The 141,490-nt window shown below is 50.1% G+C and overlaps 3 protein-coding genes across 7 annotated transcripts; 2 read left to right on the forward strand and 1 right to left on the reverse strand.

Annotated features, from left to right (window-relative positions):
• Nucleotides 1–7,432: 7,432 nt before the first annotated feature.
• DDX42 (DEAD-box helicase 42) lies at nt 7,433–45,272 on the forward strand. 4 transcript variants are annotated; one of them, XM_075911580.1, is made up of 19 exons: nt 7,524–7,549; nt 10,774–10,856; nt 11,235–11,471; nt 12,960–13,110; nt 15,056–15,117; nt 16,415–16,451; nt 18,406–18,555; nt 19,511–19,615; nt 22,031–22,150; nt 26,222–26,398; nt 27,777–27,905; nt 30,345–30,444; nt 32,155–32,202; nt 32,789–32,886; nt 36,198–36,474; nt 38,304–38,530; nt 40,796–40,906; nt 41,985–42,086; nt 43,108–45,272. In XM_075911580.1, the coding sequence occupies exons 3-19, from the start codon at nt 11,251–11,253 to the stop codon at nt 43,981–43,983; spliced, it is 2,991 nt and encodes a 996-aa protein (XP_075767695.1). In that variant the 5' UTR covers nt 7,524–7,549; nt 10,774–10,856; nt 11,235–11,250; the 3' UTR covers nt 43,984–45,272. The 4 variants fall into 4 exon arrangements, with proteins under 4 accessions (XP_075767693.1, XP_075767694.1, XP_075767695.1 ...); XM_075911578.1 differs by lacking the exon at nt 10,774–10,856 and having other exon boundaries at nt 7,433–7,549; XM_075911579.1 differs by lacking the exon at nt 10,774–10,856 and having other exon boundaries at nt 7,460–7,561.
• Nucleotides 45,273–52,304: 7,032 nt separating this feature from the next.
• Nucleotides 52,305–88,853, reverse strand: LOC102463818 (parathyroid hormone/parathyroid hormone-related peptide receptor-like). The gene is made up of 13 exons (XM_006125789.3): nt 88,411–88,853; nt 72,471–72,576; nt 69,275–69,385; nt 68,094–68,218; nt 66,914–67,008; nt 66,346–66,532; nt 63,264–63,417; nt 62,574–62,634; nt 62,176–62,242; nt 60,843–60,937; nt 57,282–57,423; nt 55,187–55,228; nt 52,305–52,679 (listed from the first exon to the last, which is right to left on the reverse strand). The coding sequence occupies exons 1-13, from the start codon at nt 88,486–88,488 to the stop codon at nt 52,305–52,307; spliced, it is 1,638 nt and encodes a 545-aa protein (XP_006125851.2). The 5' UTR covers nt 88,489–88,853.
• A 22,386-nt stretch (nt 88,854–111,239) lies between these two features.
• LOC102453002 (myosin light chain 4) lies at nt 111,240–136,472 on the forward strand. Of its 2 annotated transcripts, XM_006125743.4 has the most exons (7): nt 111,240–111,450; nt 123,055–123,082; nt 126,617–126,766; nt 132,201–132,374; nt 133,065–133,142; nt 134,243–134,287; nt 136,192–136,472. In XM_006125743.4, the coding sequence occupies exons 1-6, from the start codon at nt 111,322–111,324 to the stop codon at nt 134,269–134,271; spliced, it is 588 nt and encodes a 195-aa protein (XP_006125805.2). In that variant the 5' UTR covers nt 111,240–111,321; the 3' UTR covers nt 134,272–134,287; nt 136,192–136,472. The 2 variants fall into 2 exon arrangements, with proteins under 2 accessions (XP_006125805.2, XP_025041760.1); XM_025185975.2 differs by lacking the exons at nt 111,240–111,450; nt 123,055–123,082 and adding an exon at nt 124,951–125,834.
• Nucleotides 136,473–141,490: the final 5,018 nt, after the last annotated feature.

A 141,490-nucleotide genomic window follows, 5' to 3' on the forward strand; every position in this document is an offset into this window, starting at 1 on the left:
ACTGTCACTTATTTGCCACCCTCTCGCCAGCACCTCACCGTTTGCTTGCAGACCCCTCGCAGCCCGCTCACTGGCTCCTCGCCACTTGTTCGCCAGTCTTTCACCAGCCAGTAACCACTCAGTTGCTGGCCCTTCACTAGCCAATAACCGCTCAGTTATGGCCCATCATAGCTCACTTACCGCCACTTGCTCGCCACTCGCTTGCCACCCATTCACCTTCCCCTTGCTGCTTGCTCGCCATTCCCTTGCCGCTCTCTCACTGCTTGTTCACCAGCCCCTCACCACCCACTCCCAGCCCCTCACCAGATACTCCTATGTCACTAGCCCCTGGCTACTCGCTTGCCAGACTTGCTCACCGGGCCCCTTGTAGCCAGGTTGCTGCCCTTTTGCTGCCAGCTTGCCAGGATTATGCTGCTTTCCTGTAACTGGCCTCTCACTGCTCGCTCATGGGTCCCTCACCGCTTGCTCACTGGTCCTTTGCCACTTGCTCATTGCCCTCTTGTTTGCTGTCCCTTCGCCGCCCCCTTTACTGCCCCCTTGCTACCCACTTGCTTGCTAGCCCCTTGCCACTTATTCTCCTCCCGCTTGCTTGCTGGCCTCTCACTGCGTGCTCACCAGCCCCTCTGCCCACTTGCCATCCCCTCGCCACTTGCTCGCCGGCCCCTTCCCACTTGCTCTCCACTTGATCTCCACCTGCTCGCTGGCCTCTCTGTGCCTGCTCGCTGGCCCCTCGCCGCTTGCTCATGGGTTCCTTGACACTCACTCGCCATCCTCTTGATGTTCGCATGCTAACCGCTCGCTGCCTGCTCATTGCTGCCTAGAGGGCCCCTTGTGGCCCACTCACAGCTTCCTTGCTGCCCACTCACTGCTCCCTTGCCACCCGCTTGCCGGCCACTTGATGCCCTCTCACCGCCTGCTTGACACTCCCTCACCTTGCTGCTCCCTAGTCACTGCTTGCTGTGCCCTCACCGCTTGTTCACCGCTCTCATCGCTGGCTACCCACTCGCCAGCCATTTGCTGCTCGCTCATAGTCCCCTTGCCGCTCCTTTGCTGGCCTGCCCCTCACTGCTCCTTCACCGCTCACTGGCCCCTTGCTGCTCCTTCACCGACCCCTTATTGCTTGCTTGCTTGCTGCGCTGTTGCACGCTTGTTGCCCTCTCACCAGTCCCTCACCGCTCCTTGGCTTGCTCACCCGCTCCCTTCCACTCACTTGCTGCCAATTCACTGCTCCCTTGCAAGCCGTTTGCCACTCCCTCGCCACTCCATCACTCACTGGCCCCTCGCAGCTCGCTCACCACCCGCCTTCTTGCCATCCCCCTGTTGTCCTGTCGCTGCCCAATTACCAGCCCATCGCCACTCAGTCACTGCTCTCTCGCCGTCCGCTCACTTGATGGCGTGTCACTAGCATCTTGCTGCCCACTTGCCACCTGCTTGCTGTCCAATCACAGGCCCCTTGCAGCCAGGTTGCCGCCCTCTCACCGACCCCTCGCTGACCCCTTGCTGTTCCCCCATCACCCACTTGCTGCTCCCTGACCATCCGCTTGCTGCTACTTCGCTGGCCCCACGCCTCCCGCTTGCCACCCCTGCTCTAGCCTCTTGCCAGCTGCTCGCTGGCCCCCATGCTGGCCTCCCTGCGCCCCCTACATCAGCCCCTCACCGCCCACTTGCTGGCCCCTCCCTACTCTCTCGCCACCCGCTCACCGGCCCCTTGCAGCCTCCTCGCAGCCAGGTTGCAAGCCCACTCACTGCCTTGGCTCGCCATTTGCTTGCTCTCTGGTCTCTGCCCTCTCTTGCCCCCGGTCTCCGTTCTCGCTCGCCCCACGGGTCTCTGCCCCTGCTTGCCACCTTCGCTCGCATCCCTCACTTGTCTCCTGTTGGCTCGCTGTGCCCGCTTACCACCTGCTCGATCGCCATGCCCGCTCGTCTCCTGCTCACTTGCTGCGCCCGTTCACTGCCCGGTTCCCATATTTTTTCACCGCACCTTCGTACTCACCATTTGATCACTGCTAGATCACTGCACCCACTCAACGTTCCTTTGCCTTTCACTTGCTGTACCCACTGGCCCTTTGCTCACCGCTGGCTCGCCACCCGGTCTCCACTCCTTCACCGCACCTTCGCCACGCCTACTCAACACGTTCACTCCATGCCCGCTCGCCTCCTGCTCACTTGCTATCCGGTCCCTAGCCACACCTCTGCCGCATCCAGTTGCCGCTCGCTCGCTGCCCAGTTGCCACCTGGTCACCACATCTGGTCGCTGCTCATTTGCCACTTGCTCACTTCCCACTCGCCGCACCCAGCCGCCAGTCGCTTGCCATTTGGTCACTGCTAACTCGTTGCACCCACTCAATGTCCCTTTGCCTTTCGCTTGCCGCCCGCAGTGCTTGCTCGCCGCCTGCTCGTTGCGCCTGCTGCATTCGCTCGCCGCCCACCTACTGCGCCCGCTGGCCACCTGCTCATCATATCCCTTGCCACGTGCTCTCTACCTGCTCACTGCACTCTCTTGCTGCCCGCTCGCCACACTTACTCGCTGCCGGCTCACTGCCCAGTCCTCACTTATTTGCTGCACCTTTGCCACTCCCGCACTCAGCCTGCTCACTGTCTGCTTGCCACCCTCACTCGACGCCCTCGCTCGATGCTCGCTCACCATCCACTTGCTTGCTGCCAACTCAACTTGCTTGCTCGCTGCCCACTCGACCTGCTTGCTTGCCACCCTCATTACCTGCTCACCGCCTTCACTCACCTCCTGCTTGCACACCACCTGCTTAATCACTCACCGCGCTTGCTCGCCGCCCACTCGCCGTGCTCACCCATGCACTGCTGTCCGCTTGCTCGCTTGTTTGACCTCCACCCACCCGCTCACCTCCCGGCTCCTGCCAACTGGCTGCTCCACCACCCCTCCGCCACCTGCTTGCCCCCTCCGCTTGCTTGTCGCCCGCTGCCCCGCTGCCCGCACACTTGCTGCCCGCTGCCCGCTTGCTCGCTGCCCGTTCGCCAGCCGCCCACTTGTCACCCGCCCACACACACCCCCAGCCACTCGCTGCCTCTGCACCCACCACCCGCTTCCTCTCACTCGCTGCCCAGTCGCCCGCTGCTCACTCGCTGCCCCTGCCTGCCACCCTCCCAATGCCTACTTGACACCTGGTCGAAGCGCTTGCTCTCCTGCCACCTGCTCACCGCCTGCTCTCCTGCTGCCTGCCACCCAGTCCCCGCCTGCCCACCACCCGCTTACCCCCCTGCTTGCTCACCACCTGCTGACCGGCTGCCCACTCGCTTGCTGCCCACTGACCCTCTGCCCGCTTGTTTGCCACCTGCTGACCCGCTGCCCACTTGCTCGCCACCTGTTCACCCGCCACCCGCTTGTCACCCACCTGCACACCCCCTTCCGCTCGCCGCCCGTGTGTCCAACGCTTGCTTCCTCTCACTTGCCGCCCACTCACCTGCTGCTCACTTGCTGCCCCTGCCTGCCACCCTCCCGATGCCTGCTCGACACCCGGTCGAAGTGCTCGCTCTCCTGCTACCCGCCGCCCGCTCCCCGCCCACCTGCCACACGCTCACCACCCACTCCCGCCCGCTCGCCCAACGTCCGCTCACTCACCGCCTGCTCACTGCTCACCGCCCACTCTCCTGCTGCTCGCTCACTGCCCTCACTCGCAGCGCCCACTTGCCGCCCCCGCTCACTCCCTCGCTCACTACTCTCACTCGCTGCCCGCTCACCGCGCTTCTTCACCGCCCACTCGCTGCGGTCACCCGCACGTTGCCAGCTGCTCGCCCACTCGTCATGCCCATTCACTGCCTGCTCGCCACACTTTCTCAACACCCGCTCACCTGCCACCTGCTCGCTGCCAACTTGCTGGCCAGTCCCCACTTGTTTGCAGTACCTTCACCGCATCCACTCTCCGCCCGCTCGCTTGTCACCTGCTTGCGGCCTTTGATCGTCTCTCTTGCTTGCCACTCTCGCTCGCAACCTGCTTACCGCACTCACCTGCCCGCTGCTGTCCGCTCGCTCGCCCACCGCCCACCCATCTCCCGCCTGCCCGCTTGCTGCTCACCTGCTCTCCTGCCACCAGCCTGCTGCCCACTCACCACCCACTCGCAGCGCTCACCTGCCCACCTGCCCGCTCGCCACCCACTTGCCCCTCACCCGCTCGCCACCCGTCTGCTCGCCCCCAGCGCACTGGCCGCCTGCTCACCCACTCGCCGCCCTCCCAATGCCTGCTTGACACCCGATCGAAGCACTTGCTCGCCACCTGCTCTCCTGGCTTGTTCACTGCACCTTCGCAGCGCCCACTCTTCACCCATTCGCTCACCATCTGCTTGAGGCTCTCGCTTGCTGCCCTCATTCACCGCGCTCGCTTGCTGCCCACCACACTCACCACCTGCTGCCATCTGCCTGCTTGCCAATCGCCCACTCGACGCCTGCAACTTGCTACCTGTCCTTACCCACTGGCCTCTCCACCGCCCGCCCACTCGCCCGCTTGCCGCCTGCTTGTCACCCGCCTGCTTGCCCACTGGCGGCTCCGCCACCCACCTGCTCGCCCGCCGCCCTCTTGCCTGCCCGCTCACCTGCCCACTCACTCACCGCCCACTGACCCGCTGCCGGCTCGCTTGCCACCTGCTTGTCACCCATCCGCATTCCCCCTGGCCGCTGGCCACTGTCTGCATGCCCGCTTGCTCGTTGCTCACTCACCACTGACTGCCAATTCGCCCACTGCTCACTCACTGCCCACCCACCACCCTCCTGATGCCTGCTCGACACCCGGTTGAAGTGCTTGCTCTCCTGCCGCCCACTTGCCGCCCGCTCGCCTGCTACCTGCTGCCCGTTCCCCACCTGCCCACCGTCTGCTCACCACCCACTGCCCACTAATTGCCTGCTCGCCCAATGCCCACTCACTCACCACCTGCTCACTGCTCATTGCCCACTCTCCTGCCACTCGCTTGCTGCCCTCACTCGCAGCACCAACTCGCCGACCCCGCTCCCCCTCACCCCCTCGCTCGCTGCCCGAACCCTGCACTTGCTCACTGCCCATTCACCATGCTCGCCCACCCATTGCCAACTGCCTGCTTACCACCTGCTTGCTGCCCACTTGCCTACCCCCCGCTCGCTGCCTACTCACTATGCCCACTCGCCACACTCGCTCACCACCCACTCACCTGCGACCCGCCTGCTCGGCACGTTTGCTCACTGTCAACTCACTGCCCGGTCCCCGCTGCCGTACGCCCACTTGCTGCTCACCCACTTGCCACCTGCCTGCTCACCGCCCACCACTTGCTGTCTGCCCCCATCCACTGGATGCTCTGCTGCTCACCCGCTTGCCCACCGTCCATTCTCCTGCCCGCTCGCCACCCACTGACCTGCTGCCTGCTCACTTGCTGCCTGCCTCCAGCCTGCCTGCTCACTATCCGCTTGTCATGCCCACTCGCCACACTTGCTGAACACCTGCTCACCTACCACCCGCTCGCCACATTCACTCGCCGCCAACTTGCCGCCCAGTCCCCACTTGTTTGCCGCACCTTCGCCGCGCCCGCTCTATGCCTTTTCGTTCTCCATCTGGTTGCGGGTCTTGCTTGCTACCCTTGATCGTGCCCTTCGCTTGCTGCTTGCTTGCCACACTCACCCGCCCGCTGCTGTCCACTCACTCACTTGCCCGCTGTCCACCCGCCTCCTGCCTGCCCACTTCACCGCTCGCCCACTCGCCGCTTGCCCACTGCCCCGTCACTCACCACCTACTCACTCTCCCGCCCACTTGCCGCCTTCCCGATATGGCTTGACACCCGACTGAAGAGGTCGTTCGCCGGCTCACTGCCCTTCTGCCCACTCCCCGCCCGCGCTTCCCACCCACTCACATGCCAGATGCCCACCCGCTCGCTCGCCACCTGTTCGCCTGCCACCCGCTTACCTGCTGCCTGCTCGTTCGCCACTTGCTCACTCGCCGCACGCACTCGCCGCCTGCCCGCCACACACTGCACTCCCAGCCACTGCCCGCCCATTTGCCCACCTGCCTACCATCCGCTCACTCACTTCCCACTCATTCGCTGCCCGCTCACCTGCCACATGCACTTGTTAGCTGCACGCATGCCCGCTGCCTGACTGCTCACTGACTGCCGCCCACTGCCCGCTCTTTCGTTGCTGACTGTCCAATTGCCCCCCACCCACTTGCTGCCCTCACTTGCTGCGCCAGCTCATCTCCCTCGCTGCCTGCTCGCCTTTCTTGCTCGCCACCTTTGCTCGATGCCTGCTCACCATGCTTGCTCACTGCCCTCTCACTGCGCATGGTTTTCTGAGATGCAGTCCCATTCTGGGCACATCCTGTTGTTCTGGCACAACCAAATGCTCACCTCTGTTTAAGTTATTAGAAAAGGAAGCTGCATACCAAATGTGGTGGTCCTTGTTTCATCTGAAGAAGTGGTTTGTACCCACGAAAGCTCATGATACCATCTACCACTACATGTTTTGCTAGTCTTTAAGGTGCTGCTAAACTATTAGTTGTTTTTTAAGTTTTTCCAGTTACAGACTACTCTGTAGTCAGCTACTCCTCTGAAGCTCTTGTTCTTATTGTTTAGGAGTTCTTGAGCAGACAGACAGATGCATGCACAGAGGTACTAGCACCTAAACTCAAGTATATGGTTGATTGTTTATGAATGTGGTTGGCTTGCCCTACAATAAACCTATGGAGCCATAGAATCATAGAATAATAGGACTGGAAGGGACCTCAAGAGGTCATCAAGTCCAGCCATATGCTCCAGTTAATTGGTACAGAGTTTCTCAACCAGTGATACCAGTACCCTTAGAGGTACTCGAGAGAAGTCTGGGGGGTACATCAACACCATTGAAATTTGGAAAAAACGGAATTTTTGTTTTAAGTTTTACAGCGTTTTATTATTTTTGCACTTTTTACACCCCAAAAATTCATCACCTGCCTGGCTACGATTAAGTTGTTTAAACAAATGTGTGGCAATGGTAGAAAAAAAATGCGTGTGTCTGAAAACGGTAGGTACTGGGGGCACTTCTAATTTTTTTTGAAGGGGCACTTTACAAAAAAGAAAAAAGCTGGGAAACACTGAACTCGTGCGACTATGATTTAAGCCAAGGCGGAGGGACACAGGGTCCTGGGGTTCTCCCGCTCCCCCAGCCAGCACTGGGCTTGGTCTCAAAGGGTGACAGCTGTGTCGCCTTCCAGAGCTGAGCCTTTGGGGTTCACGTGCCTTGGCAGCCCCCCGAGGCCGGAGGGCAGCTCTGGGGTGTCTGTGTCACCAGGGCTGCGCGGCCCGGCTGCTCCCCCATGCACCGGGGGGGGGCCAATGGGCAGTCTCCAGGCTGCCGCCTCGCCCAGCCCCAGCGGGACCTGAGCTTGTCTCCCCAGCCCCGCCCTCTAGGGGCTGGCGGCTGGGTCGCCCCTGCCCGTCCTCCGGCGGCCTCCGCGCCCTCTCGTGCGCATGCGCACGCCGCGGCGCGCCGTGACCTCACCGCGTCACCCACGCACGGACGTTCCCCTCCCCCTCCCGGTAACGGGGGAAGAGGCGGCTGGAGCCAGCGGAGCCCGAGGAGCCAGTGAGTGGAAAGGTGGGGGAGGGGCGGCCCCGCAGCTCGCTTCCCCGCGCGGCCCGGCCGGGCGGGGGCCCCCCTGTGGCGGCGGCCTAGCGCGGCTGGCGGAGCTCGGGCCTGCCCCGGACAAAGGGCCCGCCCCCTGCGCGAGGAGCCCCGCGGCCCTCCAGGCCTCGCCCCCCCCCGGCCACCCCCCCCCCGGGAGCGGGGCCCCAAAGCGAGGGGGGAGGGGCCGCCTGCTGCTGTTTCTTCAGCCCCTTCGCCTGGCAGCGCGGGTCTCTCCCCCTCCCCCCGCACCGAGCCACAGCGCCCCTCCCCCACCTGGCTACCGCGCGGGGCTCGCCCCTCCCTCCGGTGAAGCGCGGGTCCCACAGCCCCCCCCCCCCCGGCTGCCGTGCACCCCCGCTAGGGATGCAAACGGTTAACCGTAAGCACTGGGCTAGGGGGCCGCTTTCCCTGGGAACGGGTTGGACGGCAGCACGTGCCGGGTTGGAGCAGCTCTGGCTGAGTGTGTCCAGCTGCAAGGGGGCAGCAGGCATGACCCCCCCCTCCCCCTCCCGTCCGGCCATGCCAGGTGGGACCTTGTCCATGCTGGTAGACTCCTGGCCCCGGGCCGGCTGCCTGGGCAGGTAGGCCGACAGGAGTCCCATCTTGGCGGGCAGGTGGGTTCCTAGCTGTGCTGTTGTGGGCTGGTGGAATTCTGGTCCCAGCCATGCTGGACAGGCCGGTGGGACCCGGGTCCTGGCCGCAGTAGGCCATCCGGGTGGACTCCAGACCCTCTAACATGGCCCAGGAGGGCAGGCAGGAATCCAGCCCTGGCTGCTGCTTGCCAATTAAATGGTATAATTTTCCATTTAACTGGTTAGCATTTTAATGATTGTTTACATCCCTAACCTACACACTGAGCTATAGACAGTGACTCCCCATGATGGTGTGAATTTCACCCCCAGCTCAAGCTAGGATAGACCCCCCTCCTCCAAGAGTGGCATGAATAGGACCAAAAACCAAGCTACAATGTCCCCTCTCCGGGCAGTGTGGACCCCCCCCCCCCGGTCCCACAGAGCTGTAGTGGCTCCCCTTTCTCTAGAGCAGCATAGAGCTTATCCCAAAACCAAGCTACAGTCTCATGCTTATCCCCTAAGGAAGAATGGATCTTACCCTCAAACTGAAGTAGTGTGCTTCATCCCTACTAAGGCATGGTGGGGCTTACCCCCCACCCAAGCAATCATGCTGCCTGGTGGGCTTGGACACTGTAGCTTGATATGGGGGTATCAGGATATTTTCATCCTTGCTGCCCCACAATCTTGGCTCATGAGGGAGAGAGGGGGCAAGAGCTGCATGTAGCTTTTCCCCCTGGAGGGGAAAGATGCTGCAAGTGTGGTTCCCCAGTCTTCCCTCCCACACCCAGTCCCTGTGATTTTGGGTAGGGAGGAGATGTGAAGGGGGGCAGAGTGGTTCTCTTCTTTTTTTTTTTTTTTAACTCTTCCTGCATACACACACCATCCCTGATTGGGTGATTTCTGGGAGAATGAGACTGCAGTGTTTTCCTCACTTTGCCCATCGTTGACTGGTTTATGGGGAAAAGAGGAGGGTGCAGCTTGTCCCACTCCTTCAAATTTAAATGATCCAGAGAGAGGAGGCTGCACTGTTCCTTCTTTCCTGTCTGTTCCCAGCAGAGTGATCTGGTGAGGGATTCTTCTCCATCCACTCACCCAGAGTAGGATCTTCTACACGACAAAATGATCTTGTGGTGTTAGGAAGCCATAGTGTCTGTTTCCTTCTCAATCTGCAAGGCATATAATCCCCTCTCTTCTCTTAACCAGTACATTTCCTGAAGTGTGATGAACCTGGGGGTGGGGCAACTACTGTAGTATCCCCACTCTTAAAGACAAGGCAGCCTCTAGAGAAGATGGGGGCCTCAGTGTCTCTTTTCCCCCATATGATGTCGATTGGGAAATGTGCATTCAGATTTCTGTTTGTCTTTAGGGTTTTCTCCTGCATCTTGTCACTGTGGTGGCTGAGCACCATCCATATAAAAATCAATAGCAAAGACTTGAGTGGACTTTGTAATCAAGTATGATAGATTGGTGTCTGCAGAACAGACAGAGAATGTTTCTTCTTCTTATACTTGATATTTGCTTTTCCAGTTGTCTTTTTAAAAGATACACTTTATTTAATTCCCAGATTTCTTAGTTAAAACAGCTTTTGCTGAACTTGATGAATTGTAATATAAGTGTTCCATGATTCAGGTGTTTTTGAAATATCAGTAGGTTTGGAGCCTGGGAAGTGTGTCAGTGCAAGTGGGGAGAATAGATTATTCGAGTCAGCTTCTACCATGGAGCGCAGAGGAATTAATTTTTCCAAAAACGACCTTGTGAGCTCCATGTTCTAGACTTTCAGATTTGTTGAGCAGATTCTAAACTGGTAACTGCTTTGTGTAGAAAATAGTATACAGGATTTACTCAGACTTGCTGGTTATTTCTCTTACCTGTGACCTGCAATGTAATTGAAAGAGTCCCAGTGAATGCAGAGAACTGCTAATCTAGGACCCTCATGCCTGTTTTTGTGTGTGCGTGTGCGTGCCTTGAAGAAGGTCTGTCTTTAGTTGTCCAAGCTTTGGGAAATACTAAACTTAATGGAATCATGGTCAAATCTTAGTAGCATTAACAACTCAGGCCTTTATCTCTCCAGATGTAGAAAACAATTCTGAGCAAGCAGATTGGATAAGAATCTTTCAAATATGTCCTAAAAAATTGAAGTGCTATCTACTCTGTGTGTATCTTAAATATCCCAAAGCACGTCTCTTAAGAAATTAGGTTTGAGTTTTTGTTCTTGACCGACATTTCCCCTCACCCTGTGGTTTGCTGTGTGCTAATTGCTTATTGCCTTCCTCTCTCAAGGTAGCTGGGTTTCAGCTGTGCAGTATTTACAGAGCTGTAAAACATTCAGAGATGGGAGTGTATAGAAATGCAAAATATTTATTCAGTTGACTTTTCACTTCTTTTCCAACATAGGTTCTTGTGTTCAGGGTCCTTGCCTTAGGTTTATTGTGCATCTTGGATTGTAAAATCTACAGGGCAGGAATGTTTGTTAAGCACTGTGTTAATGAACAGTGATAGAGTATTTGAGGGTTTGTTGTCATTACTGGCCAGAGTGACAGGGCATTGATCGATCCAGTGGGAGTTAATTTATGAAGTAAATAAATCAACCTCTGATCACTCTCCTGTCAGCTATGATATTCCACCTCAAAGAAGTGTAAGGGAAGTTGATGGTAGAGCGTCTCTTGTCGATGCACTGCAGAGAAGACACCATGGTAAGTAAGTATAAGTTAGTTGACTTTAGTTACACTGTTCACGTAGCTGAAGTTGCATACCTTAGATCGATTTCCCCTCCCACACACACGCACAAAGTGTAGACCAGGCCTTGTTCATAAACTTAGTAACATGTATTTTTTTTTTATTGATGGAACTTTTTGAGGGATACAACATTTTGGAAAGCAACCTGCTCATTTCTCTTTAATGCAAAGTGAATATATTAATGTTTTCAGTAAAGGAACAAAGTCACAATTCTGCTTGGGAAACAGTTCAGGTTGTCTTCTCAAACATCCCTCTCCAGATGACTGTAGGAATCCCTGGTCAAAGGGATTTGTGCCTTTTGTATCTGGTTAACTGGTATATCCTGACCTTAACAGAGATACTGCTGACATCATGAACTGGAACAAAGGTGGACCTGGTACCAAAAGAGGCTTTGGTTTTGGAGGATTTGCCATAACCCCTGGAAAGAAAGAAGAACCAAAACTCCCTCAGCAGTCCCATAGTGCTTTTGGAGCAGCTGGCTCTTCAGCTGCATTTGGAAAGTCAGCACCACCTCAGCTCCCTTCTTTCTACAAAATTGGGTCAAAACGAGCCAACTTTGATGAGGAGAATGCGTAAGCTATGCTACTTTCTTTTGTGTATTCTGTTCTAGGTTTGGTTGTTTTAGAGATTTCAGGGAGCAAATTTCGTTGATGGAAACTAACAAGCAGAGAAGTTACAAATTCCCTTAGCCTGGGTTTTTTTGTATTTGAAAAAGAAATAATATCCATGGGAGAGGTTTGTGAAACTTATTTTAATTACCGTATATTCCGGCGTACAAGATGACTTTTTATGTTAAAAAACATCCCCCAAAAATCAGGGGTTGTCTTGTACGCCGGGTATACATCCCAGGCGCGCCTGGGATGCCCTGCCACCGGCTTCCCCTGAGGCTTTGCAAAGCTGCGGAGGGGCTCCGGTGCCGGGACATCCCAGGCGCGCCTGGGCTGCCCCCCCTGCCGGCTTCCCCCGAGGGAAATCATAGAGCTGGAAGAGACCTCAAGAGGTCATCAAGTCCAGCCCCCTGCCCAAGGCAGGACCAATCCAGCTTAAGCATCCCTGCTGACTACGGCTGTGGCAGGATGATATGGGGAGAGCAGTGAACTCTCAAGTAGGCCAGTCCCAGGCTACTTAGGGCTTTATAGATCAGAACCAACACCCGAAATTCCAGTCAGCCAGTGCAGTTCCGGGAGTACGGCTGTCGCATATTCCGAGCAAGATGGCCGATTCAGTAAGGGAGCCACTGCATTCTGCACCCACCGCAGTCTCTCAATAGTTTTAAGGTTAAGCCTTTGTGGTAGTCTTATCTGGAGGTGATGATAATGTAGATGACAGTGGCAAAGTCTCTATCTGGAATGAAAAGTGTCAACTCTTATCCATATGCATGTGGTAAAAAACTGACTGACATCTAGGGGTCTAAAATCACCCCCAAGTTACAAACCCTAACAGTTGATGGTTGGTATACTCCTCAATCAAATGGTCTGAAGTTGACTTTTCTATCAAAGAAAGGATTGTCCAGTACTTAGAGCTCTAGACTGGGGCTATGTCTAGACAACATTCCTATTTCGAAAGAGGAATGTAGTCTAGACATAGCCTGGGACTTTTTGGAGACCCAGGTTCAGTTCTCTGCTCTGGCACAGGCTTCCTGTTTGGCCTTTGGCAAATCATTTATTCTCTTTGTCACGGTTTGTCTGTAGAACATATTTAAACATTAAAAATATGTGAGGTTGTCAGACACTGTAGTGGTTGAGGAGGGTAACAGAATGGTGCCCTGTAGCAGGAGCTGGCTCTGGAGTGGGTTTGGGAAGAGTAACAGTTGATCACAGCTGCCTGTCTTACTTCAGCTATGAGCTCAATGCATTCATACCTGTAACACACTTCAAAGTCTTGTAATAGAAAGAACTAGATGAGTATAATGTTTTGTTATTCAATCCAGTCAGTTATACAGAGACTCAAATCAATGGCTTTACAAATAGAAGTCCTGCAAGACTACTGCATGACATGGTATAGCCATGTGCTGACTTGGTCCATTACTATGTTTTAAATTGCTCTCTTTTACTTATCAGATACTTCGAGGATGAAGAGGAAGATTCCAGCAATGTTGATTTGCCATACATTCCTGCAGAGAATTCACCCACTCGCCAGCAGTTTAATTCCAAATCTGCAGACTCTGACAGTGAAGATGATCCCTTGGAAGCATTCATGGCTGAAGTGGAGGCAAGCCCCAACTCATTAAGTGTTTATGAATTTAGATGTTAAAATCTTCTCCAGTCAGGAGTAGGGATGTGAATGTGTACGCATGCACACAGTTAACTGATGAGCTGATAGAGGCAGTAGTGCAGGTGGTGGGGGCGAGCAGGCGGGATCCAATGCACATGGGGAGCCGGCTCCCGCCAAGCCACCTACCTCCCACTCTCCACTCCTACCTCTGTATCTTGCCTGCATCCCTGTTCCCCCGCCCTCCTCTCCCTCCCGCATGTAAACATGTAATTGCTGAAAAATTCAGCAGTTACATGTTTACAAAAATAAACACATTTTAACATCCCTAATCAGGAGCCAGAAACCTAACCAAATATACAATAGTTTAAGGGTTGTATTAGTATTCTTCAATGTGCTATTCACAGTAATATTGCTAACTGTTGATACAGCTACAGCTGTACTTGGTATATTAGAGTCTTCATGAGAATTTTTGTTATAATCCCAAAATATGTAAAAACCATTTGAGTGACTAAAGCCAAAATAAAATTTTCTATAAGACTCATAGAAATGTTAGTTTGGAAGGGACCGCTGGAGGTGCAATATACTGCACTGAGGAAGTACAAAATTACACCTAGACCAGTATTTCTCAACCAGTGGTATGAGCATCCTTAGGGGTACTTAAGAGCAGTTGGGGGGGGGGGGTACGTCCACACAACTAAAATTTGGAGAAAACTGAATTTTTGTGTTAAGTTTTACAGTGCTTTATTATTTTTGTACTTTATATACCCACAAATTTCATCACCTGCCTGGCTATGATTAAGTTGTTTAAACCAATGTGTTGCAATGGTAGGGGGAAAAAAATGGTGTGTCTGAAAACTGTAGGTACTGGGGGGTACTTACATACTTTATTTATTTTTGAAAAAGGGGTACTTTAAAAAAAAAAAAAATAAGGTTGAGAAACACTGACCTAGACCATCCCTGATTTCTCTCACCTATTAATAAAAACCTCCAGTGACGTGGATTTCACAATTTCTCTTGGGAAGCCTATTGTGGTGCTTAACTATACTTTTAGGGCTTGTCAGCGCTGCTGTGGTCGATCTGGAGTTCGATTGAGCGGGTCTAGTCAAGACCTGCTAAATTGAACTAATTGCCCCTGTCAATGTTGGTACTCCTGCTTCTCGTGAGGAGTAAGGGAAGCTGACGGGAACGTTTGCTCCCATCAATGTCCCACAGTGGGAATGTCGCAGAAACTCTAAGGTGTGTCAACTTCAGTTATGTAATTAACAGCTGGAGTTATGTATCTTAATTCGACTTTTCCCTGTAGTGTAGACCTGGCCTTAGTTTTTCCTGTTATCCAATGTAAATCTAACTATCTTGCTGCAGATTAGGCCCATTATTTCTTGTCCTATTTTCAGTGGACTTGAAGAACAATTCATCCCAGTTCTCTTTGTAACATCCCTTAACATACTTGAAGATTATCAGGTCCCTCCTCAATCTTCTTTTCTCATGACTAAACATTCCCTGTTGTTTTTTAAACTTTCCTCATAGGTCAGGTTTTCTATAACTTTTATTAGGGATGTGAATGGTTAACCGGTAGGGGCTGGAGCAACTGGCCTAGCTCCCCTGCCCCCGGAGGCAGGGGCTGCTCCAACCAGCCAGAGCAGCCCTTGTCCACAACAGCTAGAAACTCCCAAGGAATTAGTCAGTGGTGTGATATGGTTAACATAATAGGTCATGGAATGAGAGACTGTTGAATCCCAAAAGTGTTGTCTCTGTGGCATGATGGAATGACCTACCTCTTATTTAATTCATTCCTATTACAATATGACAGAGTTTCCCCCTTCAGATTTATCATGTTTTGTAAGGTCATTCATTCCTTTGTATAAACTTTGCAATAAGGAATTTTCCTTTCCAAGCCTTATCCTTGCTGTTGATTATGTGATATGACTCTGTGTCCTTTTAGGATCAAGCAGCTCGAGACATGAAGAGACTTGAAGAAAAAGACAAGGAAAGAAAGAATTTAAAGTAAGCTCTCTTCAGTATCTCTCATATTCTGTTTTGTAAGGGTGGTTAGAGCATTTCAAGGCTTTTAAAAACCATCTTCTCCATATTACATTATACTTAATTGGTTCATTGGATCCATGTAATTTACATATAGTGAATAATCAGAGCATGGAATCTAAAGTTCTGTGCACTAAAATAGCATCAGGTGGTAGATAGGCAGAACCCTTTGAGGCACCGCAAAACAAAACATTAAAAGATTCACATATAAGAAAACAAAACATGCTTTTATTTTATTTGGGAAGGATCACTGACAACTTTTCTTCCCTCCCTGCACTAAAAAGTCCCTCCACAGAAGCTCAGTAAAACAAAGTAGAGAGCTCTACAGAACCAGTCACTGCCTTCCTGCGCATTATCCAAAGAAAATTGTTCCCAAGTGTGGTTCAGGTACACCTTGCTCAGCAATCCCTGGCCATGGAAATCTTGAGACTGAGAGATTAAACTGAGATCCCCTGCATGGCAATGCATTACATTGCTACTAAATTTCCAGAATGGCCCAGATCAAACTCTTTGTTCTCCGGTGATTAGGAATATTTGGTTTTGTCTAAACCATATTTATTGGAGTAGATGGCTGCTTCAGGATCATCTGGTGAAAGAACCTGTTGCAGTACAGACAAATTTAGAAATATACAAACAAAACCTTGTAATAAATATTGAGATTCTTCCAAACCTAGTTCAGAGGTTAAGAACAGTGCTCTTTACTGCTCCCTGCAATTGAGAAATTTTGAGCTCAGGATCAGAAGGAGATTTACATGTGGGTAGCTTGCCTGTCTATCTTGATTAGATGAAATAACTATGTACTATTGTTACTTACTGTGAAAGGGATCACGTGTTAATGTAGACTGTATTGCACAGAGTTTGCTCAGAACACTGAATCCAAACTGCCACTGACTTTGGGGAAGCTCTGAACTGGATTCTTCCTGCTCCTGTCTCTTTCCAGTTATGGGGCTTGTAATAACCTCTTTTGGTAACACCAGGGACTTAAACCAAAATGCTCACTTTTCAGAAACTTTCACAGTAGAATCCACATCAGTAAAATTCCTAATCTGCAGCCATGTTTGTGGAAGTAAAATTAAGCTTGTGCAAAATTATGCATTATGAAAACTCCTGTGGGTTGGGATTATACACTGATTTAATTGCTGCTTGATATTGTTAGTGTTGTGTCTTCCACTAAAGTAGCTCAGCACTAATCAAGTGAAAGTACAGAGCTGGGTATGTGGAACATTTGCAGGGAAGTTTGTTTCTCCGCTTGTTTTTCCAGGGGTATTCGAGATGACATTGAAGAGGAAGATGACCAAGTGAGTTCCTATGCAGTCTTTCTATCTATTTTATCCCCTGCAAATTTAGCTACTTAGGTATAAGGAAAACTTGAATAGCATTTTAATTAATCCTGGTAGTTCATCAAGAGAGTCTAGTAGTTTCCCTTTTGTCACTGTCTTTCCAGATGCTTCAGAAAAGAAATAAAGAATATTAGGAGAAAAACTGTCACAGTTCCTTACTTGTAGGTTAGAGGATCTTTCAGCTGATTAAATTTAAAATACACACATGGAGTTTTCAATACATCTGGGTCTCATCTAAAGTAATTATAGTAATATCTTTTGTTTATATTGGTTCCACGCTCTTCCCTCTCCCCATATAAAAGAACAGAAAGGAAAAGAAATGGGGGAGAGAAGAGAGGAAGGAAGGGGAGCAGGGAAGGGAAAGGAGAGTGACATCTCAGTCTCCATCTGTTAGGAATTAATGAAACGCTTCTAGAAGGTTAGACCAAATATTTTAAAATTTGTCTGGAGTCCCTTTTCTCTGAAACATTACCCACTTTTCAGCTGCTAGGTCAGCCAAGTTGCTGTGCCAAGCTTCTCTGTCTATCCTTGGAGACTGTTTGTTCTTCCATCTAGAGCATAGTAATCTAACACAGAGCTACAGTGGAACCTTGGGAAATCACTGATCACTTGTCAGCCAAGTTTTGTGTCTTGTTGGGACAGAGATCATCTTTTACTCTGTACTCACAATTAGGCCCCCCAATCCCAAATGAGGCATCTAGGCAATACAATAAGGGCATGTCTAAACGAATGCTTACTTTGCAGCAAGCTGGAGTTTAAATCAACACACGAAGCTGCTGTGCCATAGTATGCTTTGCTGTACTGTGACTGCAGTAGGGTCTACATGGACACTAAGTGTGCAGCGTGCTGTAGTTTTACACCCTAGCTTGCTGCGTGGTAAGTCTACTTGTAGACCTGCCTTAGTGCACATCGTAAATGAGGAAAAGAGCCTTCATTTCAAAATGTATTCATTCATGTGATATGTAGTCTTAATTATTTGATACTTTGTGATTTATTGGTAACTATTCTGTTAGTTTCAGTAATGTAGGACAACACCAAAGTTCTGTAACTGCATATGTTTGAGAGAAGCTAGTTTATGCATGCAAATACCTGAGATTATGCACAAATGGTTAGAGAACTAATTGGTCTGGTGAATGCACATACGAAGATTAGACAAGTGCAAACATTTGCACACAGGTACATGCACAGGACTTTGGAAATCTGACCCTAAATCTTTTCTGAGGAGTCAGGTGAGACATGAAATTGTTATGGTTTGCAGATTAACAGTGAGAGACTCTACAGTATATGTGCATCTTTGTTAGCTGTCTTGGGTGGGATCTTCCAATGCCTTCAGTGACTTCCAACTTGTGCCTCTCTTCAAGTGTTCTTTTGGAATTGTTTCTTTCCCGTTGAAGTGGGGTGTTGATTATCTGTTAGTATGTTGAAGCAAAGCACCTTTTCATCACTCAGGAGATGGTGGGGGGAAGTGGAAAATAAACATTTGAGGCATGCTAGGGGTTGTGTTAAAAATTGAATGTACAGTGACTTCTTGTTCAAACTTCCATGTTTAAAAGGCAGCAGCATTTGATCTGTAGTCTTTGTGGATGTAAGAATAGGCTGTGCCATTTAATAAAGAATAACACATTTCTTGGTACAAACATTTCTTAATCAGTCTTTTGAAGAAGAAAAAAGTTTTTAAAGCATTTTGGTATTAGTGGACATTAAAGCAGCTTTCTTCATTTCTTCTGAGTCTTTCCTTTGGACTTTACAACTATTGCTGTTTACTAGAAGAGCCAGTTCTAGTGAACATGTTGTCCCTCAATGGTAGGTGTTCAAGCAAGCAGCATCTAATATATGCACCAGTTCAGCAAAAATACAATAGTATTTCCCCCATTGGATTTGTGTGTGATTTTACTGATGTGTTTTGCTGCAGGAAGCTTACTTTCGCTACATGGCAGAAAACCCTACTGCTGGTGTGGTGCCAGAAGAGGAAGAGGATAACTTGGAATATGATAGTGATGGGAATCCAATTGCACCGTCCAAAAAAATAATTGATCCTCTACCACCTATTGATCATTCAGAGGTTGGGACGGAGTTTCTTCTAACTATCTTTTAACTTCAGAAATTTGTGTATTCCTCAGTCTAATGAGCAAGATCAGTGGAGAACCTCAAAATATGTATCTGATTGAAGGGTTTAAATTGGCTAATTAATCTGGATCTGTTTGAGGTAATTGAGCAGAACAGAACGAGGGTTACAGAGCTATGAGATAAAGAATGGTAAGAAATTAAGAGAGTATTTTAATGAACTATGCATATGTGGCAGTGATGTCTGGACGGTAGTGCAGTCAAGAAGCATGGATTAACTCAGTTAAAAATTGTTGACTGTGTTATCACCTCACCGACTAGAATGACTGATTAGAGCCTCTTAGGGTGTGTCTAGACTACTGAGTTTTGTCGACAAAAGTCCACTTTTGTCGACAAAACTATACCTAAAAGTCCACTTTTGTTGACAAAACTACACTACTGCTGAGTTCTGTCGACATAATGTCAACAGAACTCAGCAGTTTTGTTGACGCTGGTAAACCTCATTTTACGAGGCATAACGCCTTCTGTCGACAGAGTTCTGTCGACAGAAGGTGTTATTGCCTGTAGGGTTGCGTCTAGACTACAGGGTTTTGTCGACAAAGCAGCTTGCTTTGTTGACAGAACTGAATGTGTCTAGACGCTCTATGTCAACAGAAGTTTTGTCGACAGTATCTGTGGACAAAACTTCCGTCGACAAAACCCTGTAGTCTAGACGTACCCTTAGTGAGGTGTAGGTGGTATGAAGAAGGCTGCTGGAAACAAATTTCTCATGTACAACCGATTATGGTAGACAGCATTTCACTGCTATGCCATTTAAAGTGTTTTCTCTGTCTCTTTACATTGAAATTATTTCCAAAAAACCCATCATCCTCCCAGACCAGCTGTTGGCCAAAATCCAGTGTACAGAGTGGATTCTTGACTTGTAGACTAACTGTGAATAATTGAACCTGCAGATTGAATACCCTCCATTTGAGAAGAACTTCTATGATGAGCATGAGGAAATCAGCAGCCTCACTCCTCAGCAGATAGTAGAACTACGACATAAGTTGAATCTACGGGTAAGCTGGAAACATAACCATGCTCCCAGAACCCCTCAATTCCACCCATTGGGATTGCTTTAGTAATTATGCCCCAAATTTCCTCAAGCAATTTTGAGACCGCTAGAAACACTGTAAAGAAGTGTGTGTTTTTTTTTCTCCAGAGAGCAGGTGCTCAGTACTTCCTGAAAGTTGGGTCCATTTGAGGCATCTTGTGTTGGATACCCAAGATCAAGAGTTACATTTGAAAATCTTGGCCAATGTATTTAATGTGCAGCTTATATTTCCTAAAGGGTTTTTATGTGCTCAGTATGGGTATGGGATCTGTCTGCAAGTAAGAGAAAAACTGTCCTTCGTTTATTTGAGTATATTAAACGTGCTGGTCCATTGGTCTCGACACTTTATTCAAAACCCATCTCATTTAACTAACAGCATGAAAACTATCTAGCTCACTCAACCTATGCATAGAGGAATAAAATAAAATGTGTTAGTATATGATTTCACAAGTTCCGCATTATTTTTGTGAATTAGAAGAGTTATCTCACTGCAAAGGTATTCACACCTCCCTGTTAGCTTCTGGGAGTGAGCCACATTCACCCTGACTGAATTGGCCTCGAGAACACTGGTTCCACACTTGATAAGTAACTCTCTTCTTTTGATATGCTAGTGTGTGTTCATACACGCACACACTCTAGAATTACCTGGCTTTGGCTCGGTTCTTTAACTCAAATAAGTTTTGTTTTTCTTCATTTATACCATTTTTCTGGGTGGGGCTGAGGATGAGGGGGTTCCATATGCATGCTGCCCTGGGGTGAGTAGTCAGCCCAGCCCTCTGTCACCACAGCAACTTGGGCCAGATGAGAAGCACCTGTCCATGGCCACTGCTGCGGGCACAACTGGGGAGAGAGGTGCATGTCTCCTGGCTGGAAGACAGACACACAAAGAAACTTGCTGAAATATATAGTAGGTAGCTGGTCCTTTTCCACCCCTGCTGGCCCAATGAGGTATAGTTGTCCTGGTCCCCTTCTCTGGCCCTTTGCTGCCCCTTTGTGTTCATTCTGTAGTATAACTGTTCCTCCTACTAGACTGCTCCCTTTACATTTTATGAAAAACAGTTGAATTCCAGGCACATCTCATTATACTGGCACAACCAAACCCTGACTGCTTTAAGTTTTAATAAGAGGAAGCTGCATACCAAATTTGGTGGAAATTAGGAGTTCTTGAACAAATGGACTTAAAGACGGACAGATGCACAAACTCTCTCATATATAGTAGATTCCCTACCTCTGATTTCCACTCCATGCATCTGTCGAAGTGCTTTTTACCCACAAAAGCTTACGCCTAAATACATAAGGTGCCACAGGACTTCTCATTGTTTTTACACTATTTTAGTGGCATAGTTAGGTTTAGGGTTCTTGCTTTGTGTTTATAAATGAAGGAGTTTAATAACTCGTTCCCAAGGAAGTAGTTTGCTTGCCATAGGGAAGGGGGGGGAAAAAAGGTACCATAGTCACATTTTCCTGAATTAGACTGAGTTATTGTATCATGCAGAATTGAAACTATAGCCGTGGTGTCCAACCCACTAGCCACATGTGGCTGTTTGGCCAGTTGAGTGTGGCTAGTTCTCTGTAGCAGTAACCAATCTCCTAGCTACTGTTTCAGAACTTGTTGGACACCATGGAACTATAGATGTTTGATAAGGGAATCCATCCTGTGTTATTTCTGTTCTCTCCTGGGGCACCTTTGGAAATCAGATGCTCAGTGTCACTTCTGAGATTTTTGTAATTGTAAAATATTAAATACAAATGACCATTTAAAATCTAATTTAATTTATTGTTGAGACTTGTTCCTTAATTATGCAATTATGTTCCGAATTGAATCCAGAGCAGTAATATTTGGCATGCTGTATATGCCCAGCTCTGCATTTTTATCCTCTATAGTAAATAACAAATAACTGAGAAGATCTATCTCTGAGAGTTAGAACACCTGGATACGAGTCCCACCTAACTCACTTTGTGACGTAGGCAGACTATTTAATTTCTCTTTTCATTAGTTTCCCCACTTGTAAAATAGTTATATTATCCAGCTTCCACACAGGGGTGTTGAGTCTCAGGACTTGTCTATGCTGTCCTCAGTTCTGGACTACGGGGATGTGAATAGCAGCATACTGCCAAAGTGCTCTGCTGTAACTCCCCCAGAGGAGACTACCATGGACTACATAACTTGGAAGAGTTACAAGACAAAACTGTGGTGTACGCTGCTATTCATGTTCCTGTAGTCCAGAATGCTTTAGGTTAACCTTATGCCTGTCAAAATGAAGATGGGCCTTTCTCTGGTGTAAAAACATTATGTTAATTTTATATAAAGACTTCTCTGTTTTCTCTTTCCCGTTCCAAAGTTTTATTTCCTACTGTACATGTATCTCTTTACTTCTAGGTCTCTGGTGCTGCTCCACCAAGACCTGCCAGTAGTTTTGCTCATTTTGGATTTGATGAACAGCTTATGCATCAGATTCGGAAATCAGAGTATACCCAACCCACTCCTATACAGTGTCAGGTGAGTACTGTTACTTCCTTTTCCCCTAGTTCTATCAGCAGAAGAGCTGATGGCAAAAATGGCCCATAGGCCACATGAAGCTGAGAGCAATTATGATCACCTATATAAAGCCATCCTCAAGAATAATACACATACATCCATGCAAATTCCTTACTTAAATATCAATTGTAAATCAACTCCATTGGCCCACCCAATAGGTTTTGTAGCAGGTGTGAGCCAATTATTCTGTTGTTCAGGGGTCTATAGATGTCCCCTTTTATATTTTTAATTCTTGCTTTATAAATAAGTATTGCACAAAATGAACATAGAATAGCACATTGGACACCTTTTACTAGCAAACAGTTCATACCTAGCTGGCACCATGTGTCGGATGGGTAGGCTACATGGAAAGTGCTTATTTTGTTTTGGGTTTTTTAGTTATTGGCGTGTATCCCATAACCATTATTTTAGTGAAGTGGTCGTGCCTGTATTGGGGTGTATGTGCAAGTGATTTTTCTGCACATGTAGCTGATTAGAACAGAAGAGAGAAGCTGACCATCACTAGGGTAAGGTTAGCACCAACCATGCTATGGTTGCATTTTTTGATGAGGTTTTTTAAAGTTATGTCTAGAATTTAAATGTAATATTCCTCAGACTTTGCTGGGTCTCGAGGGTGGTGTATGTGAGGATAGTCTCTACTTAAAGAATCAAAAAATCCTACAACTGGAAGGGACCTCGAGAGGTCATTGAGTCTAGTCCCCTGCCCTCATGGCAGGACCAAGCGCTGTCTAAATCATCCCTGATAGATGTCTATCCAACTTGCTCTTAAATATCTCCAGTGATGTAGATTCCACAACCTCAGTAGGCAATTTATTCCAGTGTTTAACCATCCTGACAGTGAGGAAGTTTTTCCTAATGTGCAACCTAAACTTCCCTTTCTGCAATTTAAGCCCATTGCCTTTTGTCCTATCCTCAGAGGCCACGGAGAACAATTTTTTCCCTCCTCCTTGTAACACCCTTTTAGATATTTGAAAACTGCCATCCTATCCCCCTCAGTCTTCTTTTTTTCCTAAACAAAACAAGCCCAGTTTTTTCAGTCTTCCCTCATAGGTCATGTTTTCAAGACCTTTAATAATTTTTCTTGCTCTTCTCTGGACCTTCTCCAATTTCTCCACTTCTTTCTTGAAATGTGGTGCCCAGAACTGGACACAATACTCCAATTGGGGCCTAATCAGCGCAGAGTAGAGCAGAAGAATAATTTCTTGGCTCTTGCTCACAACACTCCTGTTAATACATCCAAGAATCATGTTTGCTTTTTTTTGCAACAGTGTCATACTGTTGACTCATGTTTAACTTGTGGTCCACTATGACCCCTACATCCCTTTCTGCAGTACTCCATCATGGACAATCACCTCTGTATGTGTGAAATTGATTGTTCCTTCCTAAGTGGAGTTCTTTGCATTTGTCCTTATTAAACGTCATCCTATTTATCTCAGCCCATTTCTCCAGTTTGTCCAGGTCATTTTGCATTATGACCCTATCCTCCAAAGCACTTGCAACCCCTCCCAGCTTGCTGTCATCTGCAGACTTAATAAGCGTACTCTCTCTGCCAATATCTAAATCATTGATGAAGATATTGAACAGAACTGGTCCCAAAACAGACCCCTGCGTAACCCTAGCTAGTTATACACCCACCTTATAGTATCCCCATCTAGGTTGTATTTCCCAAGTTTATTGATAAGAAGGTCATTCGAGACTGTGTCAAATGCCTTACTAAAGTCTAAGTATACCACATCCACCGCTTTTCCCTTATCCACAAGGCTTGATATTCTGTAAAAGAAAGCTGTCAGATCGGTTTGACCTGATTTGTTCTTTACAAATTCATGCTGGCTGTTCCCTATCGTCTTATTATCTTCCAGATGTTTGCAGATTAAGTCCTTAATTACTTTCTCCATTATCTTCCCTAGCACAGAAGTTAAACTGACTGGTCTGTAGTTTCCCGGGTTGTTCTTATTTCCCGTTTTATAGATGGAATCTCTCCCGACAACCATGATTTTTCAAAGATGATAGTTAAAGGCTCAGATACCTCCTCTATCAGCTCCTTGAATATTCTAGGATGCATTTCATAAGGCCCTGGTGGCTTGCACACATCTAACTTTTCAAAGTAATTTTTAACTTATTCTTTTTTTAACTTCTAAACCTACCTGATTTCCACTAGCATTCAGTAGGTTAGGCACCCTGTCACCATCCATCTTGGGAAAAAACCTAAATAAAGACGTCGTTAAGCACCTCTGCTATTTCCAAGTTTCCTGTTTTCTCCCTCTTCACTGAGCAATGGGCCTACCCTGTCTTTGGTCGTCATCTTGCTTCTAATATACTGATAGAACATCTTGTTTTTTCTCCTTTATGTCTCTAGGTAGATTTAGTTCGTTTTGTGTCTTTGCCTTGCTAATCTTGCTCCTGCATATCTGTGGTGTTTGCTTATATTCGTGCTTTGTAATTTGACCGAGTTTCCACTTTTTATGACTCCTTTTTTTATTTTTAGATCATGTAAGGTCTCCTGGTTGACCCAAGATGGTCTCCTGCCATACTGTCTATCTTTCCTACTCAGTGAAATAGTTTGCTTTTGAGCCCTTAATAATGTCCCTTTGAAAAACTGCCAACTATCTTCAATTGTTTTTCCTCTTAGTCTTGCTTCCCATGGGACCTTACCTACCAGCTCTGAGTTTACTAAAATCTGCGTTCCTGAAATCCATTGTCTCTGTTTTGCGGTTCCCCCTTCTACCATTCCTTAGAATTGTGAACTCTGTAATTTCATGGTCACTTTCACCTAAGCTGCCTTCCACTTTCAGATTTTCAACCTGTTCTTCCCTGTTTGTTAAAATTAAATCTAGAACAGCTTCCCCCTTAGTAGCTTTCTCAATCTTCTGAAATAAAAAATTGTCTCCAGTGCAATCCAAGAACTTATTGGATAATCTGTGACCTGCTGTGTGTGTTTCCCAACATATGTCTGGATAGTTGAAGTCCCCCATCTCCACCAAATTCTGTGCTTTGGATGCTTTTGTTTGTTGTTTACAAAAAACCTTGTCCACCTCTTCTGTCTGTAGGGGTGGACCCCTAACATGACACAACCCTTGGTTTTTACCCTTTTTAACCTAACCCAGAGACTCTCAACAAGTCTGTCTCCTACGTACATCTCTATCTCAGACCAAATGTATGCATTTTAATATATAAGGTAACACCTCTTCCTCTTTTTCCCCTGCCTATCCTTCCTGAGCAAGTTGTACCCTTCTATACCAATATTCCAATCGTGTATATTATCCTACCAAGTCTCTGTGATACCAACTGATACCAACTGTGTCACAGATGTGTTTATTAGCACTTCAGGTTCTTCTTGCTTATTCCTCATACTTCTTGAATTTGTATTTAGGCATCTAAGGTATTGACTTGATTTCTCCCGCCCCCCCCCCCCCCCCGTTCTACCTTGTCCCTCCTTTATCTCTGTTATAGCCCATGCCCATTTCTGACCCATCTCCCAGGTCTCTGTTTTTCACTTACCTGTGGGCTTTTGTCACCTGCCCCCATCAAACCTAGTTTAAACCCAGGATGTATAAAACATCTGCTGCTGAAAAATGCTGGATTAGCACTTGGAGACTAATTGAGTCATCATTGCTTAGTTCTGTTACAGCCTGGTTGGAGCAGTGAAAACTTCCCTTCATCACTCCCTCAGTGTGCCCACATCTGGACCAAGAGGGAGAGGGTATCCCTTAGAGCTGTTTAGTCACTTGACCCCTCTGCTAAGATTGAGCAGGAATTTCAATGTATGTTTATCTATCCACTGAATACTGTACTGAATTCCCACCATTAATTTCACACAGGCCACACAACAGCCCTGAAGTGCTAATAACTTCATTCTCTATCAAGTTCACCTAGATCTGAATTTGCAACCTAGATATGGAGGCACATATAGTCTTACCAATTCCCCTTGTACTATCTTGTCCCCCTGACTCTGTGGGCTTTCAATCTCTCTCCTTTCTCAGGCTCTTTATGTGTTGGCTAGCGCGTGGGTTTAGAAAGTGTTTTTATTTTCAGGGTGTGCCGGTTGCATTGAGTGGGAGAGACATGATTGGCATAGCCAAGACGGGCAGTGGGAAAACTGCAGCCTTCATCTGGCCAATGTTAATCCACATCATGGATCAAAAGGAGCTGGAGCCAGGGGATGGTCCTATTGCAGTGATCGTGTGCCCAACCAGAGAGCTTTGCCAACAGGTAGGCACATCATATACAAGTATTTGTTAGCACTGTTTCCTCTTCGAACATGACAGTTCAATCTTTACCAACAGATTATTGCAGTTTATCAGCTAATTTCTCTTGCATTGAGATCTATGTATGAATGCCCTAGTTATAATTTAAGATAATACTTTACACTTGCAACTCCTTTCCTTCTGGGATCTCAACCAACTTCATAGATACAGGTTGGACCTCTCTTGTCCAGCACCCTTGGGACTTGACCAGTCCCAGATGAGGGAATTTCCCAAACAATGGAAGGTCCTCTGACTCCACCCACTCGGCCTGCTGCCCCTCCCCACTGCTGGCTCCTTCAGCCCAGCTGAACTGTCTGCAGGCCAGCCTCAGCTCTGTTGCTAGCTGGCTGGGCAGCTCCAGCTCCACTGCAGAATGGCATGTTGCCTGATCGGGCTGCCGCAGCCCCAACCCCGTGGCCCTGGCTGTTCTGATTCTGCTGGGCTGCCGCAGCTGACTTCCTTTCCCAGGCTGCTGTGGCTGCAGCTCCGGCCTCGCTCCTGGGGGGGCAAGCACCCCAGTCACGCTGCCGCCGCCTCCTAGGCTGACGTGGCCTGGGCAGGCTTCCTCTCTTGGGCTCCTGTCATACTGGCCCCACTGTTGGGTAACAGATAGTCCTGATCGTGCTCTGCCCAGCCTGCTGCAGCACTGCTGCTAACAGAGTTACAGGGTTGCACCGTGCTCCCAATTGCTGGCCCTCCTGTCCCAGACCTCTCTCATCCAGGAACATCTGTGGTCATGCCGGACCACGGATGTTGCCAGACAAGAGAATCCCAGATTTGGGAGGTGCCACCTATATGAACTAATTATCTGATATACTTCTGAAAGCGGTTGGTGAAGAGCCTCATGACACAGGTGTCAAATCTATAAAAATTGTGTATGTTAATTACAGTGGTACCAGAACTGACCTGTATTGTACCCTATTGACACTTAACATATCCTAATACTACTAGTACTATTAAAAATGTCATAACTAATAAAAATGTCAGTTGTGTTGTTCCTATATGTTGAATATACAAAATAACAATATATGTCCAATATATACTTCAAAGGGACATTGCTGAGGTTAGTTAATGTTTGAAAAAGGTTTGAAGCTGAAAAGTTCTGTATGAATACTGTAGTCCAAATTCTGCAGTTGGATGCATGGATAAAATTCCAATCAAAGTTAATGTATATTTATATTTGAGAGCAGAATTCAAGCCTGAGGGCTTGTAAATATGTTGCCTTGACTTATATTAAGCCCAGGTTTGAGGAGGTGGGATTTAAGAATTAGATGGTATTTCCAAGAGTGAAGAGACCTGTTTGTGTCTCTAACCTGAGCTACGCTTTTTTTTGCAACTTTTAGATTCACGCTGAATGTAAACGCTTTGGTAAAGCTTATAACCTGCGCTCAGTAGCAGTGTATGGAGGAGGAAGTATGTGGGAACAAGCGAAAGCTCTGCAGGAAGGGGCAGAGATAGTCGTCTGCACACCGGTAAGTATATCTTAACGATGATGGAATCTTTCTCTTCTGCCTGCACTGGGGCTTAAGGACCTGGCTTTCTTTTAAATTGAAATTGAGACACATTCTTTGAAAGCTGGTGATGGGGAACTCTTTCTCTAACTATTGAAGCCCCAAAGCTTTCCATACTACCAAAGGCCCAGGAGGCTCTATAGGCAACATAGTGAAATCATTGTTGAACCGGAAACATTGAAAGGGGTCATCTCTACATAGGAAAGATGAGAGACAGCAAAGTCAGATTGCGTCAGTATGAGGCAGGTACCAGCAATTGATTTCTTATCCCTGAGATTGTGATGAAAAGCTTCTGAAAGTGACCAGCTCCCAGGCTGTGCTTCTGAATCACCAGGCAACAGCAATTCTGAAAGGCGTGAACAATCCATTACCTTGGTTGTGTGTTGACTCTGAAATGTAATGATAGTAATTTGAAGTTGCACCATTGTTAACTTTGATTTACTGCTGATCAGTTAGAAACAGCTACCTATTTAGTGGGTAGACTTTGAGCAGTGTACCCACCACGTAGTTTACACTGGTTTGTGAAAAGGAAGAAATAGGGACATAGAATGGACATCTGGGGAAAAAACCTGGTCTATTCAGAGAAATATGAAATATCCTTGCTTTAAAATATACTCCATTGTATGTCAAAAGTATTCACAGGTCTGATGATTTACATTTTGATAATGGAGATCAGTATTGGTGAAATCTGGGTAAATGAGAAAACACAAACCGAAAGAAGCACTAATGGCTCTCTGTTATGGACAACCAGAGTGAAAAGAAAACAAGAAGAATTGCGGGGTCAATTATTGAAGCAAAGCACAGAGTATTTGACCCTGTGGTACTTTTCAGTGTGTGTTTGCAGATACAACTATCTAATAAAGATACATGTCTACAGTTTGAAAAATAAGGAGAGTAGACATGTTCTCAACAGTTATCAATGCTGGCACAATTAAGTTGTCTGTCAAGGGATGTGCTAAGTGGAGGAAACTGAAGGTGGAGTTTCAGGGAACATTTCCTAACATGATCTGTTACATTGTGGAAGTGGTAGAAATCACTTCATTGGAGTAATTTAACACTGGTGTATGAGTACTCAAATATACAGGGAGCCCTTTTGTATTGCCCATCAAAAGATCTATTGTTTTCCTCCATTTTATTCCCATTACTTTGTATCCAGAGAAAGTCTTTTATGATCTTCTCAATGGTGCCTGAGAGTTCAAAATTGGGCCCCTTTTCTCAAAGTTTCCTGGAGTCTTTTTGGCATATGCTTCAAATATTCATCTAATATCCAAACTTGATAATGACCACTTGACCGCTCTGAGCCCTCTGTACTCTTCTGTGTACAGCAGAGATCATTCATGGAACAGTTCTGCAGGATCTGTTGCTATATTTAAATATGTTATCTAATATGTTCATAGTTGCAGTATATTTTAAAGCATGGATGTTGCATATTTCTCTGAATAGAGCAGGTTTTTCTCCCAGATGTCCATTCTGTTTCTATATTGTACCAAGCCATCATGACACATTAGCCTAGGCAGCTGCTATAGATGGCTTTTTCTCATTAAAAATGAATAATTTAGCATTGGATACATTTTAGGTAATCCAGATTGTTACAACAATCATTCAGTTTCAGAATGGAGATGGTTGCAGTCATAATGATCATAGTGCCACATTGTAATTTACTGACTTTCAACAAACAAGCTAGTTTATTGCAAAACAGTTTTTAATGTAATGATTGTCAGCAATATTACATTTACTTTAGTCATTACCAAACTAATGGTCTGAAAGGAGCTTTATTTAAGAAACTATAGACCACTGGGCTTTGTCTCATCATACAAGCAAGAATTCAGTCATCGGTGTCCCCAAGTAAAATTATATTTAAATAAGTCTCAAGTGGGTAAATATAGGGGAAAATTAATGATCCAGATAGCTAAGCCTTTAGGATCCAAGAAAATTAATGCTGGCATTTGTATAGTGATAAGAAAGTAGCTAGTTTAAGCACTGGGTTTTCTCTTGGATGTGGGCTCTTTAGTATATGTTTAAAATTGAATGAAATTAAGAATAGAGGTTCATTCTGTATTCTTGTCTTTAAGTGCTGAGATTTCAAAGAATTAGGTGTCCAACTCCTAAGGTTCTTTTGAAAATCCCAGCCTTAAAACTTAGTCTACCAGCTACACTAACCAGATACATTTGGAATCTTTCTTCCACTGACTTGAAAATATAATGGATACAGAACTGCTGTGTGCAGCAACAGTTTGTTATAGTCTGAAACATTAAGACATTTTCTATTACAAGTCTGGTTTTAGTATTATTATTTATACTGAGTGAGGATTAGATATCAGAACAGAACCCACTTTACATTCAAAGATGCCACTTGTTACATTTGAAGCCTTGTGGATTTTAATTTTTGCTTTCTGATAGGGTCGCTTGATTGATCATGTGAAGAAGAAAGCTACCAATCTTCAAAGAGTCTCTTATCTTGTGTTTGATGAAGCAGACAGAATGTTTGACATGGGTTTCGGTATGTACTGAATGAAAGCCTCCATAGAGTGTACACTATTTTCAATCTGAATTGGCTGCCTAGAAATCCTGATTTTTATGTCCAACTTCCATGACCAACTTTCTGGGTGGTGCTGTGAAAGTCCCTTTACCTCTGTGTTTTGGTTCTGAATGTATAAGTGAGGATGCTGTTGTAACATCTGACTGACAGATGTTATGTGCTTGATCAATTAATATTTGCATGGTGCATTGAATATGTGGACAACTCTGCAGTGTTATTAAAGAAAGCCTATGCCTGGATATAGCACAGCTTGATTGTCAGGTGGTGGAAGCAAACCAAAGAGTGGAAAGAGGCTTCTGAGTATACTGTAGGAAGTGTAGGGACACTTACGCAGATTAATTTTTTTGAGCATTATGAAGGGAATTACAAAATAGCACGTTGCCAGCGAACAGATGCAGCCTGGAAGCAACAATGAAATTAGACAACTCTTGAATCCGATTGACTTAAATATGGGGCATAAAATTTGCTATGGAGTTGCTGTCCAAGGTGTTCTGCTGATTATTGAGCAAATTAAGTTAATCAGAGCATTTTGATAGCCTCAGATTTTTAGTAAAAACTGGTTGTGGTGTTGGGGTCTTTTTCTGGATGAGTAAAATGTTTTTGTTTTTTCCCCCACGATAATCATCATGGGAAAGATCAGGGAAGGTTTTGTGCTTGTAAATTCCTGTGACAATTTGGCGAGTATAAGTTACATTTAAAAAAATCTGTGCAGACCCAGTGGCCCTAGACAGTTATTTTTCTTTTTATATTGCAGCTTCAATCCTGGGTGCCCTTGTTTTGTTCCCCCAGTCAAAAAATTATTGAACTGGAATCCTTATATTCCCAAGCCAGAGATTAGGGCCTTTCAGAGTTGGAGTGGAAGAAATTTGAGCATTACATACACTGTACCTTCAGGTTGGGGGCAGCAGCATTACTTAGCCTGTATCTCAGGTAGAGAGGTTAAAAATCATGTAATAATGTGCCCATGTAACTGCTGAAAATCTCAGCGGTTACATGGTTACCCGTGCTGTGGGTGCTGCAGTATAAAGCTTAACTTTATACTGCAGATCCTGCAGTGTAGCCTCCCAGGAATGGAGCAGGCAGCCTTTGTCACAGCGAAGTCTCCTCCCCATTAGTCAGCCCTTGTCTGCCTAGCTCCCCGGGAGGTGGCTTCACTGCCCAAGCCACCTCCCCAGAAGCTAGCTGAGTGTAACCGAAGCCATTAACCGATAAGCATCAACTTATCTATTAAACGGTTAGGTTATACTCTAACCTCCCTAATCTCAGGTGAGCTCTACACTATCGCTTAGGCTGAAAGTCAGTCAGCTCTCTCAGAAGTTTTAATGAATGCTGTTTTACCCCTAGAGGCATATAGAAAATTGCAGAGCAAAAGTAACTGAAACCATGTACTGTCTTCATCTATTTCATCAGCTGACCTGAAACACTTGCACATTGCAGTCTCTGTTGGAGTAGGCTTATTTCTAATAAACTGATGATTAGGAAGTCTGAACAGAAAGAAACCTCTTCAGATTTTTGTTTGCTATGGCAAAAAAAAAAAAAAAGTACTGTGGATCCTTTTTGATTTTTTTTTAAGTCCACCGAATGCACAAAAATCTTGACAATTTCCTTTCACTGACTAATGAATGCAAAACCTAGTACTATTTATGTTGGTTTTTCTTTTTGTTTTCTCAGAATACCAGGTCAGATCAGTTGCCAGCCATGTGCGCCCTGATAGACAAAGTAAGTACAAGCCTGTTTCCAAACAAATTACCACAGGGTAAAAGCTGGGAAGCAGCATTGATGTTTAGTAGGTAGACCAAGAGTCTTAGAGCCAGAATTCCTGGATTTATTTCCAGCTTTGCCACTGACTCTGTGTGACCTTAGGTAAGTCACTTGGAGCCAGACTTTAAACAGTTCAGCTCCAGTTATTCTCAGTGTTGTTTAACCCCTAGCTCAGAGGGGAGTTGATAGATTTAATATGCTGTGATGGAATCTACCATGGGAATACAAAGTGGCATTTACCTTCTTTCTACATCTTGCTTTTGGAGAATTGAATAAATGCTCTTATTCTAACCATTTTCCTAGACATGTGTTAAAAAAATTCTGGTAAATTAATATGAACCTGAGCTGTTTTTGCTAAGCGATTTGACAGAAATTTGCCTTAAACTTGGTGAAAGTTTGAGTATAAAACAGAATCCCTAATATCTAGCACAGTGCCTATATTTCTGTGGTACATAGCTTGTTACTAAGATCTATACAGAACTGTTTTCATGGTACAGAAAGAGAGTATGCTCTTCAGAGAGTTCAAATAGACTTTTCCTTCCAGCTCTCTTGTTCAGTGCCACTTTTCGTAAAAAGATTGAGAAATTGGCCAGAGATATCCTGATCGACCCGATTCGAGTGGTGCAGGGGGACATTGGAGAGGTAATCCTGCAACATTGTTTCTTAAAAAGTATTCAAAGATGATGGAGAAAACCGACTTCTTATATTGCCTTATATTATTTACATTAAGGCTTAGATTGTAGCTGTGGTCATTGATCAGCAAGAGGAAATAGTTTGCATTCTGGAACATAATGTCTGGAAAAAATAAGTAATGCCATTTTAAAAACCAACAACCCTGTATTCTAATTTTGAGAACGCCTTTTTTCGAAAAAACTTCACCTGCGTCTAGACTACAGCCGCGTTCTTTCGAAATTAAATCGAAAGAACGCAGCTTTTCTTTCGACGGCGGTACTCCTCATTTCACGAGGAAGAACGCCTTTTTTCGAAAGTGCTCTTTCGAAAAAAGGCGTTCTTGAATGCAAACAGGGCTTTTTCAAAAGAGAGCATCCAGACTGCCTGGGTGCTCTCTTTTGAAAAAGCGGCTTGCTTTCTCGAAAGTACTGCTTGCAGTCTAGACGCTCTTTTGCGAAAGAGGCTTGCAGTCTAGATGTAGCCTTAGTGACGTATGTCCCAAAAGAAGGTAAAAATCCCCCAGGGTCTCTGCCAGTCTGATCTGGGGGGGAAGTTCTTTTCTGATCCCAAATATGGCGATGAGTTAGATTCAGAGCATGTGGGCCAGATTCATGAGCCAGATGTCTGGGGAAAAACGATCTGTAGTAATTCTCTGTATCAGTAAGTATCTTCACAGTGATAGGAGTTGTGTTTAATGCCAGGAGCAATGCTGATGCTAAGAAAATTACTCTAGACAAAAAAATAACTCTGATAAATTGCTACATTAAAGTCTTTCCCTGTTTGGCTATTTATTGTGCTCACTGTCACAGATCTAGATGCCCAAGGTTTAGATACAGCTGTTTAATCAAAACAAGAGTAATAATAAAGAAATGATACTATTTTGTCCATGTAGCTGTAGGCTAATACTATCCTAGGGTTCAGTTCTGCTCCCATCAAAGTAGATCATTTTACCATTACCTCTGTAGACTGATGGCCTGGAAATTAACAGGTTACCAGGCTTGTTACTGTCTCGAAAAAAAACTAGACCCCCCCTTTTTAACATAAAACTTCGTGAAATTTTGTTCTAATAAAAGATTTTTTAGACGTCAGTATGTGTCTTATCCTGGCAACACATGTACATTTTCAGTGCCGTGCCAGGCGTTTCTGTTTGTGTTACACTCAGACTTGAATGGATGAATTCTCGTGTGTTGGCCTGAAAATGTACAGGATCATTTAAACCCGTTGCACAGGTTTTGCAATCCTAAGATTCCTTATAAAATTAGTAATATAACAGCTTGCGGCTGGTTTATGTGGGCATTCTGGCCATTTACTTGCCTGGCAGCAGCATACCAGCTATGTGTCAATTAATTGTTCAAATAGGTGACAGGCACATCTGCTTTGAAGAAATTTTGCTAGTACCGGTTGGTTGTACCTCCCTTATTTGGGACTCTCTGGTCCAGCAACATCTGTGGTCCTGCCAGACCATGGATGTTCCTGGACCGCAGAGCTCAGGAACAGGGAGGTCTGGTGGTGGGGCAGGAGCACGGTAACGGGGCTGGTGACTCAACCAGGAGTCCTGAATTGAGGGGGCAGGTGGTGTGGTGGGAAGTTCTGGCCTCAATAGCCAGGGAGCTCTTGCCCCAGCTCCAGAGCTCTGGCCCTGGCCCTGGAGCCAGGTGGTCAGGGCTGGGGCTCTGCAGCCAGGACCAGAGGGCCAGGGCTGGAGCTCCCTGGCTGCCGCTGGGGCCAGAACTCCTCTTCTGGGAAGCTCCAGCGCCAGTGGTAGCCAGGGAGCTCCAGCCCCCTGCCCCGCTGCGGAGCTCCAGCCCTGGCAGTGGAGCCAGCCAGCTGCAAAGCTCCAGTCCTGGCAGCGGAGCCAGAGGGCTACGGAGCTTCAGCCCCAGCTGCAGAGCTCTTGCTGTGGCACTCCAGCCCTGGCAGCATGTGAGCCGGGGGCAACAAGGGAGCCTTGGGGAGCTGGGGCAGCAGCAGGGCTGGGCTGGAGCCATAGCCCCGGGGGCAGCAGGGCAGCACGAGGCATTGTGGAGGGGCGTCCCTTTGTTCGGGACTGCTCAAGTCCTGAAGGTGCCGGACCAGAGAGGTCCAACCTGCATTGTAAGCAGATTGCTGAGCTCTAACTGTAGAGCAGGCCATTTACGAGACAATGCTTCCCTATGGAAATCTGTAGGCATCCCTTCCAAAGGCAATGTATCCTGCCATATGTTTTATTAATAAAGAAAATTAATGGCCGGTTAAAGCCCTGAGGTTTTCAGCTTCCTAGACGAACAGTCTGCCTTGGAGAAAAGGAATCCCTTTGCTAGCGCAGCTGGACAGTGTCCTGGTTTCTTTGGGCAAAACTTTCTGCTCCTCGAGACAATTTATATCAGAACACACATGCGCAAAAATCAAGAGCCACCCAATGGTGCCTGTCCCCTCTGCTGTTGGCTCAGTGCGCAGTGTGTATAGTGATTCTCACCAACACCAGGTTTTACCCTGTTCGGGTGAAATTACCTCACTCCTGAAGGGAGCTTTCTCCTCTGATCCTGCACAAATTATGTTTCTGATGAGTGCTCCTCTCCATGTCCTGAGGCCTGATTGTTCCCCTGCTCTCATACTCCCCTTGCTTCACTTGCCTGTTTTAAATGGGAAATATGGTGCTGTAGAACAGCTGTGGCCAACCTGTAGCTTGTGAGCTCCCCCCTGCCCTCCCCGCCACCTCCGTAGCTTGTAAAGCTGCCCCCGCGCCCCTGAAAATGGCCCTCTCCTCCCAGCTCCCTGTTGCTCGTTGGGGCACGGGAGCTGTCTGGCGTGGCCATTAAAGATGGCGTATTAAAGATGGAGCCTGCCAGCGGGAGCCTGATGTGGCCAAAAAGCCTCTAAACGTGTTTTTTTAAAGGGGCAGGTTTGTTTGTTTTTTTCCTCAACAACTTTGCCCCGGGTCTTCGCGCAGGATCCCCCGATATCTTGGCTCTTTGCCCGGAATGAGTTGGCCACCCCTGTTGTAGAACATCAGAGGGCTTCCTGGCAATGTGTGCACCTTGCCTCTCCCACACTGATGTTTCGGCCAGTCCCAGCCTTCTGTGCCCCATTGGGTCAGTGTATTCAGAGACGAGGCAAAGGAATTAAATACAAATTGAAACCTCTTCCAAATGGGAATCTCACCCCATTTCAGCCGCCTCCTTCTCTTCTCTGCCCTCCTGACTTGACTCTCTATGTTGCATTCAGTGTCTGCCTAGTGCTTACTGTACCATCGTCCCCCCCCCCCCGGATTATAACCGTTGTCCTCTCATTCCTTCCCCTAGGCAAATGAAGATGTTACGCAAATTGTGGAGATTCTCCCCTCCGGTCCTACCAAGTGGAACTGGCTGACCAGGCACCTGGTGGAGTTCACTTCTTCTGGGAGTGTTCTCCTCTTTGTCACCAAGAAAGCAAATGCAGAGGAGCTGGCCAACAATCTTAAGCAGGAGGATCATAATCTAGGGCTGCTTCACGGTGACATGGACCAGAGCGAAAGGAATAAAGTCATTTCAGACTTTAAGAAAAAGGGGATCCCGATTCTGGTTGCTACTGATGTGGCAGGTAGGGAACAAGTTTCTCATTAGAACTAATATATACAAGCTGGCTGCCTCACCAGAAAGGCTATTGAATCACATAGAAACTATGCCTGGTACAGGCACAGCAGGCTCTGGTGAGAGCAACATGGCAGAAACTTGCATGGGAGCTGCCTATCTATTCTGCAGCTGAACAAGAGACCTTTCTAGCTTATCGCCAAGTATCTTACACAAGATGGGATGTTTTAATATCGTATGATAAACAAACTACCCAGAGTATCATTGTTCTGTTTGGCAGCAACCTTTGGCTTTTTTTGTTCCGCATTTAATGAAAACAAAACCTTTGGAACATTGCAATGGGGAGTGAGGATGTCCTGTCATAGCCCAGATGTTAGGTTACTGGCTTGTGTTGAGAGACTCCAATTCAAAGCCCCGTTCTGCCCAATTCAGAGCAGAACTTTTCATCCCAGATCACTTCAAATCAGGTCAAGCTGGGACTTGAATCTGGATGTCTCACGTCTCCCACATCCCATGTCAGTACCCTAACCTAACCGCTCCCCCCCGCCAAACATTTTGCCTTCATTGAAAAGTGCGTGCGTGTGTGCGCAGGACAACAGAGTGATGTAATCACACCACTCTGTGTCCCACCTGCCCCCTCCCCTCTTGGCCTCTGTGTGGGAAGAACAGAGTGGCCCAAGTGCGCTGGGGCACCCCATACATCTGCCTGAGCCTGATTCACCCCCTCACCTGACCTGCGCCCACCCAGCAAGGCTGGATCTTGGGGATCCCATAGAGATGAGATGAGTTCCCAATGCCCCCCACCCCTGCAGGAGGGAGAAGCACCAGGATCCCAGCTCACATCCCCAGTGTCACCTCTCAGGCCTTCCCTCCCAAAATGGGGGCGGGAGAGGAGAAAGTGGCTTTCCCACTCTGGGCACTGTGGGAGCCTGAAGCCGCTGCAGCCTCTCGCAGCCCAGTCTGAAGCACCCAGGGCAGGGCCTGTTTCCAGTCGGGCCATTTTCAACGGCACAACTCCTGGCCCAGAGTCAGGGCCGCTGCATGGGGGACTGCTGTGCCAGATTCGTTGGGGGTGGAACAAGCCGCTTAGCCTTTCTTGCCTCAGTTACTGTCTGTGTAAAATGGCTACTGCCCACCTCAGGGAACTGTGAAGCTCTGAGAACAGCAGATAAGGGGATGGAGCAGTGCACAGTGTTCATGCCAGCTAACACGCTCACTGAGGGAAGCATAGCACCCTGTAGTTATGTGCATTGTTGATGATCCTTTTCCATGCACAGAAATAGAAGTAAACAAAAGGTGGTGGGATTTGTTTCTACAGCCTTCGGAACAATAACTGTTGTTCAGAAGTACGCTGTACCAGAAGCACAGTCTGATTTTCAGTTTGGTCAATACTAGACTAGAGATCTGCTTGCCATCTTCTCTTAGAGAAAGTTAACTGCTCCCTTAGAAGTATTGACACTCTGGTAGCTTAAAATCAGTTGGGATATTACATAGGCTGCTAGGAGCGGGGAAACAGACATAGAAAACCTTCAGGAAAACAGCTTTTAGATCCTGGAATTTTGTCTAAAACTAAGTGTTTGTCTGCTGTATCCTCCGTTAAGACACTGCCCTGATTAGGGATATACTCAACTCAGCGGCTCTCTTCCATCTCTGATGTCCAGGATCCTGTTAACCTGATGTGCAGGATTTGTGTGTCACTGTCAGCTATAACAAGGTTGGCTTAAATGGGTCATTCTCTAATTAGTTTGAGCTGTGTCAAGATGACCAAGCTCATCTTCATGGGACTTTTATGTTCATTCAGGATAGTTAAGCTGATTGTCATGTTGCTCTGCATTACAGCTCGTGGTCTGGATATTCCTTCCATTAAGACTGTGATCAATTATGATGTGGCCCGGGACATAGACACCCACACTCACAGAATTGGACGTACCGGCAGGGCTGGCGAGAAAGGAATAGCTTACACTTTACTCACTCCCAAGGACAGTAATTTTGCTGGCGATCTTGTCAGAAATCTGGAAGGAGCCAATCAGCATGTTTCAAAAGAACTCTTGGACCTTGCAATGCAGGTACAAACAAACAAGATGTGTCTCAGCTAGAAGAAGCAGCATCATTCAATGATTAGAGCTAGGCAAAGGGGAAATCAGGAGTTCAGGGCTGTAGTTCTAGCTCCGTCACAGACTTGCTGTATTACCTTTTGGTCTGACTATGTCTCAGTTTCCTTACTGTGAAACAAGTCAGGTTTTTTTCTACAATGCTCAAGACGCATGTATCAAGTTGCAGCGCAGCATGCACACCGTTAACGTGTAAACAATCTAAATGAATCTTCAGTTGAGTAGCCTCGGTTTCAGGTCTGCAGGATCCTCTTGACTCCCTAGTTCCCACTGCACTGATTTACAGTGCATATCGTCTCTCACACATGGTCTGGCAGCCGTCAAGTAGTGTGGGCTTTCAGCAGTTGCAGTGCCAAGGTCTGACCTTCCACCTTTTCCGGGGCCTTCAAGAGAATCCGTCCTCACAGGAGGAAATGGATACCCTGGAGCAGAGCTCAGGGTCTGTTTTGAAGTCTGTTGCTAAAAAGAGTGACTGTGCCAAGAAAGCCAGGACCTACTATAAAAGAGTGTTACAAGGAGAAGGGAGGAAAACTTGTTCTCCTTGGCCTCTGAGGATAGGACAAGGAGCAATGGGCTTAAACTGCAGCAAGGGAGGTTTAGGTCAAACATTAGGAAAAATTTCTTAACTGTCAGGGTGATTAAACACTGGAATAAATTGCTTAGGGAGGTTGTGGAATCTCCATCGCTGGAGATATTCAAGAGCAGGTTGAACAGACATCTATCAGGGGTGGTCTAGACAATGCATGGTCCTGCCAAGAGGGCAGGAGACTGGACTCGATGACCTCCCGAGGTCCCTTCCAGTTCTGGTGTTCTATGATTCTACTATTCCAGCTAAACGCTATATGGCTTTGAGGAGGCTTATTACAGTCAAATCCTCACGTGCGTTCTGTCTTTACGGCAGACACCTAGAAATGTGGCTTAATTGAGAGTTAGCAGGGCAGCTTATTGCAGACACATCTGCTCTGTGAAATAGTTCTTATTCAGCGTAGCTGCTCAGCAACACTGTCTGTCCAAGCTGCTCTGGCATGCCCACACGTAGCATGCTTGATAAGGTTGTACCATTGAATTCTAGGATTCCTTCAGTACTTTCCCATACTGCCCAGCACATCTGCTGGGGAGCAGGGGGTGCAGAGTAATTTTAGGATGGAGCTAGTATTCTTGTGGCTTCAGCTGTACAAAAGGTAGAGATTGGATGGGTAAATATTTTGAAAGTGTCTTAAAGGACCAATTTTAAAAGTGATCCCCAAACTTTTCCTCTCAACATGTCCCCTTTACCACGAATAGAATGTGTTTTGGGTCAGGCTGGAGGCTGTGGCTGGCTGCAGAGAACGGGGGCTTGCAGCTGAGGGTTGGGGGGGTGGTCAAGTCACAGCTGGTAGTGGGGGCAAAGAGAGGAACCAGAGCTGCAGCCCAGGGCTAGGGACAGGGTCAGAGTGGGGCTGCATGGCATTCACTATCCACCCCCTCATAGGGGCTGCTCTAGGCCCCACTGCGGCCCCCATGATTTTCTACGCCAACAGGATGGGGGGGTGCCTCACAGTTTGGGAACCAATGGAGATGGGCGATTACGTCCACTGATTTTCAACAAGGTTAGGTTTGTAGGCTCACTTTTGAAACTAGGACTTAGGCTCTTAAATCACTTAGGCATTTTTGAAAATTTTACATTACTAGTTCCCCCAGACCTGAGCAAACCAAGCCAGACATTTGGCAGATGCAACCAATGCTCAGAAAACCCTGGGAACAGTGTTTGGGTGTAGACATAAAACTTTGCATATTCAGGGTGTTCCAGTCAGCCTTATTTTCTCCTTATCCCATTACTAGGGTGAATTGATAGGGTCAGTGGATCCTAAAAGTTAAGAATGGAAGGCGATAGACCTCCCATGGTAAAGAGCATAGAGAACGTCTTTGGTTCTGTATTTTTACAAGAGAAAAGACACACCATTAATTTGGAATGAGAGTTTAATAAAACCAGTGCTCACAAAATGCATACCTAGAGGAAGTACCCAGTCACAAACAGCACAACTCCATCTAGACTAGAGTTTAGTTTCAGTACAGATATTTCCCCTAACCCATCAGCTTGTGACAAGGGCTGCTTGGGACAGTAAATAAAACATTTATGTAGTTTTCTTTCAAAACGATGAAACAAAACCTTTCTCTTCCCACCCCTGCATTATTAGGCTCTTGTTTTGCATTTCAAGCAGTTGTCTTTGTTTCATATAGAATGCCTGGTTCCGGAAATCCCGTTTCAAAGGAGGGAAAGGCAAGAAGCTGAACATCGGCGGGGGTGGCTTGGGATACCGCGAACGCCCTGGCCTGGGTTCTGATGGCTCCGTAAGTAGGAAACCGCTATTTTCAAAGCCTTAAAACTGTACTGAACTCTCACCTTGAGGCCTTGATGGCTTTGTTCAGAGCCACACAATGGGTCTGAGAGAGATGGGTTTCTAATTTGACTTGACTTTTCTGAAGCTGACATTTAGCACAAAAATTGTGCATCCCAACATGTCCTGTGAGTGGGGCTTGCTCCCCAAGAATAGGATATAGTTGAACCTTGAAGCTTGGTTGGTTCCTGGCACCACAAATGTTTGGAATTCAGTTAGACTGGTTGAGAACATCTTTAGAGCCCTGTGTGAGCTAGAAAAACTACTCACTATGGTCCAGAGGGTTTTCAATACTTGTGACTGAATGAACACCAAGCACAAATACGCTTGAGAAGTGTTGATAATACCCCCGTGTAACATCAGTTCAATAGCCAAGGTCAAGGCCTGGTCCGCATATAACCTTGGCTACTGAAGGCTTGCATTCGGCTGCTCTCCCAGCTGAATCATATGCAGCACTCATGCTTAGAGGCAGGGACCCATTTGAAGTGGACTCCACTGCCCTGGATTCATGCCCACCTCTGCAGGGTGGAGATCAGAATATCCCATAAATGTCTGTGTGCCTGAATTAGGGGTGAACCTTCAGATACAAATTTTCTTTCCCTTTTCCCATTTTCTTCCTTATGAACAGCCCCATCTGGTGGTAATGTTGCCTAGTGGTTGTGTGTGTGGGGGGGGGGGGGAATGTCTTGCATTCTAATCTTAGCCATTTCCCCATCAGTAAAGTGTGATTAGCACTGACCTTGCTCTTAAGGCTGTTGAAGAAACAGCAGTTTGGGTGAGATAATATCTTTTATTGGAACTTGTTTCTCCTAACAGAATTTGGTCCAGTAAAACACATTTACCTCATCCCCCCCTTATCTTTCCTATATACTGGGACGGATATAGCTACAAATACATTGCATACGACCTCAGGGTTGTTGTGACATCTTGTGATCTTTAGGGAAAAGCAGCCAGTCCCTGAGATTGGAGGTAGGATGAGGGGAAAAGGGTGTAGTCTGACAAGTTCAGTTTCTCTTTTGATTTGTCCTCAGGATCGTGGGAACAGCAGCAATGTGATGAGTAACTACGAGGCATACAAGCCATCCACTGGGGCAATGGGAGACAGACTGACTGCAATGAAAGCAGCATTTCAGGTTTGTTTGATCACTTGTGTTCCCCAGAGGAAAAGAGGAGCTCATGAAGTAAAAGTTAAACTGTTCACTACTGAGCAGAAGCAAAGCTGGGTACCTAATACCTGAAAATCATGCCCGTATCTATTTTTAATTCTGAGTAGACACACTGGCTGTCATGCAAGCAGAATCCCTGTCCTGTTCTATTCACTCTACCTCTTCCTGCCTTTAGTCTCCCTGTGTGGTAAAATTGTGATGCTGTCACAGATTGAGAGACTTAACCAGCAACCTCTTCTTGGAAACTTTAAAATATGCTTTTACAGTTCAGTGCCTCTTGCATTTTATTAATATTGATCATGTAGCAAAAACTTCCATTCCCTGCATTTTGTTCTATGATCTGAGCACTCTGTACATCTGTTCCTTAGTAGCACAGTATTGCAGTTGAAGTGCTGTTGGGGTACTGGAATCTTCAGCATATCATCTTCATCTAGCTAAATCCTTGGGAACACTCTGGCATACTGTCGCAATTGCGCTAATTCAAGATTTTAAATGCACAAGTTATACAGAGCTCCTTAATCATGTATCTCCTGTTTGCTGGTCCTCAGTTGTCCAGTGCAACTGCATTACAGGATTGCCCTTGCATTCCGTTCCTCATGTGGGCTCTGTTCCCAGTATCAGACCTGTCCTGCATCATTAAAGGAGTCCCTTTTCTTTTGTGTGGCACCAGTAATCTACTGGGAGTTGTAAGAGCTAATGAGTCTCTACACTGCAGAGTATACAGAAAATCCCACAATAGAGAAGTCCCCTTGTTTAGCTCAACATATGCACTGCCAGCAGGAGCGCACTTAGAATCATAAAGTCATGGAGTTGGATGAGACCCCAGGAGGTCGAGTCCAACCCCCTGGTAGGAGCAGGACCAATCCCACTTAAAGAAACACAAAACTAATGTTATCTCCCGAATACCAGTTTCTTAGCAGAGTCCCTTTCACGTGTGCACCTCCCCAGAATTAGGTCAGAGCTAACACTCTTTTTCTACTTCCTGCAGTCACAATACAAGAGCCACTTTGTTGCTGCCAGCTTAAACAACCAAAAGACTGGTAGCTCTGCTGCTGGGGCCAGTGGATGGACCAGCGCTGGGAGCTTGAATTCAGTACCCACAAATTCAGCACAGCAGAATGCTGCAAGTCCTGACAGTCCAATTGCTGCTGCTGCAGCAGCTGCTGCTGCGGTAAAGGGGATCCCAGGCTTTACCAGCGCTGGGAACCTAAGCAGTGTACCTGGCTTTCCAAATGTTGGAATTCAGGGATTTAACAGCACTAGTGCTGGCATCAACAGCAGAGAAGGCGTTGGCGGAAGTGGTGGTGTCGGTGTGGGTGTCGGTGGTGGTGGCGGCGGCGGCAGTGGCAGCAGGGAACGATTCGTTGACAACCGAAGCAATCGCCACGTTGACAGTCAGCGCCATGGGGATGGTGGTGGTCGTCACAGTGACAGTCAGCGCTATGGAGACGGTGGTGGGCGCCACAGCGATGTTTACCGCCATGGAGACAACCGCCACGGGGACAGCCACCGTCATAACGAAGGTCGCCATTCTAGTGGTGGAAGCAACACCAACCGGCATGGCGAAGGCCGCAACGTGGGTGACGGCCGCAACGTGGGTGACGGCCGCAACGTGGGTGACGGCCGCAATAATGGTGACGGCCGCAACGTGGGTGACGGCCGCAATAATGGTGACGGCCGCAACGTGGGTGACGGCCGCAATAATGGTGACGGCCGCAACGTGGGTGATGGTAGGAGCAACGAGGGTAGAAACAACGAAAGCAGGATCAGCGAGAACAGAAAAGACGGCAGCAACCGGGACAAGACAGATGGTTTTGCTGTTCCTGAGCCACCAAAGCGCAAGAAGAGCCGATGGGACAGTTAGAAGCTGAGGCATCACAATCGGGGATCTGTGCAGGCGGTGATATGTTTTTAAGGAAGATCTTGGTTTTTGCCAACTGGTTATTGAGTGGGAAGAGGGGAAAGAGGAAACCAAGCAAAGTCCCCATGTGAGTCCGTGTCTGTGTATCAGCACACAGCTTCACTCTAATGACATGTAAACACAATGCTTTTGTCAGAGAGAAATCATTTTTATAAAGCTCCTGGGTTCTGCATTTAAAAATTGGTCCATTCAAGTGACTTTCCTTTCTGCTGGATTTAAAAACAGATTTTATTAGCAGGAAAGTGGCCGTTTGTTCCACACACTGAACATTAAGAAACTGTCATCCAGAGAAGTTTAAGGTAGTTTGTTTTCTTTAATCAATGTAGATGTTAAAAGCCAGTCCATCTAGAGATGCTCTGGACCCAACTGTTAAGCATAATCTTTCAACGATTTGCGTGATACCAGCTCTCCGATCTATTCCTCCCCCATATTCACTTCCAGCCCCCAGCTAATTTGGCCTCAAAAATCATCTTCCTAATTAAGAATGTATTCATGTGTTGCTAATGGCCAGGTATAAAAGGTTTATTGCATCAGGAAGCTTAACATGTTCTTGTCTGGTCAACTTTACCATAATTCTGCAAGTAGTGTAGGACAGACTCTCTAGCCAGTTTGTATCAAATACACTGATGCCTTTGCACCTGGTGGCTTTTATTTTTTAAAGAACCCCTCTTATGTACCAACAATCATTTTGATGGAAGCCTGAGGAGTGAACATGTAGCTGTACTGTGCCCGTCTGCTCACTGTTGTGAGAGAGCTAATTGCTTTCTCAGAGAAAAGGGAAGCCCTTTCGTATGTGCCATGTTAATCATGGTCCAATGCCCTTTTACAGACAAGACTAATAGGCGACTTGCTCTTAAAATCAGGGACCTGCTGCTGATAAGCCTTTAGGAAGAACCTATAGAAGTAAGTAGTGAAGTGGGATGGCTCAAAAATGGCCCCATATCGGAGATGTGTAGTCAAAATGTAAAATCTCGCTTGACTGATTTTAACTCTAACTGCTGTTGTGTGTATTCCCTGGGATTTTTTTCCTTTTTTTTTTTTTTTTCCTTTTTTTTCTTTTTTTTTTTTTTCCATATTGGTAGGAAAAAAAATTTGCTGAAACAGTTCTATTCTCATCTTTCTTGTTTCTACAAAGAAAAGTATTGGAAACTGTCAAGTTTTTGTGACGTTGTAAAATTTATCAGCTGCGCATTTACTTTCTGCTTGCTCTAGTAAATGTTTTATTACTGGGATACGTACCTAGCATGTGCTTTTTTTTTTTCCCCCTCTCCAACCTAGCTGTTCCTCTTCATCTGTTTTGGAGTTTGGAGAGAGACCAAGGAGAACTACAGACTTCTGTACAGCTTTCCTATCGAAATCCTAAAACGGATGAACTAGAGTGCCTCGCATTAGAGGATATTGATGTATAATTAGGCATTGCAGAAACTTGGTGGAATGAGGATAATCAATGGGACTGGATAACACCAGGATTCAAAATAGAAAGAAATGACCGAGTGGGTCACATTGGTGAGAGAGTGGCATTCCCCCAGGTCAGGTTTAAAGCATAAGGTTAAATGAAGTCAAAATTCTAAATCCGTGGTGTCCAACCACTTCTGAAGCAGTAGTGAACTAGCTGCTGGCCAAATAGCCACATGTGGTTAGTGGCTAGCGTGCTGGATACCACAGTTCTAAATTAATCAAATTCTTTCCCAGGTGAATGGCTGGTGGGTCTCACCTATGTGCTCAGGGTCTAACTTATCGATGTATTTGGGTTCAGGAAGGAATTTCCCCCTGGATCAGATTGGCAGAGACACTGGGGGTGGGAGGGTTGACTTCCTCTGCAGCAGGGGGCATAGGTCAAGTTTAAATTAGGGTAAATGGTGAATTCTCTGCTAACTTCGTCTTTAAATCCTGATTTCAGGGCATCAGTAATTCAGCTAGAGCAAGGGTGGCCAACCCGTTCTGGGCAGAGCTGAGATCAGTGGATCCAGTGTGAAGAGCCAGGGCAAAGTTGTCGAGCCAAAAAAAAAAAAAAAAAGACTGCCCCTTTAAAAGGAGCCCCCGGTCGTGTTTGGTCGAGCAGGAAAAAAGAGAAAATGCATTTAGAAGCTTTTTTTAGATGGCTCCTGCCAGCTGACACCATCTTTAATTCTCCATCTTTAATGGCCGTGCCAGATGGCTCCCCTGCCCATGTCAGCACAGGGATCTGGGAGGAGAGGGCCATTTGGGAAGGCACGGGGGGGAGGGAGGGGACACTTTGCAAGCCGCACCCTTGGGAGGGAGGGGAAGAGTTACATGTGACTCGTGAGCCACGGTTTGGTCATGGCTGCGCTAGAGTTTAGGGGTCTTTTACGGGGGTGGGTGAATGAAGTGTTATGTGGCCTGATAATGCAGGCGGTCAGGCTAGATTGGGGTTTTCAGACTCTGGGTCGCAGCTTGTAAGGGCAAGCCGCTAGCTGGCCATGAGATGCTTTGTTTACATGTTCGTCCACAGGTATGGGTGATTGCAGCTCCCACTGGCCATGGATTGCTGTTCCCAGCCAATGGCAGCTGCAGGAAGCAGTGTTCCAGTCGACATTGCTTCCCACAGCTCCCATTCTTCAGGAACAGTGATATGCTGCCGACAGGAGCTCCGTTTGCCTGTGCCTGCAGAGGAGCAGGTAAAACAAGTGTTTCACAGTCAGCTAGTGACTTGCCCTTACAAGTCATGACCCAGAGTTTGAAACCCTTGGGCTAGATGATCGTAATGGTCCTTTCTGACCTTAAAGTGTATGAGTCTAAAAACTGTACCATAATGTGTATATGGATATAAATTTCATGCTTAATAAGAGTATAACAGTAGGAATATACTACCAACCACCTGACCAGGAGAATGATTGTGAAATGCTCAGAGAGATTAGAGAGGCTACAAAGGAAGGAAATAATGGGGGATTTCAATTAATCTCATATTGACTGCATATCAGGATGGAATGCAGAGAGAAAACTTCTTGATGCCAGTAATGACTGCTGGTCCAGGAAGTGAATGTAGCTGAACCACTCAGTAGACACTATAATGTAATTAAATTCAACATCCTTGTAGAGGAGAAAAGGCCAAATAAATGCCACCCTACTAGCATTTAATTTAAGAAAGGGAAACTACTAAAAAAAGAGGCAGTTAGTTAAATAGAAATTAAAAGAAACCATATACAAGGATAAAATGCCTGCATACTACACGGAGATTACTTAAAAACACCATAATAGAGGCTCAAACTAAAGTATACTCCAAATAAAAAATACCAAAAGGACCAAAAGTGCTCCATATCTAAACAGCAGATAAGGCAGGACAAGAATTTGAGAAATTACTATCTAAAGAGACAAAAACTTAATAGCAGGTTTTTTTTTAAAGTACATCAGAAGCAGGAAGCCTGTCAAACAGCGAGCCAACTACTAACTTTACTGTATAACCTATCGCTTAAGTCAGTCTCTGTACCAGGTGACTCGAGCATAACAGAACACTGATTATAAAAAAGGCTCCAGAGGTGATCTGGCAATTACAGACCAGCAAGCCTACCCTCCGTACCAGGCAATTGGTTGAAACTGGAGCAAAGAACAGAAAAACCAGACATATAGATAAACACAGTGTGTTGGGAAAGAGTATACTTGACTTTTGCAAAAGGAAATCATACCTCACCAATCTACTAGAACTCTTTGAGGGAATCAACAAGCATGCCTATAAAGATGATCCAGTTCATACAGTGTACTTAGACTTTCAGAAAGCCTTTTACATGGTCCCTTACCAAAGGCTTTTAAGCTAACTAAGAAATCATGGGATAAGAGGGGAAGGTCTTTTCATGGGTCAGTAACTGGTTAAAAGATAGGAAACAAAGGGTAGGAATAAATGGTCAGTTTTCACAATGGAAAGAGTTAAGTGGAGTACCGCAAGGATCAGTACTGTGGTGTTCAACGTATTCATAAATTATCTGAAAAGGGGAGTGAGCAATGAGGTGGCAAAATTTGCAAATGACACAATTACTCAAGACAGTTCAGTCCCAAAGCTGAGGGTGAAGTTTCAAAGGGATCTCATAAAACTGGGAGATGTGCAACAAAATGGTAGATTGAAGTCAGTGTCAACAAGAACACGGTATTGTACTTTGGAAAAAATAATCCCAACTGTACATACAAAATAACAGTCTAAACTAGCTGTTACTACTCAAGAAACAGATATTGGAATTATCATGGATAGTTCTCTGAAAACATCCACTCAACATGCAGCAGCAGTTAAAGCTAACTGATAGGAACCACTAGGAAAGGATTAGATGATAAAAGAGAAATCATAATGCTGTTATATAAATCCCTGGTACACCTACACCTTGAATGCTATTCACAGTTCTGATTGCTCCAAAAAGATGCATCAGAATTGGAAAAGAGACAGAGAAGAGCAACAAAAATCATTAGAAGGATGGAGCATACCAGGAGAGATTAAAAAGACTGTTCAGTTTAGAAAAGAGACATCTGTAGGGGGATATGATAGAGGCCTATAAAATCAAGAAAGGTATGGAATGACGAAAGTGAATGGGGAAGTGTTTAACCCTTCCAATATCCTGAGAACTAGTTGTCACTGATTAAATTAGTAGGCAGCAGGTTTAAAATAAGCATAAAGAATTATTTCACACAATCAGCTCATTGCAGTGGAATGTTGTGAGGGCCAAAAGTAAAGTTCAGAGAGGATACGTCCATCAGAGGCTATTGACTAAGATGGTGAGGGGTGCAACCCAATATCCAGGTGTCCCTAAATCTTCCACTGCCAGAAGCTTGGATAGGACAACAGGAGATGGATCTCACACAATTGCCATGTTCTGTTTACTCCCTCTGAAGCATTGGGCATTCGCCACTGTCAGAGACCAGATACTGGGCTTGGTCTGACCCAGTATGGCTGTTCAGTATGGCCCCTTCCTCCCCAAGGTTTAGTAAAGTTGCACAGGACTAATTCTCTTGCAATATTCTGGTGAAGGCTGCCAATCACTGTAAAAACATTAATTAAGCCTCAAAGCCTATGAGCTAGGGCAGGCCTGGTCTCCGTTTTACAGCTGAAGAAACTGAGGAACAAAGTGGCTTTAACTTGCCCATGCCATTAATCGTCAGCTGGGAGCAGAACCCATCTGACATGGCCGTTAGAATAGTTACTGATAGAGAACATCTCAAACCGCAATTCTCTGTTTTATCAAGACAAGCAGAGTTCACAATGCTTTCCTTGTCCCTGCCAGCTGACAGAGATCAAACTCAACCCGATGACAAGCTGGGCCCCTCTTTGGAGCTCTGCCTCAGGGCCCATGGCTCTGCTCGGAAGAGAGCACCAGCCTGGGCATGGCCTCTCAGACCACTTAAATCGAAGCCCTAGAGTCCAGCTTTGCATGGTCAGATTCCAGCTGCAGGAGGAAATTAGCATTTCGAAGGATCGGTATGGAGAAAGTGAAGATCTGGTGCTCCAGGGGTGGATGGGCGTAATGCCTGGAATGCCGGAGTTTGCACTGTGATTGGCATTTGCTAATGCTCCTCAGTGCTTTATCACATGGTGCAGCTGTGGAGTATTGTACAGGCCATAAAAAAATCAGTGCTATGCATAGCTATGAAGCTTTACCCCTCGGCTGCCCTCCCTTCATGCAGCTAAGCTTGTGGGTACAGGCCCAAGCAGTGGATCTGTCAGGGCCTTTTGTTTCATCTGGCCCCCTTCACTATTTTTTATACCTTTATTGAAATTCCTCACTGCAGGCTCTAGGCTACCAGAGGCCTCTCCGATTTTAATGAGCAAACACTGAGCAGTGCCAGAGAATTATAAAAGTCAGTTTTCACTCTTGTGTTAGATCCACAAAGGGGTTGTTGCCTTCTTCAGAGAACAAAGTGTCCGTATGTTTAGTGCGCTGTGTGTTGGCCAGTCAAGAAAAGAATGCCTGTAAGACAGAAGGCCCTGCTGGAGTAAGTCTACGAACTTGTGTCTTCCAACAGAGAGGGAACGTGATCCGGGTTAGAAGAAAACCTATGCTAGGAGCGTGTGCCAGTGTCTAAATCTGAGCACTGGGATTCCACTCCTGCTTCTGTGACTGCAGGCAATCACTTCCCCTCACTGTGTCTCAGTCTCCATGTCTGCAAAATGGGGATAAGCACTTTTACCTGCTAGTTGTGATGTGAAGGCTCCACTGCTATTTGTGCAGCAGTTAGTTCCTCCTACAGAATGTGATACAGATGTGCCTGATTGTCAAGGGTACAGAGCAAACTGGCCATTTAATAACTCTGGGTTAAAAAGGCCACGTTTTCCCCACTTGTGCAGCAAGAGCAAAACAGACCACTGCTGATTGCAGCAGCTCAGAGCATTACACCATCCCTTGGGAGAGAGGTAAAGAATTACTGCTGACCTGCCACCACCTGCAGGGGGAAACGGTGACAACAGACACAGCAAGTAAAGAAAATCTCATGTTCAACTGAGCCTGCAAGTGTCAGTTGGCAAGGCAGGGCGAATGACCTGCATGAGAAGAGGGCTTGGGTCAATTTTGTATGTATATGTTGGTGACAGGTAGAGCAATCAGGGCCTCTCTGTATTAGGCACAGTAGAAACACAAATGCCCTGCCCAGACATTTTCTGCCATCCCACTAGACTAAACAGAAGGGAAGAGGCATGTGGGAGAGGGACTTGATTAGGGTTTAAATTAATGAGATTGCCTCTCTCCTAGAACTAGAAGGGACCTTGAAAGGTCATTGAGTCCAGTCCCCTGCCATCACAGCAGGACCAAGTACCATCCCGAATACATTTTTGCCCCAAATGGCCTCCACAAGGATTGAACTCACAACCCTGGGTTTAGCAAGCCAATGCTCAAATCACTGAGCTATCTCTCCCCCAGCAGGATTACCCAGCAGGTCAGTGGCTGAGATGTGAACAGAACTGACTCCCTGTGCAGCGCCTCACCCCAGGAATCTTCAACCCTTTACTTTCTGAGGCCTCCCCCAGCCTGCTAAAAAACGTCCATGGCCCACCTGTTCACCACAACTGATGTGCTGTGGGCATTAGGGGGTAGCAAGCAGGGCAGTTGTCCAAGGATCTGTTGCCCAGGGATCAGGGAAGCTGTTCTAGCTCAGGTTTTGCTTTTCTGCCCTGTGCCCCAGGGAATGTAAAGCCAGCCCCCTCTGGTTTATTTTGGCTGACCCCCGAAGCCTGCTCATAGCCCCCAGGGAGCACCAGACACTGCCTCCCCCGTCCCAGAAAGCAGCGAAGGAGTCACTATTTTGTGCCAATTTTAAGACGTGTCTGTAGGCTTCCAGCCCCGAGCAGAGTCCACAGCGCTTGCCATCACTTGCAGGTCAGTTGTCCCAGCTTGGGACTTTAAATTGTGGGGAAGCTCCCTCCCCATCCAGGTGTTCTGCTGTCTGCAGAACTGCACATGAGCAGTGTTTCTGGGGTCGCTGCTCCCTCGGGTTGGCCAACAGACTGCTATTGATCTTCCCAAGAGCCTTCCAGCCAAACGGTGCGCAGGTCCACGCCTGTCCAGTTTACCAGACTAGCCCATCTGACGGCCCTCGTCAGGAGCTCTGACCTGACACCCTCCTGCCTACTCGTCTTGGATTTCGTCTTGTGGCACTTAGCTGCCAAGGGTGCTGGGATTATCCTCCCCCCTGTCAATCGTTCCTCTGATCCCCAGCCAAGCCAACAACCCAGCAAAAAAAAACCAACAGGGCGGGGAATGACCAACCTTTACTAACTTGCGCTCAAAGGCCCTGATCCAGCAAAACGTTGGAACACGGGCATCTCTGTAAAATCGATCGCTCAGCCACTTTCATGGGGCCTGCTTGTGCCTAAAGCTATACGTTGGGAGCAGAAAAGGACAAACCTCTCTTTGATTCAGGCCCTGTGGTCCCCATCCAGCACATTCCTGTCCCCAAGTCACTTAGCTGAGCTCTTGACACCTTTCCTCATCGGCCAATCCCTTGGTCCTTTTTCTTGGCTCTTCTCTGACCATCCAGTTTACCTGCATCTTAATGGGTTAGCATGTTGTCTAGCAACTGAACCATGCATTCCAGGTTGAGTCACAGCAGAGCTGTTGACAGAGGGAGCATCGCTACCATTCTGCTCAGCATAACACCTGTTCATGGCCCCAAACCCGTCACCCTTTTGGCAGCCACATCCCACTACAAACTTTGTCTAGAGGAAAAGCGGCGAGGAGTCCTGTGGCACCTCGCTGCTTTTTCAGATTCAGACTAACACGGCTACCCCTCTGATATCTGTCTAGAGGGTCGGGTTGGAGACGTGCTTGCTGGCTTCATAGCATGGTCTCCACCTCTTTGCTCAGGCTGGAGTGACTTTCACCCAGGTCTGGGGAACACATGAAGTCTTTGGCATTCTCCTTCTGGGGAATCTCTGGGGTTGGGAAGGGCAAAGAGTTGTCGGAAGCAGAGGAGCTTGGGATATACCCCAGCAGGCTGGTGTGTGCAGACAGCGGCGGCACCCGGTACTTGGCGTTCTGCTGCATCCCTGCCATCCCCCGTCCAGTGATGCTCATGCTGACGCTGTTGGTGGTGTGTGACACCAGCCCACCGTAATAGCAGCTCCCCCCCATGCTGGTGACTCGGGCTTTCTGCTTGAAGTCCAGCGCCAGGCTCCTCCGAAAACGGGCCTTCTTAATCTCCGCCTGCACCTGGGGGGAAGAGCCAGCTTGTCAGAGCACGGGAACAGAATGAGACGACAGCTCAGGTACTGCCACACCCCGGGCCCTCTTGGCACACACTTCCCAGGAACCCGGGCACAGAGCTGGCAAAAGGATTCCAGGGCTCACAGCAGGCCTTGTGGTGGGGAAAAGGGCATGTCCCGCCGACTCTGGTTGGCAGTTGGTATCAAGCGGAATGCTCCCAGGGTTGGTTCTGAGGCCAGTTTTGTTCAACATATTTACTAATGACCTGGATGAGGGGGTGGATTGCACCCTCAGCAAGTTCATAGATGAGACTAAGGGCTCTTCTAGACAGCATTCCTCTCTCTCTCGGGAGAGAGAATGCAAATGAAGCAGATCGAAAATTCAAATGAAGCGTGGATTTACCAGTCTTGCACTTCATTTGCATAATTGAGACCGGGCACTATTTCGAAAAAAGGCTTTTGGAAAAAAAAACCTGCAGTCTAGATGGGGTTCTTGGGGGGGGGGGGGGGGCGGAACCCATTTTCGAAAGAACCCGTACTGGAAAAATGAGGTGTACGGGTTCTTTTGAAAAAGGGTTCTTTTCTGAAAGAACCCCGTCTAGACTGCCGGGGGGGGGGGGGGAGCAGGGGTGAGAGTTTCGAAAAACCCTTTTTTGAAAAAGCACCTAGAGACGATTATGCAAATGAAGCGTGAGATTTCTAAATCCGCCCTTCATTTGAGTTTTCGATCTGCTTGATTTGCATTCCTCTTTCGAGAGAGGAATGCAGTGTAGGCATAGCCTTAGGTAGGGGGAGAGGTAGATACGTTGGAGGGCAGCGATAGGGTCCAGAGTGACCTGAACACATGGGAGGATTGGGCCAAAAGAAATCTGATGAGGTTCAATAAGGACAAGTGCAGAGTCCTTCACTTGGGATGGAAGAATCACAAGCATTGTAACAGGCTGGGGACCGACTGGCTAAGCAGAAGTTTGGCAGAATAGGACCTGAGGATTCCAGTGGATGAGAAGCTGGATATGAGGCAACAGTGCGCCTGTGTAGCCAAGAAGGCTAATGGCATATTAGGGTGCATTAGGAGGAGCATTGCCAGCAGATCTAGAAAAGCGATTGTTCCCCTTTATTTGGTACCTGGTGAGGCCACGGCTGGAGTATTGCATCCAATTGTGGGGCCCCCATTACAGAAAGGATGTGAACACATTGGAGAGAATCCAAAAATGATGAGGGGGCTGGAGCATGTGACTTATGAGGAGAGGCTGAGGGATTTGGACTTTAGTCACCAGAAAAGAAGAGCGAGGGGGGATTTGATTGGAGCCTTCAGCTACCTGAAAGGGGGTTCTAAAGAGGGCCGAGGCTCTTAGAGGTGATAGATGACAGATTGAGGAGCGATGGTCACAAGCTGCAGTGGGGGAGGTCTAGGTTGAATGTTAGAAAAAACTATTTCCCTAGGAGGGTGGGGAAGCACTGGGATGGGTTCCCTAGGGAGGGGGTGGAATCTCCATCCCTAAAGGTTTTTAAGTTCTGTCTTGACAAAGCCCTGGGATGATTTTGTTGGGGTTGGCCCTGCTTTTAGTGGGGGGAGGACGTTGGACTCGGCCCTCCTGAGGTCTCTTCCAACCTTGTGATTCTAACCCCACCCACCTCGTTGGCCTCTGTGCCATCCAACCTTTCCAAACGGCTGAGACAGGGGTCGCTCAGGGGCTCTTGCTCCCACACTGAGGACCAGGAGGAGGCTGGTCGGCTGACTCAGCTGGAGTGCGAGGAGCCCTGAGTCCAGGCCTGCAGCTCACTGTGGCTTTAGCGATCACTTGGGAAATGAGCAGTGAGCAACGCAGCTCCAGAGGGAAACACTGCAAGGTGCTGAGCAACTCCCAGGAGGAGCCAACTGCCCTTACTGCTCTTTGGCTTTATGTCAAAGCAGGCACTCAGCACCTGCCTGGATCAGACCCAGAGAACTGAGTGTGGGCCCAGTCTTTCTCCCACTGGTGCACAGCAGTGGGGCCAGGGTGAGAGTTCCCCGCTCAGGCAGTGGGTCTAGTGTTTCTGCTCAGACTGAGATGGAATGTCCTGCAGCAGGAGGGTGCCAGGTTCACGGCCCTGGCCTAGCCCTCTTCTCCCACATCCTCCCCTCTGGTCTTGTGAGAGACCCTGTAGGGTCCCAGGGTTTCCCAGCAAGGGCCAAGTTAGGGTCCCACTAGGCTGACTCCACAGCTCAGTACAAGTCGAGGGCTGCTCCCTTCCTGCTCCGTGTGGACTGGGACGAGGCATTTGTCTCCAAGGTTATTTCACAATCTGTTCCAAGGAAAGGGGGCCCACGAGGTCCGAGGGAAAATGAGGCTCCCCCCCCGAACAGCCCCAAAGGGGGAAATCCCAGGGGTCACCATGCGTTATGGGGGGGGCTTGGAGCTGCACTTCCCACAGCTCAGGCTGAGCTCCCACACCCGATGACGGGACTGGAAAGGCAACCACGTACCCGCCAGAGCCAGGAACAGAGTGCAGCATGGAGCCCATCATACTTACCTCCCCATTGCAAAAGCAATAGATAAAAGCCACAAAGAAACCCTGCAGAGAGATCGAGAGAGAGACAGATTTCACTGTGAGGGCTGGACACGAACTCCCCAGCGTGTACCCAGTGCCCTTCACCCCGGCCGGTCCGGAGAGCTCAGGACTCCAGCCACCTTGGCCCCATTTTGGTTTATGCACAACTGTTGTCCGTTCCCCTGGGACCACTGCCTCCCTCGGCCCTCACCTGGCTTTTTCCCCATCCCGGCACAGACACAGCTTATTTAACAGACCGGTCCTCCTACGGGTGCCATCTGTGCAGAGTGGCTGCAGCCAGACTGTGCTGTGTGTCTCAAGAGGGGGCTTGGTCATCGGGTGACTGGCCCTGCAAGGGGTAATGTAGTACACCCCACCCATGGCTCAGTCAGGGTAATGCAGCCACAGAATGGGCAGATCATGGGTTTAACTCAGTCCTGGTCTGGAGACCAACAGGAAGCCTCCAGAGGTGCCTGTTCACCCAGCCCAGGGCAGATGGCTGAACTTCCAAGGAGCTAGCTTGGAGATACTGAACTCAGGTTAGCTGCAGCCTCATTATCAGCACAGACCCTAGCTGGGACCCCGATGAAGGGGAGAAGAAAGGTTGGATCTGAGGGTTGAGCTTCATTAACATCTTGTAAGAGACTTAATGAAAGAGACCCATAAAGGGGGACTCTTACTATTCTACAAAGTGTGGCAGACAAAGACAGCAGGCTGCAGGAGTCTGATGGAGGGCAGGGATACAGGCAGCTGGAAGAGCAATTAAGGCCGCTACTGAGCAATTAAGTCAAGCAGGCTCCTGGGACTCATGAAGAGCCGACCTGCAGCCAGTTAGGGCCTGCTGGTCCCTTATGAAAGGTTTCCCTGGGGGCAGGGGTAGAAGAGGGAGGGACTGGAGTGAAGGAGGAAGCACAGAGTGGGGCAAACAGAAGAGATTTTTCCTAAGATGCCAGGGAGAAGGTATTGTGGGAGCGGTTGAGGAAGTGGTCCAGGGAGAAGCTGCTATTCTGTGGGGATAAGGGCAAGAGCTCTGCTAGTAGCCACCACCGAGGGCCCTGGGCCAGAACCTGGAGTAAGTGGGCAGAACTGGGTTCCCCCCCAACCCTCTGCACACCCAGGGGGCTGCCACCAGGGAAAAGGGCGTTTGGACCACGGCAGGGTTTTTCCCTTCAAATCAGTGACTGGCCGATGATGAAAATGCAGGGACCCCTTGCTTCTAAGGCTATGCCGACACTGCGGCAGTTTTCCGGAAGAGGAAATGCAAATGGAGCGCTCATTTGCAAATCTCGTGCTCATTTGCATAGTCTCGTCCGATCCTTTTTGCAGGAGAGGTTTTTGCGATAAAAAGCATTTGTCGGAAAAACCCCGTTTTGTGCAAGATCCTGTAAACCTCATTTTTGGAGGAATAAGGGATCTTGTGCAAAACGGGGGCTTTCCCAACGAATGGCCCCGTCTACACAGGGCTTTTCATCGCAAAAACCTCTGAAAATAAGCGGCAGAACGGCTCTTGTGCAAGAGGGGGGTTTTGCGCAAGAAGGAGCAGCACAGACAGCTCGTTTTTGCGCACAAGCCCCTTGCGCAAAAATGGTGGCTCATTAAGTATGCAAATGAGGCACGGTAAGCTTCATCGCCATGCCTCATTTGCATATTTTCTTGCGCAACAATGCGCAGTGTAGACATAGCCATCATATGTGTATATCGTTAGTCTCTAAGGTGCTACAGGACTGTTCGTTGTTTTTTCTAAATACCCTGGTCTGGGACAGAGCTCTGACCAGCGCTAGGAGAGGTGGGTGTGGGCCGTGCACCCGCAGGGCTGTGTCGTGCCACAGGGAGGTGCTGTGAGAGGCCGCCAGGAATAGCGTGGCAGCCACAGCAGGGCACTGAGGGGCACTTTCAAAAGTGCCCTTAAGCCATGAGCACACGGAAGCAAAAGCTCCTTGCAGGGCTCCTCAGCACATGCCCACCCAGTGCTACCGCTCCAAGTGCCTTGCAGAGCTGCTCATCTGCCTGGCGTTGGGGCCAGCACTGGAGGGGAGAGGTGGGTGAGAGCAGGGCTGCCCAGGAGCCACAGACGTACCTGTGAGGAGTTGAACAGCATCTCGTAGTGCATCTGTATTTGCCACAGGATGCCAAAGACTTCAGTGTAGGGCATCGCCATGAACACCACGTAATGGACCCCAAAGAGTGGCATCAGCACCAGCGTGGACTTCAGCAGCTTCCTGAAAGGAAAAAAACCATTTGCCGGATTTGGCTGCCGCCCTTTTCTCTCTAACTCCGTCTCCTCAACTGTTCAGCCACTGCCTAGGACGTATCCTACGATACCCGGGTTACAGTGGTACCAGCCTGACAGTTCTTGTAGCATTTTTCCTCCCCCAGACGGTCTCATCAAATACTTCACCTGCCACACCAAGGCAGCCATCTCCTAGGTGGAGCATGGCAGCTGAGTGACAACACATGGCAGCCAGAGACAACAGTTTAGGTCAAGAAAGGGAAGTGAATCCTGTCTCCAAAAGAAACTGCAGGGCGATGGGATTAGGAAAATAAAAGATCAGGATGCTAAGAGTGCCTCTATTCTCACACACAGGTCTCTGGGCTAGTTAATACCCATGAGGGTTCAGCATCTAATATACGGCCCAGTACCCCCTAGCAGTAGATGCACTGGGACAGAGCATCATGGACACTACCGTCACTGGAATTTCCTTGCCGTGTCCCCTTGGTTACTTATCTTGGGGAGTGGAGCTGAGTTTCCAGTCCAAATCTGGTTTTAGGTGCACTATGGGGTGTTATATGTAGCAGTAATCTCAGGGGTGTGATGTTTACTACAGCAAAAAGTTAGCTAGGACACTGTGTGGAAAAGACCGTTTCTTTTCTTGCCTCTGCCATTTGTCAGCTGGGGGACCTTGGCCTAGCTGCTTCCCCCTGTAGGACTGGGAATAGTGACCTTTATAAAGCACTTGGAGATCCAGGCATAAAACCATAGAACACTAGAACTAGAAGAGACCTCGAGAGGACACCAAGTCCAGTCCCCTGCCCTCGCAGCAGGACCAAGTGTGACCCACGCACCTAGTGTGGTTACTGAGTAATGGAAGTGGCACTGAGACCACTGCAACAGTTAAGATCAAGAGACCTCTATAGCATGGGCTGAGAGCCACCTGGCTTTTAGATCAGAGGGCAGAGGCTCCTATAGTAAGGTCCCAGGTTCAAATCCACCTTGCTGGTGGTTACACAAGCACTGTCTGTAGGTGTGATATTGATTGTTCCTTTCTAAGTGGAGCACTTTGCATTTGTCCTTATTAAACTTCATCCTATTTACCTCAGACTATTTCTCCAGTTTGTCCAGATCATTTTGAATTATGACCCTCTCCTCCAAAGCACTTGCTACCCCTCCCAGCTTGGTGTCATCTGCAAACTTAATAAGTGTATTCTCTATGCCATCATTTAAATCGTTGGTGAAGATATTGAACAGAACCGATCCCAAAACAGACCCCTGCGGAACCCCACTTGTGATGCCCTTCCAGCAGGATTGTGAACCATTAATAACTACTCTCTGAGTGTGGTTATCCAGACAGTTACGCACCCGCCTTATAGTAGCTCCATCTAGGTTGTATTTCCCTATTGATAAGAAAGTCATGCAAGATCATATCAAATGCTTTACTAACGTCTAGGTATACCACATGCATCACTTCCCCCTTAGCCACAAGACTTGTTACCAAAGAAAGCTATCAGATTGGTTTGACATGATTTGTTCTTTACAAGTCCATGCTGGCTGTTACCTATCACCTTATTATCTTCCAGATGTTTGCAGATGAATTCCTTAATTACTTCCTCCATTATTTTCCTGGCAAAGTAGTTAAACTAACTGGTCTGTAGTTTCCTGGGTTGTTCTTACTTCCCTTTTTATAAATAGGCACTGTATTTGCACTTTTCCAGTCTTCTGGAATTTCTCTCAATTTCCATGACTTTTCAAAGATGATAGCTAAAGGCTCAGATACCTCCTCTATCAGATCCTTGAGTATCCTAGGATGCATTTCATCAGGTCCTGGTGACTTGTAGACATCTAACTTTTCTAAGTAGTTTTTAACTTGTTCTTTTCCTATTTTAACTTCTAAACCTACCCCATTTCCACTAGCATTCACTATGTTAGGCATCCCATCGCCATCCATCTTGACGAAAACTGAAAAAAAAGAAGTCATTAAGCACCCCTGCCACTTCCAAGGTTCCTGTTGTTGTTTCTCCCTCTTCACTGAGCAATGGGCCTACCCTGTCCTTGGCCGTCTTCTTGCTTCTAATCTATTTGTTGAATGTCTTCTTGTTTCCCTTTATGTCTCTAGGTAGATTTAGTTCATTTTGTATTTTTGCCTTTCTAATCGTGCCCCTGCATACCTGTGTTGTTTGCTTATATTCATCCTTTCTCATTTGACCTAGTTTCCACTTTTTATATGACTCCTTTTTGATTTTTAGATCATGTAAGGTCTCCTGGTTGAGCCAAGGTGGTCTCCTGCCAGACTTTCTATCTTTCCTACGCAGTGGAATAGTTTGCTTTTGAACCCTTAATAATGTCCCTTTGAAAAGCTGCCAACTATCTTCAGTTTTTTCCTCTTAGTTATGCTTCCCATGGGACCTTACCTACCAGCTCTCTGAGTTTACTAAAATCTGTGTTCCTGAAATCCATTGTCTCTATTTTGCTGTTCTCCCTTCTACCATTCCTTAGAATCATGAACCCTATGATTTCATGATCACTTCCACCCAAGCTGCCTTCCACTTTCAAATTTTCAAACCGTTCCTCCTTATTTGTTAAAATCAAATCTAGAACACTTTCCCCCAATAACTTCCTCAACCTTCTGAAATAAAAAATTGTCTCCAATGCAGTCCAAGAACTAGTTGGATAATGTGTGCCCTGCTGTGTTAGTTTCCCAACATATGTCTGGATAGCTGAAGTCCCCCATCACCACCAAATCCTGTGATTTTGTTATTGTTTTTAAAAAGCCTCATACACCTCTTCTGCATGGATGGGTGGTCTATAGTAGACTGCTAGCTTGACATCACCCTTGTTTTCCCCCTCTTTTAATGTAACTCAGAAATGCTCAAGTCTCTCTCCTATGTCCATCTCCACCTCAGTCCAAGTTTATACATTTTTAATATATAAGGCAACACCTCCTCCCATTTTTCTCTGCCTATCCTTCCTGAGCAAGCTGTACCCATCTATACCAATATTTCAATCATGTGTATTATCCCACCAAGTCTCTGTGATACCAGCTCTATCATAGTTGTGTTTATTTATTAGCACTTCACGTTCTTCCTGCTTATTTCCCATACTTCTTGCATTTGTATACAGGCATCTAAGATACTGACTTGATTTTGCCCCCAGTTCTGCCTTTACCCTCCATCTCTGCTATTATAGCCCATGCTCCCTCCCATTTCTGAGCCGTCTCCCAGGTCTCCATGTTTTTCCTTACCTGTGGGCTTTGATCACCTGCCTCCCGTCGAACCTAGCTGAAAGCCCTCCTTGCTCACATGGCTTGAAATGGGTAATTTTAAGAGCCAGACACTAGTGCTACTTATTTCCTCTACTGGACCAGATTCTGGTCCAAGATGCTATTTACACTAAAGCTTAAAGTTCCTCTCTGTGGCCACTCACCTGTACTGCTGCCGAGGGTCTAGCTTCCCTGTGTTTGTCTCCCAGAGTTTCGATGCCAGAACCCTCACGATGTTGAGGAAGAGGAAGAAATTCACCTGCCAATACAAACACACACCCCCAATCACTTTATGATCCAAATACGCAGAATGTGGCCAGGTAAAAGCTTGTCTGTAATGGGAAACTAACCAGCATTGAGAGGACTGGAAAAACTTAAAAAACAACGAATAGTCTAACAGCACCTTAGAGACCAACAAAACATGTCGATGGTATCATGAGCTTTTGGGGGCACAGCCCACTTCTTCAGATGAATGGCCTTATTAAAGGTCCAGTTATTAAAGGTCCAGTCAACCCCAGTGTCAACCCCATCCACACTAGTGACTTCATCACAGGACCCAACTGGGCAAGTTGAAGGGCTCCCCATCAGGTTTCTGTGTGTGGCCTTTTTGGATGTCGGATTTGTGTCCATTGATTCTTTCTCATGGAGATTGTCCAGTTTGACCAATGTGCATGGCAGAGGGGCATTGCTGGCACTTGATGGCATGGATCTCATTGGTGGGTGTGAAGTTGAATGAGCCTCTGGTGTGGTCGTTTGTGTGGTTGGGCACAAAAGTGCCCAGGCAGATTAGATACCTATCTGTAGCTTTACCTGTATGTTTACAGCTCAGATCTTCAATGGTGCTTAGGACCCTAACTCGTATTGATTCCATGGGAGTTAAGTTCTTATATATCTTTGTCAATCTGGCCCTGTGCACTTTGTTGAATCAGGCCCAGGATTGAGACTTATAAGCCCTGGTCTACACTAGGGCGTTATTTCGAAATAAACCCCCAAGATCGCATTAATAAGCAGAGCGTGCAGACTATCAACCCAGTTATTTCAAAATCTGCACTCCCCCTTTCCTTGGGGAGTAAAGCTAATTTCGAAGTAGTTATTTTGTAATAGCAGTAGGGTGGCCGCTCTGCTGCTGCTATTTCCAAATAAAGACTCCTCAGAGTCATTCAAACTAATAACTCCCCAGTGCTTCCGGGGGCTTTAAGTCTGAGGTAGTGCGGCCACATTAGCAGAGCCTGCCTCGGACTCATTTCAAAGCTTCCCCATAGCATGTCCTCGGAATTTCGATTTTGTTAAATTGGGAGTTAAGTCGATTTAAGTAATTTCGAAATAGTTTCCTAATGTAGACATGCCCCAAGAGAAGCCAAAGAGGGCATTGCCTAGACACTATGGCAAACAATGCTTGGAAGATAGAGAGGAGATTAGCCCATTTCTATAGCTAGTGAATCCAGCTGGGTTCTGTAGGTGACCCGAATCAGGACAAGTCTGCTGGAGAATTCTTACCATGATGGCTGCTAAGATGGGGACTTGATAAATCCACTTCATATTCCCAGCACTCAGGTCCCAGCATCTGAAGAGACCAGTAAGAAATGAGGAAATAAGGGCTTTGAAGAAACCTGAAATAAGGGGTGAGAGGCAACTACTAAAATTAAACCAGCTCCCCCTTTCCACCTTAGATCGAGTCTGGACTGGTGAAAGGCTGATCCTACAGCCAAGATGATCCTTCCCTCCCCTCTCCCCGCTCACACACATATAGACCCCAAAACGGTCTAGCAATCCAGGGATTTTGGTCTCCTGCAGATTGCAACCACACAGTTCAGTAGGATCACACAGAGAGATTTGCACTGCAGATTTCTCACCCTCCCAAATGGTCTTTTGGGGAAAAAATGGAATGTACATACTGTGTATCTGCCAGAGAGGCCCTTACACTGGCCCACACAGACACAAATACAGCAGGGAGACCTGGAGGGAAACACAACAGGCAAAAGCGTCAGGTTTGCACAATGAACCAATGCCAGGTTCATAAGGTGTCCCACTTCCCTCTCCTAGCTGGAATCCGAACTGCTGACCTGCATGGCATATGCCTTTGACTGCTTAGAACTAACAGAATCTCCTTTAGGGTTTGACTCCACCAGGGGTCTCAAACTCCTGGCTGGGGGGGGGCCATCTATGGACAATCTGGCCCGGGAGATCTGGAGGCCTGGGGTAGGGGGGCATATCTGAACCTGTCCCCCAAACCCCGCCTCTTCCCATCCCCACCCCATCAATTGTGCTCCGCTTCCCCCATGGCTCCCACCCTGCATCAGGCCCCCCAGTAATCCCCAAGGCCAGGTCCCTCATGGGGGCGGGGTGGTGGCAGAAAGGGGCAGCGTCTGGGGGATGGGTTCAGACATTTCCTCTCCGAGGCCACCAGGTCTCCCAGGCTGGATTGCAAATATTCTCCAGCCTGTAGACGGCCTGCAGGCCGGCAGTTTGAGACCCCTGGTCTACACGGAGACAGTGCATGTCACACCGGGGTGACACTACAGAGCAGCCTCTCGCAGTTCACTAACTGGCCATGCACTTTTGATGGGAGCCGTGTCTGTGCTTACCCCAGCCGATGATGGTGAGGGCCCACAGGTAGTTCTTGTTGGAGAGGAAGGCCATGAAGATCAAGCTGTGCAGGTAGAGCCCCTCCACCAGAATCCAATAGTGGTTGGTGGCCAGGAAATAGAGGAAAAGTGTCACCACCACTTTGCAGCCCACCTGTGGCCATGGAGAAATGGGAACCACATTCAGACCTCAGGAAAAAATCCCTAATGGTCAGGGAGGGTGAAGCGCTGGACTAAATTGCCTAGGGGGTTGTGGAATCGCCATCACTGGAGATGTTTAAGAGCAGATTAGACACACACCTGTCAGGGATGATCTAGACCAGGGGTGTCCAAACTTTTTTCAAAGAGGGCCAGATTTGATGAAGTGAACATGCGTGAGGGCCGACCATTTTGCCTGACATTCTTTGAACCATTAAAATTAAACGCAAATTAACTATTTTATGCAAAGTTTATTGCAAACGGCATACTTTTCATTTCGTCACATGGATGACAAATCTAAACAGGTGTTAAATCACTCTGCCTTTCATATCTGAAGGCCAGATGAAAAAAAAATCCAGGAAGCTGAAATATATGTCAGGAACATTGTAAAGTACATGACATATTATTGGTAATAAAGGTTGTCTGTCAACTTTTAAGTTCAAAAAATATGAACAGGAACATAACACCAAGTATACATGTTGTGTCCAAATATATTTATAACTGATTTAGACCAACTGACATTAACTGAGATTTTACAATGTATTCATCTCAATACATATGGATTCGTTGGGGGCCATAAAAGATAGATATTGCCAAATTACCTGTGGGGCCGTATTAAACCGGAACACGGGCCGCAATTGGCCCGCGGGCCGGACTTTGGACATGCCTGATCTAGACGGTGCTTGGTCCCGTGGTAAGTGCAGGGGACTGGACCAGATCATAGAATCATAGAGCTGGAAGAGACCTCTCCTGGCTCCTTCCCCTTCCATGATTCTATGATACCTCGACACGTCTCCCCGCCCCCACCTGTCCTGCGAGACGCAAGCTATGGTCCTATCAGGGAGGCCCCTGGCCAGTCTCCTGCCTGGCAGCTGTCACTCTGCCATTGAGCACTGACTCTTCTGCATGAGACGGCACCTCTCCCGCCCATGAGGGAGGACGTTATCAGGTGGGAACGGGGAAAATTCCCACCCTCTAAGAAGTTGCACGGGCAGGGGCCGGCACAGAACCACTGTGTGGCACAGTGGTGGGATGCAGCATGTAATCCAGCAACTAGAGGGTCGCCTGCGCACTTCCCATAGTTCACTGCTTTATTGGAACAACAGGCATGCGCCGTGTTCCTCGTAGCTAGAAATGCTAGGGCCAACTTGGGTGGCTGTGTGGCCTTTCTCCCAGCCCCTTAAGGGGCTAATGGAAGCCTTTTAGTCCATATCATGGCTCTGGCTTCGCTGAGCTGTGGGCAGCTGTGCTGATCTGCACCCTCCTGGAGTGAGCTCTTTGTTCATTTATTCCCCCCCCCCCATTTATTAAAGTGGGAGCTGCCAGCCACCACACTCGTCTCTTGCAAAAAAAAAAAAAAAAAAAATAGACACAGCTGCCTCCCTCTGCTTCACTGCCTCCCTGGGAGAGATTGTGCCCCACAACCCCAGCCTCTGTCTAGACACCGTTTCAGTGGTGTACAGGGGCGGCCAAGGCACTGCAGAGGGCAGGGGAGAAATTCCTGCAGGCTCAGGCAAAGCATAGGGCAGTAAAAGAGGATCCTACATTGTCCCTCCATGAGCCCAGAATGGCACAGCGCAGATAAAGCTGCCATAAATTAGAACCACCCTAGCGGCTGCTCTGATTTGTAGTGGGGCTGCACAGGCAGAATCTGGACAGCTCAAAAGAAGCTCAAAATCTCTTCCCAACCTCTCCCTGGGATGCTCTGAGGAAGTGGGTTTTGCTCATGAAAGCTCATGATGCTCCCTATTTATTGGTGTTAGTCTCTCAGGTTGTCTCCACCGCACTGTAACTCGAAGGAGGATGCGCAATTTGAGCTACGCAAATTGCGTAGCTTATTCCGATGCCGTTTCGAAATAGCTTATTTAGTCATTGGTGCTGTCTACACCGCACCAAATTTAACACTGTTCCGAAATGTCCCTTACTCCTCGTGGAATGAGATTTACAGGGAGATCGGAATAGCGAGCCCTCTGAAGATATGGGGCAGCTATTTTGGGATACTCCGGTATCCTGAAATAGCATTGCAGAGTAGACGTACCCTCAGGTGCTACAGGACCCCTCTTTTTTTTTAAAGTTACAGACTAACATGACGACCCCTCTGAAACTTTCCTCCGAGAAGTGCAGCCTGTAATCACTCCTAACTGGTCCCAATAGTGGACCACAAGTTGAATATGAGTCAACAGTGTGATGCTGTTGCAAAAAAAGCAAATATGATTCTAGGTTGTATCAACAGGTGTGTTGTAAGCAAAACTCGTGAAGTCATTCTGCCGCTCTACTCTGCACTAGTCTGGCCTCAGCTGGAGTACTGTGTCCAGTTCTGGGCGCCACAGTTCAAGAAAGATGTGGAGAAATTGGAAAGGGTACAGAGAAGAGCGACAAGAATGATTAAAGGTCTAGAGAACATGACCTATGAAGCCAGGCTTCATGAACTGGGCTTGTTTAGTTTGGAAAAAAGAAGATTAAGGGGGGACATGATAGCGGTTTTCAAATATCTAAAAGGGTGTCACAAGGAGGAAGGAGAAAATTTGTTCCTCTTGGTTTCTGAGGACAGGACAAGGAGTAATGGGCTTAAAGTGCAGCCGGGGAGGTTTAGATTGGACATTAGGAAAAAATTCCTAACTGTCAGGGTGGTCAAATATTGGAATAAATTGCCAAGGGAGGTGGTGGAATCTCCCTCTCTGGAGATATTTAAGAACAGGTTAGATAGACATCTGTCAGGGATGGTGTAGGTGGAGTTTGGTCCTGCCTTGAGGGCGGGGGGCTGGACTCGATGACCTCTTGAGGTCCCTTCCAGTCCTATTATTCTATGATTCTATGATTCTAACTCCCCTTTATTCCCTGGGCGCTTGGGGTAAGCTAAGAAGGAAGATGACTCGGTACTTGCCAGGTGGGTCCGTTGTCCCAGAAAGGGGCCCAACTCGCCCTTTAAAGCGTCCACTCGCATCTTCTCCAGCTCCTCGGGCGGCGAGCCGGAATAAAGCACCATGTCCTTCACGAAGATGCTCGTGGCCCGGCAGATGAAGGAGGCGAAGAGGTGGATGTGGATGTAGTTCCGCGTGCAGTGAAGGCGCCTGCCCACAACAGAGGGAGCGCGTCAGTGACAAATGCCCGCCCAATCAGCAATGAGTCGGCTACAAACACCTGCCTGTCGCCTGAGCGCACTCGCAGCTGAGCCACGCGTTAGAGGCTCAGTGCACTCGGGAGCCCGGAGTGGTTGGAACCAAGAGCTGGAGCTGGCCCATAAGGAAGAGAGGTTCCATTTGTAAAATCTGGATCTGGATTGATCTTTTTAGGTCAAACCCCCAGACAGCAAGGGGGGTTGGGTTGGGTTGTCTTGGATCCAATCGGGTTGCCTGTCCCTGCAGACCAGTCATTGTGTGCAGGGCTCTCCTGCAGTGCCGGGTAAGTTCAGGGGCTAGAGGATGAAAGGGAAGTGGACAAATGCTCCTTACTTGAAGTAGCAGAGGATGCACACGGCGACGAGGAGGGAGGCCAGGGAGATGGAGTAGCCGATGGTATACATGGTGTGCAGGCGGTCAAACACCTCCTGGAAGGGAAGGACACAAGGGATGGGCCCCAATGGCCCTGTGCTCACACCTACATCCAGGGCCGGCTTTAGGAAGTGCGGGGGCCCCATTTGAACCTTTCGACGGGGCCCCGGCAGCCGGGATTTTTTTGTTAACCAAAAAAAAAAAAAAACCCAAAAAAACCCACACACGAATTTTGGTTGAGCAGGAAAAAAAAAAAAAAAAAGTCCCAGCCCCTTTAAACACAAAGAAACAAGTCACAGCCCCAGCTACAGGGCAGAGTCCCGCCTTCCAGCCAAACCCAGGGGCTGACTCCCCCTCCCGCAGCGCGTCCGGCACACTTCCGGGTTTATGGCGCGGGGCCCTCTGGCTTTATAGCGTAGGGCCCGATTCGGGGGAATCGGCCTAAAGCCGGCCCTGCCTACATCAGAGTAAGCAAAGCGGGATGTGCAGAGCCCTGACCTACTCTCCCAACTCGGCCAGGTGAGACCAAACTGGCACGTCTCCTACCAGCTTAGCCATGGAAAGGTGAATTCTGGCCAAGGGCAGTTCAGCCCGGCTCCAGCCTGCTCAGCCCATGGGAAAAGGTGCCCGGCTCAGTTCCTGTGCAACTCGGCCAAGGAGGAGGGCCTCATCTGCCTCCCAGGTGCCTACAGACCTGGAGCTGTGACTGCACGTAGGAGCAAGATTCCAGGCCAGGGATTCTGCTGAGCCGGCTCTGGCATCTGGCCAGCAGGGGGCAGACACAAGTCCACGTCCCAGCCCCCGCCCCTCCCCAAACCGTGCGGACAGGGGAGGAGCTGCGACCCACGGCGGGGGAGAAGTGGCGAGGGGAAGGATAGTTGGTGGGTGAAATCAGCAAGCTGCTCCCTTCGGCGGTTGCTGGAGGAAGATAAGCAGGTAAAAGCTCCCAGCAGCACCTGGAAGAAGGTGGCGCGTGTGTTTTATCAGGTCGTGTGATGAGCACTGGCCTCGGTGCAGGGCCTGGCGCTGACACTATCGCCCTACAGTGTTCCGGCGTCAACCGTCGTCTGGAGCTCCCAGTCTCCAGCAGCGCCTCTCCCCTCCCCCCACCTGGCGCCCCTTCCCCCACGTTGCGGTTCACCTTCTCTCGGCGCCGGCGCGCGGGGGCGAGGAATGCGGTGCATTCAGTGTAGTTAGCCCATGTCTTGTTGAGGTTGAGTGCTAGCTCCCAATTCCCATGTGCATCACAGTGTCTGTAGGCACGGCCTGAGAACAAGGACAGGGTCAGGACAGCTGGACCTCCAAGAAAACCAACCTGCCCAGCCACTGCAGATCAGATCATAGGGCTGGAAGGGAGCGCAGTAGGTGATCCAGTCCTGTCCTCTGCAGGACTAAGTGTTATCTAGACCATCCCTGACAGCTGTTTGTCTAGTTTCCTCTTTAAAGCCTCCGATGATGGCAACTCTACAACCTCCCTAGGCAATTAATTCCAGCGCTTAACCATCCCGACAGGAAGTTTTTCCTACTGTCCATCTTAAATCTCCCTTGCTGCAAGGTAAGCCCCTCGCTTATTGTCCTCGCCTCGGGGTTAATGAGAACACTTTTTCACTCTCCTCCTTGTAACAGCCCTTTTAATCCCATGTTCCTGGAGCAACCCATGGCTCACACCCCAGGTGGAGGGACCCGCCAACCAAGCGCTAAGACCGTAATCTTACATTAGCTCTTGCAGTGACAGGGAACTGAGTGCTAGAGACAGACTCACATGCACGACACCAGGGGAACGTGCTTAGGCCTAGCTCCCTCCATGCTAACTAACTATGTCGGGTCTGAGTTTGGCTTCAGGGGTGTGTCTAGACTACAGGGTTTTGTCGACAAAAGTGGACTTTTGTTGCCAAAACTATACCTGTGTCTACACTGCCGCTGAGTTCTGTCGACATAACGTCAACAGAACTCGACATTTTTGTCAGCGGCGGTAAACCGCATTCTACGAGGAATAACGCCTTTTGTCGACAGAGTTCTGCCAACAGAAGGCGTTATTGCATCTACACTGTCCTTTGCGTCTACACTCTCATGTCGACAAAGCGACTTGCTTTGTCGACAGAACTGGATGCAATCTAGATGCTCTTTGTCGACTGTATCTGTTGACAAAAGCCTGTAGGCTAGACGTATCCCAGGTGAACAAGGTTGTGTTCGTCCCTAGTCTGGGATGTTCTCAGGGGGGCAATTCGAGTGATTTGCGCGACTCCCTCTGAGACGCCTTCGAAGAGCCTGGATTGAAAGCTCAGAGCCCGCGAGCCAAGCCGAGATGCTGTCCGAGCGTACCTTTGTGGTTGAAGTCGTGGATGTACTTTGGGCAGGGGGCCGACACCCGTTGGCTTGGGGAGCCCTCAGGCCAGCAGATAATTCCATCCCATTCCGGCAAGCAGCTGGCATCTAGCCAATAAGCAAAGACACTGCTTGTTATTGGGGGTGCTACTGTTTTGTAGTCATATTGCAAGTGCAATGCTGGCGAACCCCAGTCATCTGCGAGCAGAATCAAGCCTGGGACCTCAGTGCATGTCCCCAGAGCCAGCTGGCTGGTGGCTAAGGCTGTAGAGCAGGCTCATTCTTCTCTCTGTACGTGGTCTCAATGCCACTAGCTTGGGACCGTACGATGCCCAGGAGAGGAGGGGTTCCACATGCCATGGGCACACCCAGGCTGGGCCCCATGCTGCCTGGTGCTGGACAAACATATAGATGGCAATCACTGCTCCAAAGGCCCTACGGTGTAGCCAGACCGGAAGGAGCAGGTGGGCGAGGCAAACAAGCAGGCCGGGGCAGGGTGAGAGGAAGAGGGTAACAAACAAACCCACAAATCAATGGGAGGGGCTCTGTTCTTAGCCTCTCCACGGCAGGAATCCCGGCTCACCTCCGGCCTGGCCACGAGCAGCGTGCGTGAGTCGGGCCACCCCACCAGCGTAGCTGTTCAGAGCTGGCTGAGCACCTGCGACTTGCTGTGCTGGTCCTGGGGGGCTGCGAGCAGGTTTCGGGGGGCACCCTGTAGGGCCGGCATTAGGCTTTCTATAGCCTAGGGCAGGAAGCCAAACCCCACTGCAAGGAACTGCAGCCCAGGGCCACAAGACCCACCACCTACAGCTGAAGCCTGAGCAGCTTAGCTTTGCGGTGCCCGCTGTGGTAGGGGCAGTGCTTTTTTTGAGAAAAAAAAATTAAAATAAAAAGGTGCCGGTACTCCAGGGGAAAAGTAGTTGAGCAACAACAACAACAAAACGGGAGGGGCCAGTATTGCCCTTTTAACAGATGTGGCCCCTTTAAGACACGCAGCCCAGCCGATTGTCACACATTTGCGTACAGAGGTGCCGGTACGCTCCGTTCTTTCCAGGGAAGCTCTGACTGGAGGTGCCGGTACTGCGCCTTGGAGGTGCCAGTACTGCGTACTGGGCCGTACTGTCTCCAAAAAAGCACTGGGTAGGGGCCCTGAGCAATTGCCCTGCTTCCTGAACGCCGGCTCTGGCTTTTTTCGCTGCGGAGAAACAGTTGGGGTGGCCCAGGTGAGCCGGGGAGTTTCCACTGCCGCCTCAGAAGTGAAAAGAGGTGGAGAGGCTGCTCTGAAGCACATGGCCCGGCCTCCAGGAGAGGTCGCGTTTGGTGCGTATGCACCACGTCAGCACCTTGCACCCGTGTCACGTCACCTGGCTAACTCTAGCCACCACCGGGACACTGGGTGCTAGAGAGCAGCTCCCTAGAAAGGACCCAGCGGCTGTAGGTTTCTTCCACAGAAGCCCGGGTTCCTAGGCTTCTACCACAGGCAGGAGGCATCACAGCCCGTCCCCTGCTCCGGAGAAGGGAAGGTGCCACCAGGTTTCCCTGGTACAGGGGCTCTTTTAATGGGTCGAAAAGCAGCATCCCAGCGTGATGGGGATTTCACCATGAGGCCGGCAAGCTGCCGATGGTCAGCCTGGCATTACGCCTGTTTATTTGTATCACGGCGGCCCATGGCCCCAGGTGATATAGGCAAGGGAAGGCATTGCCCCCCGAAAAGGCCGGGGTGGCCCCACCCACCATGCTCTGGCCAGCTGGGAAGGCGGGGGCTGCAGTGCTGCTGTCCTGCTCCTCCCAGGGCCAGAGCCGGGACCAGGGCCATGTAGTTACCCAGCTGCTCCCGGAGCCATGTGGCTGTCCAGCTTCTCCCAGGGCCGGAGCTGGGACCAGGGCCGTACCTCTGCCCATCTCCCGGGGCCAGAGCCACACAGTTGCCCAGCTGCTCCCGAGGCTGAAGCTGGGTTGGGGGAGAAGCTAGGGCTGCCAGGGAGCCAGGAGAGGGGGAGCTGGGGCCGCATGGCTGGCCAACACTGGGGGAGGGGTGCACTAGCCGGGGGTGGGGGAGCCAGCAGCCATAATGGAGGGGACTGGGGGCACAGGGCAGGGGCCAGCGGCCATAGTGGGGGCGGGGCTCTGGTGGGCACATAAGGGGCAGGGCTAGAACTTGCCTCCGCAGGCCAAGCCTTCACCCATGGAGCCCCAGGGCATCACACTTGCCGCTGGGCAGAAACAGAACCAAAAGATGGTCCCTGCCCGGAAAGAACCCTCAGTCTAAAGAATCTGGCCCAGTGTTCCCTGAGGACAACGGACAGGCTCCCACTCTCTCCCGACGGCGCGGGGTGAAGCCCCCAGGTTGAAATTCTGCCTTCGCCCGGAGTCGGGCCATTGCCATCCAGGGGCGCGTCTACACAGCCGGGCTGAACTCGAAACAAGCTGCCAACTTGAGCTACGCCAGCGGCGCTGCCTTTTGGCGCTGTCCACACAGCAGTTATGTCGAGAGAGAGCGCTCGTCCCCCGACTCCACCCGCTCCTCGTACAATGAGGGTCACAGGAGCAGTCCTCCAGCTCGCCGCTATTTCGACAGGATGTCGAAATCACTGCTAGGGTGTAGACGCAGGGTACGTCTAGACTACATGCCTCTGTCGCCAGAGGCATGTAGATTAGGCTACCCGACATAGTAAAATGAAGCGGCGATTTAAATAATCGCCGCTTCATTTAAATTTACATGGCTGCCGCGCTGAGCCGACAAACAGCTGATCAGCTCTTTGTCGGCTCAGCGCGATAGTCTGGACGCGCGGGTGGCGACATCAAAGGTATTTGTCGACCACCCAGGTAAACCTCATCCCGGGAGGCATAGCTGGGTGGTCGACAAATACCTTTGAAGTCAACACCCGGGCGTACAGACTATCGCGCTGAGCTGACAAAGAGCTGATCAGCTGTTTGTCGGCTCAGCGCGGCAGCCATCTAAATTTAAATGAAGCAGCGATTATTTAAATCACCGATTCATTTTCCTATGTCTGGTAGCCTAATCTACATGCCTCTGGCGACAGAGGCATGTAGTCTAGACGTACCCACAGACTGGGTTATTCCGGAATAACGCTGCTGTGTAGACATAGCCAAGGAGGCAGGATTTGCTCTGCAAGGCTTAACCGGTTCTTTCCGCACAGACTGAGCACAGAGGACACAAGCCGGCTGGTACCTTTGACTTTCTCCAGCTGGGCTTTTATGGTTGCTTGACATTTCTCCTTTGCCTCCACCAGCAGGTAAATCTGTTCTTCCTTAGTGAGGACGTCATCCGTGTCAACCTGCCAAGCCGAAACCAAAGAGAGGGGGCTGTGGTCATTGGACTGCGGTTCACGCAGGGAACAGTCCAAGCTTTCAACGGCCTGGGACATGCTGCAGTTAGAGGCAGAGGTCCTTGAGGACCATACAGTGTATCCCTCCCCCCAGCCACCCACCTAGTCTTGTTTTCAACCCAGGAACATCATCCCCTGTGACTCTCCCCCGGCCTGTCTGAACTAGGGATGTTAAAGACTAGTCGCCTAGTTGACTATCCGATAAGCATTTGCTTATCAGATAATCTCTTGACTAGTCAACTAGTTGATCCTCCCCCCCTTGCTGCCTCTATGAGATGGGAGCAGCAAAGGGGGGGGGGAAGGGATACTTCAAAGCAGCAGCACCGCTCAGCTGAGCTGGGGACCAGCTGTGTGGCACTGCCTCTTTAAAACGCTGCTTCAGGAGTGCCCGGGGTCATCTGGGAACTCCCCAGCTGACCCCAGGTTCTGGGGAAATGCTGCACAGAACTCGGAGTCAGCTGATCCTGGGCTCCATGGCTTTGAAATGCACAGAAGCTCTCCTCCCCCCCCGGGACTCTTGTGCATTTCAAAGCAGGCACCCCCGTGCAGCCCGGAGTCAGTGAGACTTCCCGCTGGCCTCAGCTGTGTGTGGAGTTCCGCATTCCTCCTTTGAAATGTACAAGAGCTCCAGCGGGGACTCTTGTACATTTCAAAGGAGGACCGCGGAAGTGCCTATCGACTAATCGAGTACTCGATGGAAATTCTGTCAACTACTCGACTAGTCAATTAACCCCAATTTAACATCCCGAGTCTGAACACGATGCTTGGGGCCGTGACTCTGTGTTGACCTACAAGGAAAACAAAGACCTTGCAGCTTGCCCCTTTTGTAACTCAGAGTCACAAGCTTTAAGGCCGGAAGGGACCGTTAGATTGGCAAGTCTGATCTTCTGTACAACACCCGCCAGCACCCAGCATCCTCCCACCAAGCTCAGCAAAGGAGACGGGGCCCACTGGAGCCCAGGGCTAGTATGCGCCACATGCATGGAACAGGAGGGGAGGAGGGAGCTGCGCCAGTGCCCAAGGAGGCCCCGGCAGTGACTGGACAAACCCCGATAATCCTGGCACATGACCTGCACCCTCACACTGCAGAAGAAAGTGAAAAAAAAAACCCTGAGTCTCCTGCCATTGGACCTGGGACGTGGGCAAGAATGAGCCACCTACAACGGGGACCACTTGGTGCCAACCCAGGCCCTGGCTCACCCACTCCAGTGTCACCTCTCCAGCTGTGGCCACCCCTGAGGCTCCTGAGGCGGGAGATCAAAAGCCCTCCCAGCGTAAATTCCTGAGGAATGGAAAAGCACATGCCCCCGCATACGAGGCCTAGCGGAGGAAGGTGGGCGAGTGCATGAAGCAAAGCTACATTCCCATGGAATTTGCATATCCTCTTTCGAGAAAAAAAAATGTAGCTTAGATGTACCTATATAGAGTCCAGCCTGGGCCTTCTCCCTAGACTTGGCTGGTCTTAGGGCTCCTCTCCCAGGACACCTCAGCCCATACCCTAGATCCTCACACTCTCTAGGGAATCACTCCCGCCTTCCTTACTCCTGGCTGGGATTATGAATCTGCAGAGCCTGCTTCACAGCTCAGAGACATCTCAGGGGGGTAACCACGTGACTCTGCAACTTTAAAATCAACGAGTAGCGCTCACAGAAGGATCCACACCCGCTGCTAAGGAAGTGGGGACATGGGATCACACTGAAAGCACCGGGAGAGCCAAACAGCTCCGCATGGCCTTCGTCACTCGTTAGCACTTACACCACTCACCTGATGCCACCTTGCCTCCCAATCCAACTGGCAGCAGCATATGCCAAGCCACGACTGACTGGGATGTTATTATTGGAGCTTGATCTCTTGACAAAGCCATGGGGTTTGAGAAACGTTTTGTGCCGTGTTTCTGGGCCTCTCTCTTCTGTTGTGCTGTGCTGTGCTGTGAAAAACAGCATCCCCCTCCCTCTTGGTTTTAAATAGGCCACCCTTCAATTTCCCCTGCACTGCCCTGCGGGGCTGATCTCCGCCACATGCATTAGGGCCTGTGCCAGAGACTGGCGATAAAGCCTGGAGAAAATGGAAATGTTAATGAGGAAAGATAACTGGCCAGTCGGGGAGGAAACGAGGCTGCGATGGCCGAGATGAGACACAGCTGTAAGAGCCCTGGCCAGGCGCTGCAGGAATGACGGGCTAGCAATAGTGGCAGATAACCAGGGGCTGGACCGGAGGAAGATGCTTCGTGGTTCTGGCTCCATCCTTTGTCCCGCTAAATTGGCAGGCAGTGGATGAGCAAGTGGAGATGGGGCGGCAGCCTAGGACTTGCAATCAAGAGCAGCCGTGCAGAGCGGCAGTCTAGGCAGGGAACCATGGCACATCCAGTGCCCAGGAAGCAGCGGATGGATGATGTGAGGGGACCCCCCGGAGAGATGAGGCATGTTTCAATTTCTCTCTAACTCGAGGCTGCCCACAGAAGAGAGGGGAGTTAAGAATGCTCCAGAGAGAGGCTGTGCAGTGTGTGCATGTGTGCGTGCCTGTGCATGTGTGCATGTTTGTGTGTGCGCATGCATGTGTGTGTGCACGTGCACGTGCATGTGTGTGCACGTACGTGCGTGTGTGCATGCATACGTGTGTGTGTGCGTGTGTGTGTGTTTTATGCCATCACCAAGCACCCCCAACCACAATGCTATCAAAATGAACCGGACTTCCCTTCCTCCTAGCTCCATGTGCCAGCCCTCGATCGAACTGTGCAGCTTCCACCCAGGGTGTGGGCAGCGTCTCCCTGCCAGCCCTGCCCCCTCCAGTGAATCCAGCCACAGCCCCCTGCGGAAGGGGGCCATCAGCATGGAGGGGGACATGCTGTGGGAATGGCTCTGCCCTCCCTGCACCCCCCCCAACTGAGACCCATAAGCACGGTTTCCCCTCCACTCATGGGTAGGACGTAGCCCGTTAAGCCTCGGAGAATGAAGAGCCCTGAGAGCCAGTGGCAGGAGAGCCGGACTTACATTATATTTGATTTTTAATTCTAACCAACTAGGAGCACTTGTGCAGAGCAAGGAAAGGATCCAGACTAGGGGATGGCCTAGCAGTGAGAGCAGGGGAGCCGCCGGGACCAGGATTCAGTCACAGGGACATAAGGCTGAGTGTGATTTGTCCTGCTCTTCCCTGAGCACGAGGGCCAGGTCTACACTAGGGCAGAAGATCTAAGACACACAACTCCAGGTAAACCAATACGGTAGCTGGAATCCCAGCTATGTGAACACCGTGGCTGGAGACGATGTACTGCAGGCTGAATTCCCGTGGCGTCCCCACTGCAGAAGGTTGATGGGAGAAATGCTCCCGTCGCTTCCCCTTACACCTCTTGCTCTGGTGGAGTCCCAAAGTCAATGGGGGCACGATCGGCAGTTGATTTAGCGGGTCCTTACCAGACCCACTCAATTGAACCCCGGGAGATTGATCTCTGCAGCATTGATCTCTTGGTAAGTGGAGACGAGCCCTAAGATGTGGCCAGCATCAAGTTGTCAAATTCCTGGGAGTCAAGCGTGCTGGGTTCTAGTCCTAGCTCTGCTACAGGTTCTGCACGCAACCATGGCCAAGTCACATCACCTCTCTGTGCTTCACTTGCTCCTGTGTCAGATGGGGCTGGTTAGCCCATGGCGGGAGGCTTTATGCAGCAACACTTGTCAGTCACTTGGAGACCTTTGGAAGGGGGCATAGGACCTGGAATAAGAGGTCAAAGCTCCGGCTGATGATTTCAGATTCTACAGCCTACCAGCTGAAACCTCAGCAAGAGGTCTGGGGTAATGGGGAGCAAAGCTCACAGTGAAATTCAGCTCCACCTCTCTCCTTGCCTTGGCAGGGTCCCAGATGGCCTCCTGCCAGGAGATCACATCTTGAGATCAAGGCATTGTTTAATTTGATTTGTTTATTTAAAACCTGCACGAGCGACTCCCCTTTCCACAGGGACCAGATGCAAGAGACGGGGACAGAGGCGATGGCTTCGAGGCAGGAGAGAGTCAATCGTGCTTGAGCGCGCATCAGAAGTGAATGTACCTAGTGCAATTAATCTCTGGCTATAAATTAGTCTACTCAGTCATCGCCTGAGGGAGGCAGAAGGAACAAAATGTGCCAGCGTGTGCTCCCAGTTGCATGTGTAAATCCACGACTCCACTGACCTCAACAGCGAGACATTAGTGTCACTGAGAGTTGAATTTTGCCCAATGTCTCCTATCAGAGGTGGCCAAAAAAATGTGTCCTCCCCCCTAAGTCACACTTGCTCTCGATCTGTCCTGGACTGGCCATGGGAGCTTATGGGCTGGTATCTTGAAGATCCTCATCCCTATCACTTTGGGTATGTCTACACCAGTGGTGCGCAACCTTTTTTGATCTGTGACCCCGACACCGCAGGGGCCATCAACTGCTGGACCCAGCCACTGGCTGGTGAGATCTAAGTGCCACGCGGCTGCCAATGGCCAGGCCCAGCCCCCGGCTGGCCAGATCTAAGCGCCACACCCCCCCGGTCTACACAGCAGTGTTATTTCGGAATAACCCATTCGCATCTACTCTACAAGCCGTTATTTCAACATCATGTCAAAATAATGTCGAGCTGGAGGACTTCTTACTCTGACTCCTGTAACCCTCGTTGTACGAGGACTAAGGGAAGTCGGCGGGAGAGTGCTCTATCTTGGACTTCCTGCTGTGCAGACAGCCCCGAAAGCCAAAATAAGCTATCGTGACTTCAGCCACACAATTGACCTAGCTCAAGTTGCGTCGCTTATTTTGGCTTTAGCCCTGCTGGGTAGATGTGCCCTTCGTGGAGCTGGTATTCTGGGCTTTCCAGGGGCCTATCCTGCCTGGTGCTGTGGGGTCTTTAACGATCCGAGCGGCATGCTGGCCCATTGATTCAGCATCACAAACCTGCAGAGTATAAACGCTTTGGTGCAGGAAAGGCATCCTACAGCAGATTTTAAAAAGCACGTGAAGCAGTGTGGCCTAGTGGGAAGAGGTGCTGACTTACCAAGCATACTGGCGCTGACGCGCAGCCTTACGAAACCCTGGCACAAATTGCAAGGACTCTGTAGCTGCTCTGCCATTTACCTGCTCCTTGGCAAGTTACTTCATCTCTCCGTGCCTCAGTTTCTCTCTCTCCTAGCCTTTGTCTGCCTTGTCTGGGAGAGGGACTGTCTCTCACCATGCATTTGGACAGTGCCTAGAGCAAGGGTCAACCCTGTTCTCAGATAGGACCTCTCAAAGTTACTGTTCTATTCATAATAACAGCGCATAGCCCTAGCTGAACAACAATGCTGACTCATTGGGGAAGAGTGCCACCCTGCTGAGTTGCTGATCACTTTCTGCGGAGCGTCAGATTTCCCCTGCAAACTGCCAGCCACAAGCCCCTGACTGTGCCCAGCGCTGCGCAGGGTGGAGAGCTGAGCGGGTGGAGCTGCAGGGGAGGAAATGGTGCAACGGAGCAGGTCTGGTCTGATGTCTCGTGGGCCTTTCCTCTACTGCGCACAACGCCTAGTTAGAAATATTTCTCTGTTCCATGTGGCATCTCACTCTCTTGCCCTGCCTGCTCCTTATTCATCTGCGCTAGCAAACTGTGTCTATCCCAGTGCAGGTGGAGCCTGGCGCTGCACGACCAGCAACAATAGACCCCACTGTAGGTTGGATTTTTGACAGCCCCCTGTTAGAGTTAACAGGCCGGGCTTTGCAAACACCGGCAGAGCAGCAGGGCGGAGGAGAAAGGGCCGCGAGGAGAGTGAGTGCTGCCCTGCTCCAGAGCTTTGTGGAGCTCCCTTCACCTGATTCTCTGAGTCTATTTCACTGGGCGAGACCAGGGTGTGTCACGGGGTTGAGGACGTGCTGCGCTCTCACGCTGGTTGGGCTTTGGGGGCTCCCAGGCCTATATCAGGAAACCCTGCCGCACGTTTGGGGGGCTTTATGGCCTGACATGGCGGAAATCTCATCAACTTAGAGGCTCTGGCGACACTTCTGCCCTCTGGGAGGGTGAAAATCTGAGATCAGCAGCTCTCGCCAGATTTTGGAGGCATCTGAACTCGACCCAGACAGGGGCTCCTTTGTGTTCTGGATCTGATCTGGGGCCTATGTGCGGGGAACCAGTTTGGCTCTGGGGATCCGAATCTAGACACTCCTGAGTGAAAAGGGTTTGGACGCCAGGTTCTAGTGACCGTGTGTTTACAAGAGCAGGATAGAGGCAGCAGCACAGGCCATGGCATGGACTAGCCCCACCATTTCTCTGCTACTATAAGTCAACAATGCGCCCTTGTAGCCAAGAAGGCTAATGGCATATTAGGGTGCATTAGGAGGAGCGTTGCCAGCAGATCTAGAGAAGTGATTATTCCCCTTTATTCGGCTCTGGTGAGATCACATCTGGAGTATTGTGTCCAGTTCTGGGCCACCCGCTACAGAAAAGATGTGGACACATTGGAGAGGGTCCAGCGGAGGGCAAAAGAAATGATGAGGGGGCTGGAGCACATGACCTATGAGGAAAGGCTGAGGGATTTGGACTTATTTAGTCTGCAGAAGAGAAGAGTGAGGGGGGATTTGAGAGCAGCCTTCAGCTTCCTGAAGGGAGGTTCCAAAGAGGATGGAGAGAGGCTGTTCTCAGTGGGGGCAGGTAGCAGAATGAGGAGCAATGGGCTCAGGCTGCAGTGGGGGAGGTCTAGGTTGGATATTAGGAAAAGCTATTTCCCTAGGAGGGTGGGGAAGCGCTGGGATGGGTTCCCTGGGGAGGGGGTGGAATCTCCATCCCTAGAGGTGTTTAAGTCCCAGCTTGACAAAGCCCTGGCTGGGATGATTGAGTTGGGTCAGTCCTGCCTTGGGCAGGGGGTTGGACTTGGTGCCTCCTGAGGTCTCTTCCAGCCCTGGGATTCTGGGATTCTGTGGCACTGAGGGACTGGGAATGGCTGGCTCACTCCAAAAGCAACTTTCCCTCTCTTGGTATCCACACCCTGTGACAGGGCGTCTGCCCCGCACTGGCTCTTTAAGGGGTTAAAACCCAGCCCTGGGTGAGGGCTGGAGTGCTGAAGCCATGGAGCAAGCAGCTGCAGCAGATAGCAGCCAATTAGGGCCCAGCTGAGGGCTGTAGGAAGACACTCTTGCTATGGCTGGGGAGCAGGACGGGCCTACCAGCTAGGGAAACTAGAGGCTGCCTGATTCAGAGCAGAGCTGGGGAAGCTCCCAGGCTGCAGAGTCTGAGAGTACGAGGGCTGATGAGCAGCGTGCCCACTGCTAGGTTTTATTTCTAGTGGTGGTGCACACCTGCACGTCCCTTGGAGCACAGGACATTTATTCCACACACGGATGGAAAAGATGAGAAGGAGCATTGGCATTGGCCCCCCACAACCTGCCAGAGGCGTTTTAGAAATCGAATCGTTCTTATGCAGCTGCTCCGCCATGTGCTCTCCTTCATCAGCTCTTGTGAGCTAAGCCAGGTTGGCATATGGATGGGAAACCTCCCAAAAGGAGCAACCTGGAAAGGGTCCAGTGGATGATATCCTGAGCCAACGGTGTGGTGCGAGGGTCACCGTGGTACTGTATGGGCCTTTTGCGTGGTACACATAGAATCATAGAACTGGAAGAGATCTCAGAAAGTCATCAAGTCCAGCCCCCTGCTCTAGGCAGGACCAATTCCTGCCGAGATCCTGGGCACCTGCCTGTTATTAAAGATGGCCAGGGTACTTTTAGTAGCCTGTGATATCTTGGGGAATCTAACCTAACTGATTGCATTCCATCAAATTCCTTCTGCAACTTCCGTTCCTGTCCTACACTGCGGGTGTGAGTTATGAAACAGCTGCCATGCTTTACCCCCAGGAATGGCTGCGTTTCAATGGTGAATGGATTGCTCTTGGTGCACAGGCTGGAGGATGAATGATGCAGTAAGGAAGAATCTTTCTCTATGGTAAGACATTTGAGTTCCTGATCACTGTCCCCTGTCCTGGGTTCTGGTTAATCCGCCAGGCACGTGACAGGCTCAGCTCCCACCCACTAAAATTAAGATGTGGCATTTTTCAAGGCTCATTTTGCACATGCACAGTGGCATAGAACCCCGTCCCCTCCATCTCCGCTGGACAAGTTTCCAGGCAGAATCACAGTCATTTGCAGCTGCTCCCCTTGAAGTCACGTGCCTCGTGCTCTGGATCTAAAATACAATCATATCCGCATAAAGCAAAGAAAACGAGGGGAAAGTGAACGAGGAGAGGCCTCTGGGCAGTTGCATGGCCTAATCAAGAGCCTTGGCCGATAATTTGAATCCAGGCTTCTGCCAGAGAGAGAGGGAGGGGAAACAAGTGCTTTTCCTGAATAAAATTAAAACAACAGGTTGCAGATCAAAGAGGGAAAAATGGGGAATTTTTCTGGGCTCATCCGAGGTTGGAAGATCTTTGAAATGACCAGGGTCATTAGTCCCAGCTTTTACACCAACATTTGGCTCCATGTTTAAGGTTCAGCCTCTCAAGGCTATGCCTACACTCTGAGATTTCTCCGCAAAAAATAGGCAAATAAGGATCTCATTTGCATGAGTTGCAATCTCATTTGCATGAGTTGCAATCTAATTTGCATATTTTCTGCCCATCCCTTTTTGCGCTGGGGTTTTTGCGCAAAACCAAGCAGCGCGGACGTTTTCTTTTTGTGCAAAAACCCTTTTTCCGCAAGCTCCTTATCCTTATCCTCCCAAAAAGGAGGTATACCGATCTTGCGGAAAAAGGGGGGTTTGCGCAAAAAGAAAACGTCCACACTGCTTGGTTTTGCACAAAAACCCCAGTGCAAAAACGGATTGGCAGAAAGTATGCAAATGAGATCGCAACTCATTGCAAATGAATCCCTCATTTGCTTTTTTTTTTGGCCGAGAAAACTCATAGTGTAGACGTAGCCGCAGAGAACACCTGCGAGGGTTTGAATTTGTGCCCCTTGCAAAAAGTGGGGGGCAGCCTGCATGCAGTGGAGAGCTAGGGCTGGGATTTCAGGGTGTGAGGCAGGTTTCCAGGGGTGTTGGAAGAGCTGCAAGCTTGCAGCTGGGTTGGTATGGTACACAGGGAGCAGCCTGGCTTGGCTCAAGCTAATGCATCAGCCTCTGGGATTCGGAAGCTCTAAACTCACTCAGCCATAAATGCTCGGGGGCCTTCTGTTTGCAAGGTGCCAGCCAGGCAGGGGCAGAGCAGTTGCTGCCTCTGGCTGGTATGAGACATGGGAAGAATTTCCAGTTCACGATCTCCCTGCTTTTAGCAGCTAGGTGAGATCCGCCTGTTTCCCTCTCCCCCACTCGCACCCAGCGCATTTGGCCGCCTCGCGTCAGCTCTGAGCTCTGGATAGCAATGTGGTGAGAAGTTGCACCAGAGAAGTCAGGGATTTTCCCAGCAGGTGCGAAGGGGCCCAGAGATCTGCTGTTATGCCCCGCTGAGCACAGCAATCCTGAAGTGGCTTAGCGGGTAGGGTGTTTGCTTGGGCAGCGCAGGGTGGTGAGTTCGAGGCCAACAGGCACAGACCCTGGGGAGCAGATGGACAGAACTGGAGTAGGCCCTGGCAGGGGGAAGATGAGTGTGAGGAGGGGACATGTCAGTACCTATGTGCATGCACACTCACTTAGGCTGGCTGACCATTTCCCATCCTTGAACGAGGTCAGTAGGGAAAGGAGGAGGGTGTCTTAGTGACTAAGACATTGGACTGGACTGCTGAGTTGGATGTCCTGTGGATCCCTGGCCAAGTCACTTAATCTGTGCCTCAGTTTCCCTGTCTGTAGAACTAGGATAAATAGCCTGTCTTGTCTATTTATATTGTAATCTCTTTGGGACTGGGATTGTCTCTTAGGCTAGGTCTATACTACAGCTTTTTTTCAGAAAAGCCTCTTCCGAAAAAAAATCGGAAAAAGCTACGCAAAATGCTCTCTGCATTTTGCGTAGCTTTTTCCAATTTTTTTTCGGACGAGGCTTTTCTGAAATTTGGCCCGTCTAGACTGGGCCCCATTTTGTAAAATCCCCCTTTTTCAGAAGATCCCTTCTTCCTCATGGAATGAGGAATACAGGGGCTTCTGAAGGAGCGCCTTTGCACTTCCGCAAAAAAAAGTGGAAGAGCGAACACGTTCCCTGGTCGTGGAGGAGTTTTTCCGGGATACCCTGGAAAAACCCTGCAGTGTAGATGTACCCTTGATGTTACATAGAATCAAAGACCTGGATGGAACCTCTAGAGGTCAGGTCTGGTCCCTGCACTGATGGCAGGATCAAGCACCGACTAGACCAGAGGTGGGTAACCTGTGGCCTGCACAACTCCTGTCTGCCCCCTTTCCCCATGCTTCTTATGCACTGGAGCACCGGAGCCCCACTCCTCCTCCTCCCACCACTCCCAGCACTTTCAGAATGCTACGAATCAGCTGATTCATGCTCTGTTCCCACTCCTCCCCCTCTGTGCCAGAGCTGGAAGGCCAGGAATCAGCTGTTTGCGGCTGGGAGGAAGGGAGAGGAGCAGGAATGGAGCGCGTTATCAGTGGATTCATGGATGCGGGGAGGAAGGGGAGTAGGAAGTACAGGGCTCCAGCATCCCGGTGCACGAGAAGAGTGGGGGGAAGGGGTCAGAGAGGAGTTGCACAGGCCACAGGTGGAACCCCAGTGGGACGCGGGCTGCAGGTTGCCCATCACTGGTCATGCAGCCCGCTGAGAGGAAGTCCACTCATGCGGCCCACTCATTAGTCTTGGTTGCCCCTCGCTGATCTAGACCGTCCCTGACAGGTGTGTCCCAAACATCTCTAGTGACTGAGAGTCCACAACCTCCCTAGGCAACTCATTGCAGAAGTTTCTCCCTAATGTCCAACCTAACCCTCCCTTGCTGCAATTTAAGCCCGTTGCTTCTAGTCCTGTCATCAAAGGTTAAGGAGAACAATTTTTCTCCCTCCTCCATGTAACACCCTTTTAGGTATTTGTCCTCTCCCAGTCTTATCTTTTCCAGAGAAAACAAACCCACATCTTTCCGTCTTCCCTCATAGCTCATGTCTTCTAAACTTTTCATAATTTGGGTTGCTCTTCTTTGGACCTTCTCCAATTTTTCTACATCTTTTCTGAAATGTGGCACCCGGCACTGGACACAATACTCCAGTTGAGGTCTAATGGATGCAGAGTAGAGCGGAAGATGGCTGCTCGTGTCTTGCTCACAGCACTCCTGTTAATGCAGCCCAGAATCATGGGTTTTGTTTTTGTTTTTTTGCAACAGCATCACACTGCTGACTCATACTTAGCTTGTAACAGGTCATGACTCATCACCATGGCACCTCCTGCTGGTCTCCTTGGGAATTAACTCTTCAGCCTCGGAACACCTGCTGCTAGCTGGTGTCTCGTCCTCACTTACCTGTCCTCTACTGCGCTGGTTTAGGCCCCACGTCCCTTCCCACCCATGGTGCCCTTTCCTCAGGGTACTGCCCCACAGCAGTGCCCCCCCATTCTGGGGCCCTCCCGGGGAACCTCAAGCCCCTATACCAACCTTGCCTCGGTGACCTGTTGTCTAGCCTCTGCCTCGGGGCAAACTGCAGTCAGAAATGGCCACTCATCATTGACAAGGGGTGGACCTGCTGCCTCCTGCAGCCCCCCTACAGCCCTAGTGCCCTCAGGCCTTGAGAGCAAGGCCTCAGCCTGGGAGTCTGCCTGGACAGACCTCCCCAGCCCTGCCTGCCCCTCCCCAGCCCGACTGTCTCAGGCACCCTCTGTAGCTTCTTATTAGCTAGGACAGGGGTGGGCAAGAGGCTGCCAGAGGGCTGGATCCAGACCGCCAAGCCAACAGATCCAGCCTGCAGCTGCCTTGCTGGAACGCTTAGGCAGAGAACAGCTCACGCCTTAAAAAGCCAGCTGTTCTCCTTTCCAGACAGTGGAGGAGGGAGACTTCTCATGCTGTTCCCGCGCTCCCCCCCCACCAAAATCTCTTAGCGCCCATTGGCCAATTTCTCAATTTCTGGCCAATAGGAGCTGAGAATTTTTGCTGGGAGCAGGGGCAGTGTAGGAAGTCTCCCTCCCTCCCTCTTCTCCTCCCTCTCCTGCCTGGAGAGGAGCCACATGGAGCAGCAACCAGCCTGCAGCAGGTTTCTGCTGGTAAGTGCCTCCCACTTTATCTTTGAAGGCAATTTGGCAACTGGAAACAAGGAGGCCCCAGTGTCATATGACCAGCCAGCTGTTTATGGGAAACCTGAAAATGCTCCATGGACCACAGTCATCAAATCCTAGAATCCTAGGGCTGGAAGAGACCTCAGGAGTCATCAAGTCCAGCCCCCTGCCCAAGGCAGGATCAATCCCAACTAAATCAACCCAGCCAGGACTTTGTCAAGCCAGTCCCGGGACCCATACCTGCAAGGACGGCTGCACAGCAAGCAGGGTGATGGAAGGGAGAGGTGCCGAAAAATGAATAGGCAATTAGGGGAAAACGAGAGCATACCATTCATTTTTATTTTATTACTAGATATTTTTGTCCTGGAAACAACCTACTTTAAGACTGGACTTTTCCAAGGAGTCAAAGACCTTAGAAATGATTTGCTGATACAGCTGTACCTGCAAACCCACCAAGAATAGATGCATTTTATGCTGGTAAAAATGAATTCTTTTGCCACTCATGGTGTGCAGCCTGCGGCCTGGGGAACGCATGCAGCCTGCGGCCTGGAGAACGCATGCAGCCCGTCTGTATGGCCCATGAGACATTGTGTTTACTGTTGCCTATGGGCTCTGCCCGCCTCGGTTTTTTTCCTACCAGTGTTACTAAAATGACACACACGTAAAGCCAGGGCCCGGGAAGTAAGTTGTGTGCTGATTATTGCATGCCCCAGTGACCGTGAGAGCCGTGCTCTGCGTCCCATCCCAGCGCTGCTACGGTTCAGTCGGCACACCCTGCAAATTCTAGGCACGCAAGTGCAGTGAGCAAAACTGCCCTGTTCCAGGAGACTGTCTCGGTTACTACCTTGCAGCCCACTTAGACGAAGGGAGGCCCTCAGGCAGCTGTCACTAGCTGATGCTGCCCATCACAGCACTATAGTTTACACCAGTCCCTGAGTCGAAACAAGCTATATTAACAAGGGCACTTTTTTTGCTGCATAACTGCACCTATGCTCTGACTTTTGCCAGCACGGCAGTGTTGTTAGGGGGTGTTTTTATTTCTTTCATTCTCCTAACTGCCAGAGTTATGCTGGCAAATCTTTTAGGTATAGACCAGACCTAAAGGAATTAGGTGACAACTTCCATTGATTTTCCGTTGGATTAGAACACCTTACCTTCCACAGGCTACGTCTACACATGAGTTACACTTGAACAGAAATCATGGAATAACTCCAGGGGTGGACATTCTTATTGGGTTCTTCTTCCAATTATCTTCGTCCACTTTGGAAGTGGATTAAGCTACTGTAGCAAAAACACTCTGGCTGTGTCTAGACTGGCCAGATTTTCTGGAAAATCAGCCGCTTTTCCAGAAAAACTTGCCAGCTGTCTACACTGGCCGCTTGAATTTCCGCAAAAGCACTGACTTCCTACTGTAAGAAATCAGTGCTTCCTGCGGAAATACTATTCTGCTCCGGTTCAGGCAAAAGTTCTTTTGTGCAAAACTTTTGCGCAAAAGGTCCAGTGTAGACAGCTCAGATTTGTTTTCCTCAAAAAAGCTCCGATCGCGAAAATGGCCATCGGGGCTGTTTTGCGGAAAAGCGTCCGTGCCAATTTAGACACTCTTTTCCGAAAATGCTTTTAACGGAAAACTTTTCCGTTAAAAGCATTTCCGGAAAATCATGCCAGTCTAGACGTAGCTTCTGAGGGCTGGTGTACACTAGGGAGTTATTTCGAAATAATAAGCGGACCATCCACACTTCTAAGCCTGTTACTTCGAAATAACGAGATGGCTATTTTGAAATCTGTGCTCCCACTTTCCTCGGGGAATAACAGTCATTTCAAACACTCCGGTCATCTGAAGAAATGGGTTTTGCCCACGAAAGCTCATGATACCATCTACATGTTTGGTTAGTCTTTAAAGTGCTACCAGACTATTTCTTGTTTTTTAAGTTTTTCCTGTTACAGACTAAGGGTATGTTTACACTTGCACCCTCTTTCGAGAGAGGGATACAAGTGAAGACATTCGAAATTGCATATGAAGCCAGGATTGAAATATCCCGTGCTTCATTTGCATATTCACGTTATGGCGCTAATTCGAAATAACAGACGCCATTAAGACATGGTTATTTTGAGAGAAAACCCTTCTCTCAAAATAACTGGTAAACCTCATTGCATGAGGAATAAGGGTTATTTCAAGAGAAGGGTTTTCTCTCTAAATAACTGTGTCTTAACAGCGTGTGTTATTTCAAAATAGCGCTATTTTGAAATAGCGCCATAATGCGAATATTCAAATGAAGCACAGGATATTTAAATCCCAGCTTCATTTGCAATTTCGAATGTTTTCATTTGCATCCCTCTCTCGAAAGAAGGTGCAAGTGTAAACATACCCTGACTCGGCTCCCCTTCTGAAGCATTTCAAAATAGTTATTTCAAAATAGCGGTTGTGTGGATGCTCCACTGCCGCTATTTCCAAATAACTACTCCCCAGAGTAATTCAGAGTAATTACTCCCCAATGCTTCCTGGTGCTCTAAGCAGAGGTAGCACATCCACAATAACAGAGCCTCCTTCGGACTCATTTCCAGGCTTCCCCGTAGTGGGGACACGCTGCTTCGCTTTTGTTATCTGGGGAGGGATCATTTTGAATTTAGTTATTTTGAAATAATTTCTTAGTGTAGACAGGCCCTTAGTGGGTTCTTGCCCCAGTTACCTTCATCCACTCTGGAAGTAGATTAAGATACCCCCCTTAATCTCCTCTTTTCCAAGCTGAAAAGTCCCAGTCTCTTTAATCTCTCCTCATATGGGACCCATTCCAAACCCCTCATCATTTTAGTTGCCCTTCTCTGAACTTTTTCTAATGCCAGTATATCTTTTTCGAGATGAGGAAACCACATCTGTACGCAGTATCCAAGATGTGGGTGTACCATGGATTTATATAAGGGCAATAAGATATCCTCCGTCTTATTCTCTATCCCTTTTTTTAATGATTCCTAACATCCTGTTTTCTTTTTTGACTGCCGCTGCACACTGCGTGGACATTTTCAGAGAACCATCCACGATGACTCCAAGATCTCTTTCCAGATTAGTTGTAGCTAAATTAGCCCCCATCATATTGTATGTAAGTTATGATAAGAGGAAGCTGCATAACAAATTTGCTGGTCCTAGCTCTTACTGTTTAAGAGGAGTTCTTGAACACAGACAGGCCGATGGACAGACATTTGATCTGAGGAAGTGGGTCTGGCCCACGAAAGCTCATCATCTAATAAACCATCTTGTTAGTCTTTAAAGTGCTACGTTGTCCTGCATTTTGCTTCAACTACCCCAGACTAACACGGCTACATTTCTATCACTAAACTCCTTCAGCTATATAGTAGATGAGCTGGCTAGATTAAAGTCAGCACAGGTACCCCTACACAAACTGCAAGTCCCCCTCCTCCCCGTGCTGTAATATAGATGTAGCCTCATAGACGCCAACTCAAGTGGCTAAGCAGGGACCCGTCTGTTTGTTCTGTGTTTGTACAGCAGCTAGCACTGGGGGTCCCTGGCCCTTGGGTAGGGCTTTCACAGGCTTCTGTAATATAGACACTCCTAAGCTGAGTTACACATGGAGTTGCCAGGCCTTCACTGCTAAGTGAACCCGAGTGAAGACCACGTGTCTGTGCCAAGCATGGCCAGACCCGAAAGGATGGAGAGCGAGGCGGTGCAGCGGCGCAGACTTACCAACGCACAGACACAGCTCAGGAGAGAGCAGCAGAGGACGGTAGCTGCGATGCTGCTCCCATGGACCGGCCCCGCCATGGCCCCCGGAGCAGGCGGCCGTCGGGCTGGCTTAGATGCCGCAAAGAGAGATTCAGGGGCTCAGCGACCCGGTGGGGGAGCCCTGCCCCTGCCAGCAGTGCAAATCCCTCCAGGTTTGGACGGCCAGGCTGCAGGTGGGGAGAGGAAAGAGCATCGTCTCGAGCAGCTTCGGCCCCGGACCCCCCCAGAGATGCAGGCTTAGACCAAGCCAGAAATGTTACTTCTCAGAGCCGTGGGCCAAGCGTGGCGCTCACCACAGCCCGCCCGCCAGCACGACGCTGCTTCCCGCTGCCGGGGTAATTGCCACACACGGGGGCTTCTGCCCACCCCCCGCCAGCCTGTACCCGTCTTTCTGTTTGGTCTCTTTGTCTCTCCGGCTCACACTGCGGCTCCTTGTTCCCAGGCAGCTGGGCTGGCCGAGGGTTATTGGCTTAGCCCTAGGTGCTAAAATCCTGTCCACTCAGGGAAGATCACCCCTCCCTTTTCAGCAGCATCTCCCAGGGCCTGGTGGGTCATTTGTCAGCTGCCACCGTTCCCCGCCCACCGCTCTGCCAGCTCCCGCTCCCAAACCGGCGGGTTTCAGTCTTCTCTTCTCACCACCCCGTTGAAGAAAATCATTGAGGCTGTGACCCAGCCTCATTTGACGGGAGTGTGGGCTGAGGGTGGGAGCTTTGGGGTGCAGGAGGGGGCTCCAGCTATGGGGGGCTCAGGGCTGGGACAAGAGGGGCTGACCTCGAGTGGCTCCGGGCAGCGGTGCAGCGGGGAGGCTAAGGCAGCTTCCTGCCTCTCCTGGCACCGCAGACCAGGCTGCGCCCCAGAAGCAGTCGGGGGCAGGTTCCCAGCCAATAGAAGTGCGGAGCTAGTGCTCGGGGCAGGGGAACCCTGTGTGCTCCCCCCACACACCTAGGAGCCGAGCCTGCTGCCTGTCGCTTCTGGGGTGCAGCGCAGTCTGCGGTGCCAGGACAGGCAGGGAACCGCGTTAGCCCCCCATTGCTCACCTGATCCCCCTGCAGCACTGAGACCCAGCGCCCCGCATCCCACCACCCAGCACCGGGTCGCCACCTGGCGTTTGGAAACCAGTGACCTAAGAGCAGCAGCCCAGGAAAAGGCAGGGAGAGGGGGAACTGGCAGCTTAGTCCCTGGGCTAACCGTGTTCCTGGGCTAACCGTGCTCTGAAGGGGGTGGGTTTGGGGCAGCGGCCGGGGTGGGTTTGGGGCAGTTTAACCTGTTGGATTCTTCCCACCCTTCTAGGGTCCAGTGGGTCACTGAGCTGCTGTTCTGAGTGGCCCTGGCCTTGCCTGTCAGTAGGTCAGGGAGCACACGCAGGGCTTTCATGCTTGGCTGCGTGAGGATTGTTCTTTGCATGAAGTTTCCCTGATTCCTATTGAGCTGGTCCGGCTCCCTCCCTCCAGCTGTCAGGAACATTGAGCGGGAAGGAGGCTAGCCTGGCCCTCTCCCTCGGGCAAGGAAGGGGAAGGGAGCACAGAGCTTGGCCCTCTCCCTCCAGCTGCGAGGTGGGAGGCTATGTGGCTCCCGTCCCCCACCAGCGAGCAGGCCACATGACTCATACTTACGCGCCTCTCCCCCCAGACCACTGGGGATGCCGCGTTATGTCCCGTGTGCCCCCCTCCCAAGCTCCTGAAAGGTCGCCTGGTCCCCCCTCCCTCCCTCCGAGCCCCTTCCACTGCCTTTACCCTTTTAACTAACAGGACGGGTGAGTTGAGGTGGCCTAGATAATTCTGGCTTTGCTGCAGCCTTCCCCCCTCCAAGTTGCAGCGACACCATGCTGGCCATGTGCTCCGGCGCTCGCTCCAAGCGCTACGCAGCCCTTGCAAATGAGGTCAGCCCCAAGGCAAGTCCCTGGGTTCCACGGCCAACCCCCTGCTCATTCAGAAACACCACGCTGCCTCTAGCTATCTAATGTACTTACCTGCTCCCATCACCCATGGAAGTTAGGTGCTTAAATACCTGGGAGGATCTGGGCCTATGGGACTTGCCCAAGGTCACACGGGAAGTCTGTGGCAGAGGAGGGAATTGAACCCAAATCACCTAAGTCTTAGGCTAGTGTCCTAAGCCATTAGATCACCCTTCCTCTCACCAGCTCACTGCCTGTCTAGGCTTTGATTACCCCCCTGAGAAATGAGGCTGAGAAGAACACTTTGCTCTTAGCCCCACTTCTTCCTCTAGCTCTGAAATCACCTTGCCAAGACGGGCAGTAGCCCCCATATTATAGCTGGCCTAAGCGCAGCCATTTGAGCCCCTTGGCATGAGAGACCCCATAGCTTGGGGATAAAACAGGGGCCCACGAGACCAGACTTTTCTGACCCCTTCTACCACAACGAATAGTCTCGCATGACTGTACCTGGGGCCAGCCAGCTAAGCAGGAGGGGAACCCAGCAGCCAGCTGGGTCGGGAGGGACAGAAGCCCCCACCCACTAATCTCAGGTCACCCACTCATCTCTGGCGGGAGCCGCTGGGACTGCTCCCCATTCTCCCTGGGACAGAGGGCCCCCTGTAAAAGCCCTGTGGGGAGAGGGTGGGGCAGGCTGTGCTGGAAGAGGCTGGGGTGGGCAGCTGAGGTGAGCGTAGCAGGCCTGTGTGTGGGAGTGGGCAGCTTTGCTCTGTGCTCTGGCTGGCTGGGGTTCAGAGCAGCCCTGCTCTCTGGGAGGGGGTTAGTGTAGAGCAGGTCTGACCCCCCCCCCCTTTTTCCCCTTTTCCCCGCAGAGCCACTTGTCCAGGAAACGGCTTTCCCCTGGCTCTGCCGACTGGACGGGAGCACTGGGCACACACTGAGCTCTGCAGAATGCCAAGGGAGCTGCACCAGGCCAGCCCTGCAGCCTGCCTGCTCCCCGCCCTCCCTTCCCTGCAGAGCAGTGGCCCATGGGGGCATGTGCTCTGCCCTGGCTCGCATTGCCCCCCCGTTTGCTGCCAGGGTCTCCTGGCCCAGCTCTCTCCCCCTCCTGCCCCTGCCCCTGCTGGCTGGAGGCAGCCTGGGGCCAGGACAGGAGAGGTAAAGAGGCGCCTGTGCACCAAATAGCAGGGAGGCGGGGAGGGCTGCTGCTGCTTCAGCTCTGCAGGGGGAGGTTAGTTGTGGGAGGAACTGAGGGCAAAGGGGAGGGCTGGGCTACTGGCTGGGGCGGGGGCGGTTTGACACTTGAGTTGTCTGGGGGAACCTTTAAATTATGCCTCCCCCCCCCCCATTGGCAGCTGAAGGTCCTGTCCTCCCTGCTGCTCACTTGGTGATGGGAGGGAGAAATTGTTGCTGCATCCCAATGTGAGGTGTGTGGGTGGAGACCCAGGAAATCCATGAGTGTTAGTGAGATCAGCTCTCCTCTGTGCCCCCTCCCACCAGGAGTGAGAAATGGGCTGGGCAGGTGAAATAAGAACATGCAGAGACATGTGGCGGGGGAGGGGGGGATGCCTCTTTTGGTTTTGGACCAACGTGGGTTGGCCGAGGCGATCCGCCCTCTTTTACTCCCCAGACCTGGAGAAGAGCTCTGTGGGGTTCCACAGGTTTCCTCTTTCACCAGCCAGGTGTGGCCCCACGAAAGAGAGTCCCCCCCCTCACCTTGCGGCTCTCAGCCCGGTACCAACACGTCTCCAGCAGACCAGCCAAAGCCACTAAGCCAGTGGATCTCAACTCGTTTCAGTCCACGGACCACCAGGCCACTCAAAACATTTTCGTGGACCACCTCCTTTTTGAGACGTGATAAAAAAGAGCAGACAACGAACATTTTGGTTTGAAATGTATTTCTTACTAGCAGATTTTTGGTGCCTGCCCACGCTGTGTGACAATGTTGCTGTGGACCACCAAAAAAGTCACCATGGGCCACCCGTTGAGAACCACAGCACTAAGCGGTTTGACAGGTCAAGAAATATGCAGTAACTCTCCTGAAGCCAGACACGATGTGTTGATTTAACGTCGGTCGCTCATCCATTTGTAACAAGCCCAGTTCAGAAGTTTGTGTCAGTGAATTTTAACTCCAGCAAGTTCTCAAGCAGCATTTTTCTTGCTTTCCCTCGCTGTGAATAATTTAATGATTGCTGATGGAAACATCACAGGATGCGTGTGTGTGCTGTGTGAAATCAACAGCTAAACCCACCCCCCCCAAAACAACCCTAGAGATTTCCAGGGCCTAAGTACCCTCTGGAACCACAGTCAAAATTGCTTCCCCATCCCCAGCACGATCTGAAATGGCTCCCCTGGTGAATCAGGAGTGGCCAGGAGGCTGCAGGAGGATCATGGGCTCTGGAGCCCGTATATGAGATGGAGCCCACATCTGAGAGCCTGGAGCTCGCCTTGAGATGCAGGCCAAGCACCAGGCAGCGGCAAGGGAGCTGCCAGGGCTTCTGCAGAGCAGCTCAAACAAACTGTGGAGGAAAGTGATAGAAATGTAGCCCTGTTAGTCTGGTGTAACTGAAACAAAAAACAGGACTATGTAGCACTTAAAAGACTAACAAGATGGTTTATTAGGTGATGAGCTTTCGTGGGCCAGACCCACTTCCTCAGATCAAATAGTGGAAGAAAATTGGCACAACCATATATACCAAAGGATACAATCAAAATAATGAACACATATGAAAAGGACAAATCACATTTCAGAACAGAAGGGGGAGGAGGGGGGGGAGGTAAATGTCTGTGAGCTAATGATATTAGAGGTGATCATTGGGGAAGCTATCTTTGTAATGGGTAAGATAATTAATGTCTTTGTTTAGACCTAGGCGTAAAGTGTCGAATTTAAGCATGAATGACAGTTCAGAGGATTCTCTTTCAAGTCTGGTGTTAAAAGGCCTTTGAAGCAGGATGCAGGTAATCAAGTCGTTGAGACAATGCCCTTTCTGGTTGAAATGGCAAGAAACTGTTTTTTCTTTGTGATCCTGTCTAATATCTGTTTTGTGGGCATTGTGGAGAAGGAACCCAGGGCTGGCCCACAACATTTTAGCACCTGAGGCGGGGAGCTCAAATGACCCCCATTCCCCCTCGCTTGGGCCAAAACTTTGAAAGGTCTCAATTCTGCCTTCTCCCTGTTCTACTCCTCTCCTGGCGCTGCTCTGCTATGCAGCCTCTGCACCGGCAACAGACGCAATTTTCTACTCTCTGGGTCCTAGTGGCGCCCCCCACAGTCTGGCACCTGAGGCGGCCGCCTCAGTTCTCCTCATGGTGAGGCCGGCCCTGGAGGAATCCCTGAAGGGCGAGTGACTCCAGCCGCTGTTTCATTTCACACTCTGCAGCCTTCTGTGCCTGGTGGCTTAGGTAAGAATTTCATCTCAAATAAGCCAGTCCCCATGTTGCTCTTAAAGGAAGGGCTTGGCCAAGCAGCACAGACAACGGCCATTGCCTTGGCAAAGGGCACAGACAAGAGCAGGCCCTGCGCCCAGGGGAGCAAAGGACGCGGCTTGTCCCCGAATCGTCTGAGACGCCAATTCCACCCCCCCCGTCTGTGGAGGATGCCGGGGCTCCCATTCTCGTCTGTCACGAGCAACATCACCGTCTGCAGCAGCCCGGGCTCCCAGCGCTGCCGTCTCGATCTGAGCATCTCGGGGACCCGCATTTTGCATCCGTTCGGAGTTCGGGGCTTCGTTCACGTGACACGTGGCGTATGATGTTAAGAATGCCGAGCCACATTTCGGGGTCAATTTTTTCAGTAGCTGATCAAAACGTTTGAGATTGCCGCTTTATTTCTGACATTTTCACGACTAGCCGCTGCAATGCAATGGCTGCCAAAATACAGGTCCACCCGGGGAGCCATTTTCCCTCGGGCCAGCCCTGGGGGGGCGGTGACTAGCAGGCTTCTGTACCAGCTACGGGCCAGCCACCGAGCTTCCTTCCCAGAGAGATGCACTGTGGCCGTGTTCCATGCAAGACCCTGTAATGCCCTGCCAGGGAGCTGCTGAGACTGGCTACGGGACGTTACCCTTGTGCTGCTGGGTGCTGACCCATGCAGGACCATGTGCAGCCCAGCACGGGGGCAGGGGCAATTGACAGCCTGAAGCTCCCTGGGCCTCCCCAAAGGGCTGAATGCAGTTGGGGGAGTTTGGCACAGGAACCCCGGGGAGCAGGCTGGATGTTGGTGGAAAGCCCATGAATGAGGCCTGGAAGACGCAGGGGAGTCCAATAAAGCAGGGGAGACTGAAACACAGCCCCAGTGCTGAAAGTGGTCTGAAAAAAGGGAAGGGGCAGGTGGTTTCTATCAGGAGAGAGACAGCGCAAACTCACCCTGCTTCCCACCGCACTTCTGAGCAGCTGCTCCCAGCGCAGGAAGCAGGGAAGAAGAGGGGTTTCCCCTTTGCAGCTGTAAAATGATTATTTGCAAAGATCAGGGATACGTGATGTTTATTTTTGCCTCTCTCCCCCCCCACACATACACATACACATACACATACACATACACATACACATACACATACACATACACATACACACCTCGTTCCCTCTCGGAGGGGAATGCCGTGAATCTTTTTAATCCTCCTGGACCACCTGCTGTTACCCATCCACCCTACCCAGTGAATCCCTTGAGCCACATCTACACAGCAGGGCTAAAGTCGAATTAAGCGACGCAACTTGAGCTACGTCAATGGCGTGGCTGAAGTCAAAATAGCTTCACTGGCTTTTGGCACTGTCTGAACAGCAGGAAGTCGAAGGAAGGACACTCTCCCTTCGCCTTCCCTTACTCCTCGTGCAATGAGGGTTACCATGAGGCGGAGTGAGAAGCCCTCCCGCTTGCCATTAGTTTGAAATAAAGGCTGGTAGTGTCGACGCGCTAATAACGCTGCTGAGCTCTTATGCAGGTACCATGGGCATCTTGCTGGTGCAAAAGGGCTACAGCACCACCTAGTGGCCTGACAATATCCCTGCAACCAACACTGTAATTAATCATAGAAATGTAGCCATGTTAGTCTGGTGTAACTGAAACAAAAAACAGGATTATGTAGCACTTAAAAGACTAACAAGATGGTTTATTAGGTGATGAGCTTTCGTGGGCCAGACCCACTTCCTCAGATCAACTGGTGGAAGAAAATTGGCACAACCATATATACCAAAGGATACAATTTAAAAAAATGAACACATATGAAAAGGACAAATCAAATTTCAGAACAGAAGGTAGATGGGGGGGAAGGTAAATGTCTGTGAGCTAAAGATGATAATTGGGGAAGCTATCTTTGTAATGGGTAAGATAATTAATGTCTTTGTTTAAACTTAGGTGTAAAGTGTCGAATTTAAGCATGATTGACAGTTCAGAGGATTTTCTTTCAAGTGTGGCCTGAAAAGCTTTTGAAGCAGGATGCAGGTAATCTAGTCATTGAGACAATGTCCTTGTTGGTTGAAATGGCAAGAAACTGTTTTTCCTTTGTGATCCTGTCTAATAGCTGTTTTGTGGGCATCGATCCTTTGGTGAAGTGTCTGAGACGTTTGTCCAATGTACATAGCAGACGGACACTTTCAGTACATGATAGCATAAAGTATATTTCTGGATGAGCAGGAATATGTGTTCTTGATCTCATAACTCACTTGGTTAGGTCCAATAATGGTATCAGAAGAGTAAATATGTGGACAAAGCCGGCAACGGGGTTTGTTGCAAGGGAAGGTTCCAGGGTTGGTATTAGTGTGGTATGTCCAGTGGTTGTTGGTAAGTGTGATAGGGCGCCTGCCCTGCACTGGCCCTTTAAGACCAGGTTTCAGGCCTGAGCCGGGGCTGGGAACAGAGAGGCCAGCTGAAGCTGTTAGGGCTAGTGAGAGCCCAGCTGGCAGCTATCTAGTGATGCAGTTTGCTTGAAGAGGCCAGCTGAAGACGTTAGGGGAGTGAGGGCCCAGCCAGCAGCTATATAGAGAAGCACAGTTCTCTTAGAATGGGGCCAGTGAAGGGCTGACTGCAGAGGAAGCAGGAGCTCCCAGGAGGGAGATGAGCTGGGGGTAGCCAGCTAAGGCTGGGAGAGGGTCAGCCAAGACTCCCCCTGGCTAGGGGCCGGAGGCAAGCCCCTGGGTTTGGAGGCAGATCACGATGCAGCCTAGGTAAGCGGGGCAGTAGAGATAACCCCAATGCCAATGATGAGCAACCTGTACAGACTGTAACTTGCCCTGAGAGGGGCTAGATGAGGACAGTCAGGGGGCACTGAGGCACGGTGGGGGCATGCACCCTGACAGTAACAATCATCTTGAGGTTAGGTGGTTGTCTAGAGGAGACTATGGGTCTGGTCTGTCTCCTGGGATACCAAGCCTGGTACCTTCCCTTGCGACAAAGTGTTGGCCAGAGTGTTTGGGCACTTTAGCATCTTCAGGAACAAGGAGAAGTGAGAGAGTCTCACAAGGAGGATGACTTAGTGAAAACCAGGTAGAAAATGTAAAGTGACCAATGCTTGGAAAACCCACTGGCCACCTGCTTGTTTCCATGGGTGTTGGAATTAAGGCTGCGGGTAAAAGGGGGAAGCTGCCACATCCCCAGGTTTCAAGCAGTTCCCATAATACACAGGGGTTCATTGGCTCTCAGCCCCCCTCTCCACGAAGGAAGGGCTGGGACCCCCCCATCCCAGGCAGCTGGCATGATAGAGCAATTTCCTGCTGCAACCCAGACAAACCTTGTTATAGACTCCTAGAATCCCAGGGCTGGAAGAGACCTCAGGAGTCATCGAGTCCAACCCCCTACCCCAAAGCAGGACCAACCCCCACTCAATCATCCCAGCCAGGGCAAGCTGGGGCTTAAAAACCTCTAGGGATGGAGATTCCACCCCCTCCCCAAGGAACCCAGCCCAGTGCTACCCAACCCTCCTAGGGAGATAGTTTTTTCCGAATATCCAACCTAGACCTTCCCCATTGCAATGTGAGCCCATTGCTCCTTGTTCTGCCATCCATCACTACTGGGAACAGCCTTTCTCCAGCCTCTTGGGAACCTCCCTTCAGGTAGTTGAAAGCTGCTCTCAAATCCCCCCTCACTCTTCTCTTCTGCAGACTAAACAAACCCAAATCCCTCAGCCTCTCCTCATAGGTCATGTGCTCCAGCCCCCTCATCATTTTGGTTCCCCTCTGCTGGACCCTCTCCAATGCGTCCACGTCCTTTCTGTAGTGGGGGCCCCAGCATTGGATGCAATACTCCACATGTGGCCTCACCAGAGCCGAATAAAGGGGAATAAACACTTCTCTAGATCAGCTGGAAATGCTCCTCCTAATGCACCCTAATATGCCATTCGCCTTCTTGGCTACAAGGGCATCCTGTTGACTCATATCCAGCTTCTCATCCACTGGAATCCCCAGGTCCTTTTCTGCAGAACTGCTACTTAGCCAGTCGGACCCCTGTAAAAACGCTTGGGATTCTTCCATCCCAAGTGCAGGTCTCTGAATTACTGTTGAGTATTTTAGGAGTTAATTGTGTGACTGCAAGTGTTTGTGTGTAGTCTGGGGACTGAACAGAGCTTCTTTAAGGGGAAGACAGAACTAATAGAATCCCCAAGATGTCAGGCGCTTTACAGGACTTTTTGACAACAATGGGCCGAACAGGACGACACTTGTAGTTGAGTGGCTTTCCTGGGAAATGGTTGGCGGGAAGCGAATGCAAATGACCCACCTTCCGTCTCATCATTTTGAAGCTTACTCTGGAGGAAAACCCCTTGTCTGGCTGCTGACCTAGTCACAGTCTTTGCGGATCAAAGACACGCTATTGGATAAGCGCAGGACTCGGGAGGTTTGTGCTTAGCTACCAGCTGTTGTGAACTTGTCATGACAGAAAACCCCCTGGGGGGGGGGGGGGCAGATTTGAAAGACTGCTCAGCTACCAGGGCCCTCGCTGGAGCTGGGGAGGTATCTGGGGAGCTTATTAGCAGGCGTGAAGGTTCTTTGGTTGTTTTAATAGGTTTGTACTCTAATGCTTTTACCATGCCAATCCAAGTGCTTGCTTCCAAGAGCTGTGTGGGGACTTGTACCTCGGGTAATTCCGCTCTGAGGAGAAAGCAAGGCAGGCCTGGGGACCACAGAGCGTGGGCAAAGAACCTGAAATTACCCCAGTCCAGAGAGACATGCAGGTCTCTGCCCAAGCGAGGTGACGGCTGGGGAGTCTGGCGCCTGAGCATGGATGCAAACAGTTCAGACTGAGACCCTGTTTTGGAGCTGGGTCCTGTGGAAGGACAGGGGACAGGCATTCAGGACTCTGGATGCAGCCCCAGGGACCCGATGCAGGTGAGAGCAGTTTGGCCACCACTATCTCCAACACGTCTCCTGGCTCCAAGAGCCCTCCTGCCCCCAGGGATTGGGTGGTATCCCAGTGAGTTGATTCTGCTGCTTCCTGACCACTGTAGGCTCCCTGTGTTGGTTAAAGGGGCTGGAACGCTGCTCCCTACAGCTCCAAAGAATCAAATGCAGCCCTAGTAGCCCTAAGATCATGTTACGCTCCCAAAAGCATTCACCTTCCCTTGAGGGAAGCAACACAGAAAGGGGCAAATGCAGCTGCAAGTTCCCAGGTGTGTGGAACTGCAGGAGGGTGCAGTGGGGGGCAGAGCCGTGGGAGATGGGCTGCTGGAACTGGATGAGGAACAGCGATTTTCAGAGATGAAGGAAGGTGACAGAAGACGGAACAAGGAGCAATGGACTCAAGTTGCAGTGGGGGACGTCTAATCTAGGTTGGATATTAGGAAAAACTACAGGCAACCCTCAGTTACAACGGTTCTCCAGGTACCAATTAGGTTGTAAGTCGAACCCTTATTACCTATGGGCGCAATGTTATAAATGACAGTTCCGTTTCTGGAAATCCATTTCATACCCTAAAAATACCAACACTGACTACGGAAATGGAGGAAAACTAAACCAAACAGTTCAAATAATGCACAAACATAATTTAAAAGTGAAGACCGATGAGGCGGAAACATGTGCAGTTCAAGCAGCAGCTGAAGACTGGTGAGTCTGACTTTGTACGTTTCCTGTTTTGGGATGATGCGTGGAGTCTGTCACATACACTGTCAAATGCGAGCTGCAGAGGTAAATTGCGGGGGTTTAGGAGCTATCTCACATGAAAAAAATGGTTGTAAATGTGGAGGGTTGTAAGTCAGGGGTCACCTGTATTTCCCTAGGACGGTGGTGAAACACTGGGATGGGTTCCCTAGGGAGGGGGTGGAATCCCCATCCCTAGAGGTTAAGTCCCAGCTTGACAAAGCCCTGGCTGGGCTGATTTCGTTGGTTGGTCCTGCCTTGGGCAGGGGGCTGGACTCGATGACTCCTCGGGTCTCTTCCAGCAATGGGATTCTATGAGTCTAAGGTGGATTTTGAAGTTTGGGCAGAGAGAGATAGTTCAGGGAGTTTCTTTGCCTGTGTTACACAGGAGGTCAGAGTAGATAGCACCGTGGTCTATTGTGACGTTGGAATGGTTGACTAGAAACAAGAAAGAGGAGACAACATTGATCCAGCAGTGTTATTTTTCTGGCTTGTTTCACTTCGCTCCTCTGAGTAGTGTTTGGTATATACCGTAAAATCCATTACATCCTAACTCTGTCAAACTTGAGTAACTACTCTCGTGAGTACTTACATGCCCCAAGTTATTCACAAGTAGCTTTCCAGCCCATGTGCTGTGGGTTGGCCTGACTTCAGTGGGAGCAGAGCAAGGCCAGGGCCCAGCATTGTTTAAAAAAACTCTCCTTGTGTCTGCGGTCTCGTCTGTTTCCCCTTTGGGCCGTCTCCCAGACACAGAGCGACGGAAACCATTTTGTTTTAAAGGAGGGACTTGTGATTGTAGAAAACCCCATTAAAGTAGCTTTAGGTTCCCGTTTCAAAGTCATGCTTGCATGTGATTGGCTTTCAAAGGGAGGGATTTTAATTGTGTGTTTGGTTTGGTTGAAGATGGAAAAACTCCAACAGGGACAAAACCAGCAGGTGGCGCTGTGAGCTGAGGTACCCAACTAGCATCAGTCCCTGATTCAAACAGTGACCAGATTATGGAGTTGCAACCAGCGAAAGCCACTTGGTTACTAAAGACCAGCCCCAGACTAATTCCGCTCCAAACGCAGCCCACTTACTAGAGGGCCCAGGCTGAGTTTCTGGGAAAGTCTGAAGTTCTGTCCCGACAAGTCATGCCAATTAAGGGCGATCCAATTTGGAACCGATTCTGGTTTTATTGTGTTTCTGTAGAGCAGGGGTGGGGGACCTAAGGCCCGGGGCCCAGATGTGGCCCCCAGCTTGCCTGGATCTGGTCCTTGGGGCTCCGGGCTCCCCCCAGCATTGGGGAACCCACACTTGTGCTCCAGCCCCCACCATCCCCCCCACAGGGCTGTAGCACACAATGTACTAGCCAGGGCCCCCTAGGCTCTGGTGTGTGTGGGGAGGGTCTTTCTCCTTCTGAGTCGGGGGCCATCTCAGTGAGGGGTTGGTTTGCCTTTTTGCTTCTCACTCGCGTGTGGCCCCCCAACTGATTTTTTCTGTGGGTCCCCACCCAAAAAAGAGGACAAAGGGGGCTAGAACCAGAGCTTGTTTCCTGATGCCTCACCAGTCCCCTTTGAGTCCTTTCCACACAGTGAAGAGATCCGAACCAGGCAACCCGCGGCCATTTCCCCGTCACGGGCCTGACCCTCCATTTCCTGCACTGCCGAGTTATTTCCAGTGTCCCCTGGGTTTCAGATGCTCCCAAACGCTGCCTCTACACAGGAAGCAGCGCACAGGAAGTTGAGAATGGAGACAGCTGTTCTCCCAATGGGCCACAAGGATGAACTTGTGTCACAATCGTCCAGAGAGAGCCATGTAAAGGTATCTAGGCCTAAGGTTGTTTGGGGATTGGGGTATTTTTTGAAGGATTATTTTGCTCATCGTGAAACAAGAAGTAAATAAGGAAAAGTTATTTACTTGTTCCCATAATATAAGCACTAGAGGCCACCAAATGAAAGCAATGGGCAGTAGGTTTAAAACGAATAAAAGGAAGTTCTTCTTCACACAGCGTGTAGTCAACCTGTGGAACTCCTTGCCTGAGGAGGTTGTGAAGGCTAGGACTATAACAAGGTTTAAAAGAGGACCTCCATGAATTTATCTAGTTAAGTCCATTAATGGCTAATAGGCAGTCTGGGTAAGGAATGGTGTCCCCAGCCTCTGTTTGTCAGAGGGTGGAGATGGATGGCAGGAGAGAGATCGCTTGATCATTACCTGTTCGGTTCACTCCCTCTGGGGCACCTGGCATTGGCCACTGTCGGCAGACGGGATACTGGGCTGACCCAGTGTGGCCGTTCTTCCGAGGGTGGTTGGGGAACTGGGGTGAAGTCACTTAGACCGATTGGCATCCAGCCTGTGAGCGTCTCCAGGAGAAATGTTCGGAAGAGTTTTTGGACCCAGGGGTAACATCTGGAGCTTTCTGCCCCCAAGGCGCGGCTAAGGAGCACGGAGACGGGTGGCATTCTTGGCGTGTGTCAGCCCTTTATTTCTCCAAAAAGGCTTAAAAGCCTCATGCTGGATGGAGCAGCGCTGCGGTGCAGGCTGGGAACTCTCACCAGAACGCAGTTCCCTTCGGATGGGCTCCACCCAACCTGCTTCTTCCTACACCAGCCCTGTTTGAAGGGTATTTTATTGCCCCTGCGGTTCTGTACCATCCCCGACGAAGAGAAGCCACCTGCATTCCACCTTCTGGATCCAGAGCGGTTGCACTGTCCCCCCCCCCCCCCCCCAGCGCATCAGCCAATCTTAGGTCCAGCGTACGCCAGCAGGGCTTTGCCAGCTGGGACAGGGTGGGGAGGTTCATCCATCACCAAGCTCGTCATGGCTACTGAAGGAGCCCCCAACAATCTGGGTCCCCTTTATCCATCCTTTGTTCCAAGGGTGCCAGGTTCATCCATCACCAAGCCAGAGGTCAAGGGCTTGAGTCCCGCCCTCCCACCCCTCTCCAGGGACAACCAACCCAGGATCCCAAGGGATGGAGCTGGCACTCTTGGGACATAGGATGGATAAGGGGGACCCAGAATGTAGTGAGGTTGGGGGGGGGGCCCTGCAGTAGCACAGTGGATAAGGTACCTGTCTCCAAAGCCAGAGGTAGAGGGTGCCAGCCCTGCCACCCCTGGGGACAGCCACCCCAGGCCGCCGAGGGATGGAGCTCGCACCCTGGGAAGGAAGGAAGGATAAAGGGTGCCATGCCAACTCCTGATTACAGAATGAGCCTGTGGTGCAGTGGGGGGGCTGTCTGCTCTGTGAGCCGGGGTCCCCCTGCGCTCTGATGGGAGATTCTCACTGACTCTCCCAAATGTCTATTAACCCAGGCTCAGCCTCCCAGGGAGGGAGACAAAGAGAGGAGGGCGGAGACCAACACCTGGCTGGGGGGCAGGGCTGGAAGAGTTTTAGTTTCTGTCTGGAATCATGGAGGAAGCAGCCTGAGCAAGGGGCTGGGATTTAGGGGCCCAGTCTTCCCCCTCTCAAGGGGGGCTGAGGCATCCTAGGCCTGGCCCTGTAACCAGATTACAGCTGTGCTGTGCTGTATCCTGGAGAAGCAATAAACTCTCGCTATTCTACCGGCTGGTGGAGTCTGTTCGTGCCACTACGGGGGTGCAGGAGGCAGGTGAACCCCAATGTGCTGCCACAGAGCCCCGGAGGCAGTTTCTTACAGAGCAGAAGGTGGGGGCAGTCAAGGGAAAGCGGCTCCGTGGCCGAGTTTGCTTCACCAAGGAAAGGCAGGAAGAAGGGGTGGTGTGACGGGGAAAGTTTAGGAGGCTATGGAGAGTGCGAGACTCTTGCGGGGAAGACCTGGAAACCAGAGCAACCCGGTAAGTCCCAAAGGACTTGGGCCTGGGGAGCTTGGAACGGAAGGCTGGAGGGAAGACGTGGATCGGCCCCCGCAGCAGGGCTGTTGGGAACAGACTGGACAACCCCAGGGAGCGTTTACATGGGGATCCAAGAAGGGGCACTGAGGTGCGGAATGTGTGAGGGGATGCCCGTCTCTGGAGTGAACACCCGGCCCGAGGCACCGAGGGGCCCCCCCACTTCTGAGCACATGCCCACATTACTGGAGCTTTCCTCAGGACACCGGGGAGGCAGGGCCTTGCTGCCAGCCCCTCGTGTGGCTGGGAAGCTGAGGCACAGATGGGCTCGACAACTTCCCACGGTCACGCAGGGTGTCTGTGGCAGAGCAAGGAACTGGGCTTAGCTGTCCCAAGGCCCAGACTAGTGCCCATGTCATTCTTCCCCCCCCCCCCCCCCCCCAAACAAGGGAGGGAAAGGTTCTACCTAAATGTCAACGCATCGTGTAAAAGAGCATGTCTCTCCCTCCCCCCCCCCCCCCCCCCATGGCTGCCTGCCCGCCCCTAGGGACCACACGCTGGCCTTCATCCCCCACTTGGCTTCTCCTTTGCAGGGTCCACCCCCCCCCCCCCCCCAGCAGAGAGTGCAAGAGAGCCTGTGCTTTCCAGCCGAGATCCCCAGCAGGCCCAGCTGTGCCCAGGGCTGGCGGAAGAAAGCTTCCCAGGTCCTAAGCACATAAGAACAGCCAGACTGGGTCAGACCAAAGGTCCATCCAGCCCAGTGTCCTGTCTGCCCACAGTGGCTGATGCCAGGTGCCCCTGAGGAAACGAACAGAGCAGGGAATCAAGTGACCCCTCAACTGTCACCGATTTCCAGCCTCTGACAAACAGAGGCTATTCCTGCTCATCCTGACTAATAGCCATTGGTGGAACTAACCTCCATGAATTTAGCCCTTTGTGGAACCCTGTTATCGTCTTGGCCTTCACAACAACCTATGCGAGGAGTTCCACAAGTTGACCTGCATTGAGTGAAGAAATGCTTCCTTTTTTGTTTGTTTTAAACCTGGTACCTATTCATTTCATTTGATGACCCCTAGTTCTTGCGTTATGGGAACAAATAAATAACTTTTCCTTCTTCACTTTCTCTGCACCCATCATGATTTTATAGACCCCCCTGTAGTGTCCTCTCTTCTAAGATGAAAAGTCCCAGCCTTTTTAATCTCTCCATCTGGCAGCTGTTCTATGCCCCGCATCATGTTTGGTCCCTACACAAAGAGGAGGCGCCTGTGCACAAGGAGAGGGAACAGTCTTAGGTTAGCCCTTTCCAAAACAAGCCACATTTCTCTCCGTCGCTGGGCAGCTCAGGCATCGGGGACCAGGATATTTCTGACACATCCGCTCCTCTGAGGAGACTCCTCGGATTACTGCAGGGCGGCTGCTCCAGCAAGGTCACGCACTGACCAAAGATGGGGAGCAGGGGCTTGGGATCGAATCAGACCAGCAGCTCTGAGCTCACAAAGGGTTTGTTTTGCAAACAACTTGGGGTATTTGCATTATTCCACGCATCGTTCTGAGGCTCGTCAGCCTCCAAACATACGTGTCCCAAGCAGTTCCTGGAGTGAGAAGCAGTATCAAGCAATGTCCCATGGTTCTCAAAGAGTATGTCAGCCACCCCCTTTCACACAGCAAGTCTCTGAAGTGAGATTTTTCTCTCCCCCCGCCCCAATTAAAAACACATTTTTTGATGCTAACACTATGTTAAAGTGACATTTGCATGTTTGCTAATATCACTTTTCACAGCAGACTTACTCGCTAGCTGGGAGACATGTTCCTGTCTCTTCCCCCCCACCCCGGATAATAACCTCATGAGGACCATAGTGCAAGGAACAGGCAGAGGTAGGGGGAGAGCCCCTCTAGCAGGAAACAGAATCACTTGCCCAACGAATGTGGGCGAGTGGACAATGCTGAGTGTCACACACCCACACTGGAGGGGCCAGGGTGAGGTACCAATCAGCTTATGAAAAGCAAACACTAATATAAGACATGAAATCCCATGGGGGTTTTTTTTTTGGAACAATCTGATGCTTTTGGCGTCTGACTCATGAGTTTTGATCTCCGGAGGCTGGCATTGCTGCAGTTGTGTAGGAAGCCGTAGGTGCTGGAATGACAGGCGCTGGATGTGCACAGCACCTTTTGGCTCAAAAAGGTTTCCATCATCCACAGTTTGGTTTAGTAACTAGCAGCACCCCCTCGCTATAAAAACTGTTCCAGCACGCTGGTGTGAAAATCAAGCTATTGGTTCTGTTGGTACTAAAACTCTACAGGGAAGAGTGTTTTCAGCGTGCCCAAGAGATTTAGGAACACGAATCTCACTGAAAGTTATTGCCCATTGTGTCCAAACTGAGGGAGTCCAGGGGCAAGGAATTATGTGATGATTTCAGGAGTAGAACAAGAAAAATCCTTTCCAGTTAGGTCTGAGCATTTCCACCCACCAGGGCTCACTGGCGGGACATCACATCGGTTAGTTCTCATACTGCCCTGCCTCAATGAAGGGGTCTGGACTAGATGGACTCTTGGGGTCCCTCCCAGGTCTACATCTCAGTGATTCTATGCTATCTGGACAGAGTAGAGGGCACTGAATGTGTCGTGACTCCAGAGTGTTCTTTCAGGAACCCGCCGAGGCACATTTTGAGGTAAGGTGCCTGTAAGAGACACGTGTCTGTTGATACCGTCCAACCATCATGTTTTCAATCTTCTGGGAGGTCTCCTCCATCCTGCTTTCACTGGAGCTCATCAGCCACTGCCAGACGTGGCCAAGAGCCACGGCAACGGAGTCTCACAGAGAAGTAGCCAGGCGTTCAGAGCAAATTGCCATACTGCTGCAGAGACCTGCGAACACAGACCCTGAGGAATGCTCCTGTCAGCGCTGGTATTCCTGCTCCTCATGAGGAGGAAGGGAAACCGATGGGGGCGTTTGCTCTCGCCGACCTCCCACCGTGGGGACAGCCTGGAAACTCACCTCTAATACCATTAACTCACAAACATCCCACTCTCCCCACCTCTAATATCGTCAATTCACAGACACTTACCTTCCTTCCCCCCCCGAATCCCCCTCCTGTTCTGCAATGTGATTTGTCCTTTTCATATTTGTTCATTTTTTTAATTGTATCCTTTGGTCTATATGGTTGTGACTATTTTCTTCCACTATTTGATCTGAGGAAGTGGGTCTGGCCCACGAAAGCTCATCATCTAATAAACCATCTTGTTAGTCTTTAAAGTGCTACATTGTCCTGCATTTTGCTTTGGAAACTCATAGACTTTAAGGTCAGAAGGGACCATTATGATCAGCCAGTCAGACCCCCTGCACAGTGCAGGCCACAGAATCTCACCCACCCCTCTTAGAATAATCCTCTCACCTATATCTCAGATATTGAAGCCTTCAAGTACTTTGAAGACCCCAAGATGCAGAGAATCCTCCAGCTGTGATCTGTGCCCCATGCAACAGAGGAAGGCGAAAAACCTCCAGGGCCGAATTCAGGTACGTTGCCTCCAGCTACGTACTTGACGTATCTTAATTCGACCTTCCCGAGCAGTGTAGACCTGACCTAAGCGAGGGAACGCTCCACAGACCTGGTGAAACACTCCCGCAAGGTTCAAGAGCAGCCAGAGCCATTTCCTGGCGACGGCGGCAAAGGCTGCTTAATTCCCACAAATGCAGCGGGGAAGGCGCCTGAATTCTCCTGCCTTCTCAATAAGCTGGCGAAGATTTGCTCCCTGGTGAGGCAGCCAGGTAGTCGAGGTCTTCTCTTGCTCCTTACTGTATCAGCCACTCGGGCCGTCAAGACAGAAGCAAAAACTTTCTCTGGGAGGGAGAGATTAGTGGCAGGAGTCTCATTCGCTCCCTTTGTGCTTCCACTGCAGTAAAACAATCTCTTTCTGCCAGTGGGATGAGGCCGACTCTCTTCTCTAGATAAAACTGAAGAGCAGCTGCCCCGATGCCTTTCAACTGACCTGCGGGAATTCCAGATTCCTGCACCTCATCTCCCCCAAGTGGCTTTACCGCTGGATGGATTTTGTCCACAGTGAATTTGCCAGCTGCCAAACGGCAAGCATCAATGCCAGCGCAGAGCCCACTCGCTGGGTGTTTGCCCCTGGGAGGGGGCACTTTTGGGGCCACATCCCCGGGCTCCATGGTGGGGATAAAAGAAACACCGACCCCATTCCCATGGGGGACAGGGTTGGAAGGAGGAATGCCGATGCCACAGAGAGGCGCAGGAGACGGTGCCGTGGGGAAGTGCCACCCCACGGGTGCTGCACGGGTGCTACCCCTGCGTCTCTGGCCCTTCCCACTTTGCAGAGCCAATGTGGGGGGAGGAGAAAGGCACCAGGCCACGCATCAGCCACTGCCAGACGTGGCCAAGTGCCAAGGCGATGGACGACCAAAGCTAACGCACAGGAGGTTCCCAGCTGTCGGCTGAGCTCATTGGCTTTATTATTCAATGGGGGGGGTAGGGCACGGGAGAGGAGAACTGCGCAGCTGGTGACACCCCCCACCGCGTGTTGTGTGCGGGGCGCGGAGGCTGCTGCAGCCCACGGCCTGTGAAATGATCTCCCCCTTGCGCTCTGTGACTGGCGAAGGGGATGGGAGTTGGAGCCCAACCCCCTGCCTCTGGGCTGTCTTGAGGGAGCGCAAAGAGAGCACAGCCTGTCCCTTGCTTCAGTGCAGAGAAGCAGCCTGGGCCCTAACACACCTCTGCTTCAGGTGAGGCTGCTCTCAGAAGCGTCCACTTCTTGGTCCCATCCGCAGCCCGGAGGGGGTGTGCTTGCCACACCAGCCCTGCAAGAGCTGAGGGGTGGTAAGAGGCAGGACAGGGGTGGAGTTGGGGGAGGGGGGAGCTAATCAGAAGGCAGCTCACCTAGGGTGTGTCTACGCAGCAAAGTTATTTCGGAATAACGCCCGTTATTCCGAAATTACAACGGGAGCCTCTACACAGCCATTCCGTTATTTTGAAATAATTTCGACATCACGGGCAGCTTCTTCCGACTTCTGTAAACGTCATTCCACGAGGAAGAACGCCTATTCCGACGTAGCTATTTCGAAATAAGGCGTGGGGAGACACTCCACTGTCGCTATTTCGAAATAGCCCCTCAGGCCATTCTAAGTTACTCCACCTGGGGCTCTAAATCGAGGTAGCCCGTCTACATTAGGGAAACCTGGATTGGACTAGTTTTGAGGCTTCCCTGCAATATAGATGTGCTATTTCGAAACAAGCTATTTTGGATTAGCTTATTCTGAAATAACCGTGCAGTGTAGATGGAACAGGCGGGGCGGGGATTAGATAAAGTCAGGAAAGCAGCAGCAGAGGCTAGTGCAGGGAAGTTGGCTGTGTTTATTCCTTGGGAGGCTGCAGGAGATGTGTTGGGGGGTGCAGAGACAAGTATGCATGGCCCTGTTTTGGCTGGGACGGTCCCTTTAAAGTCCTGTCCTGGTCATTCTGATTTGTGTCCGGCTCGAGCAGCCCCTACCGGGCCCGCTATGGACAGAGGCTGCTCCAGCTAGAACGCCGGAGCAGCCCCTGCTTGCAGTAGGCCCCTGTGGGGCTGGAGCAGCGGTTACCTGACCCCGTAAGCCTTGTGAGCACATTTAGAACTAGACGCAAACTCACACGACCGGCGGCACACACCAGAGTGGCCCGTGCACCCAGAAGGTCACCCAGACCCAGCCGGCTGTACCATCCCCATGGACAGGGGGCATGAGGTGTTTTGTCCAGAGCGTCGCCGAGTTATGCACATCTCGAGCCACAAGCCAATGTTCAGGAAGCCCGGGAGGGGGAAGCATCACACCCAGCTTTATGAAAAAATGGGGTGTGAAGGAGCATGCGGTGGGGATCGAGCCGGGGGTGGCAGGGGTCGGGGGGTGGGGCAGGCGAGCAGCGGCGCTAGCCCTGCTTGGGGAGGGAGGCTCAGGCAGTTTGCCCCAGCCAGCCCCACCTGCGGAGGGGGGGCCTTGGATAGCACCTCGGTGTAGCCAGGGACGCTGGAACAATTTTTCTAGTGGGGGTGCTGTGATCCATGCAATCAAACTGTCAATTCTTTAATGGGAACCACTTCACGCCAGGGGGGTGCTGCAGCACCCCCACTCCCCTAATTCCAGTGCCTGTGGGCTTAGCCCTGTGCAGGTGGGGGGAGGGTTCGGTCCAGCCCCACAGAATGTCCTGTTTTCCCTTGGGGAAATATGGCCACCCTGTGCCTGGCTGAGAGGCTGACGAGGAGGGGGGAGGGCCACGGGTGGTAAGGGAGACAGGGAAAAGCAGCAAAGTGCAGGGAACACTGAGCTGGAACTTGGAGCAGAGGGTGGCCGCAGATTCCCCGAGCAGCCGCTGCAGAATGGCGCTGGGGCAGTGATTGGAAAGGCTACCTGAGACGGCTCGTGATACACACGCCCGGAAGAGGAAACCGGGCAGTGCCCTGACCGGGGGCCTGAGCCACAGAGAGGACACCGTGGTCCCTGGAGTGAGAGCAGGGCCACAGGCGGAGCCTGGCCGAGTGTCCCTGCGGGAAGGGGCATTGGCCTGCAAGGGCTACTCCCCAGAATGGCCAGAAGGAGGCGCCGTCTGGCAGGGAGTAGAGCACTCGGGTCACCCAGCTAACTACAGCCAGACACGGTTGTTACCCGCTTTGCATCCATGGGCGACACAGGCAGCCCCGTTTGCAGGACAGGGCCGATCTAGAGCAACAGGCCCGAGGACAAATCCCAGCCCACAGCCACAACCCAGGCTGGAAAGAGACGTCAGGCACGGTGGGGCCAGGGGTGTGAGCCGCACAGGCGGCGGACGGGCTGTAAGTGGTGCTGCAGTCCAGTCGGTGGGGGCAAGGAACTGGAAAGGAGTCCACACTCGTGCCGAGGTCATGCCAAAGGCGGAGTTTCTCTTAACTACCTTCCCCCACTGCCTTGTTAGCGTCCCTGCTGGGCCCTTTTCTCCCAGCCGAACCTCCGGCAGCTTGGACTCATGGTCACTCGACTCCTATGTGCCTGCTATGCTGGGGGGACGTCCTTGCTCTACCTCCTCCTTTCCGACCAGGGCCAGGGAAAGCCAGCCCTGAAAACGTTACACCCTGCGCTGGCTTGGAAGCAATGCCTGCTTGCAGTATGGGTCCAGAGAGGCAGCGTGGCATAGTGGCTAAAGTGCTGGCCGGGGGGTCCGGGGCGGGTTCTTTTCCTGGCTCTGCCAGTGGCCTGCTGGGTAACCTTGGGCCAGTCACCTCCCAGCTCTGTGCCTCAGTTTCCCTTCCCGCCTTTTGTCTGTCTTGTCTATTTGGAGTGCAAGCTGTCTGAGGCAGGGACTTTTCTACACTATCCATGTGGCCCGGATCTCATCTGGGGTCTCTAGCTGCCGCTGCAGTAAAGCAGAGGGGTTGAGGCCAGCGCTGTTTCAAATTTTTATTTATTGTGGAAAATGTGACGTTGAATGCCCCACGAAACGACAGAAACGATGAGACCCTTCCGAGCAGGCCCAGATCTGTCGGTCCCAGCCCTGCTCAGGCAGAACCCCCCGGCCCCAGCAGGCTCAAGGGGAGGGGGAAGAGGTTGGGGCAACGTGCAGGGCCGAGGGGCTATTTAAAAGGTTCAGGGCAGCGGGCTGAGCTGGAGGGGCAGGGATCAGCTATTCCAGTGAGCGGCTGTGAAGAGGCAGCTCGCAAATCCTGGGCTTAAAAGGAATCTGCAGTATTTGCACTCGCAGGCTGGCCTATAAAAAGCCACTTTCCCCCCTGGGGACTGGGGCAGGTTTATCAGCCGGCCTGATACTATTTTCCTGCCATTTGTATTCTTGTTTTTTGATGATCTTTTAGGAAGCAGCCCGGATCCACCCCTGCCAGGCACCCAGGTGCCCCCTTCCTAGGGGGCGTGATGGCTGCTGGCGTCTCGGTGCTCGGGGCGCTGATGACAATGGGCAATTGTCGAGCAGGGCCCCTCTCTTTGGAGTTTCTTCCTTTTATAGTAAGTTGCAGCTGCTCCTGCAGCTGGCCTGCCCCTCTGGTGCGAGCACTGGGCTGGGTATATAAGGCGTTGCAGACTTTGCCTTTTGTCCCTTGGTCCCTTGCCGTGTCGGGTGAGAAAACCCTTCTTAGCTCCTTGGCAAAGAACCCGGCACCATGGCCCCCAAGAAACCGGAACCAAAGAAAGAGGCAGCCAAGCCTGCGCCTGCAGCAGCCCCTGCCCCTGCCCCAGCTCCGGCGCCAGAAGCACCCAAGGAACCCGCCTTTGACCCCAAGAGCGTAAGGGTAAGTACGGGAATTAGCCAGTCTCTAGCCATTTCCTTGCCGGGGCCTGCCACGTGCTTGCACCATGTGAATCGTGTCAGCTGAGCCGCCCTCCCGCATCGCTAGAACCAGAGGGGGAAATATTTGGAGTCCACCCTGGGGCAGGGAGTGGGGGGTGGGGATCTCTGCCCCTCCCTAACCCGTCTGGCCGGAGGAGGGATGCGCCTTTTTAGCCCTGGTTCTCACGGATGGTTCTGGGGAGCAAAGGGTTGGCACCAATGGAATGGATTCCTCTCCAGAAACCTTCCCACCGGGATCCTCCGTTCAGCCTGGGAGGGGGGATCCCCAAATAACGAACGGCCAAATCCTGAGAGGTGCTTAACCCCCAGAACTGCCAGCAAGGTCAATGGGGCAATTTTTTCCTCTTGCGAGCCCCTGGCTCTCCCTGTCTGAAGCAGGGCTCTGTTCCCGGCTGTTGCTGAATCTGGAGGGGAGTGAGCACGGAGGTGGGGGGGGACATTCCTTTCATTCCAACCCTTCTTTAATGTAGCTGTTCTTTTGTGAGTGTCTCCTCCGCCTGGCGGGGAGCTCAGGCAAACTGGCCGCCTCTTCTGCGAGGTGGAGAATCAGATCTGACCCAAACGTCAGCCCCGGCTGTTCTTTTGGAGGGATTCTTTTAAAACTTGGGATTTTTAGTCTTACAGTGCCATGGGATCGTCCCACAGCACTTTGCCGGTTGACACACGCGCGCACAGAGAAAAAATGCAGCTACCTCTGGGGCAGAGCCTGGCAATCAGATGGGCAACTTGCACACAAAAAGCTGCCCTGGAGAAGCAACATCAGGCAAGGACACACAGTCAAGCCCCATCTAGGGACTTCCCAGTATAACCCACACACCTGCTGGATGCGATGCCCTGTCCTGGCTAGTGGCCCCGAGTCCATGCACAGAGAGAACGAGTCTGCTCTACAGCCTTAGCCGCCAGCTGGCTTTCAGCTCATGTGATCGAGGTTCATGCCCTGAGCTCCAGAGGTCCCAGGTTTGAGTCCATCTGCAGATGACCACGGTCTGCCACTGTTGGGTCAGAGCCAGGAAGCACAGAGATTCCTCTACTGTTCTCCTAGCACCGAAATCAGTCTCATGGGCTGCTCTCCCTCAATCCTGTTGGAACCAGGCGCTTGCACGGGGCATGTGCCAAGGTTCCCCCCCTGGTTTGCAGACCAAAGAGGTTCCGACTGTTTGTGATAAACAGCTGCACCCTCTGAAGGTGCTGCCCTTTGGACCCCCCAATGGGGTGACTGTTTTCGACAGCAGGACTGGATCTGGGCCCGGTGTCTGGCTTGGGGAAGCCAGCGTTGCTCCAAACCTCTGGGAAGCCAGTGAATCCTGCCTGTGTCCCCGACGATTCCCTCTGCCTGGGAGTCCTCTGGTCGTACATGGCTGCTCTAGTGACTCCTATGCCACCCCAACTCTCAGTCTCCAAAGCACAGATAAAGGGGGGCATGGCTGGGGTGTCCCCTGCTGCTGGAACAGCTCTGTGGGGCAAGGGGCAGCCAGCCATAAACTAGATCAGCCCTGAAAGTAAATTTTCAGCTGGATCTGAAGCAGTCCCCAGCTAGCCCCAGGGTCAGGGTATGGGGAGCATGCAGGTAAGTTAAAGAGACCTTTGCAGATTTGCAATGCAGGATCTGGGCCTGAAACTCCACTTGCAAAATATGTTTGGTAGGGAGTTGGCTGCCACCCCGTGCTGCCACCCCATGCTGCTGGCTCTGTACCAGAGGCAGCAGCACAGGGTGGCAGCCGGCTCCCTGAGAGCAGGACTGTAGGAGGGAGCTGGTGCACACCAGGAGCCAGCTTTTAAGCTGGCTCCCGGCACACACCGGCCAGCTGCCACCCTGCACTGCTGCCTCTGTATCAGAGGCAGCAATGCAGGGCCGCAGCCAGTGCCTAAAAGCCAGCTCCTGGTGCACACCGGCTCCCAAGGAGTTGTCTGCAGGTGTGTGTAACGGATGAAATTTCAGCGGTTACACAGCTAACATCCCTACCTGTTTGTATGATAGGCAATTACCTTAACGTGAGCAGGTGTAAGAATCTTAGGGGGAAGAGAGAAATGTGCCAAAAATGTTTGGAAAAATGATGAATTGCAGCGGCCTTCTGTTGCTCTTACGCTGTTTTTAGGAAACCTTCAGATAGAATAAGAGTGCCTGGCTTTTGTTTTTCAAGAAGCTGAAGGAAGGTTTTTCTGAGGCGTGACCTAGCCAGGGACCTTCCTGAATGAAAAGGGCTGCGGTCAGCATCTTGCACTCAGGGGGGTTGCGCTGACTTAAAAGGCACCAAATTTAGAACGGCTCAAGTGAAGCCCTTTGCATAATTAACCTGCGGAACTTGCTGCCACAGGATATTCCTGGAGGCAAATAGCTTGATCAGCATCAAAATGCATTACAGAACTCAGACCTCCTAGGGGCCCAATCCTGCTCCAATGGAAGACAATTCCCATTGATGGTAATGGTGCTAGATCCAGCCCCGTGACATAAAATAGAACAGGCTATAGCAGTTCTCAAGCTTCAGGATCATAAAGGGCATGTCTACACAGCAGTGCTATTTCAGAATAACTGATGTGCGCATCTACACTGCGAGCCTTTATTTCGAAATGTGGAGCTGGAGGACTTCTTACTCTGACTCCTGTAACCCTCATTTTACAAGGAGTAAGGGCAGTGTGGACAACGCCAAAAGCCAAAATAAGCTATTTCGACTTAAGCTATGCAATTGACGTAGCTAAAGCGGCGTCACTTCTTCTGACTCTAGCCCTGCTGTGTAGACGTACCCAAAGTGATCAGAAAGGAAAGCCCCCCCATGGGATACTACTGAAGAGTTGGGCTGCCTTTTAGGCTTTTATACTTTGAAGCCTCGGGCATTTGGACACTTCAGGAGGTTGAAGACCAGACGCGGTGGGTGTAGCAACACCTGCTCCTTGCATCAGACTTCACCTGGCGGTAGAGTTCCGTGGGAGCCAAAGGCTTCAGGGATCATCGCCCGTATGGCAAAGGCAGCCCGTGACCAGAGCTGAAGCTGTTCTGGGCACACGTTTTACCCTCAGAGCCAGTTCGTCGTGTTTTACCCTCAGAGCCAGCTCGCCCTCCGTTTCCCGACTTGCCACCGTGGCTTGTGCTGAGGTGGTTCGCTCTGGCTGGGATGTACTGAAAGGTTTCCAGTGGGAAATCTTCACTCCCCTCTGTTTGGCCCTAGGCGAAACAATCTCCAGCTAAAACTGGAGCTGCAAAGTCATCATCTCCTGTTGCTGAGAGTGGCTTTTTGGTTACCTGGGAAGCTGTCACCTCAGAGGACACTTGCTGTCTGGCTCTGTGGCACATAGGGATGGCATTCCCTGTATGCTGGGCGCTTGTGCAGCCGCTCAGGAGAGATTCCAGTGCTGTCCAGCTGATTAGCAGAGCACCCACTGCTAGATTTTTTTGGTTTATATGGGTGGTGCACATTCACACACGCCTCGGTGCACAGAACAACATTATTCCACACATGGATGGAAACTATTAGAGGGAACCTTGCACAGGGAGGTCTGAGCACTTTATGCTGCACGTTTAACACTCAAAGCCCTGATTCAGGAAAGCATCTGCATTTAAGCAGGTGCTTTGCCTTAAGCACATGCTGAAAGCCCATTGAAATCAGTGGGATTTAGGCATGTACCTAACGTGAAGGGTTTCCCTGAAGGGTTACTCAGAAGGGAGCCTGGACTGGTATTTGGCTGGAGGCGGCTGAGCAGAAAGAGGAGCTGGTGATCCAGGAGGTGGCACCCTTAGCCCAGAGTGAACCAGTATCCCCGTGTGAGGCTAGGGAAACAATTGGAGGAAGATTAGAGCCAGGCGCTTACATGGGGGGCCAGTGACAACCCCCTTGCACTTTCTGCTGGAAGAAGAGCGTTTGAGCCCCACACAAGGCAGGTTGCTGACTCCTCTGCTAGCAGCAAAATCCAGCTGCTTCCCCCCACACCTCCGAGCACCCATGGCTCTAACCCCCAGCCTCATGCCACCCCGAGCATCAAGACGAGGCTGCTCCCTAGCACCCGCACTGGCCTCTCCTTCGGCGACTCCCCCCAAGGGTTCTCAGGCAGCACCGCAGCAGCGAGGAGACGCCGAGTTCAGGCACAGAGCCCTGGGGGTGACCTCTGGTGCCCTGCGTGCCTGGATCTCTGGTGCCAGCAGCGCGGCCGGAGCATGAGGGGGCATGGCCGGGCCTCTAGTCCAGAAGTTCAGCAGCCTGCGGGGGCTGTTGCAGTGCTGTTTGGGGCACCCCTCCAGCATGCTGGTGCAGGGATGGCCTGATGGGTTTCGCCCTCTCACACAGCCTCACGTGGAGCCTAATACCTAATGTAGCGGCGAGTGTAGATGAGTCCAAATGAAAGGGCTGGGCCTCACGTGGAGTTCTGTGCCAGGGCGGCCTTGGTAGGGTCCCCCAGAGGAGTAAGCGGGTCTTGGCGCCACACCCCACTGAGAGGCATAGGGCAGCTCCCCCCTTCCTGAACTACCCTTCCAGGCTCTCTGCAAACTCAGGCAGAGGTCAGTGCAGGGGCCTCATCCCGGGCATGTTTTCCAGCTTCCCTTGGCGACCAGAAAAGCTGGAAGCAACATTTCCCCCTCAAAGGAAAGCTGGGATGCAGCGCCCAATGACGTCACTCGGTCCTGACTGGAATAAGAGCCAGCAGTTGGATTTGGTGCGATGGTCGTGCCTGCACAGCCTTGGGGGGCTTTGCTCCAGCTGCCCCCACAGTATGAAACCGATTTTCCGCCGCCAGCTGTCTCAGTCCTAAAGTATTTTGGCGCCTGCCGCATCTCATCCTGAGTCAGTCTCCTGCATGAGAACATTGTCTGTTCAGTCTCCCCTCTCTGTTGTTCTCCGAGGGGAGATCACTTTTTCCGTGGTGCTCCTGGATACAGTTACATTTCTAAGCCCGTGTTGTAGTCGGAGGGTTAAGAATAGCATGCTCGGTATGAAGGCTGTTTAACCAGGCGACCCCCCTGACTTTAGCACTGAGCCTTGAAATAACATCCTTTCTCCCAAAGAGGACAGCTTTGCCAGCCCCCCCGCTGCTTGCAAACTCCCAGGCCCAGCTGATCTTGCCAAGAATTTGCTACTGCCTCTGGGTCTTTGTTGATGGAATGAGAAACAGTTCCCCTTCTTCCATAGGGACAAACATTCTTGCTCATTGTGGTTAAGTACAGAGCCACCTGCTTCCAATGGGTGCCATCATCTTGGGAACCCTTGAGTGGGGAGAAGAGAGGAGTACTCAAAGCTGAGTAAAGGAAGTGCTTTCCCTTAAACAGCATGCTGTTACCCTGTGGAACTCATTGCTACATGATATTGTTAAGGACAGGAATTCAGTAGGATTCAGAAAAAAGAAATAGGCATTGCTGTGGCTCACAAGAGCACCCACAGTTACATCAGATTTTTGTTTAAACTTTCTGCTTCAGGGCACAAGCCAACCTCTGCCTGTCTGGATTTGGGAAGGAACTTTGCCTGTGGACAGATAATTGTCCATGGGAGGTTCTTTTATGCCTGCCTCTAAAGCAGCTGGTTCTGGTCACCACTGGACTTGAGGGATCGGGGTCTAATCCAGCCTGGCAAGCTTACATTGCTGTACATCAGTTCCCTGTTGGTGGCAGCGGTGGGAACTTGCTTGCATTCCCAGGGGGATACCCTCAAAGATGCTTGTGATGGGTATAGTCACAGAAACCCCCCTTTGGCTGTCACTTGATGTGCTGAAATACCACTGAGCCAACCTTCTTGGGCACCCCTTTTACTCTGTCTTGCTGAGCCAAGCCCTTCGGCCTCCTCCAGCATTGATGCAGAGATGAGGTCATAGCCCTAAGCAAACTAACACAGACACTGAGATCAGCTCAGCTCTGGGCAGGCTCAGTTAAAGGGACTTGCCTCAGCATCCAGGTGCACAGTCCCAATGGGATCTGAACCCAGGCCTGCCAACAAAGGTGGGCAAAGGGGGAAACCTCCAGCTAGTCTCAAGCCCCGCCCCTTCTTCCCAAGGCCCTGTCACTTCCAGGGGTGAAGAGCTGAGCCCCTGCCTTGCCCAGGGGCCTGGCAAGTCTGTTCCCCCCCCCCCCCCCCCGCCTGAATCCCAGATAAATCCATCTTACGATGTATGAAGTTTTATTCAGGGTAAGCTCATGTTCTTCCTTTTCTTACATAATGAAAGACGCACAGCTGCTTCCCCCACCACCCCCGGAACAATTAGTTACACGGGGCTTATTAACAAGCAAAAGTGATTTTATTAAGTATAAAAAGTCGGATTTAAGTGATTACATGTCATAGCACACAGGACAAAGTAAGTTACTAAAGCCAAATAAAACACAACATGCCAGCTACGTGCAATACACTAAGAACCTGGTTACATGGAATAGCTCCCCCTCCGTTAGTAAGATAAGCTTCTCTCACAGACTGGACAGCCTCCCAGTCTGGGCCTGATGCTTCAGTCTGAGATGCTTCTAGAAGTCATCTTGGGGTAAGCAAGGCAGTCCTATTATCTGGCAGCTGTTCTTTTGGCTTCCCACATTTATATAGATTTTGCCCAAGGTGGGAATCTTTTGTATTCAGGTTAAACTTTTTCTGACTTTCAGTAGGAAAGTACAGTGTCCAAGATGGGTCCCAGCATCAGGTGACTGAAACGTCTGTTCTTCTGGGGACTCTCAGCCCCTACTAAGGACTGGTGCAGAGGAAAAACCAAACTCATTTTTAGATCATTGAGCTTATCGATGAGCCACCAAGTTCTTGAAATACCCCTAAAGGCCCTCACTTAGCCTGTCTATATTAGTATATTATTTCAAAATAAGCTATTTCAGAATTACTATTGCAGTGTAGACAAGGCCTGACTGTGCTCTTAAAGGTACAGCTGCCCTAATGCCATCCTTGTAACCCATGTTAATTATAGTTTTGCGCCTTTATAAATGTTATTTCCACTCCTTGTATTACTCTGAACATTTCATCATTTCTCCGTGTTATCATTGTGAGATGCATGTCATGGCGCTGTTTGTTTTTATTTTAATACCTAATGCTCAAAATCATTGACATTACTGGGTTTAGCAATCCCATCGGTGTTTCTATTATAGCACTTGCTGTGGGTTTTGCACTTTGATTTGTACCTTGGAGTTTACTGTACTTTTTTTTTCTTTTTATAGCACAAATTTTATTCCAGCTCTGTGTTCTTGGGGAATGAGGGCATAGTATCCAGCCTGGCATAGTATCCAGCCTATCTGACTCATGAAAGGCATCCCTCCACCCCTGTCTCTGCTTCAACCAAAGCAGAGGCTGCTTCATCGCAGCCTCCTCTCCCCTGTCTGTCCCCCCCCCCCACCTCTGATAGAGGCAGCAGCAAAGAGGGGGCAGGTGGACTGTGGAGATGGTGCTGACAGGAACCAGCTTTTAAGCCAGCTCCCCCAGCTCTGGCTCCTGCTTCCCCCACCCTTGCTGCCTCTGATACAGAGGCAGCAAGGGGGAGGGAAATGCGAGTAGTCAACTACTCACTTACTTCCCTGACCTAAACCCCTCTGAAAACTCCCCTAACCTCCAGTGCATCGCTCCATTAGCATGCAGAATGGAGAACCAAGGCAAGAACCACACCCTGCACCCCCATCCCCAGCCTGCTCCTACACCCCAGCTACCACCCATACGCCCCACCTCTCTCTTACACTTTCCACCCTCCCAGGCCTCACATCCCCAGCCTGCTCCTCCATCTTGCCTAAACCGTGCACCCTCACCCCAGCCTGTTCCCATGCAGCTCCCTCCCACATACTGAGCCCCTTATTGTTGTCCCCACCCCAGAGCCTAGGGGCCCCACAAAATCTATAAGCCCCGGGTCCCCAGGGGAGTTAATCCGGCTCTTTGAAGAAGCCCTTTGCAAAAATCAAGAGGACAAAAATCAAACATTCCATAAGGGGCGGGCATCATGGCTACAATTATGGTCTATTGACAAACCCGTAAGAAAAATAGTGATAGAAATGTAGCCGTGTTAGTCTGGTGTAGCTGAAACAAAAGACAGGACCATGTAGCACTTTAAAGACTAACAAGATGGTTTATTAGGTGATGAGAAGTGGGTCTGGCCCACGAAAGCTCATCGCTTCATAAACCATCTTGTTAGTCTTTAAAGTGCTACATCGTCCTGTCTTTTGTTCCATAAGAAAAAGAACCTCAGGGAGAGTATTGGAAACTGCTTTGGGTGGAACTGGATTCAGTGTTGGAGTGCTGGATGCCACTATCACAGAGGTATTGGCAAACAAACTAAGTTGTGTTACAGCTGAAATGCAAGAGCTGGGAAAGTCCGTCAGCGCATCTGCATGAGGAACGAGACAGCAATTATTTTCTAGAATATTGCCAGTATAGCAACAGCGGAGGGGGGGGGGGGACAAGAAGGATTTGTTACTCTTAGCAGGAACTATACCAAAAGTACACGCAGCAGGGATCAATAAAAAAAAATGTGTCCCTATCGTTAGCCTGTACATAGGCCCAGGAAATCAGCCAGCAATTGGTCATTCAAATAATCCGGGAAAGTCTGCAAGGAAATTTCCCTTAAGAAAACTGTTGAAGAAAAATATTACAGAAGGGGGGAGACAATTATTGGCGTGGTGGAAATTGGTACATTTTACCCTAAACAAAGATGAAAGGTTCTACGAGCATGTAGTAGCAGTACACCCCAGCCTAACTATTGCTCTCTCTCCAGTGCGGCCTATGGGAATCCAGCTAACAACAAAATTAATATTTATTCCACTGATCATCATTCCTGGGCATGTAAAGAAAACCAACAATGGAAAACCACTGACATGTTTCCGTGTGGCCCTGAACATTTTGGGTATGAGTGTCAGGAGCAAAATTTACAAGAAAGGGGTGAATGTTTTTTATGTACAAGACAAAGGAACCCTACATTATATTCACCTCTTGGACCAGATCCTGCGCTCCACTTAGGACTTGAGTTTTGGTGCTGCCAGTCCCAGCTGATCAATTATATGAAGCCACCACCCCCACCCAAATAATGAGATTTACATTAAATTCATGGGATTTACAAAAATTAAAAAGGGAGGGTTTTTCTTTGTTTTCTGATTTTGGGGGCCTTCAGGCAATACTGAGGTCACATTTTCTGGCTTTTCTCTGCAACAATGAAGGCTAGAAACTCCCCCTTTTCCATACAGTGCCCAGGGAAACTGAGGCACACACACAGGGTTATCATAGGACAGTAGAACTCACATGCACTATAACAAGGCGACTAAAAGCCTCACTTTGTTGCAACTCAATTTCAGGGGCCCGACTGGAAAGGGGCCGGATTTTTAGAGGGCACATGCTCGGCAATTTCTGAAAAAGCAGGTCCCGTTCTGGTGTCTCCAGTCCAGCACCCCAAAGATTGAGGCTTCCAAAGGCTCTTTTACTTGTCACTTTGGAACATGTCAGCCTCTGAAGACTCAGCTTCGACTCCTATGATTTCTCAAACAAGCCAGGCCCTCTAGACAGTGCTGGTTTGCTAGTTCCTAGGGAGCCCAACACACAGCCGCATGCAGAGAGGAATTGGATTCCCTCTGTCAGAGTCCCCTCCCAGTCCCCGCCCTGCAAGGAGGGTGGATGGGAGTTAGGGGGCTGGCTTTCAGCAACCCCCCCTCCTCAAAATATTCCAGTGCCACTGACAGCAGGAGACTAGGGTTACCAGGTGACTTAAAAAAAAAACTGGACATGATCTCAGATGGGGGGGAGGATCGGCTGGGAGGGGAGTGGGGCTGGCCGGGATGGGGGGGAACCGTCCAGCAGGAAGCAGGGCTGGTGAGGGGGGGTCAGGGGCAGCGGGGCTGGCTGGGGGAGATGGGGGAGGACCGGCCAGCAGGAAGCAGGGCTGGCTGGGGTGGGGGTTGGGGGCAGCAGGCTGGCCAGGAGAGATCGGGGGTGGGGGTCAGGGGCAGTGTGACTGGCCGGAGGGGATGGGGGGGGACCAGCTGGTGGGAAACAGGTTTGGCGGGGGGGTGATCGGGGGCAGTGGGGCTGGCCAGGAGAGATGGGGGGGACACAGGCCAGCGGGAAGCAGGGCTGGCCAGGGTGGGGGTCAGGGGCAGCAGAGCTGGCCAGGGGAGGAAGGAAGGAGAACCGGCCGGCGGGAAGCATGGCTGGTCAGGGGGAGTGGGGCTGGCTGGGGAGGGAAGCGGGGGGAGAAAATCGGCTTGTGGGGAGCGGGACTGACCTGGGCGCACGCAGATCCCGGGGCACTGCCTGTCCCACACACAGTCCCAGTGGGGCATGAGTGAGTCTGGCCCCAGGGATTCCCTCCCGCCCCCTCCTCGCGTAGTTGCGTATTGCCTGCCTGGTAGAGACACTCCTGCAGTGTGAGCTCTCGTACGGATACTCCTGATCATAATAAAACGTACCTCGTTAGAAAACAGCGGACATTTTATATGTCCAGTATTTTCTCAATTTGTTTCCTGGACAGAACCCTCAAATACCGGACTGTCCAGTTCAAAACCGGACACCGGGCCACCCTACAGGAGACAGTGTTTTACTTTCTTCCCCAGGTGACCTCTGTCCCTCACAGTGCAGAGGAGGTCTCTGGGTTTGGATAGAGCACAATTAAGCCCCGCTCTAGCTGGCAGGAGGTGCCAATTGCCCGTGTTCCAGTGATCTTGCTCGGGGCCGGCGCGAGGCGTAAGCAGACTAAGCAATTTCTTAAGGCCCCTTAAGGGGCCCCGTATTAATTATTGGTGTGTGTGGAGGGGCAAAATGCTCCTCCTTAGGAACTAGCCCTGGCACTGATCTCCCTCTGCCCAGTGAAACATTCGCCGGAATTTTCGGAAGACTAACAAGAAGCAGACCCTGCCACCCCAGGCTCCCATCTGCCCCTATGGGAGAAATTCAGCGGTTCATTGAGACCAGGGATGGGGAATAATTTTTGCGGGGGGGGAGGGGGGGCACAATGAAGTGTGGTACATGGTCATGGGCTGGCTCCACCCAGGAAGGGGCGGTGCCTAGGGCTGAAGGGGCGGGGCTGGGGGCTACCCTCCCGCCAGAGTTGTCTGGGGCAGGAGGCTTTGAATTAAAAACACGGCAAAGGGCTCACAGCCCCGCCACTACCGCCTTGCCTGGCAGCTGCCTGGGGTTGCTGCGGCGATTTAAAGGGCCCACGGCTCTGCCCCCTGCCGGGGGTAGTGCCGCAACCATGAGCCATTTAAATAGGATCCAGCTGCCTGAGCCCCGCCTGGATCTCCGGTGGCAGGGGCAGCAGGATAGAAACTGAAAGCAGCCAGATGCAGCCCATGGGCCGGACCAAAGTTAGACAGTCCTGGCTCCCAGCTCTCACCTGCTGCTATGCCCAGGAACTACGAGGTGCGGAGGGCCCTTAGCATCTTCATTGTCACAGGGCCCCCAGCTTTTTCCCGGGCTGTCGCCAGACAGGGAATGAGGCTCGGGGGGTGAATTCCTCTTGCGACCAGGGGGAAGCTGGACTTGGTGTGTTTTGCTGAGCTCCTGCGCTGCTCCCCGGCGCGGGTGGGCCTGGGGGTGAGGTTCCAGTGGCAGGAGCCCAGCGCAAAGGGCAGCGATGGGGCTCTAACCACTCTGCTGTTCTCTCTTCCCTTTAGATTGAATTCAGCGCTGACCAGATAGAAGGTAAGCGCCTGGCTTCGTTCAGACCAGCGGTTGCTGCGTGGCCACTGGCTGGGAGAGTGAAAGACCATAACCCTGACGCTCTGCCCTTGGCTTTAACCACCAGGCAGCGCTCTCTTGCAGAGATGGCAGGAGAAGCCGGGGTGCCCTGACTCTGACCGGCTTGTCCTAGCCACTGGGCGACACTCCCTTGCCGTTCTGAGGCTAGAGGCATGGTCCTGCCTCCTAGCCCTTCTCCCACGTGAATCGTTAGACCACTCTGCCACCTTGACCCCGGAGACGGACCAAAGGAGTCCTGACTCCCAGCTCCCCGTGGTCTAACCCAGTGGGCCCAAACTCTGCTTGGTCACCTCCCCCCCTCCATCGCTGTTCATGCGCCACCCCAGGAGGACGGGGCTGGGAACTCTGGGGAGGAGGGTGCAGAAGGAGTAAGGGGACTGAGGTTGGGGCTGTCGCTGGGGGAGGGGCTGTCACTGGGGGAGGGGCTGGGAATGGAAGCCACTGCAGGGCTGCAATCGGGGGCTGAGGGTGAGGCTGGGGCTGAGAGCAGAGCCACGGCTGGGAGCTGGGGCCAGGGCGGAGCTGGGGACAGAGCAAGGCTGGGTGCCTCACTTTCCCCACTCCTTGTGGGAGCTGGCCGTGCCACCCCCAAACACTTCTCCCGCCCCAGTTTGGGGCCCCCTGCTCTAACCACTACATTACACTCCCTCTAGGTATTGGTTCATGCCATTTTAGAGGGGCTAGGAGGGGCATGTCAAAGCAGAAAGTACAGTCGAGGCTTGAATGCACAATCAGGCGCGGAATGATACTGACCAGGGCTGCAGTGGGGAGGAGAATTCAAGGCCTCCTTCCCAGAGGGTGGGACGGGGCGGGGGGGGACACTCGGAACAGAGACTTGCGCAGAGCATGGGCCATGGCAGGGGCGGTGAGAAGGGACGGGGACAGAAGTGGAGATATAAAGAGAAGTGAGTGAGGAGGATGAAAGGGAGCCAGGCCAGGGAATCAGTAAGGACACAAAGTCTTACAGCAGCAGAAGGAAGATATGGAACTCAGCTCCCAGCTGTGCTGACGGGGATGCCACCCAATGTGGAGGTGAAACGGGTGAACCCTGACTTCAGAGGTGAACAAGAGAAAAGCATGTTCGCTTCGTGCTGAAAGATGTCCCCTTGGCTTGAAATCAGGGCATGGCTTTGAACGGGCACACCCTCGCCACATAGGGAATTGTCCCCCGGTGATGAGTGATAGGCCAACCCCTCTGGATACAGCTGAGATCTGGGGCCACATTCAGGCTGGTGGACATATTACAAGATCAGGGCTCCCATTAGGCTGGGCCCCCAAATGGTCACGGTGATGCAAAACATAACGAGCGAGATACAGTGAAAAACGTAAAAGAAGTAGCAACAGTGCAGTCTTTGGGTTTCACCAACACTGAGAGCGTTGAATGCACAGCCTTCGGCTGGTCTCGTGGGCTGCTGGTACCAGTGCGTCTCTTGCCCACCTCTGGATGGAATCCAGTTTGGTCAGATGCGCGCTGCTATCTTCCCTGCAGAGGCTGGAGGCCCGCAGGGAGAGGGTACAAGCTACAATGAATCCAAGACACCCTTTCTAGCTTAACCACACACTCCTCTGGGGACGCCAGGACTAGAACTCACCTTCCATTCTAAATAGCTAGATCTTGGCCACAGGAACCGAAGGAGGATGCTGTTCGCTGACAATCGCAGCAGCTCCCTTGTATGGTCCCTGTGGGCCGAGTCTCTCTCGCAGGCACAAAGCCAGCTCAGCACAAAACCATAGACAGAGAAGCCGGCATTGTGATGTCACTCCCAGAGGCAGCAACTCCAGGGCGGCCTCCCCTGGCCATGTAGGAAAGGAGAGGTGGCTGGTCTCAAGAAAGGTGGAGGTGCCGGATTTGGCTGGCGAGGGACTGACACAATTGGCAGGGCTTCTAGGCCGACAGGACCAAGCCATGGGCATGGACAGTCCAGACCCTAAGTAAGGCAAAGCACTGCAGTTGTTATGAAAATGCCCAGTAATAAACCCACCAAACCAAAGATCCTGTCGAGGGACTTTTATCAAACCAAAGAATGTGCCTCTTGGACCTCGGAGCCTTGGTCACCACATGGAGCCCCCGAGGCCCCGAGTCCCCGTGGCAACAGAAACAGCGGCGATGCCTCCTTGCGAGAGTTATTGATGGAAATCAGGAAGAAAACGGACAAGAGCCTCGAGTTCGTGTCAGCTTTTGAGGGGAAAATCGTGTCTCTCAACACTCGCATGGACGTGCTGGAAGGGCTAGTCACCAGCCTGGGCCAGTCGGCCGCACAGACGGATTCCTCGGTCAGAAAGCAGCAGGTGAAAACCCAGCAGTGCACCCAAGCCTTGGAACGCTTGGCCCGAGAAAACAGCCACCTCAGCACCCGCATGGAGCTAATGGAGAGCCGGGCCCAGGCCCGCACTCTAAGGATTCTCGGCTTGCCAGAGAAAGAGGAGGGGCGAGACCTGAGAGCCTTCCTGGAGAATTGGCTGCCCCGCATTCTGCGGCTCGACACACCCGGAGACCCCCTTGTAGTGGAGAGAGCCTACAGGGAAACACACAGGAGGCATACGCCTGGGCCAGACACGGGCAGGACTGTCATTGCTCGCTTGGCGGACTTGAAGGATAGAGAGAAAATATTGCAGCAGGCCAGGAGACTGAAGAATATTATTTATAGGAGGAAGCAGATCCTGATCTTTCCAGATTTAGGCCCTATCCCCCAAGGTAGAAGGAGGTGCTTGGTGCTAGGCAGATGGGAGGTTGTTATCTAGAACCTGGAAACGGCAGTCCTGTATCCCACAATGCACAGGGCTCGGTTGAGGGCAGGATCCTTGTGGATGGGGAGGCCACGCCCCCCTTCTTTGCATATGAGGGACATCGGGCGGCAGCATTTTGTACAGGAGGGGACAAGGAGAGCTGGGGAGATCACAGAGAAGAGAGCAGTAGTAACCAAGATGCCAGAAGACGCAGAGTTTCAGCTGAGGTGGAGCTGGAAGGAGGTGGGGGGGGGGTGGAGTTGCTAAAATGGCCCCAGGAAGACTTTCAGGCAGAGAGGTGGGAGGGGATGTTCTGAGTAGGGATGTGAATGTTTAACTGGTTATCCGGTTAACCGGCCAGCCTCACCCTTAATGGTGGGGGGAGGTTAAGGTTCACTGGTGGTGGCTGGAGCAATATGTTTAACCGGTTTACCAATTAAACAGGATTTTACATCCCTAGTTCTGAGTGACGTTACGGGCCTTGGCAGCCTACGGGAGGACTGAGTCAAGAAGGAAGATCGTGGAAAGGCAGTTGTGCTTGAGGATGCTCTTGGCCTTAGGAGACATTTAACTGCAGGACCTGGTTAAAGGTGGTCCCCACTGAAAGTCCCCACACTCCATGCTCCAAACCCTGCCTTCCCTGTCCAGTGGCTGCTCTCGGGACAGGGACAGTTTTACAGGCCTCTGTCCAGTGGGATGTAAGAGCATTACAGGAATCTCCCAGCTGATTCTCTTCCTTCCTTTCTGCAGAGTTCAAGGAGGCCTTCATGCTGTTTGACAGGACCCCGACCGGGGAGATGAAGATCACCTACAGTCAGTGTGGTGATGTCCTGCGAGCGCTTGGGCAGAACCCAACCAATGCTGAAGTTCTGAAGGTGCTGGGCAAGCCCAAACCAGAAGGTAAGAGAAGCCAGGCCAAGGGGCAGAGACGCGAGGTTCATTTGTTAATAGCTGCAAGGAAAGGACTAGGGATATGAAGGGGTAGTCGAGTAGTCGACTACTAGATAAGCAGGAGCTTAGTGGGTAGCACTATCGACTACTCCAGGGGTGGCCAACCCATTAAACAAAGAAAGACGAAACAGCAGCGGAAAATATGCGAAGAGCCGCATCAGAGTTCTTGAGCAAAAAAAAAAAAAAAAAAAGAGAGACTGCCCCTTTAAACCACAAAGACATCTGGGAGCCAGGGGCCGTTTGTAGGGGTTAAAGGGGGGGAAGGCTTCACGAGCCGCACTTTCAGGGGTGAAGAGCCATGGGTTGGCCATCCGTGGACTACTCTATCACCTCCCTCTCCTGGCACCACTCTGCATTCTTATAGGGACAGAGAGGAGCCAGAGTGCATGCTGGTTCAGTCTCCGGTCCCCCACTGGGTCTCAGGACAGCTCTCACGCTGCCACACTGCATGTTTAAAGGGACAGAGCAGCCGCACTTCCCCGTTGCCACTCTGCACGCTTAAAGGGACAGAGAGGAGCTGGCGTGCAAAGACTCCGACACACTGCCGGCTCTCACTGCTGGCTCCCCGTCCCTAATAATTCAGAGTGGCGTGGAGGGGAGGCTTGTGCTGACAGTGACCTGAGGGACTAGCTGCCGCTGTTCTGTCCCTTTCAGAATACAAAGTGGCAGCATGGGGGCTGTCCTGAGACCCCGCAGGGCACCAGAGACTGAAGCGGCATTTTTGCACGCCTGCTTCTCTCTATCCCTTTAAGAATGCAGAGGGGTAGCCAGGAGTTGTGCTGAGACCCAGCGTGAGCCAGAAGTGAGCACTTTAAGTGCCCTTCCTTAACGACTAGTCGAGTAGTCAATGGAAATTCCATCCTCTACTCAATAAGTAAATTAATTGCTATTTCACGTTCCCAGATAGGACTTTGTTTCTTGCAGGAGTTAAACCACCAGCTTCATTCCCATCTAGTGGCTGTGCAGAGACCCATGTGAAATGAACTGATCTATCTAGCTAGCTAGCTAGCTATACTTAAACACAAGTCCCACTCTTGGTTTAGGCATTGATACCTCATCCATGCCAGAGCTGAGTGAATAATTCACAACTTAGTTAACTAACTTCACTTCTTCCACCAGCAAAACCTCCAGGAGCAAATGTTAATTGTTCTCTATGTTATTTTTACTGGATGGCATTTTCTTGCAAACATCATTGGCTCCCTGCCGTGTCGCTCGTAATTCCAGCCACGTTGCCGAGCTGTGGCTGGTTGTGTAAGTCATCTGGTGCTGTTCAGTGCATGGATTGTACAAAAGTCACCTTTATCATCAGGTTTCTGGTGCAAATGCTCCTGGAGAGCAAATTTAAAAGGAGCTTTTCACAAGCGTTTCTGCACAGGAGCTTGTAGCACCTCCAAGGTCTAGTCAAGAGTCTTGTTGCGCATCCATGCTATGAAACCTGATTGCACAAATATGTGTAGAAAGCCAACACAAAAGGGGCAGAAACACAACAGAAGGATTTTTTGGACTGAAAGAAACTGGCCAGAGTCAACCCAAACGAGTGAATTGTGTTGGTCAACCATTTTTTGGCAGAAAAGATTAATTGCTATTTCACATCCCTAGATAGGACTTTGTTTCTTGTAGGAGTTAAACCACCAGCTTCATTCCCATCTAGTGGCTGTGGGGTTTTTTCTCACAAAAAAAAAAGCGCCCATATCTACCTTTATGGGCCGTTCCTGCAGGCAGGAGGTGGAGGGCAGCAGAGTGAGGAAGCTTGTGCTGAACTGTTTTGTAGGCAGCTTGTTGATTTCGGTCACTTGGGCCTTCTGTCTGACTGATACTTGTCACCTGCACGCAGTTCACGCTGTAGAGGCAGTGACAAGGAGAAGTAGGGAAGGAAAGAGGATCAAAGGCAGGAGCATGGGGCAGAGCGGAGGTGGGTTTCTATTCACAATCTCTCCTAGATTGTTGCTATGAGACGACCATCCCTGGTCCTGTGCCCGGCCACTGTGCTGATCTCTGGCTCACTGTGGTTCTTGGACTCTGCCCACCAAAGGCAGCTTATGGTGCAAGCTTGATTCGGCCGCCCTACGGCTGTCAGGACAGCCACAGCGCTGTGCTCCTAAGCCCCTGGAACTTGACACCTCTTTCCATTGTCATCTCCTCTTTAGAGCAGAATATACTTTAGGGCAGGAGAAGAGGGAAGGGAGAGCCAGAGTTTCCTCCTTGGAGATGAGGCAGGATGGCCAAGAGGGGTTTTCAGGCAGGTCTCAGGGAACATGCCAGGCTTCAGCCTCACTGCTGAAGTTGGGGGAATGGGTTACAGGGCGCCCCCATTATATATCTGTTCCACCCTACGGTCATTGATGCTTGTAGGAACTGATGTGATATAAGTCCTCCCATTCCCTGCTTTTAAGTTGCACAACCGTGCCCCACCCCATTTGCACAAATGGTAGTCAGCCCTGGGGGAAAAGTTCTCTGCTTTAATTTTTTTTGCTAGACATCCAAGTTTTTTTAAATGTATCTTGGACTTATAATGAGGACAGCCGGTATAGACAATCTTCCCTCCAGTCTTTTCCATCGATGTGTGGATTGTTTCCATTTGTGTGAAGAATAATTTTTGTCATGTGCACCAAGACATGTGTGAATGTGCACCACCTGTAGAAAAAAAACTAGCCATAGGTGCTCTGCTAATCAGCTGGGCAGTATTGGAATTTCTCCTGAGTGGCCGCAGGGAAAACTGGTTATACATCTTCCTCGGGAGCATGGACAAGCAGGGCCGGCACAGAGAAGGCTCAAAGCCAGATGCAGAATCTTCCATCGCTCACTTAGTTGCCATTCATGAGTCACTAAGAGCCACTGGCTCAGTATGCCCAGGAGACCCCTTATCTTGCTAACCAGACTCAGGGTGCATCACACTGTCAGTGCTCTGCTTCTTGGCCCGCCGTCTCCCTCCCGCGCTGTTTGCAGGCGAGCTGACTGCAGCTAGAATAGAACCTCCCCCCTTCTGTTCCTTTATCCGCCTGCCAATGTCTTTTGGAGGGCTTTAGTGGACAGAGCCTCTCTGATCCCTCCTGGAGGCTTGCAGGGGCGATGTAGCCAATAACATAACAGGAGATGGCCCCATGGAGAGAAGAACTAGTGGGGCTAATTCCTGCTCTGTCAGTTTCATAGTTTAAAGAAAATGACTCAGAGACGCTTCATGCCTGAATAATTCCTCCCCTCCTCCTTACCAAATATCACCCTTGATCCGGCTCAGAGGGCACACTACCCACACGGTATGATTCATCCCTGACTGAGCTGTTCTTGGGCCAGATCCTAAGGAGGCGTAAATCGGTGAAGCTTTGTTGACTTTTATGGGACGGGACCCCTTGATTTTACTTTTTGCTTAATAACGACCTTCTAGTTGGGAAACTCTCTGGGTGCCTGGACAACACCCGTAACCAGTTAACAAAGGAATAGGGGGACCCTGTCAATCAAAAGAATTCCCCCACCCCTGTATGCAGCCTTTCCCCCAAGGGGCAAGCAGAAGCAATGAGACTTATCCAACGCCCTGAGGGAGAAAACACGGATTCTGACGGGCGCCAAGTGAAGCGAATTCCTGTGCTCTCCACTCAGAACATTCTGCCCCCACTGCCTTAAATATAAATCCCCGGGCTGTTAAAAAAGGCCGCTCATCTGATCTCCGCTGTGACCAAGCTCAAGCATCCAAAAGAACATGAGTCAGACCCCCAAAGTGCATGACATTTTAAATAAGAAATAAAGAGCATGGGCTGTGATTTGTATTTGCCTTCTACTTTCGGAGCCCTTCGACTGCACAAGATTCGCGTTTTCCAGCTAGTCTCCACCGTGCTGAGGACTAAAAACACACTTCTTGTTTCAATGAACATTGAGCTTCCCATCCAGTCCCCTGATTCTGGAAGCCGGGGCTTTTGTAAAGCCCACGTAAAATAGCGAGAGTTGGCAACACTACATCAAAGCCACTGAGATGAGTACTGCTGCTTTTTTTTTAAGCCCGGCCATGATCCAAGAAGTAACTGCATAACAATGGCCCCATTGGACTTAGCAGATCTATACACTGTGTTTTGAGTCTGTTCTGGCTGGACTGGCCCAGACACAGTTATTCCTGTTAGCCCTGCAGAGTCAGAGCAGCGAGCTGGGTCCTGCATCTCCACTCTCTTGATTCAGTAGCCTTTTATACCCACTTTGCCTGGTGTAAATGGCTGCACATGAGGGTAGGGCAAAGGGAAACTCGCTGCTGGTTCTACTCTGCCTCCCAAATCTAACCCGACTCTCTCAGACGTCTCTGAACTCTGGGTCTTGGTGAATCCAAAAGCTTTTGTCAATGGGACTAAAGAGTTTCATCTAGAGGCTCTGGTTTCTGCATGGAGGAGACTGTCTGTCTCAGAGAGCATGAGGGAACATGCTGCACATTTTGTTTTTTCACACTTCCTATTGGCTGAGAAGAGAAAGGATCAGCCCAGTAGGGCAGGTTCCCTTCCTTCAGCAAGTACAGCGAGGGTGGGGGTGAGAGAGGGAGGGATGCATAAGAGGAAAAGAATGAAGATGTAGGTGAATGAAATGCCATCCCGAGCCCCAGTGTAGTCGCATGCAAAGTGTGAATGGGACAAGCTGAAGCTCAGAGTCCATGTCTGGAAGGGTGCTAATGGAAGTGGTATCGCCCATCTACTTGCGCTGGGTAGGCACAGAGCCAACGTGTTAGCAGATGCTGGACTTTTGGGAAGAAGAGTTAAAGCCCAAGTCCTGCCCATCTGGGCCCATTAAAGCGTCCATGGTGATTCCCCCAAGAGTAGACTCTAAGCCTAGTTTCCCAACCATATGCTAGTGTGTTTAATTACCAACCTACTTCCATCAATGTGCTTTCAGTCTGGACATGGTGCTCTTCTCCACTTCCTTCCCACATACATGGTTAAAGGGCTGCCTGGTTCTACCTCAGAGGTGGCTGCCTTTGAGTGATGGGCAAAGTGACTGGGAGGGGGCGTGTGTGTGAGAGAGGCTATGTCTACACTGCGGGGAGGGGGTTTCGGAAAAAGATACGCAAATTGCGGTTTGCAGTTTGCATACCTTTTTCCGCTTGTTTTTTCGGAAGAGGCTTTTCCGATATTTGGTCCATCTACATGGGGCCAAATGTCGGAAAAAACCTCCTCTTTCGGAAGACCCCTTATTCCTTATAAAATGAGGAAACTTCCGAAAAAGCGGACGCATTCCCTGGATGCAGCAGAGTTTTTCCGGGATGTCTCTGGTATGCCGGAAAAACTCTGCGGTCTAGACATAGCCAGAGAGAAGGAGGGAGGGAGGGAGGGAGGGAGGGAGCTGGTAAAGTGCTTTGGTATAAAAGATGCCAGAGACTATTTAAGCAATGCTGTCTCTCTGTCTTCTCCATCAGAAATGAACACAAAAATGCTGGACTTTGAGACCTTCCTCCCAATCCTGCAGCACATCTCCCGCTCCAAGGACCAGGGCACTTTTGAGGACTTTGTGGAAGGCCTGCGTGTCTTTGACAAGGAAGGGAATGGCACGGTCATGGGTGCAGAACTCCGCCATGTGCTCGCCACGCTGGGTATGGGCTGGGGACAAAGCCTAGACATGGCCGACCCGTAATGGTGCAGCGTGGGGTGGCAGAAACCCTCTCTGTTGCAGGTCGAGGTGAAGTCTTGTGTGTGGGACTTAACTCTGGTGTAATGAATTGGGGAGACCTTTTTATCCGTGGCAGACACAGATAAATCCTCCTCTCCCAGATACTGACTCTAGCCCCAATTTAATGTTCATGTGGCCAGTCCAGGACTGGCCTTAGGGGAAGTGTGGCTCCAGGATAAGAGAGCATTTCACATCCTGTTCACTAGCTCAGATGTGACCCAGCCTGGTTTCCAGCTATCGGACAGCTGCCCTCTTATTCCTTTCTCCTCTTCTCTAGGTCCCCTAGCGGGTCCAGATATGGGATGATTTGCTTGGGGTTGGTCCTGCTTTGGGCAGGGGGCTGGACTCAATGACCTCCTGAGATCTCTTCCAGCTCTAGGAATCCATGATTCTATGTAGCCCATTGGCTCATGTCTGCTCTGTTAATCAATCTTAGAAACAACGACTAGCCAAGAGACGAATCCTTTCCCAGATATTAACCTGCCAACGGGGAGACTTTGGGTGTCTCTCAAGGAGTAGCTAAGGGAGACATAATCCACAGCAGCAGGACCCAGGGGGAGCGCAGTGTTAGAGTCCCCATCCTAATCAACCGTTCTTCTGCTTCCACTCCTAGGCGAGAAACTGACAGAAAGCGAGGTGGAGCAATTGATGACAGGACAGGAAGATGCCAACGGCTGCATCAACTATGAAGGTAAGAGGAGACGATTCCTTTGGGGGCTCCCTCAGCCATTTCAGTCTGCTCTGAGATGCTAAATGCACCCCCCTGACCGCATGGCAATGGGGGGCCAGTGAGTGAGGAAAACCCATCTGACACCTGTCCCTCAGGAGAACGCACCCGCGATTGCCAAGCAAAAGTTCCCAGGATGCAACATGCCTTGTGCAAAGGCAGGGGAGTGAGGGCAGTTCTAGGACCGACTCCCACCGTGGTTTGCTGTGTGGGCCAGTGGCACAGGGGTGCAGGGCCTGTGAGTTCAATAGCTCCCTGTTGCTATGGTATGAACTCAAGATCTGCCAGGCTTCCCAATCAAAACGCCCCAAGGTTCGCTCTGTGCCATTTCAGTAGCAGCCAAAGGGACCCTCTGGAATGCTCCTCTAGACCGGCCCCAGCAAAAGCCCTTTAGTGTCACTACAGTTTCATCTACATTTGGGCAGTCTAGACAGGTGGTAACAAAGAACCACACCTCTAACTGGCATCACTATATGGGGAAATGTTTCTAGTATTGACCTGGACTCAAGGCCACCTTTTGCCCTGCTATCTCCAGCCATGACGGGACCATCTGGAGGAGAGGGAAACTGAGGCAGGGATGCTGCAGAGCCAACCTGTACCACAAGGGGGTGCTTGAAGGTGGCCACCCTCTTACACTCCCTGTGGAGCTTGATTGTTCAAGACCAAGTCCCTCAGAGGACTGAGTTGCGCTCCATTAAATGGAAGGTGATTGGCATTAAACGGTGCAGCTGATCTCTAAGACTGGAATTTTCAAAAGACAAGGGCAAGGTTTTCAAAAGTGTGTTTCATGCTGGCCGCTGAGGTTTTTTTGAGACTCTAGCCAGAAGTGGCACAAAGAACCTCTAGGAACTGAACATTTTTAGCAGCTCTCCTGGGGGATGCTGAGTGTTTGGAAATCTAACCCTGAACTCTATAGGATGTTTGTCCCCATCTCTGGTTAATGACTGGAATTACTAAAAAAGGGCTGGGAACAGATGTGATGAGCTGTTTGTGCCAAAGGGCAAGAACTCGCATTTGGTTTTGGGCAGATTTTTGTAATACCTTTCTTGTTCTTTTCTGCTCAGCTTTTGTCAAGCACATCATGTCGGGCTGAAACAGGAATCTCTAGGGTGAGTGTGTCTTGATCTTTCATTGTTTGCCCTAAAAACATTTGAAGCAACCCACTCTCGTGGCCTTGCATCATCAACGCACACAACATTCAGGGCAATGAGCTACATTTAAAATGGTGTTATTTTAAAAAAGATTTCTAGTGGCTGAGCTTTGTGTGATTGTCCATTCTGATTTAGAAACAGCAGAAATATTCAATCAATGTTTCTGCTCTGTATTTGAAAATAAGCAGCATGATGTGTTCATGTGTTATAGAGATAATGAAATACTTTCTGTCCCATCAGTAACTGGAGAAGGGGGAGTTTTTTCAAAGCTGCAGGACTTGATACCCAACAGTATTAAAAGAATTAACCAAACACAACTCTGAGCTATTATTGTTGAGTTTTAACATATCTTGCCTTATTGAGGAAGTTCTAGAGGACTGGGGGAAAACTAATGTTGTTGTCCCAGAATTTAAAAATGATCAACAGAATCACTGTAGGCCAACTAAGAGTTGGTTGATTATGGTCTCCATGACTGTTTCTTACAGTAGATAGCTCTTTAATCTAGTACTAAAAGGTACACTGAAATGCAGTGGTTGGAAACTAAAGCTAGACAAATTTAGATTAGAAATAACGCACAGATTTTTAACTATAGGAACAATTATTAATTATTAACAATTATTTAAGTATTAACTACAGAAACAAACTCCTAGGGATATCATGGATTCTCTATCACCTGAAATCTTGAAGTCAAGACTAGCTCTCTTTCCAAAAATATGGCCATGTCTCCACTTACTGTAGGATCGATGATCTGATGATCGATCTTCTGGAGTTTGATTTAATGGGTCTAGTGAAGACCCACTGAATCAAACACTGAGGGTGTCCCCATCTACCATGGTACTCCTCACCATTGCAAGGAGTAAGAGAAGTTGACCAAAGTTTGTCCCATTGACCTCCTGCTGTGGGGCCTCCCCAGAAAATCGATGTAAAGTACGTTGACTCCAGCTACACAATTTATATACGCACCACTGTAGACCTGGCCTGTGTTGTAGCTCAAACAGCTCTTATGGGCTAGATGCAGAGATTACTGTGTGAGGCTCTTTGGCCTGTTTTGCAGGAGGCTGAGTGAGATTATTCTAGTGACCCTTTGGGTCTTAAAATCTATGACTGCAGGGATGCTGACATGTTTAAAAAGTTGTTAATTTACAAAAAAAGCATGTGTATTACTAAAAATCTCTTATTAAAGCTGAAACCATGCCTAAATCACTGTTTATATAGTTTGTTTTGCATTTCACTCATTTTGCACAAAGAAACCAGACTAGTAAGTTTTACTTTCCAGAGGGAGACATTATCAACTTAAAATCTAGACAAATAAAAAAAATGGAAAGTAATGAGAGATGTTATTGCTGCCCCTGACTCCCCCTACTGATTTTTGTGATTTAATTAGCTCAGTGTCATGTGTTTGTAAACATTTCCTCTCCTACTGCTTTGTGAAAGACCCCTACAAACAAAGGGGAGAAAGTGACTGTACAAACAATGAAATAAACAAAGGCTAAAGAAATAGAAGCACTTCTTCCCCCTCCAAGCTCTTTCAGTTTTAGATGTTACTGGAAACAACAGAAAGATTTTTTTTTTAAAAAAGCTTGCTGACAGAAATCTGATTTCTCGGTAAACTATGTCCCTGCTATTATCAATTTCTAACAATTTTCTCTTGCATTCGCATGCTGCAATGTTCAGGTGGGCAAATCTTGCTGCAGGGGGACATTTAATTCCAAACACAACTGTTTGAATGGAATATTATCTGTAATGCCATGAAAGCCTTGCTATTAATATTTTGGCTCCATCTGAGAGCGAGTTCTGCTATTTCAGACTTATTATGATCATCCTTGTCATGACATTAAAATGTTATGTGTTTTGCCTTCCAGGTTTTCTGAAATGTTTCCATCCCAGTAAGCCTTACCAACAGCAAGAATGCTTGACCCATGTCCCTTCCTGCCTAAAATGTCCTGAGTCTGCAGATGTATCTCTTGTGAACCACAACAGAGTCCTCATAGCCGCAATCTACCAGCCCTACACTATCGTGTGCAATCACCTCTGTATATAAAAGGACACGTCTGCCCTTCCATTTTTAATCTTAATTTATTCTTTTGATTTTTTTCCCTCATTGCGGCATTTGACCCATTAAATTTCGCACACATACCCCAAATGTTATGTCTTTGGCTTTGGTCCTTTTTAAAGCTAGATCAAATACCATCCTCGCTCACTAAAGGAAAACTCAGGGGTGGGGTAAGGCTGATCATGATCAGCTTGCACGATGTCAACTGGGTGGTTTCACAAGGAAGCAGGATGGAAACGGAGTGAGTACCAGAAAGGAGAAGAGCCAGCTTTGGGAAGCCGTGAAAACTATATGAGAAGCAGGAGATGGGATCTGTAGGGCTGGGAGCGTCTGTGGCCTGGCCCCCAAACTGAATGTGGGGCTGTGAGCTCTGCTCTTCTCTGAGCACAAGTGAAGGATAGTCTATATGTAGTTTTTTTTAGACAAGGACGGGCACAGGGACCCAGAGGAGACGCTACAGTCTGGGAGGTTGAACTCCGTTCTCTCTCCTCTGAAAAAGGTAGCTCATGAGTGAACTGTGCCAGGGGGGAAAAGTCGTGCAGCTGCTGCCCTTGCTCTGTGGATTTAGGAGGTCAGCCTCCGGGGCTGTCAAGCTGCCACCTTTCATTGCAGCCAAAATTAAAAGAACGTTTACTGGGCCAAATCCTGCTTTTGGTCACAGTGGGGCAAATCGGAGTCACTCCCCGGAAGGGAAAACAACAACAAATGGTCTGGTAGCACTTTAAAGACTAGCAAAACATGTCGACGGTATCGTGAGCTTTCGTGGGCACCGCCTGCTTCTTCAAATGAAGCTCATGATACCATCGACATGTTTTGCTAGTCTTTAAAGTGCTACCAGACCATTTGTTATTTTTTGAAGTTTACCCTGTACCGACAAACTCGGCTACTTCCTGAATCTCCTGAAGCGGTTACTCTGGATTTACCTCAGTGTGTAAGAACAAAATGTGGTTCGTAGCATTTGTTTCCAGCAGTCATGGTTCTTGGGACATGAGCACTTGGTGACCCCCAATGATACTCTGTAAGGGTATGTCTACACTAGCTCGTTAATTCGAGCTAGGTAGGCAAATCAGGCAACCGGAGTTGCAAATGAAGCCCAGGATTTAAATATCCCAGGCTTTATTTGCATGTTCCCGTCCGGTCACCATTTTTAAATCCCGTTACACCTCATTCCACGAGGAGTAACAGTTAATCCGAACTAAGGACTTAGTTTGGATTAACTTTAAACTGCCACATGTAGCAGCGAGCAGTTCGTTCGGACTAAGGGGGATTTAAAAATGGCGGCCGGACGGGAACATGCAAATAAAGCCCGGGATATTTAAATCCCAGGCTTCATTTGCAACTCCAGTTGCCTGATTTGCCTACCTAGCTTGAATTAACGAGCTAATGTAGACATACCCTAAGGGAGTCCCACGGGTCAGAGTTCAGAGGTAGCTTGAATGTCTATGCCATCTAGGGAGGGGGCGGGGGGAGAGTAGGAGGAATATCCCATCTTGGAGTCAGGGGAGTACAGGAGTGGATGGCGGGATCTTGTTTCAGAGCTGTGGGTAATAGGAAAGGTATCCTGAAAGGAGGTCAGAGAAGGGTCCCCTCTACAGCTACTGCACAGGATTCCTGTAAATGTGCTTTGACTCAGAAAATGTCTCTGAAATAGTGACATTGTGGTGCTGTCCATACTAGGAAAATGGGTACATTTACAAATAGGGCCAGTTGTACTTTCATCTTGACGTAGCTCACCCAGCTAACATGTTAAAACTACATTTGTCCTGTCTACACATGGATTTTAAAGTGTGGTCATGCTCATACCTTTTTTCCTACTGTAGACAGGGCCACAATGTTGGTATCTGAGAGTCTTTCCAGAGCTATCCATATTGGTGTGGCTCCATTTGGGAGTCAAAGGGCTGTATTCTACATGGCAGCTGGGATCTGAAATGCCAAGGCATGGAGACAGAGTGCCCCGTGTGCTAGAATGGTCCCTCCACAATGATCTAGTGGTGTAGCAGAGTAAAAGGAAACTGTTTGGTCATAAGAAAATTGTATTTTTAGAATAGCATATTGCAAAACATGGACTGCAACCCAAGACATCAAGGCTACGTCTAGACTGGCATGATTTTCCACAAATGCTTTTAACAGAAAAGTTTTCAGTTAAAAGCATTTGTGGAAAAGAGCGTCTAGATTGGCACAGATGCTTTTCCGCAAAAGCACTTTTTTCAGAAAAGCATCCGTGCCAATCTAGACGCACTTTTGCGCAAAAAAGCCCCGATGGCCATTTTCGCGATCTGGGCTTTTTTGCGCAAAACAAATCTGAGCTGTCTACACTGGCCCTTTTGCGCAAAAGGACTTTTGCCCGAACAGGAGCAGCATAGTATTTTCGCAAGAAGCACTGATTTCAGACAGTAGGAAGTCAGTGTTCTTGTGGAAATTCAAGTGGCCAGTGTAGATAGCTGGCAAGTTTTTCCGCAAAAGCAGCTGTTTTTGCGGAAAAACTTGCCAGTCTAGACGCAGCCCAAATGTGTTATACTCTGGATCAATAACTGTCTCGGGGTAAGGTCTGAAAGAACACAAATGGATTGAATACAATCATTTTATTTTGGAGCTTCAGGGGGTAGCTGAGTTAGTCTGTTACAGAAAAAAACAACAAATAGTCTGGTAGCACTTTATAGACTAACAAACATGTAGATGGTATCATGAGCTTTCGTGGGCACAGCCCACTTCTTCAGATGTCACAGGCCAGCTCCTCAAGCCAAATACACAGGGAAAGTTTGTAATTACAATACATATGCAAATTCAATTCAATTACTAATGGACTTAATCAAGATATGGGATGGAGGACCCTTTATCACTGAAGGTGCTAACAGCTTTCTGAATGATATCCTTCCTACCTCCCCAATCTATCCACTGACTTTGATCTTTATCTACTCAGGTTTAGCATCCTTTCTCCTGATACTTTATGTATAAAAGAGGTAGATGGGTGGGTTACAGCGCATCTTTCTCTCCCCCAACCCCCTTCCCTTCTCCTATTTATTTTGAGTTTTCTTATCCCGTAGTCATAACTCCGGTCATCTGAAGAAGTGGGCTGTACCCAAGAAAGCTCATGATACCATCTACATGTTTTGTTAGTCTATAAAGTGCTACCAGACCATTTGCTTGCTAGTTTATTTTGGAATATTGAATACTGTATACGGATTGGAATACATTTCGCAGAGTTGAAAGGAAAGGGTTTCAGTATAAAAGGACATTTCCCAGTCCAAAGCAAGAAGGAAAATATTTTACAAAATATAAAGGGCTGGGAGTGTTTGAAAGAAGCAATGACAAATATCTTCAATCTAAAGTGCATATAAAGATACTACTTCATCGAGCTTGATAAGCTCTCAAAAAGAAAACGGGTGCAAAAATGACTCATTGAAGATTAAAAACAACAACAACATAGTGAGAAATGTTAATATGCTTTTTCTATATAGCTTTGAAAGTTCAAAAAAGACATCTCCACATCTGTATCCTCAAAAATGAGCCGTGGATATCCGCACTGACATCCACAGACATGGATACCGGTGGATATAAAGTGGATATCCTCAGATTTGAAGGGCTTTAGATAAAATATTTGTATCCGCATTCATATCTGCAAAAATGAGCTCAAGATATCCGCATCCACATCCGCAGATGTGGACACCCGTGGTTATAAAACAGATATCTGCAGATTTGCAGGGCTCTATGAATTAGTACTATCCTCAGATGTTCTCACAGCCTTCGCCTTCATCATCTCACATAAATTTGTGGGCAGGCTGCTCACAGTGATAGAAGTGGTTGGGAAAGAAACTCATGCTCTGTTTAAAGCTAGATGTGGCTCCGTACCCTGTTTGAGGTGGTACAAATAGGAGCCCATTCACATAACAGCTGTCAGCTCAGCTGGCAAGAGCCTACTTTCCGAAGCCTAGGGACTTTCCACTCCCCAAACCATCACACCCTGTATTCAGGCAGGCTGGGGTTCAGCCCAGAGAAGGAAGAATTCAGCCTTCACCCACTGGAGCAGAGGATGTGGAATGAGGGCTGTGATCAGGTGTACATACCCTAGTTCAATCTAGCTTTGCCAAGTAGCAGCAGAGTGACATAAACAAGACTGATTAGGGTCAATGCTGCTATTTAGGACATGTGGCAGCAGTGAAATTGTCAAGAATCATTCAGTTTCACTCTGCCGATGAAAAGCGTTAACTCCTTGGCAAGGCACTGACAGCAGGGAACTGGATTAGGATCCTGGCCTTTTACAGAGCAGCTAATATAGCAACCACATGGCAAACCCCCTTTTCCCTGTCCCTGTGCCCTGCCCAGCAGGGAGGAAAATCTCTTCTCTCCCCATTCTCTCCCCGTATTTAACCAGCCATCTTCAGGAATCACAGTTTTCTGCCGTTGCTGTTGAATGGGCTGAGAGTAATTTCACTGCCACCTGCAAGAAACAAAAATTAAGATGAATGACCTGCCAGGTCAAATTGAAAGAAGCAGCTTCAATTTAAAAGCAGGCGCTCACTGTGAACAGATGAAAACCAGCAAAATGGAGAGGCTGCCTGGTAATGTTCAGACTGGCCATTGGCTATCACAGGGGACATTTACACTCATAGAACCATAGAGCTGGAAGAGACCTCAGGGGGTCATCAAGTCCAGCCCCCCTGCCCAAGGCGGGACACTGTTCCTGGAATGGGCAGAAAGTGGGCAGCTGAGTGGGTGAGAGCTACATATCTGGATTGGTTGGAGGATTCCCAAGGGGAAGCTAAGGATGTCTGGGTGCGTTGTAGGTGCTGAGATAGCTGGGGGTTTGGACAATGTCCCTCCAGCTCTGGGACAGAACCCAACCAGGACTGTTTCCCATAGGCGACAGACATTCAACATCATTCCCGTATAACGTCTGTTTATCAGCCTATCTGAAATAAGTTGGTGGCTACCTAACTACCTCGCGATATGCCGAGCATCACCATCATAGAGATGATGAATACAGCCGGTCCCCAAGTTACGAACGGGTTATGGACCAAACACTTGGCCGTAACTCGAAATGTTCATAAGTTGGACCCCGTTGAGTTACATTGCGACTGCGCTGTTCATAAGCGGGGGTCGCGTTCGGA

Source organism: Pelodiscus sinensis, chromosome 29 (assembly GCF_049634645.1).
Source record: "Pelodiscus sinensis isolate JC-2024 chromosome 29, ASM4963464v1, whole genome shotgun sequence".
Taxonomy (NCBI): Eukaryota; Metazoa; Chordata; order Testudines; family Trionychidae; genus Pelodiscus; species Pelodiscus sinensis.

Bases quoted from the DNA above. Each gene is read 5' to 3' on its own strand.
- LOC102463818 (XM_006125789.3), bottom strand. From the start codon at position 88,488: ATGGCGGGGCCGGTCCATGGGAGCAGCATCGCAGCTACCGTCCTCTGC. The intron at 62,635-63,263 runs GTAAGCACAGAC...GTTTCCCTCCAG, and splicing joins CCTCACCATCATCGGCTGGG to GTCTCCCTGCTGTATTTGTG. The intron at 57,424-60,842 runs GTGAGTGGCCAC...TTTTCCTTTCAG, and splicing joins GACCCTCGGCAGCAGTACAG to GAAGCTGCTGAAGTCCACGC.
- LOC102453002 (XM_025185975.2), top strand. From the start codon at position 125,096: ATGAAAATGCCCAGTAATAAACCCACCAAACCAAAGATCCTGTCGAGG. The intron at 126,767-132,200 runs GTAAGAGAAGCC...CTTCTCCATCAG, and splicing joins GGGCAAGCCCAAACCAGAAG to AAATGAACACAAAAATGCTG. The intron at 133,143-134,242 runs GTAAGAGGAGAC...TTTTCTGCTCAG, and splicing joins CGGCTGCATCAACTATGAAG to CTTTTGTCAAGCACATCATG.
- DDX42 (XM_075911578.1), top strand. From the start codon at position 11,251: ATGAACTGGAACAAAGGTGGACCTGGTACCAAAAGAGGCTTTGGTTTT. The intron at 18,556-19,510 runs GTTGGGACGGAG...TTGAACCTGCAG, and splicing joins CACCTATTGATCATTCAGAG to ATTGAATACCCTCCATTTGA. The intron at 27,906-30,344 runs GTAAGTATATCT...GCTTTCTGATAG, and splicing joins AGATAGTCGTCTGCACACCG to GGTCGCTTGATTGATCATGT.